This window comes from Pituophis catenifer, unplaced genomic scaffold (genome assembly GCF_029215685.1).
Source record: "Pituophis catenifer annectens isolate HBS135680 unplaced genomic scaffold, rPitCat1.0.hap2 SCAF_2, whole genome shotgun sequence".
Taxonomy (NCBI): domain Eukaryota; kingdom Metazoa; phylum Chordata; class Lepidosauria; order Squamata; family Colubridae; genus Pituophis; species Pituophis catenifer.
This window is the reverse complement of record NW_027256882.1, coordinates 236,953,290-237,097,468: the sequence shown is the minus strand read 5'-3', so window position 1 is coordinate 237,097,468 and position 144,179 is coordinate 236,953,290. Positions and strand designations below refer to the sequence as shown.

General features: G+C 39.2%; 2 protein-coding genes and 1 long non-coding RNA gene across 8 annotated transcripts; all 3 read right to left on the bottom strand.

The window, feature by feature from the left end:
• Nucleotides 1-16,590: 16,590 nt before the first annotated feature.
• NXNL2 (nucleoredoxin like 2) lies at nucleotides 16,591-24,730 on the bottom strand. The gene is made up of 2 exons (XM_070935661.1): nucleotides 24,429-24,730; nucleotides 16,591-16,759 (listed from the first exon to the last, which is right to left on the bottom strand). The coding sequence occupies exons 1-2, from the start codon at nucleotides 24,728-24,730 to the stop codon at nucleotides 16,591-16,593; spliced, it is 471 nt and encodes a 156-aa protein (XP_070791762.1).
• Nucleotides 24,731-37,331: 12,601 nt separating this feature from the next.
• On the bottom strand, nucleotides 37,332-97,353 carry SPIN1 (spindlin 1). 6 transcript variants are annotated; one of them, XM_070938699.1, is made up of 9 exons: nucleotides 97,048-97,353; nucleotides 89,870-89,929; nucleotides 77,547-77,648; nucleotides 57,375-57,574; nucleotides 57,156-57,287; nucleotides 48,374-48,422; nucleotides 46,936-47,189; nucleotides 44,458-44,691; nucleotides 37,332-40,824 (listed from the first exon to the last, which is right to left on the bottom strand). In XM_070938699.1, the coding sequence occupies exons 6-9, from the start codon at nucleotides 48,397-48,399 to the stop codon at nucleotides 40,625-40,627; spliced, it is 714 nt and encodes a 237-aa protein (XP_070794800.1). In that variant the 5' UTR covers nucleotides 48,400-48,422; nucleotides 57,156-57,287; nucleotides 57,375-57,574; nucleotides 77,547-77,648; nucleotides 89,870-89,929; nucleotides 97,048-97,353; the 3' UTR covers nucleotides 37,332-40,624. The 6 variants fall into 6 exon arrangements, with proteins under 6 accessions (XP_070794800.1, XP_070794795.1, XP_070794794.1 ...); XM_070938694.1 differs by lacking the exon at nucleotides 57,156-57,287 and having other exon boundaries at nucleotides 77,543-77,648; XM_070938693.1 differs by lacking the exon at nucleotides 57,156-57,287.
• A 5,785-nt stretch (nucleotides 97,354-103,138) lies between these two features.
• LOC139312764 (uncharacterized) lies at nucleotides 103,139-119,445 on the bottom strand. The gene is made up of 3 exons (XR_011600029.1): nucleotides 119,395-119,445; nucleotides 115,282-115,319; nucleotides 103,139-103,164 (listed from the first exon to the last, which is right to left on the bottom strand). It is a non-coding gene; the product is annotated as an uncharacterized lncRNA (long non-coding RNA).
• Between the last annotated feature and the right edge of the window lie 24,734 nt (nucleotides 119,446-144,179).

Genomic DNA, 144,179 nt, shown 5'->3' with positions numbered 1-144,179 from the left:
CAAAAAACTTAAGATATATGGACTCCAACTTCCAGAATGCTCAAAAATATTCATACGATCTACAGAATTCTCGATTTGAAGTCTACAATTTGGAGGATGTCCTAAATTGAAAGCCTGCTCAAGATAATAGTGAAAAGTCTCCTAATTAAATTTCTTATTCTGTCCTAATCAGAAATTACTGTAGAAACCACAGACTCTGATTACTTTCTTATAGACACTAATTGTTTATCTGCAGGTTTCAATGTGCAGGTGAATTGTGTTGATAAATTTACATGGGGCTTGAGCTACATCTGTATAGTATTCAGCAGGTTCTGACCAGTTCTGGACAACTGGTAGTGGAAATTTTGAGTAGTTCGGAGAACCGGTAAATACCACCTCTGACTGGCCCCGCCCCCATCTATTCTCTGCCTCCCGAGTCCCAGCTGATTGGGAGGAAATGGGGATTTTGCAGTAACCTTCCCCTGGAATGGGGAGGGAATGGAGATTTTGCAGTAACATTCCCCTGGAGTGGGGAGGAAATGGGGATTTTGCAGTAACCTTCCCCTGGAGTGGGGAGGAAATGGAGATTTTACAGTATCCTTCCCCTGGAGTGGGGTAGGAATGGAGATTTCACAGTATCCTTCCCCTGCCATGCCCACCAAGCCACGCCCACAGAACTGGTAGTAAAAATTTTTGAATCCCACCACTGATCTGATAGGTACAATTCTGGGATTTGGTGGAAATAAAATGACAGCCATGCCATTTCTGATCATTTGAGATTTTCGGTATAAATATAATGATCAACAAATTAAATATCAATAAGCAGCATTAAACATAGAAGGCTTTTTCCTTTGTTTTGCATGGAAAGCAAGACCTCAGTATGGGCCTGTGAGAATATTCCATTTCCTCTGTTGACTGCTTCTTTCTTGTTTTGTCTCATGTCATATGACTTTGGATTATTGTGAATAAAGTTTGTAAGAAGAAAGAATAAAAGAAACGGAAAGAAAAAAACATTATGCAATGCAGTTTTAAAACTGCCAAATTCAAGTTAAAGGTTATTGTGCTTACTGTGCATCATTGCAAAACAGACAGTTAGAATCAAAAACATTACTAGTAGTAGGATGAGTCTGCATTATCTGCGATAAAAAGAAACTTATGACAATGTCAATTTGGTGGACTTTAACAAGCATATCTTCTCCTTTTACCTTAAGATCCAGATGTCTTTGGGTGTTATATGATGGGCCTTGGATCTCAAAACATCTGGAAGAAATCAGACTGGCTAAGGAAGATTTATACTAATGACAATGCTAATGGGAGTTATACTTCAAATGGAAATTATTCCCAAGTTGTTTATTGGAGTTCTTACTAAATTTTAGTTATTCTTCTCATTCAAGCACATCATGGATGTTTATTTTGTAACTTTCATTCTTCAAGGTCTGGCTATGAAAGGCATATTATTTAATTATCATCATACATGTCTAGGCCTTTGTAAATATAAATATAATTTATCATCTGTCAATGACCTAGATGTTTATGGCAATAAGATATAAATCTCAGCCTAAAGCATTTTTTATACCAATTATTCTTTCAGCAAAGAGTATTATCATTAAACTCAAGCTAAACATCACTGGTCATTTCACTTTTGCATAAATCCAGGTGTGAAGAGATCCAGATATTATTAATCCATAATGGGCATTACAACATATGTATTTTGTATGCAAGTAATTTTATATGTGACTACAAGAATCCCATGCTGCAAAAGCCATTCCTTTGAAATGACATCAATTGCCAGATTCTTTGTAAACGGTCATACAATTAAATCCAAACACTTCTGCAGCTCAGTGGGTAAACTAATTCGGTGTTTCTCAACCATGGCAAATTTAAGTTGTGTGGGCTTCATTTCCTAGAATTCCCTAGCCAGCCTGCTGGGGAATTCTGGGAATTGAAGTTCACACATCTTAACTTTGCCATGGTTGAGAAACACTGAACTAGAGAGATGATGGAGGAGATAACAATGGAGAATCAAAGAAAGTACAATAAGCATAAATCCAATAAGCAAGAGAGAACAAATGAACAATGACAAAGTCAAAGTCAAAATGGCTAGCTTTTCTCAAATCATTATACCCTTACAGAATGGTCTTCAATACCACTCTCTACTGCTCATTTATCTATAGATACTATAGATATAGGTACTCCCAAAGGTGCTTTTTTCAAAAGGCAACTTGACTTTGTTTTTTTTGCTTGAAGACGTTTCGCTTGTCATCCTAGAAACTTCTTCTGTTCTTGAATGAGAAGTGAAACATCTTCAAGCAAAAAATAAAGTCCCTGGATGACTGAGAATCTCCATAAACACAAGTTGTACTCAAAAATAACTTCTTCCTTCAAAATTGGTTTTTGTTAGTTCAGTAAAATAAGTTGTATATAACCATAAAATATTGGTCTGTAGACACAAGCATTTAGTTGTTTGGATGATATATCTGGTTCTTCCTCTAAGACAGAGCTGTCCAAACTTGGCAATTTTAAAACTGTAGGAATCAACTATTAGATTTACCCAGCCAGCCATCCTTGCTGGGGAATTCTGGGAATTGAAGTCTCCAGATCTTAAAGTTGCCAAGATTGGACAGCCCTGCTCTAAGACTTTTAGTTATATTGCTTTATTTCTCCCAATGGTCCTGTTGAAGCAATTAATTACCCAAAAGCTTTGTTGATGGTTAGGCTTTCCTGATACCAGGGTAACTATTATGTTTGTATAACACTGAATGAATTTATCAAAGCAGAACTGTAGCCTGTGCCTGCAAAATTGCTTTTCTTAATAGTGGCTATGCTATTTTTGTATTTGAAAATGTTTTGTCAGCCACTTATGCATTTCTGATTTTTATTTGCAGAATGGTCCCTAGCAATGACTAGATATTACAATGAAGCAATCTCTAATTTTTATCCAGCGGTGAAATCCACTTACCTTTGCTACCGGTTCGGGAACGGGAGCGCACACACGCCTCTTCTCCCTCTTCTGCGCATACGCAGAACCTTGTACGCATACACAGAACCTTCTGTGCATGCGCAGATGGTAAAAAAATGGGATGTAATGACATGCAGGCGGGTGGGCGGAGCCTCCCGCCACAAGCGCTACCGGTTCTGCGAGCCAGATAGAACTGGAGGAATTTCACCCCTGTTTTTATCTCATTTTTGCTGTGAAAATATATTAGAAAATATATTACACAACTATCAAATGGCATCACAATACTTCTGGAAGCATTGAGCAACAAATCATTTTGAACTTTTGTTTACCTTTGATTTATACATCCAGTCATCTTCTGAATTTCTAAGCCCAGCATTATCTCACATGATTTCTTTTTAAAACTTAGGGTAATAGATAAGAATGACTTCACCCTTAGCAGCAGATAAGCAGAGCTGAAATACAAGCTTATGCCACTCCTGCATCCAATTTTTAATTATATCATCAGGAGTGCAGCCAAAGAGAGGGATTGTACACAATAAACAAGGCTGTGTCATTGGGTCAGATTATACCTTTATTATCTCCATACGCCTACACAATATTGATAAAATGAAGGGGATTTTGTTCAATCATCAGTTCAATTGTGGGTTAACAGTCAATTGAAAACTACTGAAAGAAGTGCTTCTTGATGAAACCACCTGCTGTCATTTCAGAGCATGCATTATCTACATGCACTTCGTTCTATAACATTCAGGCCATCCAGTAGTTGAGCTGTGATTTTGCAGTATCATTTCAAATTATAACAGCTATTTCTAAGGATGCTGTGTACTGTTTTTGCAGGAAAAATCTGGGAATGACGGACTATCTGTGAGCACACAAAGATAAGCTTATTGTTACTGAACAGGGCATGAGAAGATATGGATATTGGTACATTGAATATAATCAAGATTATGATATTACTTCAATTAATGATGACGTTCCCTATATCGATTGGTTGGTTGGTTGCGTAAATTACTATGATGAAATTGATTCACAAAGCAGAAAGATATAAAATGAACATTTTATATCTTTATTCTGACTGCATAAGAATGAGAATTTGGAATATTATTAATCAGACAGCATTGCATTCATATTATCAAGGGTTTTTTTAATGCCTCAAGTCAGCATTATCATTTTATAACAAGTACGGGTCAAAAGGAAGGGCTTTTATTCAGTAAATACAGTAGAAATGCAAGTTTTCTCAATCTCAGATAGCTTCAGGTTGCTTCATGTGAGATTATAAAATGGCAAGAAATGATAAGAAATAATGTGAGAGAGAGAGAGAGGGAGGGAGAGAGAGATTGTAGTTCATCTGCATCAGTCATTATTGCCCTCTGGTGATCATCTCTCAATAAAAGGAATGCCAGTATGTCTATGGCAGTGTTTCTCAAACTTAGCAACTTTAAGGGCATGCAGGACACATGGGAACTCTCTAGCTGCATGCTAGTTTGACTAATCACTAGAGGAATTTAGCAGTTATGTGAATGTGGTGACCCCTTGCATCAGGTAACTGTTACCTCATTTTTAATTCTGAGCATATCCTAGTTGAGAAAGAGATATTTGGTGGCCCAAAGAACTCATTGGATAATACTAACGGATCATCTGAAACACTTGCAAAGGATCTGCAATGGATGTGTGCATGAAAATGTCAAGGGGTTGGCAGCTACTGTGCAGGTGAACCACATATTAATCATAAGGCTTTGGCCACCATCCTAACTTTTGTTTTTTACCTTGGCTTTCCTGAACGCCCCAGAGATGGGAGCAATGATGAGCAGAAAGAAAATTCAGGAATGAAGAAACACAATGAATAGTGTTAAACTTCAAGGGTCTTTTCTACCTTGGAGGGGGCAGAATTGTACTTGCCAGCATTATACCAATGTGTGGAAATTATAATAATAAATACATTTTTGCTGAATACCCATTTATCATTTGTGTGACAGTTCATAGGAATTAACGATGTTTGTTCTGCAAAATTTGGAAGAATTTCCTCAGTCATCAGACACTCTGTTTAAAATGCCAGACCGCATTTATTTTGAACAAGTTGCTTGAAGTTGTCATTTGAAAACTGACAGTAGAAAAATAAGGTTAATTATTATAGCAAGTATATCTTGAAGCATGAGATATACAGTACATACTGTAGATCCAGGCCATATTGTTTAGGCAGCTTCCTTCTACCAAACTGCAGCTCTCATTATTTGTTGAGATGACAACTCCTAGAATTCCCAAAGAGCATCTGGAGGATGGGGAGGACAGTAGGTTGGGGACTGTAGTGATTTAAGATAGAAATATGAACTTTGGCAAATGCAAATTTCATTGGCCATTTTCAGATACATGGCTATTTCAAAACCACTTTTCAAAGCTACTTTTATTTTTCAGCCCCTTCAGTGAAGAACAGTCTTTCTTTTTTCTTTAATAAAGTTTCATATGTCTATTACATTATATATGACACTTACTGTTCACGTGTTTAAAGAATTATGCATATTCAGGGTACATCCATTTCTGAGGAAAAAGAATATTAGCTTCCTTGTTTGACATAGTCACGTGTCCAGGGCGACAAAAGATGTGGCTGTTGTAAATGCCAGAAAATAAATTTTATTATAAATATGGCCACTTTGTACAACTAACACAGCAAACCAGAATTTTTTAAAAGGAGAAAACAAAACTATAGATGGATGTCCAGGGTGGAGGTTTCTTCATCTACTGCACAAATGGAGCCTCACTTTGTTTATACGCATGGCATGTAAAAAAGCAATGCAACTACAAGCTTGAAGTTGTACATGAGTGAAATTTCTGAATTTGTGCTCAGCACAATATGTGACAGGTTTTTTTTTTTCAAAAAAATCTCATTTAAGAACTTTCAAGCATTTAAAAAAGAAAACATGTTTTTTTCCCCTTGCACTGATTGCCAAAAGAATAGACCAATCAAGTAATAATATCCATCTTTCAGAAAGATAAAACAAATCTTTCAGGAAATAATTTGGCATGGTATTAATATTAATCACAAATAAAAGGCATTACATTTTGAAACATTCTACTGCTTTGAGGCATTTTTCGTGTTTTTGCAGATGTCAAATTTAAGAATGACATTGCCCTCTTGTGGATGACTAGTACAATGAAACTCTGGAAGCTGTAAGAAAAATGGTTTATTCTCATCCAATCAACTTCTATCCAATCTGTTAAGGCATCTGAGGTTCTAAATCAAAGCTTTTTGGTGCCTGCAACTCCGGATATGTTCAGCCTTGGCCTTTTCAGAGATCAATGCTCTGAATGGCTTACCGTAAGGAGGAAGAATAAACAGCAGTAACTTTGTATGGCTTTGAGAACAAATGGCATCCTGATGGAAAAGATATTGCATAGATGGCAGAAAAGCAAAAAACCAAATCAAATGCAAAAGGATACTGGAATTAATTGGCAGCTTCCTTTTTACACTTTTAAAGTTCTATGGTTTCCCTTCCTTCACATGAGAATGATTTTCTTGAATTTAATGAGAAGTCTGGCATGAATTTCAGAAAAGAATTTTGCTTCCTTATTTTGCTATGGTTCATGACATGAACTCATAAACAGAAAAGCTGAATATTTAGATTGTGAATAATGTAACTGACTACAGGAACTGGAAAATTGTTGGGTCCCAAGGTTATATAAGATGGGGACAATTTCTCTTCAGGCATGTACATTAGACTGCCCTTACAAGGATGCCTTGTTTATTGTTAGTGTCTAAATCCAGGGGTCCCCAACCCCTGGTCTGTGGACTGGCACCGGTCCACGGCATGCCAGAAACTGATCCGTGCAAAAACAAGCAAAGCCCCATCTGTGAGATGCAGGCAGCACATAAAACCACGTCCCCTCTGGTCCATGGAAAAGCCTCTCTCCACAGAACCAGTTCCTGGTGCCCAAAAGATTGGAGCCATTCTGTCTTGACCAATTCACTGCAGAATGAAACTTTTAAATAAAGCTTTGGACCACAATCTGTCACCCTGGCCCAGTGTGGGTTAGTAAAAAGATATTTGTTGACTTCCCAATCTAAGGTTGAGAGAAAACAATTAGCTCAAAGTTACCCTTCAGAATCAGAGCCTGGCCTTTCCTAGTCCAGCACCTGAATTACTACTATCATCATCACCATGACAATCAATGAAGATATACAGAAGAGTGTTTCATTATGCATGAGTTTTTTAGGTTGTTGTAGAAGTAGCAGTAATATTATCTCTGTGCTTAGTAATTCTGTGATTGTTAGAATTTTTTCCCCTTCCTCCTCTTCCTCCTCCTCTCTTTGTGTTCCTTTTCTTCTACTCTGTTTCCCTTGGTTGGAAGACTGAGGTTTGGTACTTCAACCTGCTTCTAAAATGAAGGAGTACTTTATTCTTTCTGACCTTTCTCAATGACCTCCAAGTCTGGGGTGGGAAAAAAAGGCAGACAATTCCTAGGTGACAGTATTAGAGATTTTTGCAGCCCCTTTCTCTACCATAAGGACAGAAACTTCAGAAATGTAGGCTTTCTATTGCATGTAACTTCTTCAAGAGACATCCTTTTGACTTTCAGCATCTGTTTCTGATTATTTTTAATGGAGTTGGCTCTAGTCACACATGCTAAATATAGATCCTAGTGAATGAACAGGAGAATTCCTAACAGGATTATCTCAGTTTCCCCCCTTAGATTTTAATTGTATTGCTAGCTTCTTTACTTATGGCTAAAGTTTGCTATGAATTATTGGTGAAGTTATACTACTATATGAGTTTTCATATTGATGCTCCTATTGTCCAAAGGCTTAATTCATGTCTTTCAGAACATATTTCCTGGCTTTTAATTTCCAGCACTTGACATAAATGAAAGATGTTCACTGAAGCCCAGGTGTTCAGTACACCTGACATTTAAGGCCAACACGCAACTTTGATGAAGAGTATCCATAGTCTCTTCTGATCAGAGTTTTTAGAGATACCCAGCACAGTACTCATAGTTTTGAGTACTGTGCTGGGTATCTCTAAAAACTCTGATCAGAAATTACTAAACAGAGGAAGGGATTTTTTTTAAAAAAAAGAGCCAGACTATATTATAGCAGTTTGGTTTGTGCCATTTTGTCAAATGAAAACCAGAGAAGTGTATTTTTACGCTGTTGATTTTGGGGAAATGATACTGTAGATTTTGGGATTTAGTCAGATTGAATAAGTCCTAGTGTGATCTAGGATGAACCAAATTATTTCCAAAACAAGATATCTGGCCCTCAACATCAGTCTGATAGTTTCTGAAAAGCCTTACCAAGTATTTTTTGATTATCCTAATTCTCAGACAATGTATCTTTTTTCCAATTTAAACATTATAGCGGTTACATTTTTCTTTTCCAAATATAATCTAAAATAACATGTGATTCTGCCTTGACTGTCGGCATCTTATGTGTGGTGGAATATGTATCAAAAACAGTATAAGAACTGAAGTAGATGCTTTTCAAATTTGAAAATAAAGACTAGATTCTCCTTCCCTTTTATAGGTATACAAAGATCTTACCATAAGAATCCTTGGGAAAAATCAGTTAACTTAAGAGACAGAGAAGAGATTTCCTGGTAGTGTTTACCTTTTTCTGACAGCTTCTTTATTTTGCCTAATTGTTGCAGCAATGAATATATGATTCACAAGCTGTATATGTATATATGTATGTATGTATACATACATACATGCATACATACACACAGAGAGCTGTGATATATCATCTCATATCTCATCGAACTATATCACCTTCAATGAAGAGACTTTATCCTTCAGTGGATTGATTTGGTCTGGTATTGCTACTGCTACTACTACTATCAATATGACAGCCGGGGTGATTAATGGGCTAGACTAGGGGTGAGGAGACATAGATCTAGTATTCCCTTAGGAACAGAAACTGGCTGAGTGATTTTGGCCCAGTCATTTTCTTTCAGCCCTGGACTAGGAAGATGAAAAACAACTATTTATGTGCATTGCAGAGTATATATTCATAGACTAGCATCGTAAGATATATATTCAATTTATTGTTCTATATTCTTTCTTCTTCTTCTTCTTCCTGATTTTGATTTATTACAATGAGATAATTTATCTTGTAATGCAAAATAGTTGCTGTCAAATGCAGTGTGTTTTCTTCAGATTTCATTAGAGATAAGGTTGTTACAGACCCATTACTACACTTGATAAACTCTAAAGAGTTTGTTTAAACTCTCATATAATACCATTTTGTAGTAATTGCTGTTAATATCCTATCAAAAGCGTAAATACCACACAGAAAACAACACGTTTTTCTATGTTTTGTGAATGCAGTCAATGTGATTTGGGTAAACTATTGTTAAGCAAATCACATTCTTAATTTATTTCATTATTTGTATTCCATACACAATATAAAATATAATTACACATAGAGAGACAGACATATTATATTTTGTGTGCTTTCGTGTCAGTGTTCAATTCTGGTACGTGCCTGGATATGTTCCTCAATTTTCTTAGCAAAGGCTTGGATGTAGTTGGCCATTGCTTCCTTCCTGGGGCTGAGAGAGAGGGACTGGATCAGTCAGCTGACTTCATGCAAGATGGGACTAGATCTCATGGTCTTCTAGTTTCTAGCCTGGTGCCTTAATTAACATACTATACCAAACTGGCTCTTGCGTTGCTTCATAGGGCACTGACATGAAGCATTAGGCCATCAGGCTATCACTGGTTATCTACTTATAACATCTGGAATTGAAATATCCTATACTATTCCACTATGAGTATGCTTTATTGTGGTCAATTCTTCCCTTGAGTGCTTGTATAATGATATTTTATTTATTACTGACATTTGCTAACTAAATTGGTTCCCAATTTATTTATTCTTTAACCACTTGACCTTTCCACAATTCAGAACTCAATTCTCTTTTCAAGGTTTTAATCCTTATAATTTCCTTTGAGTCCCTTCCAATCAGTTTTACCATAGTCAGACAATGACTTCATAATACTTGAACATTTTCCTTGTTTTTATACAGTTTCCCAAATTGCCAGAAATTTTACTCTGCTGTATTTTTAAAGTGTTATAGTCTTCAAATTCTTACTATTTATTTACTAACTTGTTCAGATTATTCTCCATGCATATTTTGTACTATATTACAAAAGAATTCCTTTTAATCCAAAATAGATGAACCTGGCCATGCTAACTCTAAGATAAATCACTTGTTTGGAAATGAGTCTAATTGAACATAACTCTTGGTTGCATTTCAGTTTAAATCATAAATGACTTGCAGCATTATTTATGGTGAATGATTTGTATTTACAAATCATGCTACATCAAAATGTTTAGGCTTCACATCCAGCAGTATGAATCCAGCAGTTGTGGTTTGATAACCATGATTATAACTGTGTTTTCTAAATCTGCTTTATTTAATAAACTGTGGTTATCCACGGTTTAGTAGCACATGCAACCCAACCAAAAAAAACGGTATCCAGTTTTGGTCAAAGCAATTATTTCGGTAAGTCTATTGAACTAAATATGCAAAACTCTTGACAGTAAGGAATTAGAATTTTCTCTGCCTTCTTGCTATCTGGTAATAGGGTTTTTGTTTTTGCATTGAGATATTGTAGATCTAAAAGTGCCAGTTTGAGAAATTATATCATAGTCCAGCTCTCGAAACCCCAGATTTCAGTGACTATAACCTAAATATGCCTAAATCTAGCTCCAGCCCCAAATATACAACAGATGAAAACATAATCGCACTTACACACAGGGAGAGATTAAAAGCAATGGAATGGCAAGGACAGCAAAACATTCCGGTTTATTCATTCAAAATCAAATATCTGGGATATTTTGGTAACAGTTGATTTATCTTCCAGCCTGCTTGTAATTATAGTTTTCTTCTCTTGCAGATACAGATTTACATGCATTAATAACTGATGTTTCTAGGTAATCAATTTACATATGCAATTAGAGTTTCCAGTTGGAAAATTCTGCATGCTAAAATGAATCCTTGCCTCCACGCTTACCTAAGTTAATTAACAGGAAACCTGAAAGAATTATTGGTCACAATTAAAGTATCTAGCTTCAAAGGAGGAATGAAATAACACCAACTTGAACTTTGGAGACTACGTAGATTATTTGACTTGTATCTATTGACAAACTCTCTTGGAACTAATCGGTGATCTCATTGGTTTACATGATAATGTATGAATGCTGGGTTTGTGTAATTTGTGCTTTTTATAGATTCCTGTCTAATTTGCTGCCTGACCAATTCCAAATATTTCATGGTCTGAGATGCAAAAAATATCCAAGATATTTAGATGGATGGAAATGGCCTCAAGAGATCCCGTTGATCATTCTCAACAGCTATCACTTTCTGCCCCTGTTTTAGGGCTCCAGCAACAGAATTAAGCCTCCTTCTCCTTCCTATCTTTGTTATACATTCCACTGCCTGCTTCAACCATTCTCCTTCTCTCTGCTCTTGATACTTTTCCATCTTCCAACAAGGAATGGTATTTGTTTCCAAATTTGATTGATATGCCACTACCCAAGATGGCTGGGAATCTCCCCCCCAAAAAAGAGATCTGCAATCTCAAAGTGCTATGAAGAACATTGCATTTTGGCGTCCTTTTTGTGATACTCACACCTGGTCCTCACAACTCCACAGAGGGACAACATTCTGGTCTCAATCCAAAGCAGGTTCTATTAGATCAGCTACATAAAGTGAGCTTCAGTGCTGGTTAGGACAGCAGTAACACTCCTGAGAGAAATAGGGGAATAAAAATCCTTATGGGGAAAAAAAAACAACAACAGTGAAACAAGGATCCTTTGAGGCTGTTTATTGTTTTGACCTGGAGATATGCTTTACTTTGGAACAAAGAAGCAATTTCTTTTTAAAGATCCTGTCTAGTGGGATTAAAGTCATTTGTTTTGTGTTCCTCAAAGGAAATGTCTCTGGTGAAAACTCTGTAGATAAGTAACTAACAATTGTCCACAGGCTCTCAGCAGTCAGATTTCTTAACACAAGGCAAAATAGTCCACAAATCTGATTTACATTTTTATAGCAACCATGTTTCTAAGTGCATATATAATAGGAGGTGCAAAAGGTCCTAGTTGGTTCCCTAATAAAACTTCATATTGCCTATATTTACCTTAACACAGGATTGTTCTATGTAAGTCTGAGAGTATCCATCAGTAGTTTTCAAATGTATAATACTGCAGGAAGCGTAGATAGCAGATAATACTAATAACGTCTGCCTGCCTGCCTAATGCAAACTTTTTCTCAACTTAGCCAAAACCATCTATTTTTCATGTTTCCATCTTTTTTCTTACCATTAAAAAAAAAAATCTACTAAGAAGAGAAAGAAAGAACCCCACAACATGTTGTGTATTTTAAGGTTAACCCTAGGAACAATCTCTTGAAGGCAGTTTTCATCCTGTGGACCAGTCAAATTTGGGCTGAACTGATTCAGGGAGAGATCTCCTGGGCAGTTACGCACAACGTTGATGGTTGTGGATGCATATGTTTTTTAAATCCTAATCAAGCTTGTGCATATGAAGTGGAAACAATGTCAAACTTGCTCCGAGCCTTCTTCCACACTTTGTATGTGAACGCTAGCTGTGAACTTGGACAAGGTTACACAAATACATTTGTCATTTTTAAGAAGTTGCAAGTCTCCGTAAAATGACACAAGACACAAAGTATGAGAATTTCTCCCTGAAGGCTGAGTTCTCAGAGAAACTCAGCATTCAGGATAATTCCTTAAATGAGCAGAGTATCATTATAAGGCTCCATAACTTTGTTTCTCTGGTGAAGGGGCTGTGATCTGGGTTTGGTTCCATATGGCTGTATATATGCCATAAGTGTAATCTTGCTTTCTGCTACTTGATGCTTTCCAGATGTGTTGAATTACAATTGCATCAATCCCCAAAGCTCTAATCTTATGCAACATCTGCTGTACTACTATTCATATACATGTTTTTTAAAAAAAATCCTGAGTTTTATAAAAATTTAATTTGTGAAGCATTTTTGCAGTTTTATTGAATGCAGCTGTTCTCTTTTAGTATCTTGTTAGGTCTTACAGTCTGTTACCTTACAAGTTCTATGGCTACAGTTATGAATACAATGCATAGATTACCCTACAACGTATCTTTTCAGCCTTTTATGTCCTGAAGAGCTTCATGTTTAGATTCCCTTTCTATAGTTTGATCTCAAGAATTTATGTGAATTTCTGTATTTAAAATGGTGGGAAATAAACTCTGTTATGTTGCAATAAAAACAACTGATCTTCTATGGTCTCACCATGTCCTTTGGGTGCCCCAGAACTTAGCAAAAGATAAAAGCTACCTTTTCAGATTATTTAATATATACATGTTGTTAGAACAGCGTAATATGATTCAATTTATAGGCAGGGTATTTTCCATAGCAACCTCTGCAACCTCTCCATTTATGTCTGCTCAGAAAAGCATTTGTCATTTTTTAAAGCCAAAAAAAATAATCAAACGTGTTTTATATCCAAGTCATTTGTTTTATATATATCTTACATAGTAAAACAAGGAGAAAGATGACTGTAATAAATTTTTCCCTCAGTCAGTGATATATTTGTCTTTAGCTTGACAAGCCGAGGACCTGTGAGGGGAAACGAGGAAAAACGTGATTTAACTCTTTGTTCAAACATCTTTCTAAATTAACCATTTTTAACAACCAAAGCTGGTTAGTTATTGTCCTGCAAGTAAGATAATCCAGTGAGATTTACCTAAAAATGGGTGTTTGTCTGTGTGTATTTATGTATTTATGTGTATATTCACGCACATATATAAAGCCATAGAGTGCTTCAGGTTCCATGAAGAAACAAAAGGAGCACTTTTTCCAACTTTTTAAAATAATGCTCTGTTTTCTTCCAAAATTTCACAGCTTTTAACTTCAACTTTTCAAAACCTTTTTTTATATGTCAACTGAGTTCGTATATTTTCTGACTGCTGTAGCCATTGCCTTTGGATTTTACCCCTGGTTGGTAATATAAAGGTTGTCAAAAGAAAAAAAAAATGCAAATCTTTCACCCTAATAGGGCAAGTTTTTTTTTGTGTGAGCCAAAGCAACCCTTACCTAGGTGCTGATACCATTTCACAAGATCCTTCTTCAGTAGTTGCATACTTTTACTGCTTTTAGAGAAGGCTTAAACATTAGTTTTACTTCAGGTCTATAGCATTTCAAGAAACTTAACAACCCTTAGCCATGCCTTTCTAAATTTTATTTATTTAAGGAATTTATTCAGTCATTCTGAATGCCTTTAATCAGCAACATCATGAGATATGAATTTTACAAGAGAAGTATTAATATCAATGTAACCTCCCAAAATTGCTGTGAGAGTGAGGGAGCTGTTATATAACCATTTTTATGCAAGTTACACAACTTAGTTTGTGAAGGTTAATTGCTTGCTGTTTTTCCAAGCCAATTGAACCTGCATGTCTCTAGTCTGAATGGTGAGCTTTCTAGGTGTAGCATGCAAAGCAATCGTATAAATGGGATATGAACAGTATGTGAATTGGGGTTGCATGAATAACCAAGTACACGTTGCTCTGAATGTTTCAAAGATTTCCCATTCCTGCCCTACTTAAATATACTAGAAAAAAACTTCGATATGCTTCTGGCTATTTTTTTTTCACTAGAAGCCTTAATTTCTCAGAGCCTGGAGGCTGTGCAGATCTGGATGGGGAGGAACAGGCAGGATGGGGAGGAACAGGCTCAAGCTCAACCCTTCCAAGACTGAGTGGCTGTGGTTCCCGGCATCCCGATATAGTCAGCTGACTCCATCACTGACTATTGGGGGCGAGTCTTTGGCCCCCTCGGAGAGGGCGCGCAATCTGGGAGTCCTCCTGGATACGCAGCTGTCCTTGGAGGAACATCTGATGGCTGTAGCCAGGGGGACCTTTTGTCAGGTTCGCCTGATTCGCCAGTTGCGACCCTTTCTTGATCGGGATTCCATGTGCACAGTCACCCATGCCCTCGTCACCTCTCGCCTGGACTACTGCAACGCTCTCTACATGGGGCTCCCCTTGAAGAGCACCCAGAGGCTCCAACTGGTCCAGAATGCGGCCACGCAGGTAATTACAGGAGCTGCATGGCGCTCCCACATAACACCGCTCCTGCGCGCGCTGCACTGGCTCCCAGTGGTCTTCCAGGTGCGCTTCAAGGTGTTGGTTACCACCTTTAAAGCGCTCCATGACATAGGACCTAGTTATCTTCGAGACCGCCTGCTGCTACCGACAACCTCCCATCGACCCGTGCGCTCCCAGAGAGGGCCTCCTCGGGGTGCCATCAGCCAAACAATGTAGGCTGGTGACCCCCAGGGGGAGGGCCTTCTCTGTGGGGGCACCTACCCTATAGAACCAGCTGCCCCCTGAGATAAGGAGAATCCAAGACCTCGGTGCCTTACGCCGTGCCCTTAAAACTTTCTTTTTTCATCAAGCCGGGCTGGCTTAACATATTTTTAAATTTTTAATTTTAATTGGTTTGTCATTTTAAACTGGGGCCAAATTAATATATATTCTTTTAATTGTTCTTAATGTTTGTATTGTATGTTTTTATCTGGCTGTACACCGCCCTGAGTCCCTTGGAAGAAGGTGCGGTATATAAATTTGAAATAAAATTAATAAAATAAATAAAAACTTCTACAGATGAAAAAAAATGGTTAAATTTGCACTTTGCCGTGATACCCTTACCTTGTAACCTATTCTCATTGCCCCAGACCATCCCAACTACAAGTGAAAGCAAGTAAATCCAGTCCTATTAACTTTTCCACATTAATCAAGCTTACCTAGAAGCTATCACCTACCTGAATTTCATCAATAATACAAACATCAGTGCAGCCTTCCTCAATCTAGTCAATGATCACTCAGCCTTGACGAGATAAACTAATCCAATAAATATAGAACAGTGTTTCTCATGCAGGCTGGGGAATTCTGGAAGCTGATGTCCATACATCTTCAAGTGGCCAATGTTGATAAATGCTGATATAAACAGTTTGGTGAAGAGTCTTCAATCCCAGTTGGTAAAAGGAATGAAAATCTTGCAAATAGAACAATGCAGCTGATTTTATGATCCAGAGTAGTTGTACCCCAAACGTTAAGTTTTAGCAAGTAACAGCATTAGACAAAGAACTTTTCAATTGTTTGTTGCCCAAAAAGCAAAGACAGATAAATTATAAATTTATTAAAACTAATTTTATTATTATACTAGTATATACATTTTAAATCCACATGCAAAAAGACTGCATTTTCAAGAATTATATTTTCTTTATAAAGTTTTTATCTTTGCAAAGATAATGTGCTTGCATAGATTTAAGATAGCACTCTTTTAAAGAGCTAAATGTAGACATATTAAATAAATTAGCAATTTTATCAAATTATCAATTTGATAACCAATTATCAATCAAATGTATCAATTCAATAATATTAAGACTACTTTTGTCTCGTCTATGTAATAAAAATATAAATAGAAACAATATAGAAGGGAGAACTATGAAAGACTCATATGTCTAATTATTCCAGCTATGTAGGATTCAAAATTAAGCAAGTCAACATTAAAAAAGGAGAACGTAATTTCCCCTCTAAGTCTAGTTGCAGATAGCAAAGATATTGTTTTGTTTAAGTCTGAAAATACTATTTTGGTTCAGGTACAAAAATTCTGAAAGACATCAGCCCCCTCAAGCCAGTTTTGAAAGCAGTTAAGCCCTCTCTCACGAATCTGCTTTCTCCCTTTATCGGTAATTACTTCTCCAGTTTGTTTAACAATCACAAGTTTGGGAATGGCTGTTATGTTGTATTTCTTCTTCAATTCACTGTAAAAAAACAAAAGGAGAGGAAAAAATTGGCTATACTATGTGCATATAAGTAAATGAACAATCAGGCCTGTTACCATTTGTCCATAACGGTGACATTTGTCTATAACTGATTTTGAAAGCGACCTGAGTCCTTAATGATTAGGAAGATGCTATTTCACCTTTGTTTCTCCAAATATGTCTTGAAAGGTTGTACACAAATGACTTGTGTTTTAATTTGATCAATACAAAGCAGTGTGTTACAAAATGTTTCAGACTTGTCAGGATTTTCTTGTACATATGTGAGACAATGAATGTTGTAGTTAAATTGAAGAAAAAAAAATATATTGACAGCTGCCCAACGCAAATCCGTTACATGAAATACTGTGCGGTGAATCTGTGAATATTTACTCTATTGTTAAAGTTTACAGCAGTGTATTTGAAGTGAACTATTGGTTCAATTTAGCATATCTATCCGGTTTGGGGGCAGTTCTAGCATAACATTATCTTAGTTTTCAAGCTAATGTCCAACAGACAGTAAAGAAATTAAATCTGAGAAGAGATTAATTATTTCAGCAAGATAGTGATTGCAACTGTATTTTCAAGCTTATCATGAATACTTCCTGGAAAGAAAAAGAAAAAAATTGAAAATGTCCTCAGTCTCCATATTACTGAAATTCTGCAAGGAGTTTTTAATTAATTAATTTATAAAATGTATTGGCTACCATCTTATCACAAGGCACCTCCAGATGGCTTACATGTATTTATACAGTATATTAAAACATAAACAAACTCAAGCCAGGTATTGAAATCTAATGACACCTGGCGAGGGTATGGTGGAGGGAGGTGGGACTGGCTGTTAATCAACTACCTCCATTTGTGCTGTTTCCCCATTGGGGTCCCAAGCCACCTGGCAGAGCCAGGTCTTGAGGCCCTATCAAAAGGATAGGAGGGCTGGAGTCAAACTCACATGCGGGGTCGGGTGGGGGGACATTCCAGAGGGCAGGAGCAACAGCAGAGAAGGTCCTCCTCCTGGACCCCACCAGCCGAAATAATCAAGCTGACTCCACCCACAACATGCCTCCACTGCTGGCATCAGTGGGAAGGGCCAATCCCAGTGGGGTGAGCTGGTTCCTCAAATAGCCTTAATCATGTTTATATATGCAAGGAGACTTAAGAATATTTCTGAGCTCTAAGAGAAAACATCCAAAAGCACATGGTTGACATGAAGGCCTGCGGGATAAATTAGCTTGTAAATTACAAAAATAAAATAAAATGATATTGAAATGACAAGAAGGAAATGTATTAATGGATGACAGCGGCTACACAAAAAGTACTTTATCAACCTGTCGAGCCAGTAATTCCCACAGAATCAAGGTAGGTGAAATTCTGCTTTATCTGTGTGCAGAAGCAAAGAGGGCCCCTCCTCTGACTGTTTCAATAAACTTCAGCAAAAAGGAAGAGGAGCCCAAGAGTCATGTTTATGTTTTAGCTTTTATACTTTTCACAGAAAGAAGCACAAAGTTAGAGTCTCACTCATTGGTTATTTATCATTTCCTGGGCGTACTGATCTGAACCCCTGGCCAGATTCTGCCCATAGCTATAAGCTAAATGTCACACTACTTCTCAGTAATAGGCTGACTTGCAATATTTTCTAGAACTGTTTACCGACCACATCTCTTCATCAAACTAATGCCTCTTCTATGTGGTCTAGGCCTTCTGCAGTTTCTAGCAATTACCGTGGTTGATTTGTATCTGTGGTTGAGCATCTGCTGGCAAACTTCCGTTTCTCTGATCTAGGTTGCTGCTTTGCTGAATCTTTGCAAAAAGCTTCTGTTTAATTAGCACTTAATTTGCTATGGAGTAACTTAAACACATAGTTCTACCTGAGGTTGCTTTATAAGCTAAAATTGAAGTATATGTATATGTTCTTTACTGACCAGGACTTCATAGGACCAAGATTAAAGTACCAGGTTTTCATAGAAGACATGCTATTCCATCAGAGAAAATAGATGAATATCTTAGGGAAAAAGTCAATTGAGGATTACAGAGGAACAAAGACAAATTATGAATGGACCATAACATAACACAACAATAAGAAAAGTTTAAAAATAAATCAGGAAAGCTGCCTGGATCAGATGGATGATCAAGCTTGTATTACAAATGTTTTGAGAATAAACCTTTGCAGCCTCTACAAAACACAATGAACTCTATTTTACAAGAAGGAAGGATAGCAGAGACTTGGAAAGAGGCTAATGCATATTAATATCTAAAGGAGGACAAGATTTGACCTTAGCAAGAAACCACAGGCCAATATTGTTATTGAATAATGATTATAAATTGTTTATAAAGATTTTAGCTGAAAAACTGAAAATAATTTTATAAGATTTTTTTCATAAGGATCAAGTAGGCTTTTACCTAAATGACAATTTCCTTACTTGACTCTGGGGAACAACATGAAGATGCCTTGCCAACAGCATTTTTCTACCATGTCCTCATGACATTGCCTGTGCTTCAGTTTAAAGTTGACGCAGCATAAAGTTGTACTTGGCTATTTCAGTTTTAAAGTAGTTGGTTTCCTCTCATCCCAATATAATTTTTAGCATAAATCTAATCTGGCACACATCACTAAAAATCTGGTTCCAGATACAGTCAGGGATTAAAAATTTTTAAATTCCTGTTGGCTACTTTAGGCTGTTGTTACCTGGGCACTGAAAATTGCCTCCCGTTGCCATTTTGGCAGAAAAGATAATGTTAGAAGTGTATTGGATGTTTTGGAATATTTAGAACAACATAATGAAAAACAAGCTGCACTGATTTTTTTTAGACATAGTGAAGGCTTTTGACAAACTGAACTTTTTAGTTTAGAGAATTTTGGAGAGAATGTTACCATGTTTCTCCAAAAAGAAGGCTGGGTTTTATTTTCTTTTGACCCCCGAAAAAACGGCTAGGCCTTCTTTTTGGAGGGTTCTAATTATTGACTCACCTCGCGGCAGTGGCATCGACAGCCCTGCCCAGAAGGAGCCTGCTTCTGGCCCACTTCTTCTGCGGCTGGTTGCCGCCACTTGCATGCATCGCCCCGGTCTCCGTTTCGCCTTCAGATGCCTGATCGATTTGGAGCTCTGTTATTGGCTGCAGATGCCTTCCGGCAGGCATCTGAAACCAAAACAGAGGCCAGGATGATACGTTCAAATGGCGGCAAAAGGCCACAGAAGAAGCGGCCACAGAAGAAGGCGAGGTAGGTGTCGGGGTGTGCAAGGCCTGGTAAGTAGGGCAGCTCCACCCCCCCATCCCCACCCTAGCTTATTTTTTACCTGTGTGGCTCACCCCACCCCCTGCACCCCAGGGTAGGCGGGATCTTAATTAGGGCTAATTTTGGGGGTGGGACTTAATTTGATCGCATGCACTCAAAAATATGATAGGGCTTCTTTTCAAGGTGGGTCATCTTTTTGGAGAAACACGGTATAAATAGCTATATGTGGTTACTTAACCAAACCAAGATTTTAAAAAAGGGACAAGACAAAGTTGCACACTGTCTCTTCTGTTAATAAAACAGATTTTAAAATTAAGAAAAAGATAAAATATTTTGGTATTATTATGACAAATGAGAATTGTATCTTATTTTTAGACATAGAATGAAGTTAAAAAAAGACATGTTCACATGGGATAAAGTACAATTGTCATTGTTGGGGAGAATTTCTGTGATTAAGATAAAAGTTTCACCTAGAATGTTATTTTTGTTTCAGACAATCCCATTTTTGACAACTGATGTACCCTCTAAAAATGTCAGGATATAACTAAATTTGTATGGCATACCTAAACTTGTATACCCCAAGTTAGGTATAAGGTATTTCAAGATGCAAAAGAAAGAGGAGGATTGGGTCTACCAGGTTTGAAATTATATTTTGCTGTCTGCTCTTTAACTTGGATAAAAGAGTGGGTATAAGTAGTATAAGGCTATTGGAGTTAGAAGGACACAATCTGAGATTTGGGTAGCATGGATATCTATGGTATGACAAAGCTAAGGTTAATGTCTCAACATTATACAAACCTAAGATCATGGTATCCAGTCCCATCACTTCTGGTAAATAGGAGGGAAAGAAATTAAAGCAGTGACAGATTTTATTTTCTTGCGCTCCACTTGCTTCAGGAGAGGAGAGCTATGACAAATCTAGACAGCATATTAAAAAGCAGAGCCATCACCTTGCCGACAAAAGTGTATACACTCAAAGCTATGGTTTTCCCAGTAGTACTGTATGGCTATGGCCCGTAAGAGGGCTGAATGCTGAGGAACTGATGCTTTCAAATTGTGGTGTTGGAGAAGACATTTGAGAGAGCTCGGACTGCAAGGAGAATCAATCAGTCAATCCTAAAGGAAATCAACTCTGATTATTCTTTGGAAGGACAGATACTGAAACTTAAGCTCAAATACTTTGGCCACCAAATGACAAGACAGAATTCACACAACAGGGTTGTTGGGAAAGATCGAAGGCAAAAGGAGAAAGGAATGGCAGAGAATCAGATGAGGAGATAGTATCATTTATGCAGTGAACATGAATTTGGGCAAACTCCTGGAAACAGTATAAGTCAGGAGATCCTGACATCCCTCTGGTCCGTGGGATTGTGAAGAGTAGGACATGACTTAACAACTGAATAACAAACAATAAAGGTTAATGTACATTTCAAAAATCATTATGTCAGGTATACCATTTTTTAGAGTGTGTAATAAATACAAATCTAGGTCGTGCCCATAAACACTTTGTGAGTCCCAACACAAGAAGCATTTATACATGATAAATAAACATAAATGGTTAAATTACTGTGATGTACTAGACTTTTCTCAAGGAGATTATAAAATAAAATCAAGAGATGTTAACAGAAGGATCATTTTCCAATTATCAGAGATTTACAGTGGCTAAAATATGTTACGGTTTTGAACAAAGTTTGAAACAGAATTATATACAAACAATGTTGTTGCTAAAATGTATAATTTTTTGTTGAAATATGAAATAGAGGAAGACCAAGTATAAGTGTATGATAAACTAGGCTAAAAAATTAAGTTATAATATACAAGTGGATCAATGGGAAACTATGTGATTGAAATGACTGGAATTTACACTGTGTTTTCGTGTTAAAGAAAATTTTGATAAATTGATGTACCATTGTTATTTGTCACCAGAGAAATTATCTATGTAGCAGACTAACAGGTAGAGCAAAGGGGTGGAGTCAAGAGAGGTACATTACATTCCCACAAACCAACCCCTCTTGAATTTCTTTAACTCTTATCTACTGCCAATTTAGTGCTGACCATTAGTGGATCAGATTCTTGTGTGTAGGCATGAGCAATAAATCATCTTAACTGGAATTTAAGGTTTAGTCCTGATTCTTCACGCCTGACAATTTAGAATGTATAAAGGCACTTTGAATTTATGATGGAAATGTGAACAATATGAAGAAATATTTTGTTGTATGGTGGATATGTGAAAGAAAAAAACCTAAAATCTGTCTTTCTGCAAACACCTTGCTGTGCAATGATGAGGTGGGCAGAGAAAAAAAGGCAGAACAGAGAAAAACAAAGAGAAAAGGAAGATTGCATCTGAATGACTTTTGGCTTAGTTCTGCCTTACCATTGCCAACACATGGCCTTCAAATTGATGAGCTCCTATAGGAACATTGCTTTCCAAATCAGAATGATACCTGGTTCTGGATTTAAAGAAGCCCACAGCCAAATTCAGTTGTCCTCTGTTTTTAGGCTTATCATTTCTAAGGCAATCTTCATTTTATTATATCCAAACTGGTGGGAAAGGGGAAGTCTGGGTGCTACTTTTAAAAGCAGCCAAAATAGATATCAGTGTACTGTTATAAAGTGATGAGAACTATTAATCTGGTAAATGTGATCCCATGAAGATGATATCTATTGCAAGAAATGGGGAACTATACCCCCAGAGAATACAGTATTCTGTGCTGTTGTTTACATGCCCATTTATTTGCAAATGAACAGTGAACCAAATAAAGGCACTTCAGGGTTGATTTCCATGCTGTGAAGTTTCAAAATGTATCCCAGATTGTAGGAAAATCTGAAGGCTAAAAGGAATTCAGGAGCTATTACCTCTGATAAGATTTTGCACAAGGGTAAAATTAATCTTTCTGATTGCAAGCTCTCTGTCGTACCTAGCAGCAAAATAGCTCTCCACATAGCAGTGTAAAATCTTTGGGCTAATGTTAATGACTTGACTAAGTGAGAGGTATATGATTGCCTGAAAGTAATGGATGATTACTGGTTCAAGTGCCTTGGGCATCCTAGCTTCTTTCTTCAGTGCCAATTTTTTAATTTTTTTCTATTATTTTCTTCAAGCAGAAGAGTTAAATCTGAAGAGCATATAGCTAAATTCTGGCCAATAGCCACATATTTTATTCTCTTTCTTTTCAGCACTGACATATACTATGGGGAGCAGTTCATCACAAATGCATGTGTAGAAATGGTTAGGCATTTAAAAAATGATAAAATGAGTGCACCACAACAGACTTATTTGCTTCTGAATAATAATGCTACTCCAGTAGAGACAAAATCATACCCTGATATGGGCTCTTTTTTTGTTGGAAAACTTTACAGAGCACTGAGAGCTGTAGGCATAGGAAGAGTAAGAAAGATGACTAGGAAGGATACAAGAATTGGTATGATGAATAACTACTGGATCAGAACTTGTGAAACAGCTATTCAAAATCAAAGGAGATTCTCAATCATCCAGGTCATGGCTCTGCTTTTTCAAAAAGGCATCTGAACCTTCTTGGGGGGTTTTTTTTTCCATTTGAAAACTTTTCACTTCATATTCAAGAAGCTTCTTCAATTCTGAAGAATCAGTTCTGAAATGAAGAAGCTTCTTGGATGAGAAGTGAAACATTCTCAAAGAGAAAAATAAACAAGAAAGTCCTGTTACTTTTTTTTGGAAAAAGCAACTTTGGGACAGCCATTCAAAGAACTTTGGCCAGAGCTTCCCAAAGTCCCTTCATGATTGCATCTCATGTGTTTTTAATTGAACTACAAGTAGTCCTCAACTAATGACCACAATTGAGCCCAAAATTTCTGTTGTTAAGCGAGACATTTGTTAAGTGTGTTTTGCCCCATTTTACAACCTTTCTTGACAGTTCTTAAGTGAATCACTGCAGTTGTTAAGTTAGTCAACAAGATTTGCCACCATCACAGTAACAAAATTAAGTGAACCTGGCTTCCCTACTGACTTTGCTTGTCAGAGGGTCACAAAAGGTGATCACATGATCCAGGGATACTGCATCTGTCATAAATATTAGTTGCCAAGCATCCGAATTTTAATCACGTGATCAAATGGGGACGCCCCAACGGTCATAAGTATGAAAAATGGTCATAAATCACCTTTTTTCCAGTGCTGTTGTAACTTTGAACGGCCACTAAAAGAACTATTTGTAAGACAAGGGCTACCCGTACTATTCTTGTGCCTTTCGAATGGACTGGATTACAAGTCCCATAACTCCCTCTTGTGGCATACGTACCTCGCTTCAAACAAAGCACCTATCAAAACATTTAAATTATGGGACATGCAGACCGACCCATCTGAAGGGCGCCAACTCGGAGGAGCTGAACCGAAAAGTTGCCTGTTCAACTCTAGCAAACGACCGATGTGGGGCGAGGGTTGCACGCCCCCAACCTACTCACTGCTTAAGGGGGTCGTGGAAGGGCAAGGCCAGCCAGCCCGGATGCATCTTGTACATAAAGCTCGCCATTTCTTCCCGGCTGCGGTCGGACGAGATGAAGACGATCTGGAAAGGGGCCGGATGAGTGCCGACATCCACCAATTCGCTGTAGAAATCGCACAGCGTGGGGGTGAAGTCCCTGCAGAGGGAGCACCAGGCGGCCGAAAAGTACAAGCCCACGATTTTGTTCTCCAAAGCTTGCTCGGGGTCCACGAAGGCGCCCTCCAGGTTCACGAGGATCCGCCCGCCGAACAAATCCACCATGCTGAGAGCGAGCGGGCGGCCGCCCCGAGGAGCTACGTAGGAAGGGAAGGAGTCAACTGCAGGACGGCCGGCCCTTACGCCGCTCCTCGCATAACATCCACGGGGACAACTTTTCCCCGATGGCGGGAAAAATGGGCGCCGTCCTCTTTTTCCGATGCTCTTCCCCCGCCAAGGCGCCCTTGGAGGCGACTCGACGGCTCCTCGGATCCGATCTCTGCCCCAGAACCGCCCTGAGAAAAATAAAAGCCCCCGACGCCTGGAGGGCAGCAGACACGTAGGCGGCAGAAAGAAAATGAACGTCGGGCTCAGAGAATCCGATGAGCGGGATTAAAGGCTTGCGAATTTATTTGCCTGAGCTATAAATGGATGCGACGTTTTTTAAAAATAGACCCCGAAAGCCAGACTTAAGAGGAGCGTTGGGAAAGCTCGCGTCTTCTCAAGAATTATTCCCCAGACCCGATTGCACCACGACGGGGCGTGTCTCTGTTGAGAAGACGGAGCGACAAGTGCGACCAAGTTAATGGTCGGTCGCCCTTCAAATCCGAGACCACAACGATAGGCCAGCACAAGGGCGACTCAGGCGCTCAGTCCTGCAAAATGTGGAAAAGAGGGAAAGGAAGATTGTTAGGAACGGGACTAAAGTGCTTTTGTCTTTTCCCCTTGCATTATACCACCATCTCCAAGCCTCAAGTACAAATACCTCAGTAACCTTCCTAAGAGTCTTTTTCAGCCAGGTACTCTAGTATATTGTAAATGCAAAGCATTCTCAACCAGCATAACCACGTTGGATGAGAACTGGGAACAATGGGAAGGACTGGTTAAGAGCTGGCGCAGAGCAGTGAAAATAATTTCAAAAATCATGCGAACCTAGAGGTTTGACTGAGGGCTACAATGCCGTCCTCCCTTTCAGATTTGTATTAGTGGAGATTTAGGACTGGAATGAGGTGCCTCAGCTTGAACTGGCTCCTCCCTTAGGAATTGCAGTTGTGAGATAACTCTGTTTTGCACCTATTGCACACCTCACTGATTGGAAACTGCTGCCATCACTCCTTCCTTCCCAACCAGTTTGTCACTTCTACTTTTGGCTGTAAGGTGACTACTTCTGGGCTCATAAAGCTATTATTTAAAAGGCAAGCTGCTCCCCGCTATTTGTACGCAGAGGCATTCATAGCCAGAAAGTATATCTGTATGCCCAGGTACATGAGCATTGCCTTAACCAAGTTTTTTGAATAATTAATAATAATAAAAATATTCTTCCAATGTTTTTGAATGTAACTCTAGGAAGTCCCATCAATGATGGTCATTAAGGAAGTCTTAAAAAGAACAGACGCAGCCGTGTACTCCTAGCATAATTGTTCATATCTCTCAATTTCCTAAACAAGTTGCAGGCCTTATTAAAGATATGCCTGAAATTTCTCCTGATAACTTTTGTCTTACTCTTTCCATCTTACAAGCACTCACTGTAGTGGAAAATGTCAAGCTTTGCTTTGGTTGCACAGCAAGTGCTCCTTTGGGAATGGTACAGGTTAGAAGCAGACACATTCAGGTGGAAGGACCTACAGATATGAATTCTTGTTTCTATAGTATAGTCGTAGGGAATTCAGCTGGGAATTCTGAGATTGCAGTCCCTGTAGCCAGATGAGAATAAGCTGAACGTTAGTCTGGGAAGAGAAAGATCAAATTCAAGTCCTTACTTCACCCTGAAGGTCATGAGTAATTTTAGGCTAGTCATTATCTCTCATCCCATCCTACTATAGACAGTTATTGAGATTAAAACAAGAGTTGGGTCCCCTGGGAACATACAGTACATATGCATAAAAAAGAAATAATGCACGGCTATAGGAGCCTTTGGCATGTTGTATTTTTCTAACAGTCTGGTAATTATATGCAGTGCAGTTTAATTATGTAGAGTGCAAAGCTAATATCATCTAGGGATTTAGAAAAGACGACTCTAGAGAGTGAAAGTTATCTTATTTCTTCTAAAGGAAAACAAAACCAAATCATCGAACATGATTCTAAGAAAAAGTGTGGATTATTGTACTCTGTGGAGATACAGTTAACAAAAGGCCACTTACAGGTCTAAAATATTTACGACTATATGATGTTTAACTGTAAATAGAGCAGCTTTCCACAAAATAGATTTTGCTTGTTTATGTTACCCTTTAGCAATTAAATAATTATAACACAATTACAGATCTTCCCTTGAGAACTATTAAACAGCAAAAACATATATTTTACTTGACTATTTGATGAAAAAGCTAATTTTAAAATACTACAGATGTTTAATAAAATGTCATTTTCTTGGAGGAGCAACTGGTAAATAATACATCATTTTGTATGTTTATTAGACACCAACACCCATAATTACACCCATTATAATAACATAATGCAACAAATTAATAAAATGTTTTTTGTTTGAAAAGAAAGATTCAATTATTTATGCCCAAGCTTTGGACATGTATATTCCAATGACATATAGAGTTATTGTAAATTAAATGCTGTTTTATGTACGGAGTTACAAACTGCAGTCTTCAACTAAAGCTTCCAGTTTTCATTGGTTCAGGCCACTTTATGGCCAATTTGGGCTTGGCTTGCCAAAAGAGCAAATATAGGTAGTCCTTGATTTACTACCATAATTGAGCCTAAAAGTTAGTTGCTAAGTGGAACATTTGTTAAGTGAGCTTTGCACTATTTTACGACCTTTCTTGCTACAGTTGTTAAGTGAATAACTGAAGTTGTTAAGTTAGTATCACAGTTGTTAAGTGAATCTGGCTTCCCCATTGACTTTGCTTGTCAGAAGGTCGCAAAAGGGGATCACATGACCTTGAGACACTGCAACAGTCATAAATATGAATCAGTTACAAAACATCCAAATTTTGATCACATGACCAAGGGGATGCTGCAACTGTTCTAAGTATGAAAAAACTGTCATATGTCCCCCTTTTCAGTGCTGTTATAACTTCAAACAGTCACTAAATGAACTGTTGTAAGTCAAAAATTACCTGTAGCTGGTTTGTGAGGAGATAGCCTCATAGTATACTTCTGGTTGCTGTCAACACAAGCACTCACTCCCAACACTCACCTTCTCTTGTTGAATTTTGAGATATTTAGTATCTAAGGGAAAACTGAAGAATTCTGCCCATTTCTCCTCTTAGCTCAAGTATTAGAAGAATAGTAAAAACTGTCAACAGGTTTTCTGGAAGACTGATAAATTTTCATCCAAAGCAGATATACAATGGGCTGGAGATGCGCAGAAGGGGGGTGGCTTTACCTCAGAGCCCTTCTCTTTTCCACTGAACTGTCAGCTGTGGTTTTTTTGAGCAGAGATTTACTAATCTTTAGGCTGGGAGAAATGTTTTCAATTCTTCTCATCATTTGGGCTTCCAGCAGAGGTGGGCTTCAGCAGGTTCTGACGAGTTCTGGAGAACCAGTAGCAGAAATTTTGAGTATTTCGGAGAACTGGTAGTAAAAATTCTGACTGGCCCTGCCCCTTCTATTCTGTCTGGCCCCGCCCCCATCTATTCTCGCCTCCCGAGTCCCAGCTGATCAGGAGGAAATGGGGATTTTGCAGTAACCTTCCCCTGGAGTGGGGTAGGAATGGAGATTTTACAGTATCATTCCCCTGCCATGCTCACCACGCCACACCCACCATGCCACGCCCACCAAGCCACACCCACAGAACTGGTAATAAAAAAATTTGAAACCCACCACTGTTTTCCAGAAGCATGTTAGATCTGCCTTCAGAAATAGCCTGAGTAATAGGTTATCAGGGCACAACACATCCATACTCTTGAACTATCGCTCAAATAACTTGAAAAGTTGAGGGTGAATGTTCGTTTCTCAAGCTTGTGAGTTGGTTTCCGAACGTATCATTACCAGACTAGGTAACATCTTCAGTGGAGTTTAGGAAATCCCCTAAACTTCTCTAAAAATGATTGCTGCAAAATTGTCTGTAGAAAACTGAACCAACAGAACTAAGTATGACTTTATGCACTGAGGCAAATAGGAACTTACCTCTCAGGGCTTCAAAGTTATCCTGGCATACTTTTCTGCAGCTTCAAGAACTATGGGAATCGATGTTAAGGCAACTATGAGTTACCATATCTGAATTGCAAAACTTGAGACAACCACAAGATTGCAGCAAAAATATGCTATATATGGGAGCCCTATTTAAGGGTTGTAGGTCTTATGCCTGTGGATCATCTATGGCCCACCAGACATAGCAGCAGGCGATTTAACCATTTAATTGGGAAAGGAGTCCGGCAAGGCTGTATACTGTCGTTCTGCCTATTTAACTTAATATGCAGAGCACATCATGAGAAAGGCGGGGCTAGATGAATCAAAAGTTGTAATTAAGATTGCTGGGAGAAATATCAACAACCTCAGATATGCAGATGATACCACTCTAATGGCAGAAAGCGAACAGGAACTAAAGAGCCTCTTGATGTGGGTGAAGAAGGAAGTGCAAAAGTTGGCTTGAAACTCAACATTAAGAAAACTAAGATCATGGCATCTGGCCCTCTCAATTCCTGGCAAATAGATGGGGAAGAAATGGAGGTAGTGACAGATTTTATTTTCCCGGGCTCCAAAATCACCGCAGATGGGGACTGCAGCCAAGAATTAAAAGACGCTTGCTCCTGGGGAGGAAAGCTATGGCAAATCTAGATAGCTTACTATAAAGCAGAGACATCACCCTGCCAACAAAAGTGTGTATAGTCAAAGCTATTATTTTCCCAGTTACAATGTATGGCTGTGAAAGTTGGACCATAAAAAAGGCTGAGCGCCAAAGAATTGAGGCCTTTGAACTATGGTGCTGGAGAAGATTCCTGCGAGTCCCTTGGACTGCAAGGCGATCAAACCGGTCAGTCCTAGAGGAGATCAACCCTGACTGCTCTTTAGAAGGCCAGATCCTGATGAAGATGAAACTCAAATACTTTGGCCACCTAATAAGAAGGAAGGACTCACTGGAGAACAGCTTAATGCTGGGAAAGATTGAGGGCAAAAGAAAAATGGGACGACAGAGAACGAGGTGGCTGGATGGAGTCACTGAAGCAGTAGGTGTCAGCTTACTGTAAATGGACTCCAGAAGATGGTAGAGGGCAGGAAGGTCTGGAGGAACATTGTCCATGGGGTCACAATGGGTCGGACATGACTTTGCAACTAACAACAATATTTAACCATAAAAGTTTAGGATGAGGCTAAACAATATTTTTATTCCTATAATATTTTTTAGAATTTTGAGCACATGCAATAGATGTACTTGAACTGTCCAGCACAAAATGCCTCCTATAGAAAAACATGACTAGTCACAAAACAGCCATTCACCAGAAAATGAGCTAGAATGCTCTCTACCAACTAGGACTTCTGTAGGTTTAAAAGAGATTCCTTAAAAGAAATATGATTCTGGAGTGGTGCTTTGCACCAATCATTTTCCTATGTAATTTTTTATTAAAGTCAGAAGAGGTAGGAAGTCTGATGGACACCAAGGGAGGTGTTTGGGGGTTGCTCACACTTGGTGTAAAGCTGTAGCAGAAATACACCAACATCTTATTCTCGCTTAATATCTTAGACATTGTCTTTGATTACGTGCTATCAAGTCAGTGTTGACTCTTAGTGATCATATAGATATTCTCCATGAAATTGTCTTTAGCACACAGAAATTATTGGATCAGTATTTCAATTGTAATGCATATTTGCTTGTTTGCCCCCAAATGGATAATTTATAAAGATTGAGAGTCACTTTAATTAGATGCTGATGAAAACTATGAAGCAGTTGCCATGAATCAGGTGTAGAACTCTGTCTTTTAAGAATCTGTTTGGAACTTGATAATAACAAACCGGATATTGTCATTTGGATAGTTTATGTCACGGTGATGCTATGTTTAATTCATTTCATTCTAAAATAATTGCATATTTCAGGAGCTTCTCATATAAAGATCTTGAGCCAATATTGCACTGTATTTTTACATTTATCATCTCTGGAAGTATATATTCCATAGGGTCTGCACAAACATGCATAACTGGCAGGAAGAATTCAAAGGCAAAGAGAATCTCAAATAATATGGTTTTGAAAGTATTACTGTGCAAATTTCCCAGCAATTCTTTAGCTGTCTTGAAAACTTATTATCCATACAGGTTCAGTGGTGAGTTGCTCCCGGTTCTGTCTGGTTCTTGTGAACTGGTAGTAAAAGCGGCGGGAGGCTCCGCTCACCCGCCTGGACATCATAATGGTTGATCTGTGCATGCGCAGAAGCACATGTGCAAGCAAAGCGAGCATGCGTGTGTGCTCCCGTTGCGAACTGGTAGTAAAGGTAAGTGGAACCCACCTCTGTACAGATTGCTTTCAGTTAACAACTAACTATTTCAGCAACTTTTCAAAGTTACAGTGGTGCGCTGAGTGAGTGGTACTTATGATCAGTCCTCGACATTCCAGCCTTCCCAGCATCCCCACAATCACATGATCACAATCTGAATGTTTGGCAATTGGCTCACACTTCCAAAGTTTGCAGTGTCCCATAGTCATGTGATCACATTTATGACCTTCCCTGCTGGCTTCCCACAAACAAAGTCAATGGGGAAGCCAGCAGGGAAGATTGCAAGTTGCTCCTGTAAGTCACTCCCATTCTCACCATTTTCCTGTATACCTTTCTTGAATACCTTTGGAGCACATATCCCATACTTAGCTGCACTTGCACTAGGCTACAACAGCTATCTACAAGCCTTCCTACCTTCTGGGACACCTACCCTCCACCCATGCACATTTGTGAGGCACTGACTGCAGCATTTCCCAGTCATACTTCACAATATTCACATTCCCACCAGTTTGCTTGCGAGCCTCCTAGCTTCCTTGTTGCTTCCCCATTGACTTTGATTTGACCCCATTGAACTAGCAGGAAGTTTTATGTTGCAATCACACATGGTTCTTGTTTAATAACTCATGACTCTCACATAACAATGGTGAGTGCTATGTAGTCATGTGATATTGCATTTTATGGTTGCATTGTTTAGCAACACAAATTCCTGTTCCAATTACCATCATTAAGCAAGGATCAACTATAATGCTTTTTTTTTTAACTTAAGGAAAGCAGATGCATCTGATGTATCAATATGAATCTCTTTGAATGTTAAGATCTGAAAAAAGTAAAGTAAGTGTCTTGGAGATGCCCATTTTCCAAAGTATATTTATCGATTCCATGGGAGAGGATCTTCTTTTGTGTTGTTTGCAGGTACAGAATATGTTTACTAGTCATGTGTTTTATTAGAGGTCACTTTGAGTATTCTCTAAACAGATAAGTGAGATACACACTGAAACAACAATAATAGTTTGAGATATCTGCAAGCTCTTGTTGGAGATGCTATTTATTTGGATCTATTAAGGCATTTTTAATATTTATTTTATATGGTGCTGGTTTAGTGAACCTCTACAAGTTTTATCATCAGACCCAGAGTTCCTAATAGTTTCTCAAGGGAACAAATTAACTTTAGCATGAGACTGACTGAGATAATATTTTCTGTTTCTTAATGTAAAACTGGTAAACATAACTTTGACTCCTACAAAACAGAGGTTTTAGAAATTAAGACCCTGTATTCTCAGTGTAATGAATCATTGGTTTTGTCAAAATGAGGATAATTTACATCAAACCCAAAGGATTGCTGGAAACATGGTTAACAGTTTATTACATTTCCAAAATTCTGCTCTTTTTATGTAGTTTGGTGAACAGGTTTTGCAGTATAATGAACCAATATAACACTGAAGTCTTTCCAAATATTCACATTTGAAAATTGCTAGTAGAATGATTAACAACGTGTTATTTCTATGCTGTATTTTAAATGTATTTTGACATATATTTCTAAATACTTGAGTGGGCAGAGGATAAAATTGAATGGCATCTTCCGAGGACATACACTCCACATTTCTTTGGTAATAAGATCCTGTTAGAAAGTTGAAAATATTCCAACATTCCCTTTAAAAAATCTCAACCACTTTCCATGTTCATAGAGTTTTGCAATTTCCCTTGATTAAATAATGTATTTTTTTTAAATACAATACTATTATATTATTATTGGCTAAGAGCAAATAGGAAAAGGAACTTAATAGGAACAACTATAAAGAATCAGGTCCACTGAACTATTAACATGTTTTTACTTAAAATTCTCATTTGAATTAAAAAAAACCTTATGAGATAAATCTATAGCCTCAATCTAGATTTAACTGTTGTTAAGCAACCACTGGATTGTCATCAAAGGTATGTTTCCCCAAACCGAGAATTCTTTATTTTCTTTTTTCTTTTGCTTTAAAAGTTCCCCGTCTGCAAAAATTAACTTGCTGGAAGAAATTCCAACTGTAATATTTTGCCATTTATAATTGTTTCCTTAAGAAATTTTGAATCTTACTGTCTGTAACATTTAGGAAAGTTTTGCAGAAGAAAACTGGGAATATTGTCAAAGCTTTGTGGCATTTTTGCTAATAGAAACTGGTTTTAGTCTAGACTTCTAAGCAAGTCCCAGACGAGTTTGGGCGTTTTGCCTGTGCAAGCTTTACCTTTGGCACATGAAACACTTTTATGATACTAGTTTAAACTATTGAAATATTGATTAAAAATTGTGTTTCTTGCCCAATCTAATGACAATATAATTATTCGTAACTCCAGATTCATACAATTTTTTTTCATTTTAGGAAGTTTGGTTCCAGGAAAATTTGAAATCTAGAGTGTAACTCAGCTTCCCACACAGGAAATGAAATTTGTGAATTTGTCTCTTATTTCAGTCCAAAGTAATCCACATTTCCCAGTCAGATTTTGATTTAAAGCCACCTCATAATCTTCCCCTCATCTGAACCCAATCAGTTCCACCACCTGCCATTTAGTGCAGTTCCAGAGAACTGTAATGTCCCTATTCTTCTCCCTTTCGCTAAATATAACAATTGTTATTCATTTCAAACCTTTCAACAGTTTCTTTCTTCTTTAAAAGTCAAACTCTCTGAGAGGCAGTTTAGAACATTGTTTTTCAACCTTGGCAACTTTATCATGTGTGGACTTCAACTCCCAGAATTCCTCAGCCAACTGGAATATTTGGTTTAGAATATTGCTGGTCCAAGGTTTACACAGTGTTTCTCATTCTGTTAGTTTTAAAGGGAAATGGCCAATAAAGGGGTAATTTATTCATTGTAAATATGTATGGAGGGGTTTCTGTGCCATATGGAAATGTTGTTCCTCAAAACAACATTTAAAATTTAAAACACCTTTAAATCCACACCAAATCTGTACAAAGCATAAAGGTCTTTCCTCAGTTTTATGCCCATCAGATTTGGTTGGGGAAATTTGTTGATAATCATTTGTGTCTTTCCAAGGAGGCAAATCTTGGGGAAATATTGAGTGAGGGGGACTTAGTTACTTTGCAACAAGCCCATCTTTTCTGCCTTTTTTCTTTTGGGTACATAGTGGCCAGACAAGGAATTGCCAAATATGGAAGCAAGCATATTGAATTAAGCTTGATTCCTGATAATAATAGACTTTATGTCTTATTCTTCTGCTGAAGTGGGATGACCTTTTTACCAAGCCTCTGATGAAGGCCTCTACTCAAACCCTACTTTACAATACAATCATAAATAGGGTACATCTTCAACCTAGAACAGGCTATCAGATTTTTTCATTCTTCAAAGAATGAGGGCCATTTATTATTGCCTTCTTGCAGTAAATATGTAACAGTCTGTTTAAAAAACCGGATAGTACTTTACGTTTCCTTCCCACTGCTTGGAAAAGGGGATTTAATAATACTGCATACAGAAACATTGCGTAGTTCCATCAGAATCACATTTGATTTGGAAACAATAAAAAAGCTTTTGGTTGCCATAGTCATCCTTAGGACTCTTTCCTTAATTCCTCATTTTACTCCCTTTATTCTATATATAAGCCAAACATTTATTTAACAGACCTTACTTACTCATGTACTTAATCTGTTTTACTGACTGGCTACTATGTGTTGTTTTATGAAAAATTTTAACTTCATCATTTTACTGGTTCCTAAAGAGAGATTGCATTTTTGTTTCATAAGAAATTTTGAGTAGCGCTGATAGAAAAGCTAGATATTAATATTTTGAATAAAGTGGCAGGAAAATGTAATTACTGGAAAACAACCTATAGATATGATTAATTTTTGAATTCTCTGTAATACAAGTCAGCAGTGAAGCTCCAGTTTAAATGAAAATACATTCTATTTCAAAGAAAGAGAAGTTTTGGTCAGTGTCAAAAAGTTACATGAATGTGACCAGTGGCCCTCAAGTCTCTTTTTGATGGCCTAACTTTGGCCACAGGCTAAATACCAATGACATTGTTCAATGCTATTTTGAAGTCAGTAATACTTGAAAAATATAGTCCCAAAGTAGGGTGAACATAGTTTAAGACCCCTCAAATCCTGGTTGAATCTACTTTGTATCATCAATGTGTCTTCTGCTCTCCTCTCCCAAGTTATATGTGCCTGCTAATCATTGAAATGTTTCATTTCCACTCTATCCAGTCAACTGAATGTTCAAGCATTTATTTCGTAACTGTTCTATTCTCCCTTTCAATGTGTACTATTAGCAATATAAGTATTAGTCAGTCTTAATACCTTTGAATATGTGATGGAACGTGCACCTGCAGCAGCAGATGGGTGAATAATGCCAACTCAAGAGCTTTTCCCAGAAAGAGATCTGGATCAAGACTGCAGTCTCGAAATGGAAGGTGAGAGGAAACAAATGGTTTGGGATAACTGCACCCTAGAATCTCCCAGGATATATCTAGTAGCTTAGAAAATTAGAGCTTAAATTTGGCAAGATTCTGGCCATTAGGTGTAAGCAAATAAAAGGGTTGGACTCAAATGGATTTCACTGACTTGTCTCTCGGCTTGGGCCTAAAAGAAAAGCCACTCTTAAAAATGCATTCAATTGTCATTCGTCCAGCAGTTCTCACATTTGCACTCTGATTATGGATTCAATATAGGCATAAATTTTTAAAAAATGCTTCCTAGATCATTATCAAATAGTTGTATGCAAAAATGTTGGCACTAATAGCATGTTTCAGTGAATCCTCACATAAAGAAAAATGTATATGGTAAAAACTTTTATGTTCCAATTCACCTGGGAATATTTTTAAGATGCCCCCAATCTCACTAGATTCTGGCTGGTGAGTATATAACACAACAGATAATTTTTTTAAAGATAGCACAAAATAAATCAAAGCAGCTGTAGTGGATGCCTGCAATAAATTAGGTTTAAAGGCATGTATCGATTTTACTTGCTTAATTAATGCAAGATCGGTTGGAGCTGCATTACCTCCAGGGAAAATGTTCTATGAAATGGTGGGGACCGGCTGTGCATGCATTTAAATATTTTCAGTAGAGGGCTTATTTTCGGGTAGAACATGCTGGACGTTAGTTTGAAGCCCAAGAAAAATGTCTGCAAACTGGCCATATATGCAAAACAGAATTCCAGGTCACTGCAAATGACCACTGGAAGGTTTAGATAGTACTAGACTATTTGTCTACAGGCCCATAATACTCATATATAAATAATTTGCAATAGAAAGTTGTCAGAAACCCTTCTCTCCAACTTTATTGCCTAAGATTTATTTACAGAAAAAGAGTAGATAATATGAAAAGAACATCTTGCCAATCACTATGTATCAAAATATCCTAGAAGCTAATGTCTTGTATCAGTGAAGAATCTGAAGCTGAGAAGAGATTGAATGTTTCAACCAAACAATAATCTAGGAATATTTGTGATATTAATTTAAACCAGCATTTATTTGGAACTTGTTTTAATTCTTGTTCTTATTTCATATTGCATTTTTATTCTATATGTTCTGTAAGCTGCCTGGAGTACAATGTTTTTAGCAATAGCTAAAAATAAGTATCTCCAAATCAACCATGAAGTACTTACAGGTAAAAAGAGAAAGGGCTTGGAGTAGTCTTCACAGTCCCCAGGCTTGATTATTATTGATACATGTACATGCAAGCGGTCCTGAGAATAATTTGATATTAGAAGAATTTCTGCAAGGAAGAGTGAGGGGAAAAATCCAAAGAATAGCAAGATGGCCTCATTGCAGGAAATATTTGGGAGCCTTTATTTCTGCTAAAGATGTTACAAAGGAGTTGTGCTTCAAATAGTTTCCAACTGCCATGATCACTTTTTTTTTTTTTGGGAATCTGCAAATTTGTGTTTAAACTTTGTACATTCAGATGTATCAACTTCTGTCCACTTGAGGATTCACTTGAACATACAATTTTACTAAGGATGCCTAAATGTTTGCATACAACTTTATATTGTTTAACTATAACGCAGGGACAAGGTAATGAAACATTTATCTTTTCAGCTGTTTGGTTTCAACAATTTAAATGATTCAGTTCAACTGCTGACGTATTGCATTTAACTGTTTGGTGTTTTGTATGATTTTTTTAAAAAAAGTATTGCTTAATATTTATCAGCATAATTTTTCATTGTTAAAATAGTTTAATTACAAAATGGAGTATTTTTTTAAAATTTCATTTTAATTATAAAATGGAAGAAATTTCTCTTCAATTTGAACACATCACATTTGTCTTATGAGAACAAGATTTACAGTCGTAAGTTGCACATAAAGGGTTTATTTTAAATGTTTTAAGGATAGAGTTACATCATAATTATAAAAATTACTTACAGAATTAAGTAACAGATTTAAAGATTTAAAGTGTTTATACTTCTAAATGCAGAGAACAGGGAACTGTCTACATCATTAAAAAAAAAATGAAACCAAGCTCTAGAGATGAAGTCATTTACCTAATTTTAAAATGTGAACACGAAGACCTTTGAACTATACACATAGCAAGAACCATCCAAATTGCACTAATGATGAAAAATATAAAAAGCACAGCATTTCCAAGGAACCACACATTTTTATTTTTTATTTTTTGGTTCTTTGAAATGGTTGCAATTAATATATCCATGGAGAAGTCTTAATTTTTAAAATGCACCAATTTAAGGAAGTTAAAAATTATCCAGCAAAAATAGCTTTTTGCACTATTGCCTGGGTTTCTAATATGATTCTACTTCATCACAATTTAGGATTTGGCACAAAAAAAGCCTAGTACTAATTTGAACTAATTTTTATTTCTTTTTGAACAAAGTACATGGTCCCTTCAAACGCTGCATGACACATAAAACTGGAAAGTTACCTCCTGTTGGCACTATGTTTGCCTTACCAGTGCATTTAATCCTACTACCACCATTAAAACAGCACAATAAGCAAATTCACCAAAAAACAAAAAAAACAAAAAACAAAAAAACAAAAAAAAAACAAAAAAAATCTAAAAACCTAAACATTTTTTAAACATGCAACTTTAACTTTCTTACATTGAACATTCTACCTTCTAAGCATGCAAAAAAGGGATGGTCTGCATTTAAGTTTTGTCTTAAAATTTTACAGGGCAGCCTGACATCACATAAAACACACAATATACAATACTACAGCAGGTAAATGGAGAAAGGCCAGTAACTTTTATACACAGATCCATAGCTTGTGCCACCACAAGCTTGTAATAACTTGGAAACCAATGCTGAATCCCTGGAGCAAGGGACCAACATTAGTTACCAGGGTGACAAGCACTGCATGCAGATCTGAAATATGAGCCTAAAATGAAGCCCAAAACAGATGGGCAGGGTATAAAATTAAGTCTCTAGCTCAAAAACAGAAAAAAGGTGGTCTAAGCTATCAAAAAAGCAGACAATGTGGACACTTAAAAACCCATAAAATTTATACAGAATATAGATTACTCTAAACTGGCAGAATGTGGTGTATTATTAAGAGACTTGCAGAAATCACCTCATCACAAGCTCTTTGAACATGATCTTTTCGTTCTACTTAATCCTTAGCAAGTATCTTGAGATATACTCTGGATTTTTAGTTTATGTAGCCCACAATTCAAAGTACTACATTTACGTGTTTCTCTTGTGTATGTTTAATACACACTCATTCTTGTGCCACAAATATCAACTTGGGCTCATGGAGCCAGGCTCAGCTTTGAGATTTACATGCAGGACTCTAAAGAGTCAATAGAAAACATACAGATCTGCTGGATGAAAAACACTGGGTCGCAAATCTGCTCACTTTGTTCAAGAACACAGGAACATCATGACTCAGGTACTCAGGGCTTAAAAACTGTGTTGGAAAAGCTCTTCATGGAAAAGACAACAGCTTGCCTTTGGTTGCCTGTGATGAAATACTGGACATAATGCAATAGTAGCAATGGTCAAGAAATTTTAAGATACTGTTTATATACGGTGAGTATTACCATTAAAGAGCATAATGAGGCACAAGCCTTAAGGCTACAATATGAATTCAGGCAAAACTAAAAAAAAAAAAGTTTAAATTGCATGGAGTTTAATATGCATACTCACACCAGAGGTAAACTTAACCTCAAAAAGCTGATCAGCAACACTTTCTAAAACTCCTCAGCCTTGTAGTTAAGCAGAGGTTTGGTTCTCATTTACTTGTGCAAAGCAGTCCTTCAGTCACTGCAATGCTCCACCTCAAATTGGTTGCTGTTATGATTTTTCCATTGATTGGTTTAAAAAGCTGCCACGCCAATCTACCACTTTACAAAAAGAAAAAAAAAAAAGAAAAAATGACCCAAGAATGAATTCTGAAGCTGCGGACGGCTTATTTACATCCATCTTCGGCTGCAGATGGCTGAACCATGGAGACTGCCTAGCTTCCGTTAGATAGTGCACCATTAGCATGCAGAGCCCTAGTGTTCTTTTAATGTCGTTCACATTAAACAGCATACCTCAAGCAAATACAATGTACAGCACAAAAGGCGACAATAGGTTGGAATTGCACGTCTTGTCTGGACTCACCCAAAAAAGAAAGGCCAGGAGAAAAAAAGGTAGAAGCCTTCTTTAGCAGAAGATACGGAAACAAGAAGGAATGCAGTATATCAAAATAGAAGGCAACAGATGACTTTCTCTTCTCGGTAAGACAAGCCTTTAATGTATGAGGACTCTTGTGAGGTTTGTCATTACATGTAACAGATTTTAGTCCACATACAAGAATCTAAGTTGCTAGATTTGATAGACACCCAATAGTTGCTGTGTAGTATTCTTTAATGTTAACATGAATGACTAAGCTGCTACGGCACCAAGCACCTGGGTTCTGCTAAAAGTTAACAAAAAATCCTACAACAACAATATTGAGAACTGAAGGCATCCTTGCTTTAATTTTATCCAGGTCCTACATCTGATAAACACTTGCTCTGCATTTTTCTTATCAACTGCATCATATGTATACCATATTCTATTATTCTGTAATTAAAATGAACAGAGGCGTAATAGTATCTGGAACATAGGACACTGGTATTAATTGGTTTAGGCACTCCTTAACACTGCTTAAAATAGTTTTAATCATCTCTGCCCAAACCCCCAAAACAAGGACGTAATATGTTTAATACAAGAAAACTTAATATTACATACAGGAAAGCAATTTAATATCAAGCTACACTTGCATTGGCAGTTGAAAAGTTAAGTGAAAAGCCAAGGGAAAGTTATAATTGGGGGAGGGGGAGAAATCAGATTAATGATTACATTGCTAGATTTTTACACAGCTTGAATTTGCAGCTGCTGGTTTTTTTGTCCTAACTTTATCCAGATACCCACCCCCCCCCCAACACGACTTCCTCTAAGAAAAGGAATTCCCCTACATAAAATGTGTCATGTTCACATCAAAGTCTGTACAGTTCACAATGGAATAATTTTCCTGGCAGAGATTGTGGGCTCGCAGGGACATCTAAGCTTTCAAATAAACTGGAAAGCAGTTAAGTCTTCTGTGTCTACAAATTTTACACTCAAAAGTTCCACAAGTTTGGCAAAAGTTTGCATGGTGGTGTCTAGGATGTCTTCACCAAATCATAGACATAAATATGGAAATCATCATCAAACTTGATGAAATAGACAGAGGGTTTGGCTTCAACTTGATGAATGACCATGCCAGTCCTTTTTGAGCCATCTTCTTTGGCATATTCCACTTGTTTTCCAACTAGGCTGTCCACAACTTCTCCAGGTTCCCGCTCTGCTGGAGGTGAATCGTCTGAAAAGACAAAGTTTATATTAAGACACAACATAACGTTTAACATAATGTATCCTTCTTAAGTCCATTTCTTCATGACAATTATCTGTTACCACTGTCAATTTATTCATTTCTAATGATTAGCAGAAGGCAGAATGTTTTTTTTTCTTCAAAAGAGAAGTTGCTTCTTTACAAATGAAAATAAAACACCAGGAATATATTGTTGCAAGAAATACTCCTTTTACCAGGTTTATCCTAGTAATCCATTTCAAGCACCTTAAAACAAAAGCTATATTAATGGCATACATAGACAAAATCGATGTTCTCAAAATTTTATCAAAGACTAATTGGATTGATTGAATGGGTAATGTCTTATTCAATTGAATAACTATGTCTAACCTGGGTATAAAGTAGAATAAATATATTCTACTTTATGCAGCATAGCATAGCCAAAATTTCAAATGTCAAAATTATTTCTCCTTAAACTCAGGATGAACAGTCTAAAAAATTCTTATTTAATATAGGTTAAATATTGTCTAGGATAGAAAATAAATAGAAAGTGATACTTGTTAATTTTTCTTGTTAGTTGTTCATTTAAAAAAACAACTAACAATTTCACATTCAAAGTTTGTTCTTAATAATATCACATTAAAATGTTGTAAATTATATGAGTATTTTACAGAAAGATATCAATTATCAATACTTCATATACATTTAATACATTTAATAGTCCAAAGAATCTTCTTGTGGCCTAACCATTAGCGATCCCTCTACCAAACCATCTGTTTTGACCTGCCTCACTTTGTCTGGTTGAAACTGAACCTAATTAGGTGTGATACTGGAAGAAGTGCCTCTGCCCTGTATCAGTGGGAATGGAAAGATTCCCCTTGTTGAGATTGTGGTGCTAATATGCAAACTATTAGGCATATTGTGCAAGATAGTCCACGCTGCACATTTCTCTGGTTCCCTAGAAAATCTGCATGAAGTAATGCCAGATGCAATCATCTGGATAGCTGAATTAGAAATCCAATTATGAGGCCATGCCATACCCCCATAGAGGTTTTACTTATAATTAGATAGACTGTGTATATTGTTTACTTCTCTTCTGTCATGTTCTCATCATATGCTAAATAATAATAACACATTTAGCCTATGGCTTAGCTAAGTCTAAAATGATAATAAAAATGGAGCATTAATGAATAAAGCATCTATTAAGACTGGGATAATATTACAATATATTAGAAACATGCATGACATATAATAGAATACATAGGAAATTACTATTTTTAAATCATAATTCTTAAAATAAAATAACATCATGTTTTTGGAGTAATAATCTTATTTAGTAAAAAAGAAAACCAAAACAAATTAAACTACCAGTTCAAGATTATGTATATACTAAGTATGTGACAAAATATCCATTAAAAAATTAACTGTAGGTGTATCTCTTCTTAATGCTTTAAGTATAGACCGTGCTTAAAAAAAACTTGTTTCATTGTGCCAATAATCATTTGACCTTTGCAGATGCTTCTGCTTAAAAACAATGAATACATGATTCCCCAATATCCCAAGCAAGGATAGTGAGGAAATCTTTGCATATAGGTGAACATTCTCTCTCCCTCACAGACACATACATTCATGCATACTTTCACTGGATTCTCAATTTTTATTTTGCAATTCAATTCATAAATAAAAGCACAAAATGCACATGTATGTTTCCAGAAAAGATTGAAAACTGGTATAAAAATGGGATGCTGGGAAAAAAAAAGAAATTGAGCTAAACTGAACTGGAAAGATTCACCAACTCCCAAACAGTATTTTCTTAACCTAACAAATACTTTAATCAAACTTAATAGGCCTAAAAGTTATGGCAGTATGTCTAATATTTCCATAACACTCTCTATAAGCTTCAAACTGACACAATAAACAATGAAGTCTTTGAATATTAGTCTTTTTTTAGCTATAGGAAACTTTGCAATAAAAGAAGGCAATCTGTATGCAGTTGCAAGAGAAGGCAATAACAGGATGTCTTCCCACCATGCTCTTCAAACTGAAATATCTCACTGGAAATTAAACCACAGAAGTGGATGGCAAACTTAGAATGTTAAATGCTAGTGACTTATCTTTGAAAGTACACTGGGAGTCAAGCCCACCTCATGGAAAAATCCAAAAACATAACAAACATCGTTTTAAGAAATCACAAAAGGTGAAGTCACTGACTAAAGAAAACCATTCATTTTGCAATTATTATGCATATACTATAAAAACATCAGATTTGCTATAAACAAGTCTACAACAAAAACATGGCTAATTTTTTGAGAACTGTGGTAATTTGAGGAACTGTTCCTGGCACTGTTACAAACAACTGCATTATAAAATGTCATGAATACCTGCAGGCAAACTGGCGATACTTCAGGGGCTTGTTCCAGAACACAATGTAAAAGTGACTCCTGGTCCCCATTTCTTTTCAAGCCTATAGTCTTTCTCTTTCAGGAGTGCCCATCTCACATGCTCCCATTACACAAAGCACAGTCAGTTTTGCAAAGAAAGCTTGTATCTTTCCTGCTTTTTCTCTCCCATCCTGGGTAAGGTCACACCGTGTTATTCTCTGAACAAAATCTCTTATGAATTAAGCTTGACACTTGGTGACTTAATGGGCACATCTGTATTATTTCTTGGCAGTGATGTAGGAATGGTTTTGTCATTACCTTCTAGGAGTATTTTTCATCTTCTCAATCTTGTTCATAGGCCTAGAATTTCTGTTGGTCTCCCAGCAAAGTACTATGTCCAACTGCTTTGCTTTTTGAAGATCAGCCAAGGTTACATCGATGGTGCTAACTGCAGTAACAGTGCTGTCATACCTTCTCATTTTCAACAGTCTCCCTTTAAGCCCTGCCCCCTTTAGGATATTCACTAATATTCTTGTTTTTTTGTCAGTCCTTTAAGGTAGGGCAGGTCACAAAGCAAATATTACAAGGATTTCCGAAAAAACTCTATTATACTAAGTTCAAATAACAGAATCTTCAAAGCCTGACCAAGTTTGTCAATTCTGGTACCAAATAAAATCAAGACAAGATTATACTGAATTTCTTTCTTACTCTTCTTTCTATCTTGGACTAGGCAAACTTTTCTGCAAGCCCCTATTAATGACCCCCCTCTCCTTTCTTTCCCCCTTAATGGCTCTCTCATACCTTCCCCAACATCAGCAGTACATTCATTTATATGATTTTTTTGGTAAGCTTCATCTTCCCAAATAGTGGGATCTGAGTTTTCCTATAGGTGGATGTAAATATAGAACACAAGATAACATTATATTCCATAAAGGAAAAGGAAAATAGAAATTTAAGAACTTTAAACGTAAACTAGGTAACTATTCAGATGGCTGTGAATACTGCCAATTGCAGCAGTCAATTCTCTCTTGCCTTCCCTTCCAATTAAGTATTTGTCATGGAAACCTAAAGTTTCATTTTGACTGAACATTCAAAATGTGCAACAACTGTATTGAAGAACCTTTCTGTTCTCCACTTTGTATAGTTCTCAGGTCAGTTCGCAAGAATTATTCTTTATATTGGTGATAAAATTTATTCTCAAAAGTCCTGTATTCTAGCACACTCTGAGAATTTTAAATTGATTTTTATATATGGATCAACTTACTAGAATCAGGCATAATACGGAGATCGCCTTCTTTATAGTCATCTAAGAGCTGGTACATGTACAAGACAGGATCCTTTTCATAGGTGATATAAAACCATGTCTTCATTATAGGTGCTTGAGCCAAGACCATTCCCCTCCACTCATCTTTTGAGCCATCTTCTGTCTCAAACATATGCTCTACTGCTTTGCCAATCATTATGTCTGCCAGGTGGGCATCACTGATCCGAGACGAAGCTGAAAGACACAGTTCAATGCTTGGTTAACAGTATAAGCTATACCCGTTCTACTTTAAGATGCCAGAAAAACAGTATAAATGCAGCAATTGAGCATTGGCTGACCTCAAAACTAGATAAATACTTGATTTTACTCAAGATTTTATTCAAGATTAACATAATTAAAAAATCTCTTTATGGGATTTAGGCAAGAAAGATATTTAGCAATCACACTTAAAAGCTGAAGAAAACACTTCTAATTAGATTAAAGTAAAATTTTGCAATGAGCACTGAATAAGATTCAATTTTAAAGTTACTTCAATAACAACAAAAAAAGAGATATTGAATTTTAGTGTTAGCAAATATTCACAGTGGGGGGAAATTAGGAACTGGGGATGTTTACGGTTGATTTCCTTTGCTCTTAGGGATGGGAAGTCAACCTGTTTGTGAAATAGTTTTCATGGAGGGCCTTCTCTGAACATTTATCAAGGCAATATACACTTTCAAAGAATTGCATGACTGTAATGAAAAGTAGTTTTTTTTCCAATACCATAACAATAATAACATCCTGCCTTTATATATTTTACTCAAGGTGGTAAACATACCTAATACTCTTGCCTCCTACTTTCCCCACAACAACAGCCCTGTGAGATAGTTTGGGCTGAAAAAGAGTGATTTTAAAACTGAAAAGTTACCCGGCCAGTTTTCATGCATAAGGGATGGCTAGAATCCATAATCTCCTGGTTTTAGGCCAGTATCTTCACCATTATACAAAATTGGCTCTTTTTAAAATATTGCTTCCTGATTAAATTTCTGTACTTCTTCATTCTTAAGTTTTATTGATACATAGTACTTGCTTTTCTAATGCAGATAAAGGCAGGCAGGTTCACATTTTTAACAGCAAGAATAGAAGTATTAATAGGTCTCTTAAAATTTCTAGGATAAAAACATGTATGGATTCTATATATATCTACTTTCAAAGAACATTACTTGAAAATTAATTTAAAATGTAATGGTCTGCTTATTAATGTGAGAGTCTTGTTGACAGAATATTAAAGTGGTTCTAAGAAATATATATGTGCTCTCCACTTATACCTACATGTGAGTAAAGACTTGGAAGTGTGACATGCTTAACTGATATATTACAAACATTTCTTGCTTTAATTTATGTATTTCCAGTCCCCTTGAACCAGGGGTGAAATGCTCCCAGTTCGGACCGAATCACCCGATCCGGTAGCGATGGAGGCGGGTGGTTCGGAGAACGGATAGCAAAAATCCCTGCCTCCCCATTGCCCAGCTGAGCCGCACAATCATCAGAGGCTTTTTTTTAATTTTTAAAAGCATTTTTTCTACAACCACTTCGGCCAAAGAGGTTATAGAAAAAATGCTTTTAAAAGTAAAAACAAAGCCTAGGCAAGTCAGCTAGGATCGTCAGAGGCTTAAAAAAAAAGAAAAAGCCTCTGCCAATCAGGCAAGTCAGCTGCGATCGTCAGAGGCTAAAAAAAAAAAAAAAAAAAAAAAAAGCCTCTGCGGATCAGGCAAGCCAGCTGGGATCATCAGAGGCTTTAAAAGCATTTTTTTAACAACCTCTTCAGCCGAAGAGGTTGTAGAAAAATGGTTTTAAAAGTAAAAAAAAAAAAGTTGGCCACGCCCACTCCTATTACACCCCCCCACACACACACCCACACCCACAGAACCGGTAGTAACAAAATTTACATTTCACCACTGCCTTGAACACTGGATTAAGCAAGAACAGAGGCTATAAATTTAATAAATCAAACAAATGACTTATCTCAAGCTTGTTCAATTTTACCACAACCATTAACATTTATATCAATATTATTTGGAAGTGCTTTTCTTAGAAGCTAATTTATTGACAAAAAAGGATTCTTCTGTTGTACTGCCTTTACTATGTAAAGCTCATCCTTGAAAAGGTTCACTAAGAGAACTTGGTAAGAATTCAGCAGAAGGGATAGGTTATGATTCTTAGTAAACTGGACACATTTGCAGGTTCACTATCATTTGCCAAACAATTTTTTATATTTTAATTTGCTGCTTTGTGGGATAGGAAAATGTTTATATTTGTACTTTAAACAGGTACTATGTTCAGTTGGCAACTGTAAAGATGTGGGGATTATTTTTAAATCAGTAAATTTTCTATCTAACATTCCCTAGTGCAGAAAATTATTATCCATTCACTTCTATAGCCTGTGGTACTATTTGATGATTAACACCCAATGCTTCTAGTCTCCATCAAAATACTTACCAACTCGGTCTGGAAGGACTTCAAGTGCTGAAACCCTCTCATCTTTGTGCAGTTCTAGTCCATAGACACAATCAAATCCATCGTATTTAATAAGGAAGAGAGAGGGGTTTACAGGAACCTGGTCTAGAACTGTGCCTTTCCACTGTGTCACAGGCCCACTCCCTTCTTTCCATCCATGTTGTATCCGGCAGCCTACAATATTTCTTCTGGGTTGAGAAATGGGTTTACTTGGTCCCACGTTGTTTCGATGCTTTCTGTATTTGTATATAAAGCCATTAAGATGTAAATACATTGAAAAATTCTATTATGTTGCAGAAGCTGCTCAGAGTCACTTTGAACTGCAAGACTGGCAGCAAATCAATTTAATAAAAAATATGAAGCATCTCATACTTAACTACTCGTTCCTATTAGGAAATGCAGTTATTTAATACAACACATGGACACAATTTTCAGCAAGGAGCCAAGTCCACAGTATATTTGCAATACATTCAGTAAATGATACTATGGCTATATCTCCTTCCAAATATATCCTCATTTGAGAGATGAAGTTTTGGATCTTTCTAAAATTATTTCATGTGATTCTAGAATTATCTCAGAAGTGGACTCTGGCTAAACTCCAGAAAATATCCACTTTAATATAGCGCTCTGATCTTGGCCAAGGAAACACTAGTCTTTTCTTAGAAATATGTTTTGTAACTAACATAAATTTATTTTACCTATCTGATTTAAAAAATATGGATTCTACTAGAATTTTTGGCTCCAAAGCATAACATTCTGTATTTATTAAAAATAATGTTTTTCCCCCTATTCCCACCCTGCAACTTGATAGGTGGTTTGTATTCTCTCAAAAAAGCCTCCCAGGGCTGGGAAACACTTGAGACAATTTGGGTATATGAGAAATTACAGCCAAGGCTTTGGAAAACCTAAGAGCCTTATGTTTGTTTCCATGCTGAAAATTCCTTAATCTTGAATATATGAGATTTGATTTTAGAGGTGTAGAAAAACTTTACCACTCTTACCATGAATAACTAATGTTGCTTAACACAAATTCAGTGTGAGTCATATAATAGTTTTTATTTCTTGCTAAAATTATTATACAGCAGTAGATTGGGATGGGATAAAAATACCTTTCAACTCTATAACCTTATCGTTGTCCATCTTATACATCTCATATTCTACATTCCTTAACACTTTTTTGCATAAGGACCACATGATAAAATTGATATATTACAGAAGAGAACACAAGAGGAGATAAGTCTTCTCATAATGCCCAAGTTAGATAAAGGATAAAGTCTGAAAATGTCCAGATAACTTAGTTTTTTGAGAAGCAGAAGATTTGCAGATCACACAAGGAACAGCTTGCTCTTCACGAAACTCTACAATTGCAGCTCCCTCATAAAAAGGGAAAGCATGAGATTAAAATGACAACATTACTTACTTGTGGGAAGCTCTTTTCTTCATCATGCTGGCAGAGACACCTGCATGCCCTACAAGAAAGAAGAAAACAAGAACTAAGAGGCAAAGTTGCATGATGGGAAGGTTTAAATTTTATTCTTATTTCACAGAGCATTTACTGTGGTTATACACAGAGCATATCAATCAAATCTAATCTATCCTAATTTAAATCAGCCCAAGAGAATTAAACTTTTACCCCTGTCCCCAAAGATACCTTGGTATTCATAATTCAAAATTAGTTTTGCCTGAATATAGCAGAAGAGCATACATTTTCTATCCCAACATTATGAATAACCTCCCCTCTTTTATAAACTGTAGAATTATCGGATGAAATTACGTCAAATAAATTTTGGTGCTTAAACATTCATGTTGCCAGATAATGTTAGTCTTTGTTATTTGTCTCTCCCTAAATACAGTCAGTCTCCAATGACAGGAGACAGAATCTATAACTAGGCTTGCTTAGGTCCCCGCATAGAAAAAAAATCTTTCACGTTATTGGGATTTTATATTTCAAATTAAGGCAAATATTATGGTTAGATAGCTTTCTTACACAGCTGTTTTGGTTCTCATACTGTTAAAGAGCTAATTATCAAAGGTAAAACAGTATCAATTTCTGCAGATCAAGAATATTTTGGGCTACCTCCATGATCATAATGAAAATATCTGATAAAACCTGAAATTATAGGAAATTATTTTTAAAACATATCCCAAGTCTGTCTTGTATATGGTGATGATTAGTCATGTGCTAGGAGCCCTATGCATTGTTAATACCCCATAAATCTTTACAATATCTCTGCAAATATAATGTAAATCTGACTTATAAAAGAACAAGCCAACCATACAGAAGCATTTATCCTGCCAAAACTTTTTCTTAATTTGAAAAGAGCAAGACAATGTCCATTTTGGACAAATACTGTGTGTCTTTGTAACTTGGATGTGGTTGCTAGTGGCATACCAACCTAGTCATTATACCAAATGAGATTTTTTTTAATGCAACCCTATCATATCAGTTTTGTCTTTTATTCCAGAATTGTTAGAATTTCTTGCTGTTTTGATGTGTGTTTACAAATAATTTATATTCTTTAGCCAAGTGCTGCAAATATAGTTTGACAGGTGGTTCTCCACTTAGGATTGTTCTTTTAATGATGGTTCTGTGATGGAATGTGCACCTGCAGCAGCAGAGGGGGGGGGGGGGTTGCCAACTCAGAACTTTCCCAGATTGAGATCTGGATCAAGATCTGCATAGTCCTGAGATGGAGGGGCGAGAGAGAAAGAGGTTAAGAGTAGCCTCATCCTAGAACAGGGCTGTCAAACTGCAGCCCACGGGCCGGATGCGTCACACACAGGTCACGCCCACCCCAGTTCCGCGAAGGAAAATACATTGTGAAAATGTCATGTAACGCAGCGAGTTTGACACCTGTGTCCTAGAATCTCTCAGGATATATCTAGTAGCTTAGAAAATTATAGCTTTACTCTGGCAAGATTCTGTCTATTAAGTATAAGCAAATAAAGGATAGGACTCAATTGGGTCTCTGACTCTTGGGCTTGAGCCTAATGGGTTCAAAGTTATAACAGCCTTGGAAAAAGTAATTTATACTCTACCCTTGAAGTTATGACCATCCTTTGGGTGCTTGGCAACCAGCTTGCATTTATGAAAGTTGCAGAGTCTCATGATCATGATTTGCGACTTTCTCAGATGACAAGCAAAGTCAGTCGGAGAAGCCAGATTTGCTTAACAGCCATGTGATCTGCTTAATGACCACAGTAAAAATGGGCTTAAAACTGGTCTTGTGCTGACTTACTTAACAACTACATTGCTTAGTGATTCAATCCCAATGGTAGTCATAAATTGAGGACTACTGATACAGCTCATAGGCATTTGTTGAGTACACTACTAATAACCTAGTATTTAAGTTGTTTTGCACAAAATTTTCAAGCATAGTAATTCAAAACTGGCAAAAAAGCATATTAAATGAAATTAATGTGATATCAAGAAATGTATTAACATACTCTGACAAGCTATTAAACACGAACAATTAAGTCTGCTTGGGCTAGGCCAAGTATCTGCTTGAATAGTAATCCTTTCCCTTTCCTTAAACTGGGAGCTAACAGACTTGCATTCAGAAAATACACTCTTGAACCTTCTTAAAGAAACCCTTAATGTTATCAAGGGCATCAGCTGCAGTGCAATTTAAGATATGCATCACATTTTTTAATATTAGAATTTTCATTTTTATCCCCAAAGGCTGGCTAAACCCGCACATAGGATCAGTTAGGACAAAAAAGCTGAAATGCATATATTAGGTACTGGTCTATAATCAAATGAAATCATGAAGAGCAAGCAAACAATTCACTGCCTAACTTTTTCAAAGCAAAATATCAAAGCCACAGCTTTGATATTCTATATAGTTACTACTAATAGAACCATTTTTATTAAAATTGTGCCAGACATGTTGCTGAATACCTAACATTGCAGCTAAGATATAGTCTATGGCCCAAAGTAAAGCTTTGGAAAGTAACATATGGCTACTTGGACGTTTAAGATGGGCCATGTAACTGAAAATACATTATAAATATTCCTGTAGAATAGAAAAAAGACTTAGAAGAAGCCTAGAAGATTTAGTAGCAACAATACAACAAGGGAGATCCTATTATAAAAGGAGCTTGTCATATAATTCGACTGAAGACATTAGTAGATTCTCTTATTATTCAACTTAAAGAATAAACCTTGCCTTTACATTTTTTTGGGGGGTGGGCAAAAGCCAGATATTTTCATATTAGCAACAGCAGCAGAAAGAATTGCTATCAGTTATCTAATGTCATCATTGGTTTAACTGTTCACAGAAATTATCAGATAAAAGATTATCAACTGGCAGATTGTCACTACAATAAGGATGACAACTGATTTAATGCACAACACAACACAATAATACATTACTTTACATAAATACAAGGAAAGCAATTTATGGTGATACATCCAGCATTTATGAAATGGGTATGGAAGGGGGTTTGTCACTGTTTTGAAAAAGTCATAGCATTTGGATCTTCTAAACAGAGAAAACAAAAATGCAATGTGTGTTTTGATTATTATTTATCACAAATGTGCATTATATCTTCATTCACAAAACCATAAATAGATCTAAGCAATAACATCTAAGTATGTTGATACACAACATAAAACAGTATAGAAAGTTTCTATACAGATTAAGTCTCTAACACAATATTTTAATATTTATTTTATTACCTGTTAATTGCTAATCTAACAAAACATAATTATATTTACTTTTCCACTATTGGGTTTCAATGACTATCAGTTCCTATTACATGCTAGTTTGTATTCAAGCCAGATATATTTATATTGTGCTCTGATAATTAAAAACAACAACCAAGTAATAGCAGATTTTTCATTCATGAAAAAAATAGACAAACCTACTGCATTTTTTCTTTTATCCGAAATTCTCTTGTGGTTCTAGAGCAGGAAAATCAGTGGACTAAGTTCTCTTAAGCAATGGTCTTTTGTTAGAATACTGAATTTACTAGCCGGAACAATAAAGTGTACAATAGGCCTAAAATACAGTTGTAGACGATTAGTTAGAGTGCTGACTCATGCATGATGCGATCTATGCTATGATTGGTTGCTCTAAGTATAAAGGGGGAATTTCCCTTTTTTCCCTCCTTTTTCTTCTGCCTGTTCTATATACTGTTCAGATTTACCTCATGATATTCCTGTATTCCTGACTATCTTGTGTTCTTCCTTTACTGGATGATGACAAAAACTGCTGCAAATTTGAATGTTAAATATATTTATGCAAAAGGCTACAATTTTGTGTCAGCGTCTCCAACTTTATCTGGACAGTTGCTGCGCAATTCCGTCATCTTTATATAAAAATTTTTTTTTAGCTAGATTGATTGGGTAGTATAGAAACAGCTAAATTCTGTGCATTTATTTGCTGGATCTCGGCAACTAGGCACAAATCTAATACTAAGATTTAAACTCTATATTATCATTTTGAGAAAATTTTTAAAAATTATTTTAATTAAGTTATAATTTGGTATTTTATATTCTTGTTTTATATTGATATATACTGCAAATATGATCAAAGTAAATATTCATGATAAATCACAAACATGTCCCTCGTTTTAAAATGTCAATGCCTTTACCTCCTATGATATAATTGCTTACTAATGGTGATTTTTTTTTTCTTCTGGCTTACAACAGTTATAATCCATTTAGGTTACAAAAATAATTTGGCTATCCTGATAACTTAATGCTTGAGTAATCTTGACCAATAAGGAATATTTATATCCCATGCACGTATGCTTTGAATGGCTTATAACATTAAAAACATACAAATTAAAAATGGAAAAAAAATCTAAAAAGTATTATAAACATTTCTAATAAGAATTAGCTAGTAAACATAGGCAAGGCAAACATAATGACTTCAGACAAAATTTATACTGCCTACGGGGTGAAATGGCTTTAAGATGATCACAAACACTTTGAATTGAACCCAGAAATAAACTACCGTATTTTTTGGCGTATAAGACTGGGAGTATAAGACGACCCCCTACTTTTCCTGTTAAAATATAGGGTTTGGGCTATACTCGCCATATAAGACTACCCCTCTTCCAACGCACACCAAATAAAAATTAAAAAACATCAGATTTGATTTCAATATGGTAATTTTAATTCAAATGCTTATGACATGCAGGTAGTTAGCAGGAAACCCGTCATTTATAAACATAAGGCTGTTTGTCATCAAACATGTAAACATAAAACAGTGCAATTGGACCAAACTTTTCCTAATTCACTCTAAAGCTGAAAGGAAGGATAAGACAATAAACCCATGGGAGCTGCCATGCTGTTTGTTTTCTAAGCTGTCAACCAAACTGGAACTGATGATGATAGGAGGAAGATAACAAACAATAGAGAGAGAGCAAGTGCCAGGCAAGTCCCTGGCGAGTCAGCAATGCCCATCATAACTGCAAGCTATTTTTACAGGTTTTGCTGGCGTGAGAGTTTCCCTTTAAAAGCCTTCAAAATCCTCCTGTTCATCATCTGATATCATAAGTACATCAATGACATTTTGTGATACATTTATAAGGCAGTCATCGTATGGATCTAATTCCGTATCAGATGGTGTGGTCTCAGCTTTGGCTTCCTCTTCATCTTGCCACAAGTAGTCTTCCTCCATACCATCTAGTGAATTTGATATGCCACACTTCTTGAAAGACTTGATTACTGTTTTTGCATCAATATCATTCCAGGCTTTTATGACAAACTTGCACAAAACATCCAACTGTGGAGCATGCATATTTCCTCCTTTTGTGAATGATTTTTCCCCGCTAACCATCCACTCATTCCACTGTTCTCAAATGCGATCTTTAAATGGCTTGTTTAGGCACACATCCAGTGGCTGTACCAACGATGTCAATCCTGCAGGAATAACTGCCACATCTGTGTTTATTCTTGCAAGCCTTTGCTTGGTGCTGGGAGTTAAATGAGCCCTGAACATATCCCACACCAGTAGACTACGTTTTTGAATAAGTCCACCTGGTCGCTGCTCCATACATTATCAAGCCATAGCTTTACCCCTTCTTCATCCATCCAGCCTTTTTCACTTACATGTACAAAACAACCAACAGGGAACTTGAGTTTCGGCATTGTTTTTCTTTTAAAAATAATCATTGGTCTCAGTTTGGAGCCATCAGCTGTGCAAGCTAATACCACTGTAAAACTGGACTTCTCATGTCCTGTTGTTTTAATTAAAATTGTTTTTTCACCTTTTGGATGGACAGTTTTATTTCCAACCATATCAAAATTCATTGGAGTTTCATCCATATTTCCGATACTACTTAACGCGTAGCCATGTTTATTGCGCTGTTGTAGTACGTATTGATGGAAACTATTTACTTTGGCATCAAGATCTGCAGGCAATTTTTGTGCAATTTTCTTATTTTGCCTCAGTACCATATTATGCCTTTCCAAGAATCTAGTACACCAGGATACAGAGGCCTTAAATCTGTTGCTGTGATCTGGGTTAGATTTGGCCCACTGAAGTGCAAACAAACATATTTTATTTCGTATCACTACATAACCGTTTTGGCGATGCTCATTCACCATGTCTGCTACATGTTTTTCGAGTTCTGGCCAATGTGGGGTGCCTCTTCTTAATGCACACTTACCCCTTGGCATACTCTTTAATGCTTTTTCATTTGCTTTCCAGTCCCACACGGTGGCTCAGCTAGAGGGCGCCTGTCCCTGAAGCTGGAGAAGGACAGCTTCTCTAGTCCGGCTCGGAAGTAAGTTTCAGCACGCCGTATACCGGCTTATAAAACAACACCCGGCGTATAAGACGACCCCTGACTTTTGAGAAGATTTTCATGTGTTAAAAAGTTGTCTTATATGCCGGAAAATACGGTAATTAATACCGCTCTTCTGCAGTGTAGCTGAAGAATCAATTATGTAGTGATGACAAACATCTAGCACTGTCTCTGGTCCTACATTTTAAACCTGTAATAATCAAAACTTAATATTAAAATGTAGCCCATACATGCAATATTCACTACAACACACACGCACATACACACACCATCCATTAGTTAATTATTTCAGAGATATTTCATTACCAAATTCCTCAATGTCTTCAACAATGGCAGAGCTTCACACGTTCTGAAAAAGTTCTTAAAAGTTCAGGGAGATATACAATAATGTATCTGCCTTGAAAGTAGTCTATATGTATATATTTATTTATATATATATATATATATATATATATATATATATATATATATATATATATATATATATATATATATATATATATGAGATGATTACGGAAAAGGTTTATGACATTTTGTATTATGTCATAAAATGCTTTATGATAATTATGTCATAAAATGTTTTATAAAATTGCCAAATTTCAATTAAATGGAAGATATGAGGTTTGGGATTTTGGACTACATTTTAAAGGCAAGTAATTAACCTTCTTCTGTTTAAATCTACATGTGAGTTAGGATCCTGTGAAGTTATTTTTATTAGGGTCTTCATTAATTTTCCAGTTCATCTTTTTAACTCACCCTTCCTTTGATATTATTCTGGTTGGGGGTCTCAAGGACATATCTTAAATCAGAATGTGAAAGTGATAAACTAGTCTCCACCTTCAAAGTGAACATGTTTTCTTAGAGTGATTGAAACCATCATGTAGGATGGTGAAATTATTTTCACTACCAACTAAAATTTTTCCATACTTGCTACATTCACTCTCTATTGTCACTATTACACAACATTTATCCTGCAAATCAGTTTCTTTCCTTATAAACTTAAAAACACATGTTCATACATATATTCCAACTATTTTTTTCCTACAATAGAGTAGCAACTGCAACATTACATTATAGTCCAGGCTTTCTTTTGGTGATCACTTTCTTCAAAAAAATGAATCAATTTAATATTTGTTAGGGAGTCCCCTCCATTCAGTTTTTCAACACACAATCCAATGGGGCTTCGTTCCTTTTTTTACTCCAACAAAATCCATGCCACTGTCTATGGTCCTGACCTTTCCTTTGGTCCAAAATGGACCCAAAGGCTTTCCTTCACCCCCTTCCTTTTGAAAGTCAGTGGGTTGCTTCCCTTATCCAGAATTTGAGTCTTTCTGAATCTCAGGTAGACTTATATGGGGAAACTGAATACAGCACTTAACCTTTTCATGATCTGGACTGTCGATTTGTCCCAGAGAGTTAGTTTCCCTTCTTCTCCAGTTACTTATTCTTTGGGCCCTCACTGTTGACTTCGGAGCAATCTGAGCTCCTCGTGTGGCCCCTTGGGAAAATTAATTGCCCAACCCCGATCTATTTCAATTGTTATCTGTGGTTAACATTATCAGTTTTGGCTGGCAAGTTTTTATCTGATCTAAATTGTTAAAGTTTAGTACATAGCATGCTTCTTTTTTCTCATACTCAGGTTGCTAAATCTTAACAGACGTAGGTAATTCCATATGGAGTAACCTGTAATATGACTCTGACTAAAATTCGTTCATTAGCTGGAATTAAGGTACTAGCCTTCAGACACACTCTTTAAGTTCATCTATTTAAGGTACCTTGGTTCAAAAATAGTTACCATATGAGCACCTTGTTTTGCCCAAGTTTACAGACGTAAGAATTTTAGTAACATACACACAGAGACACACACACAGACAACCCTTACCTATATCTGTCAAAAATCCAGCACCATTCCTAGTCCTACATTTTAAACTTATTGTAGGACAACACTTTGCAATAACCAAGTATTTATGCAGTATATTATACTGTACAATGCAAAGTCTACCTGAAATGATTTAAGGAATGATATAAATAGCAAAAGACATTCTGTCAAATTATGTCAATATGAGGACAGCAGAAAAACTTCAACTAAATCTTCCATACCTATATGCAAACATTCTTAACTGTGCATGAGGAATGAGTTGCAATTTACAGCTGGCCTATGTCCTTCAGCATGGTTAATTCATGCTGCATATAGAGACTATAAGCAAAGCCTGCCTAAATATTTCTGCACATCGTTTTTGATTAAAAAGAACCAAAGCCTTATCAGGACAAAGCAAATTTAGGCGGACACCTGCACATGCAAGATAATATACAAAGAAGAACTGAGTAAGGACAATCAGTTTTAAACTGATTAGAATTTTTGAAGAGGCTTCTGAGAAACTGATCTAGATCTCCTGTTTAGTAGCCAACAGTTCTAAAGGAACAGCAGGAACATCACCTACCCTCTTACGTCCCTCTTGCCATGTTGAGCATTCCAGAATGAATGTGCCAGTCTACATTTGCAGTGGATGTCTAGTGTGACAAACGCAAGAAACTAGCAGAATTCTCAGGTACAGGCATCTGGCCTCCAACACCTAGAAGCACCACAATGCAAGATATGGATCTGCAGCCATCAATGTTTGCTATCCACTGTTGGGATGTAGGATAGTATTGCTACCTACCTGCATCAGCTCTGGATCGCTGACCTGGTGCCTTTCCAAATGGGGTCTTCATTCATCAGTATTTAAGTGAGCAGCAAAGCTGCTAAACTAGGGTGAAAATCCAGTTCTGTGCAGAGCTGCAAGGTTTCTCTGTCTTGGAATAATAATACCAAACTCCAAAATGGGATTATTTTCCCTTGATGATCTTCAATTACAATAGTCTGCAAATGAAAAAAATTATTAGTAAAAAGTCTATAGAATAATGATAAGAGATTCTGTGCATCTAATTGGGCCAAGATATCCACACCAAATCACAATGATAAAACAATCTGCATGTGTCTTCCCACTGCAAATTCTATCCTTATGCATATGCATTATGATGCCTGACAAAGATATAAGTTGCAATTTTTGTGTTGTGACATCATGACACGTTTCATTACTTGGTTTCCTTGTTCCTTCCCTCAGACTCCACTGATGAAGGACCTCTAGACACAACAACCTCTTTCCAATATGTTGTTAAATCACTAAGGATTGTAGTACAATAAGGCTGTCACCATTCTTATCTTTCTTTGGATTGAACAAAGTTATCAGTTCCCACTAATCTGACTTAAAAAAAAACAACTTCTTATTTTTCTTGAAGTTTAGACCAGCAAAAATGTTATTTCTTTATTCCCATTGTCTTGCTGAGTACCTCCTCCACATCTAATATTTTCAAAACCAGGTAATTCTTAAAATACAGTCAAATTTTCTTTAATTTGTATGGAAAGAGAACAAAAGGGCTTGTTACTCATCTATGAATGGGGGTTTCTTGGAGTGACAATCTATGAATTCAAACACACAAGTTGTGTGCCTGTGCACACAGTTCATTAAATATATTTTATAGCTTATAGCCATAGTTCTCAACCTTTTCTTCATTACAGACCCCCTTTTATGGCCAAAGATCATGGTCACAGGCCGCAAGCTTAATTAAAGATTTAAATCATAACAGTTCTTCAAGACTTTGTGAACCCCGAGACAATATGGTGGCCCCTCAGGTGTCCGCAGACCATAGGTCGAGAACCACTGACTTATAGTATTCCTGGAAGGAATCTTGCCCTCTGCTCCATTTGTACCATGAATTTGTAGCATGATTTGATTATGCTAACTCCCCTCAGTTTTTATGAACAACATAGTGAAACTGAACACCAAAACATGTAGAATGGTTGTGTGAATTCACAGAAAACCAATGAAAAATTCCAGTTACATCTGATGAACTAAAGTGAGGCTTACAAAAAACTTTTCATAAACTTTTATTAGTCAAAAAAGGTACCATACTCCTGATTTTTTTTTGTCACTGTAGACCAACCAAGCTTTCCTCCTACAATTAATACAAAAGGATCACTGTTATTTTGCCAATTCACACACTAAAGCTTCATGATTATCTTTCTTCTTTTAGACAAACATTGGGAAGAGAGACACAATTTTTAAAGGGGGTCTTTCATCTTAGTTTCAAAAGAAAGTCAATCATTATTTGAACATCAAGAAAATAGTTTCTCTTTCAGTTTTGAAGAATTGGGAAACCATGGTAGGCAATTTAATAGCCCAATCCAAATAGAATGCAAAAGCAGGAAGGAAAAGTTTGGACAAACGACAGTCTTACCCCATGAAAATAAAAGAAGGATCACATCTATGCAAGGCACATAATACTCTCTGTTGGTGAGTTGATGTCACAATGCCATCTTTTATGATGGCAATTGACTTGGGGGTCAATCTTAAGGGCTTCGACCACATACACATAAGGCTTGAAAGATATGATAACATAAAAAATAAGAAGGATCTTCCAGACAGAATGATGGAAAGAGGCAAGTTAGAACTTGTAAAGCACTTTATTACTTTTTTGGAAAAAAAATTAGTACTGTCTGCTGGAAGGTGTAAAGAAGAAATAGTATGAGGTATATTCTTATATGAGAGGAGCCATGTTATTTTATGAATGAAGTACAGACTCAAATTTGGTGAATCTGACTTCGTAAAGCGTCAGTGCTCCTTATGTATGAAGTCCTCAAAAGATTTACATTTAGCTACATATCGTCATTGAGAAAACCTATTAATGTGACTGTTAAAAGTAGTAACTGACTTGATAGCACAGAATCAATCAATATGTAACAATATCCTTGAGAACAGATGAAAACAAGGAATTTCTTTAGATTAACTTCTGAGGTGATAAGCAACTCAATCCACCTTGCAAAATGGGAAGTTAAGATCCAGATAATCCATTTGCTCTTAATGGTAGGAAATGATTTGGAAAATAAGTAAAATGCAACAGAGGAGCAAATCATGGCACCCAAAGCTACCACAATGTAACAATGGTGCAGTTGATAGAATTCCTCTGGATTTTTGCAAGGAAACTGCTCAAAAGGAGCATCTGTGGAAAAAAGCATAACTGAAATCTATTCTCACAGAACAAGAAAACGAAACCTTAAAGCAAGGTATCTATTCTATACCTCAAGTAACCAGGACCTACACCATGTATAGCTTTATGAATAGCAACCTTGCTATTGCTGCTGGAAACAAAATGGCAACCACTGCAGCTTGCAAAGCAGAGGTGTTAACTTGGGTATTCTAAGACATACCTATCACTGCCTGCACTGTTGCATTCTAATCTAGACCATTTGAAGTTTTCAGTGGTCTTCAAGGGCAGCCTCACATAGTGTGTATTACAGTAGTCAAGCTGTGAAATGACACAGAACTTGTAGAAAGGTAATGGTATGGGTCCTGTCTATGATGGGGTCATCTGGCAAGACCCAGAGAGCTTTTTCTGCTGCAGGCCCACTCTTTGCAATATCACCTCCCAAGTGAAACTGGCCCTGATCTTGTTGGCTTTTCAGAGGAGCCTGATGACATCATGGGGATCCAGTGATGTTGGTGGAGAGCCTGCTAAATAGCTGTATTTCTAGGAAAACGAATGTTGCTCTCTCACAGATTGTGTTTTTTACGGTTTTTAATAGTTTAAAAATGATTTTACTGATTTCTATGGTTATTTTTAGTTATGTTTGTAACTATTTGGGGGGAGATGTTTAACCTTGTAAGCTGCTCAAAGTCAAGGCAATGAGGTGGGCATCAAGGAAGGAAGGAAGGAAGGAAGGAAGGAAGGAAGGAAGGAAGGAAGGAAGGAAGGAAGGAGGTCAGAGGGGATTCCAACCAGCCAAACTTATACAGGCTCCAGGCACTAGGATAGAACCTCAATAGCCTCACTTGGCCAGCCTGGGGTCGAAAGACACAAGTACCATCATTATACTGATGATGCAGAATTCCATACAGGTGGATGATCTCCGACCTACAATGGTTTGATATAAATACTGAAACGGAGGGGAGAGAGAATCCCTGTGGTAACCCACAAGGGAGGGCGAGGGTCATGGAATGTGGAAGACAGCCATTAGATAGCATACGATTAAATATGATGTTTGAGGATATTTAACATTTTACAGTCATAGCCAGTACATAAAGACAGTATGCTCGACTCAAACTATACTTTTAAAACATAGCATTTGGGCACCCTCTTGTGGCAGCTTTCTACAGCTATATCAGCTAATCTTTCCCAAAGGGGGAATCTCCTAGATACTGATCCTCCTAGTTGGTCTCTGTGGCTTTAGGGTTTTATGGTTGTCAGGACATGTGGCTTCTGGCCTCTGGGTGTAATTTTTAGTTTTTCTGCAGTATTATTAAACATGACCACATTTTATACATTTTAGACTTATTTAATGTTTTGTGATATTTTAAATGCTATAACTTAATGTTATATGCCGCCTAAAGTTCATAGCCTAGCATGCTGTATGCAAATATGTAAAATAAATATAAATAATCCACTTTCTTACATGATTCAAGATTTACACATACGGTATTAAACAGCCTATCTTTGGAGTCAGTACAATAACTAGTTTTTTTTTTCTTTAGAGAATAGCAGTGTAGGTGTACAGTGTAAGATTTAAGCTCCAAATATAGCCTCCTGGATTTTCCATGTACCGAACTACAGGTAGTCCTTGAGTTACAAATGTAATGGAGCCTGCCCATTCTGTTTCTACCTCGAGGATTCGTGGGAATGAATCTCGTACCTTAAACGAGATCACCCGTTTCCCCCCACGCATTTGCTAATTTAATGCATGGGCAAATGCACGGTTTATTAAGTGCACATGAGGTATATCAGGGTGGGGAAGGCCATGGGGGGGGCCTAATGAAGGAACCCTAACCCTCCCCAACCCACTAAGATACCTCATGCTTCCCCCTCCCTGCCATGCCGGACTCACTTACCTTGGAAAGATGTCTCCTTTCTGCCGCGGTTTCTTTCCCTTTGAGGGAGAGTCTAGTTGATAGAAGCTCCTAGGCGTGAAGTGTTTGCAGTGCCTGTCCCCTACTCCTCTCCCCTCCCCCTTCCGCTACCACAGAGATACTTTTTGCCCAGACGGAGACTTGACAGAGACTGGAAGCTTCATCTGTGTGCAAATGGGGCCTTTGAAAACGGAGGGATTCCATCCTTTTTCAAAGACCTCATAGGCGCCTATAGGGTGTTCAAAATGAAGTGAATCCCTGTTTTCAAAGGCCCCATTTGCACACAGATAAAGCTTCCACTATCTGTCAGGTCTCCGTCTGGGCAAAAAGTAGTCGGGGGGAGGAGCAGGAGACAGGTACTTCAAATACTTTTGTGCTGAGAATGAAAGTTTCTGGGGTCCATGATCTCGTGAGAGTTCAGGCACCCAGTCTCTGCAAAAGAGGATGGGTGCCTGAACTCGCGCGATATTATGGCACTCAGGAACTTCCATCAATTGTCTTCTCCTTCAAAAGCAAAGAAACTTGTAAGGTGAATCCGGCATGGCAGGATGGGAGGGGGAAGCAGTTGTGGGGAGCAGGGTGGGTAGGGTGAATGTTGCAGACCTGTGCAGTCATTCGTAAGGACGAACAACTGCCATGGTGCTGTAATATTCGTAATTTTGGGACTTGCTTGTAAACACTAGGGGGCACTTATCTTGTAACTTCGAACCGGCGCTAAATGAACGCTTGTAACCTGGAGATTAGCTGTACTCAGTATATTTGCTCTTCTTGTGGTTTTTTCAAATAGCCTCTACAGAGTACAGTAACTGTTAGCAAAATATGTGTATTGTCCATTTCAAATGTCCCCTATACAATTTGAATTGAGTTTGAAAAATACTTTATTCCTCCATGGTTATATAACTGATTACAATACAAGTAATACAGCGTTTATTTTTACAATACAGCTTTTACTTTTTATGCATCTAAATTAGTTACCATATAGAGAAACATTTACTTTTCTTATTGAGGCACAATCAGAACCAGATAGAAAACAAGCTGTTTTCCAAATACAAATCTACTATCGGGTCTGTCTGTTAACTTCAGTTGGGCAAAATTACAAGTTACAGGGCAACAATTATTGAACCAAGGTAACATAAATGGCCTAACAAAGAGAATGCTGTAACTCATGACTCCTACTGATGAAATTTGGGAAAGTTGTGGCCACTTCAGTGTTCCCGCACTTTCTGACTATACTTCTCAGAAACCATAGGTTGTCTAGCACAAGGGAAGATGGGAGGGGCATATCCCTGTTCTCTTTCCTGCTTCCCTCTGGGACCTGCACCTTGCTGGTAGCAAGGCCTGACAGGCAAGCAGAAGTTGGTTGCTTTGGAACCGAGGCTGAAACTTGAAATCTCTTAATGGTGGTGAGCAGGGAAGAATGAGGGAGTGACTTGGATACCTGCTTGTGAGATAGGGCTGGCAGGGGAGTGTCAGTGATTGGCAAGTGAACCCTCTTCCCCCCTAGAGGGAGGGAACCCTTGCAAATATGTCAGGGAAGCAGGGGTGCAGTTTTCCTCATGACCCATCACTTCCTTTGTTTCCCCTTCCCTCAGTAATGTGGCACGCAATTCCACACATCAGCCAAGAAGAGGACGGGCAATTTCCAATGCTCCCTGCCAGCTACCCATAACACCAATGGGAAAGCCATCAGGAAGTTGGGATTTCCTCCTGTTCCCACTTTTTTTACTCACCCATGATCATTTTGTTTTTCTTTTTGTTTATGTATGGAAATATCTCTGAAACGCTAACGCAAAAGATTATGGGTTGTTTAGTATGTAAAGCTTTCTTTTTGTAATAATGGATATAAATTAGTGCATTTCCCAGGACTGGAAGATTTAGAAGCATAATATGGATTTAGAAGATTTGAATTGTGGAAATTGAAAGAATGTTTAATATTGTCAGCTCTCCCAGGTATACCCGACAGGAAATAAGACTATGACCTAAATCTACTATTTTGTAAGAGTATATTAACAGAATTTTACAAGTCTAAAAGTACAAACGTCTCTCTGCTATGGTTAACTATCTGATCCATTAGGCCAGGTGCTTCCTAAATTTCTCTGACCATTAAACCCTTAGGCGCTGCTCTCCTTTATCTGCATCTTTCCCTGATCCCCCAAGGTCATCCACATATTCCATTACCAATATCTAGTTTGGGGCTTTATGGACCAGTAATACTACAGAGATAACAACATGGAAACAATAATGTCATATGACTAGAATTTATATTGACTCTAAAATCTAGATAATTTTACTCTTCCTGACCACATAAATAGGTAACCAAGCATTTTCAAATCAAAATCTAGTATGAAGATTGAATTTGCTTCAAAATGAATTTACTTCAAATTGCAATACTAATTTCATATTCCTTTTCATATGAAGAGGATGGCATATAAAAGCAAATTATATGGTGATGACCATCTAATAGCAGCCTGTTCATTTACTTTTTGAAAGTCGACTTGCCCACATAAGCCAACGTCTTTGATCAATAACTCTCTCAAGCATCATCTCAAGTCTTTTAAGTTTGCACAGCAAAATGTATCTGAATTTTTTAAAGACAAGATACAGGTTGTAGATCTTTGTACATATAGTTCAAATCAAACTATAAGTTATTTTTGAAAATACACCATCTCTCTCAGATTAAATATAAATTGCATAAGATATAGATAAGTCAACTATCTTGGACAGAAACATCCAGTCTCTACGCTGCATTTGATTAATGTTTTCTCTTCATAGTCCTATGAAGAGAATTTTATTCTGCTAAATAGTATCCAAATTAGCTAGTAATAATAAACAATATACAGTATAATACAATTAAGAATAAAGCAAAATCAAATCAAATCAATCCAGGAAACCCAAATGAGCTAAAATTAATGACAACACATTTACAATTTAAATTATGGAAAGAGACTTTCAAAATATGGCGAAGAACAAACCAGAAACTGATGAAATTGCTCTAGTAGTTTGCTTCCCATGATCATGCAGCATTCTGAACCAGGAGAATAATCATATTAAGTCCACTAAAACAGTTTGAACAACTTAAAATATGCATCCAAGAATAGGTTTAAATTTACCATCATTCTTATGTACAGAAAAGCTTCTGACCATTATAATAAACATCTGGAAATTTACAAGGTGGCTAAAATGGCTCTTTACATGTTTTTAATTAAATCATATTTTTAAAATTTAGACTAGATTTAAACATTTCTTAAAATTATTGATGCAAATATAAAATGAAAATCAGTTTGATATAGTGGTTAAGGTACTGGGCTAGAAACCAAGGGATTGCGAGTTCCATGTCTCATCGTAAGTATGAAAGCTAGCTGGATGACTTTGGGCCAGTCACTCTCTTAGCCCACAAACATCAGGTGAGAAGCCTGTGGGTCAATTCCTGTCACAACCAATGGATCAACTATGTTGATTTTTAAAAATGCACACTTTCAGGAAAATGTTAGGAAGAAAAAAAGTATAAATATGATGTAGCTCAAACAAACAATAACACTTCTAATTCTTGCATGTTCAACTTGGTAATAGAAATTAACTGAAATACTGGATGAGTGACTTTTCAAAAAATACAAATCTCACAGATAAATAAATAAAAAATTTGAAGTCATGGAGTAGATATGGGCAAAATGGGAAAGTCTCAATTAATACATTCCTGCAATCCTAACAATTCTAAAACTACCTTTCTGGAATTAAAGCTTTAGTCTGTTGTTATTTGTTATTATTATTAGCATATGGCGTCATAATGCAGAGTAGTCGTTTGGCTACCAATTTACTAGTTCTAATATTAGAACTATACTAATTAGTACTGTTAATACTAATTCTATAGGAATTGTGTTTCTTATGGTGTGCCACAGAAGAGCGAGCTAACTTTGTCTGCGTCATCCAAGGAGCCCCGCCCTCCCCTTGCCTTGCAAAGGGGTGTTGCAACCAAGCATGTTCAGAGTTGCAACAAAGCACCAACTCGCCTCCTTACCAAAGTGGTACCTATTTATCTACTCGCATACAACATGCTTTCAAACTGCTAGGTGAGCAGAAGCTGATCAAATGACGGGAGCTCACTCCATCATGCAATGCTAGGGCTCGAACCACGGGAGCAGAGATCATTTCCAGTGTCATTAAGACACTGAGCCACATCAATCAGGGTTCATAAAAGGGAGACAAATGAAATATAATGTTAGACAAATTGTAAACTTACTGGAATATTTGGAAAAAAATAACCAAGTCCCTGCAGCGTTTATATTTTTGGATGCAGAGAAGGCATTCGATCGTTTGAACTGGCAATTTTTGTTCAAAATAATAGAGAAAATGCATTTTGGGGAGTATTTTACACAATCAATTAGAGCGATATACCAACAGCAAACAGCACAAAAAATAGTTAATGGAGGTTTAACTGAGGTTTTTAGAATCGAGAAAGGAACAAGGCAGGGGTGTCCGCTGTCCCCATTGTTATTTATCTTGACCTTGGAAGTGCTACTGAATAAGATACGTGACTCAGAAAAATTGAAGGGTATTGTAATCAGACATCAAGATTATAGATTAAGAGCATTTGCAGATGACTTGGTTGTTACCTTATCTCAACCCATAGAGTCGATTCCATATATATTGGATTTAGTTGATCAATATGGGAAAGTATCAGGATTTAAAGTCAATTCATACAAGACAAAGATGATAACTAAAAACATGTCTGTACTTGAAAGAGATGAACTAGGAAGAATAACGGGGTTTGAAATTGTTAAAAAGGTTAAATATTTAGGAGTGTATATAGCAGCTTCAAATACAAAATTATATAAAAATAACTATCAAGATCTCTGGCACAAGGTACAGAAGGATATGGAGAATTGGAAAAAATTACAGCTGTCCTTATTGGGAAGAATTGCAGCAATTAAAATGAATGTGTTACCCAGATTTTTATTTTTGTTTCAAATGATACCAGTGCTTAAGAAAGATGAAAATTTGAGAGAATGACAGAAAGGTGTTAATACTTTTATTTGGGCTGGGAAAAAACCCAGAATAAAGATGAAAATTATATAAGATACATGTGAAAGGGGGGGTCTTAAAATGCCTAACTTAAGACTATATTATGAAGCAGCGGTCTTATCACAAATTAGCAATTGGTTTAATTTAACTGAGGGGAGAATGTTGAATCTGGAAGGTTATGATTTACTATATGGATGGCATGCCTATTTGTTATATGATAAAAAAGTGGATAAAGTATTTAAGGCCCATATACTTAGAAATGCTTTGTTGAGGGTTTGGAAAAAATATCAATACAAGTTAAATTATAAGATACCTGTATGGGCAAATCCTAGACATGCAATAGAAAATATAAGTATAGAACAAAAACAGGAGGTGATTACTTATAAAGAGATTCTTGTTATGGAAAGGGGTGTTGGTCCTACCTGATACGCTCCTTCTCGTTGAGTGGAGACAGCAGCCAGGATGGGTAGCAGCAGCCAATCAGCATGAAGGACTGAGTCTATCAATAATATCAAGTCCCGCCCTTGTTGCCGGGCAGACCCGCTTTGACGAAGGACTTAAGGGATAGACTCGGCGTGTGGGAGACGGAGAAACCAAGTTCCAGAAGAAAACAAGGAGATAGAAGCACCAGACTGGCAAAACATAAAGGGAAGGGTCTGGCTGCTGTCTCCACTCAACGAGAAGGAGCGTATCAGGTAGGACCAACGCCCCTTCTCCATTGAGAGTGGAGACAGCAGCCAGGATGGGACATACCCCAGTTCACTGTCCCGAAGGTAGGGTGGGGCCAGATTGGTGTGAAACGTCCTCCCCAGCAACCACCTGTTGCAACACCTGTCTACCAAACGCAGCCTCAGCGGAGGCAAATGTATCAATCTTGTAGTGCCAAATGAATGGAACAGGTGAAGACCACGTAGCCGCCCGGCATATTTCCAATAGCGAAGCTTGAGTAGACAGGCCGCCGACGTGGACGCACTGCGAGTAGAATGTGCTGTCACACGAGCCGGTCGCGGGAGAGAACGGAAGTCGTAGGCCGATGCAATGGTTTGACGGATCCAACGACCAATTGTAGATGCTGTCACCCGGAGACCCAGGGAAACGGGCAAGAAGGATACAAACAATGACTCCAAACGGCGGACCCCCGCCGTTCTTTTCAGGTAAATTCGCAGTGCTCGACGAACGTCCAAGGTGTGCCAACGGCGTTCCCGAGGATGAGATGGCCTGGGATAGAAATTAGGTAGTATGAGTTCCTGGGATCGATGAAACACCGAATTGACCTTCGGGAGGAAGGTGGGATCCAGACGGAGAACCACACGGTCGGCATGAAAAACACACAGATCCGAGCGAGTCGACAAAGCGGCTATCTCTGAGATACGTCGGGCCAAAGTTATGGCCACTAAGAAGGCGACTTTGCAGGATAACAACCGGAGACTCGTTGTCCGCAACGGCTCATAAGGAGGGCCCATAAGCGAGTTCAACACCAACGGCAAGTCCCAGGTTGGATAGCGATGTAATACCGGGGGAGATATGTTAGCAGCACCCCTGAGGAAGCGTCGAATCAGAGGATGTTGGGCCAAGTATGAGAGAGAACCACAGCGAAGTACTGATGAGACAGCCGCTACCTGGCGCCTCAAGGTGTTAGGAGAAAGGCCCTCCGAGAAACCCTTCCGAAGGAACATCAACACGTCCACAATAGATGCCTGAAGGGGTGACACATCATGACTGGCACAATACGAGCAGAAGGCCCGCCAGGTAGCCGAGTAAATTCGGTCTGTTGAAGGATGACGAGAGGCTTGGATAATCTGGATCACATCGCCAGGAATATTTGCGACACTCAGACATTGCCGCTCAACCGCCAGGCGGTCAAACTGAGCCAAGGCAGGTCTGGATGAAATAGGGCACCTTGAGTGAGAACGTCCTGATCGAACGGGAGACGCCAAGGCGGGGCGACTGAAAGAGACACAAGGTCCGCAAACCAAGGCCTCCGAGACCAGTGAGGGGCCAACAATATCACCTCCGCCCGCTCTGTCAGGATTCTGCGAATGAGCTTGGGAATCAGAGAGGTCGGAGGAAAGGCATACAATAGGCCCCGAGGCCAAGGGGATCGCAGAGCATCTGCAGCAACGGCTTGAGGCTCTGGGTAACGGGCGATGAAGAGAGGTAGCTGAGCATTCAGGTGCGTGGCGAAGAGATCGATCACAGGAGAGCCGAACCGAAGAATCAGATCTCGAAAAATGCGAGGATGAAGCTGCCACTCCGCAGCGTCCACCTGTTGACGACTCAGCCAATCTGCCTGAGTATTGCTGGTCCCTGATATGTGTTCTGCGCGAAGGGAGCCGAGATGACGTTCCACCCAGAGACCTATCTTCAGAGCCACGGACAGCAGGGACTTCGACCTGGTGCCTCCCAATTTGTTGAGGTGTGCCTTGGCAGTGACATTGTCTGTGAGCACCAGAACGTGTGCCCCAGACACAAGTCGACGGAATGCCCGGAGGGCCAGGAAGACAGCCTGCAGTTCCAGCCAGTTGATCAGGCGGGAGGCGTCCCGGCCAGTCCAAGTTCCTTGAGCTATCTGCCCTTGACAATGAGCCCCCCAACCGTGGAGACTGGCATCCGAGGTGACCACTACCCGTTGAGGTTCGAGGAAGAGGGAACCGGTTGACAGAGCTGGTGATTTCCACCACCTGAGGGACCTGCGAACTGCTGGGGGAACAGGAATCGGCCTTGCTGAGGTGGCTCTTCCCACCTTCTGCAAAGGTAAAAGAAACCATTGAAGCTCCCGGGCGTGGAGCTGAGCCCAGGGAACAATGGCTATGGCAGAAATCATTTTCCCTAGGAGTTGGGAAAGAACATAAGGGGACACAGCACGACACCTTTCAATCCTAGCAATCAGGTCTCGGAGGCTATCCTGTCTGTCTGATGATAGAAAAACCCTCCCCTGGACGGAATCAATAAGGGTCCCTAAATGGACCAGGGAGGTACAGGGGACCAATTGGCTCTTTTCAAGATTAATCGAAAAGCCATGAGAAGCCAAAGTCTCCAGAGTTAGCTGGAGATCCTGGACAGCTTGTTGGGGAGAAGAGGACAAAACAAGAATATCGTCCAGATAACAAAGTAACCTCACTGAACGAACCCTGAGGGAGGCCGCCAAGGCCGCTAACACTTTAGTAAAGGTACGGGGGGCAGAGGAAAGACCAAAGGGCAAGGCCCTGTACTGATAATGGATCCCCCCGTAACAAAATCTCAAATAACGTCTATGAGAAGAACAAATCGGAACATGTAAATAGGCCTCAGTCAGATCAATTGAAGATAGGAGATCGCCCCTCCTAACCGTCGAGGATGGATTTTAAAGAATTGAATTTCCAGTATACAACATACCGATTTAACCGTTTTAGGTCCAGAATGGGTCTCCACCCCCCCCGAGGATTTAGGCACCAGAAAAACCCGGGAATAGAAACCCGTACCCCGTTGATCAGGGGGAACAAGTTGGATAGCCCTGATGGAAAGGAGATGCTGAACCGCAGAGTCCATAAGGACCCGTTTTTCCGGATTACGAGAAGTCGGACAGCAAACAAAGGTACTCGGAGGAGGGGAAAGAAATTCGATGGCCAAACCCGATTTTAAAGTGGCCAAGACCCATTTATCAGAGGTAGATCTCTCCCAGGAAGCAGCAAAGAGGGCCAACCTGCCACCTATGGGAGGATCTGAGATGCAACTAACGACGGCGCCGGTAGGGACGACCTCCTCCCCCCCGAAAGGGCCGTTTCGAGACAAAGGACCCACCCCGAACCGATCTATCCTGCGCACTCCGGAACCTATTAAGGTTAGGAGGAGGCCGAGAGGATCCAAAGGAGGAAGACCCACCCACATCGTTACCTCTAAATTGAGAACGAGGGGCATAAGGGGAAAAACGGGACTCCCCCCTGCGGAAGATGGGGGCCAAGATCTTCTTCTTGTCTCTCGTTTCCGTGAGAAACGGGTCCAAGGCATCCCCAAATAATTTGGCACCTCCAAAGGGAATGGATGCCAGACGCCATTTATGTCTCGCATCAGCCTGCCAGTGACGTAACCATACTAAACGGCGGGCAGCCACAGAGGAAGCCAGAGCCTTGGAAGCAAAGCGGGCGGCGATCAGGGAAGAGTCCGCTGAAAACTGCAGGGCAGCAACAATTTTGTTCAGGTCCTGCTTGATCCGCAAATCCTCTGGTGAAAATTTCTCCTGCAACTGCCGTAACCAGAGCAGAGTAGTCCGGTTAAAAAAGGAGGCAGTAGTTGCGGCTCGAATAGCCCAGGCGGATCCTTGATGTGCTCGTTGCAGGACTAAGTCCGATCGCCGTTCATCAGGACGTAAAGCTTCGTCTGGCTCCCCTGGAATGTTGACATTGGGCAGCAAGGCGGCAATAGGAGCGTCGACAGCGGGAATTTGGAGGATGGAGTCCAATTCCGTAGCCACATTAAAATTCCGTCGATCGTTGGCCAAAGGCAGGGCAGCCGAAGTTGGAGAGGACCACTGTCGTTTAACCGTATCTAAAAAGAGGGGCGGAGTAGGCACCGATGTAGTTGGTCTAGCCGGTTCAGCAAACATGGGGTCCAACGAGTCAGCTGAAGAGGAAGGCACTGGATCTACAATTGGAGAAGACATGCGAGCCGTGGAAACAGCTTTAAACAGTAATGATTTGAATAATGACTGCGGAAACAACCCCGTAAAGGAAGGCTGGTCCGGCGGAAGGTTGTCATCGTCGGAAAGGCCCGAATCGCTGAGCTCAGCAGCCGTCATAGTCGAAAAATGACTAGAGTGGGAGCAGGAAGGAGAGCCAGAAGCCCTGTGATGGACCCTCTCAGGGGTAGGACGTTCCGGCGAGCCCGGAGAAACCGACCTCACTGATCCTGCGCGGCTGGAAATACAGGAACGGGCGTCCAGGGACCTCTGCACCGCAGCCTCAATCATACGTTGAATTTGCTCCGGGGAAAGTTGGCCAGGAATCTGTCCGGGCACCGACTGAGGCTCAGAGGCTGCAGGAGGAGGAGGCAATGACGAAGGCTCAGGAGCAGAGGCAGCTGGAGGGTCAGGCACAGAAGAACTTTGTACAGGCCCTGGCTGAGAGGAAACAGGCTGGGAAGAGGCATCAGATCCCCAGAGATCCGTAGTAGATATGGTTACAGGACAGTCCTGGAGTGACAGCTGGTCCGGAGTGATGGAATGAGGGACAGTTGCTTGGCTTGAAGTCTCGCCCGTTGGAGAAGCCTGATTGCCAGCACAGGTAAGATCTACAATTGGAGAAGACATGCGAGCCGTGGAAACAGCTTTAAACAGTAATGATTTGAATAATGACTGCGGAAACAACCCCGTAAAGGAAGGCTGGTCCGGCGGAAGGTTGTCATCGTCGGAAAGGCCCGAATCGCTGAGCTCAGCAGCCGTCATAGTCGAAAAATGACTAGAGTGGGAGCAGGAAGGAGAGCCAGAAGCCCTGTGATGGACCCTCTCAGGGGTAGGACGTTCCGGCGAGCCCGGAGAAACCGACCTCACTGATCCTGCGCGGCTGGAAATACAGGAACGGGCGTCCAGGGACCTCTGCACCGCAGCCTCAATCATACGTTGAATTTGCTCCGGGGAAAGTTGGCCAGGAATCTGTCCGGGCACCGACTGAGGCTCAGAGGCTGCAGGAGGAGGAGGCAATGACGAAGGCTCAGGAGCAGAGGCAGCTGGAGGGTCAGGCACAGAAGAACTTTGTACAGGCCCCGGCTGAGAGGAAACAGGCTGGGAAGAGGCATCAGATCCCCAGAGATCCGTAGTAGATATGGTTACAGGACAGTCCTGGAGTGACAGCTGGTCCGGAGTGATGGAATGAGGGACAGTTGCTTGGCTTGAAGTCTCGCCCGTTGAAGAAGCCTGATTGCCAGCACAGGTAAGATTAGCGCAGGCCTTGTCGCATAATTTCTTTAACACTCTGTCCCTTCTTCGCTCAGCTTTGGATATATGGCCATGTTTGTCAGGCCTATTACGGGCGCAAGGCGCATGTGAGACTGGGGATGGCTCCTGAGAGGCCTCCTGAGCCAAAGGTTGAGCAGCAGGCAGAGAGTCTGAGCCATGATTGCCAGAGGAACAGGCCCTGCGGCCGTGTTTTGATTTTGCAAGCGCTTTGGGCATAATGCTGGCAAAGATCACCTTAAGGGAGCACAGATGATCTTAACAAGCCCACAAGTTCAAATGCGCAGGTTAACAACAATATGGGAGCGCTAGACTCCACTCAACAGCCCCTAGAAAGTCCACAGTTCAGATGGGGCAGGGGGCGCGAAAGCTCCACAAAGCCTGCTGTGCTGGGCGAAAGAGCTCCACAATGTCTGCTGTGCTGGACGAAAGGGCAGTAAGGCCAACTGAACAGTCAATAGGGCAACGTGGAAACTGCCAAGAGCCTCAAAGGTGACTGGCCACAAAGGATAATAAAGGTTCCAATATTCCTGGGGCTCAGATACAAATAGTAGAGGGCAATGCTGTCTGTCAGAAGCAGAAACAGATAGGACATACAACAGGGTCCAAAGTTCTTAAGGCAACGGAGGTAGAACTTAATCCACAATGAAAAAGGGGCAAACAAAATGTCCGCCGCCCAAAAGCTGAAGCCAAAGCCTGCTAAGGGCAGAGAGTTCTCCTATTGCAACAACGTTGAAGCACAAATGTTGAAATTAGTATTCAAAATGGCTGCTGCCCTCACAACGAAGCCAAACCTCTTGAGGGCAGGCAAAATAGCCGTTCGCTAGTCCCAAGGCTGCAAAGGGCAGCAAACAATCTAAATTGAGGAAAACGGCCGCCGCGACTTGAAACGGGCAATCCGAGCCGAACCCAGCCAACGGAGACAAACTAAGCAGATCGAAGCAGTCCTTTGGAAACCGCTCAGCGCCAAACAACCAGCAGAAAATTATCGCCCTCCCCCCCCCCCCAGGGGCGAATGGGAGCGAAGCAAACAGCCCATGAATGGGGGAAGTGTTAAATACCACAAGAAAACATTGTAAGCAGTCCGAGAGTCAGTCAACCGATCAGGGATGCAATCAATAATTTGTAGTCGAGGAATCCGAAGTCAAAGAACCAGAATAAACCATGCAGACAGAGCCAGAAAGCCAGAAAAGGTAGGAGCTGTAGACCCACACGCCAGATCAAGCTGAAAGACTGAGTCTAAAGCGGGTCTGCCCGGCAACAAAGGCGGGACTTGATATTATTGATAGACTCAGTCCTTCATGCTGATTGGCTGCTGCTACCCAACCTGGCTGCTGTCTCCACTCTCAATGGAGAAGGGGGGTATTATATTTGAAATCTTTAGATACATTGAGAGAAGAAGGTATAATTTACACATGGTTTCAGTATGGTCAGCTTCAAGCTAGATGGAAGGAAGATCAAAAAATTGGCTTTGTGCAAAATGAGGAAAATTTGGTAAAACAAATTAGAGATCAAAAACAAATGCATATCAAAAGGTTGTATAATGCCTTATTGGAAATAGACTCTGAGACGGAACTGGTTAAAGATTGCATGATTAAATGGGCACAAAATTTTCAAGAGCCAGTGATGATGGAGACTTGGGAAAAGATTTGGATTAGAAATGTGAAATTTACACAAGCACAAAATTTAAGAGAAAACTTTTATAAAATGTTTTATAGATGGCATTTAGATCCTAAAAAACTATCATGTATGTATCCTAATGTGCAAGCTAAATGTTGGAGATGTGATTGTGATGATGCAACTTATCATATATGGTGGACTTGTAAAAAAATCAAAGCATTCTGGATAAAGATTTGGTGGGTGATGCAGAATATTTAAAAAAAAAGACTGAAATTTACTCCACACTTGTTTCTACTGGGTATAACTATGGACTGTACAGTTGCAGAGACTAAACTGATCTTGAACTTAATAACAGCAGCAAGATTGCTGATAGCACAACATTGGAAGAAGGACTTTTTGCCTACTATTGATGCTTGGATACTGAAAGTAACTAACTTAGCTGAAATGGCTAAAATTTCAGCATATTTGAAGGATCACACACAAGAAAGCTATATACAGGACTGGAGAAGATGGATTGATTATATTCAAAATAAGTACCAGACTAAAAAATATCAAATAGCTTATGAATGAATCTTTAATTGTATAAGCGCTACATGAGTGATTTTAGAGGTATTATATCCAAGAAGCAGGATTTTATCTATGGGGGGGGGGGGGTTAAGAATTATTTTTTTAGAGGGTGTTAGTTTAATGGATAGTTAAGCAATTTAGTTTATTGTTAAAAGTCAACTGAAATACCTTGTGTTCTGCTCTGGGAAGTTGGGGAGGGGGAGGGGGGGTTGGGTGGGAGGGTTGTGGGAAAACTGTGTTTTTTTTCTAATGAAACTTTTTCAATAAAAAAAAAAAAAAAAGACACTGAGCCACTATGCCTTCATACTTTAGAGACCAGTGATGGCGAATCTTTTAGGGACCGAGTGCCCAAACTGCAATCCAAAACCCACTTATTTATCACAAAGCACCAACATGGCAATTTAACCTGATCGAGGTTTTGTGAGGAATTTCAATCGCTCTTTCACAACTTGACTTCTCCCTGGTGGCACTGGATTTCTTTAACAGCACAACTCAGGAATGATGGGGGTGTAGTGCAGTAGCCTCTGGAGGGCCATCACATCCTTATTCCTTCCTTCCTTCTTTCTTTTTCCTTCCTTCTCCCCTCCTCTGATTTCACCTTCCTTCCTTTAATCCTGTATATTATGGTTTGTTATTGTTAGTATTTATTAAAGAATGCTGTGTAGTTTAGAAGCTCTCAGCAAAAATAACAGCAACTGTTGTTCGTGGCTGAAGTTGTCCCGGGCTGTTATTTGCACATGCGCGCACACACACACACGTTTTTATTCCACTTTCCCTGGGTCCTTGGGAAAGGAATGGCATCTTTCCTCCCCATCCCCGTCTTTAATAAACCCTAACCCCCTTCGCAGCCTTTTAGCTACTATTGTCCCACCTTGCTTCCCCCTTAAAACGAGGCTAGGGAAGAAAACCGGGAGGGAGGAATCTAAGGGAGAGGGAAGAAGAGACCCAGGTAGATCCCTTTCTGAATAGCCTCCCGCTCAGATTTCAACTGATTTCCTCTCCGATCCTCCAAAAAACAGACCCCACCCCGCTTTTGGGACTCTGGACCGCTGGGCCTTTATTTTCCCCATTTATTGGGGGAAATTTGATTTTTATTGGGTCTTCCCCCCTGCCCCACGCCAAAAGGAAAGCCAGCCAGGCTTCTCCTCCTAGAAGCTCCCCTACCCTTCCCCCTGCTCCCTTCCCCCTATCCCCCACTTAATCCCACTTTGGGACAGAGGAGCGCATACTAGAAACGCATGTTGGGGTGACGTGGATCGCACCTTCTGATGCTCCAGCGCTCGGCCCACAACTCTCCGTGCTCTTCCAGACCTGGCTTGCTGAGGAGGGGGGAGCAGCCCTGACGCCTCCACTGCCCCCCCACAGCCCCAGTCATCGCTGCCCAGCTTCCTCAAAGGCACGGCGCATTTCAAAGGCGGCAGCTCACGTCTAGATGTGCCAAACAGTGGGACAGCTGTGAGAGCTGGGCCAGGCCTTTCCATGTCCAACTCACCAATGGGGGTGCTTCTGTTGGGCCAGCCACCACCCCCACTGTGCTTTTGTGCTCAGCGCTCAGCTGGGGGAGGAGAGCACTTCCCTACCCTGCCCCCTTCTTTCTCTTGCCGACGAGGGAGGAGGAAGGTCAGGCTTGGGGGATGGCCCCCACCCTGCAAGATCTACCCCCCATTCTCTCCCAGCCCTCTTTGCTGGCAGCAACAGCAAATGTACCGCAATGAAGGTGGAATGCTGTTGCCGTGCAAAGGGAAGTGCAGGGCGCTTTGCTTCCACACTGAGGCTCCATCCATTGCTATCGCCGCGACAGGACGACAGCTCTTTCATTCCTCTGCCATGACAGGACGACAGGGAGCCGCAGCAGAGGGGTGAAAGAGCTGCATGGGTCACACTGTGGTTCTGCATTGTAATGGGCTTTAGGAGGACGGGACCCCACCTCCCCCATTGTGAAGCGTACGAGTGAAAAAATTCACTCAATCAATTCCAAATTCGCGAGATCTTTTTCTTTTGTGAGAAGTTGGAATTGGTTGAGTGAAACACAATGGAGAAACGTGATTGGAGCTGGGCTGGGGCAATGATGTACGTGCCCACTGAGAAGGCTTTGTGTGCCACATCTGGCACGCATGCCATAGGTTCGCCATCACAGCTTTAGACTGTTGATTAGAATGTAATAGTGATAAAAGACCATAAAAACAGCACATTTGGGAATCTCTTAGTAAAGTTTATATTTCTTCCGTAAAAGACAAGACCACAAAACACAAATAACGAGGCAAAACAATTAAAGGTTAGCGCTAAATAAAGCATCATTGTAAAAGCTTCTGCTTGGAAGTTGCTGAAAAGAAGCATGCGTTATATACAGGACCTTCAGATTAATTAATGTTGTTATGTCATTGTCAGTTTTTATTAAGGATCCTCTCTGATCAGAATTTTGATTGTGTTTATTTGCTTGTTTCATTTACAGGATTTATATGGCCACTTATCTCATACGACTCTTAAGTGGCTCACAACAATCCATAAAATATACTTTAAAACAAAGATCCCCTTCCCCTAGTTGACAAACCACTTTCACAGTTCAATTCAGTTCCTCAAACGGCTGTAAGAATTCTTATCTTTAAGCAAAAACTGTAGCTGTTATTACAATGTAGCAATTTGTAGCTGTTAAATACTTAGGTATAAATAAAGCTATTAATGTTAATTACATTTATTGCATTATATGCATACAGAATACTACAACAGATATACAAACTGCACTAAATTAATGTACCTACTATACTACAAAGATTTGGTGACTCTGTATCTTGTATGAACTTCAATGTCATCATTAGTCACTACTACTTCAGAATTACTTCATAGCAGTGTTTCAATCACATCTGAAATATAGTTAAAATAGACATAGTTAGCCTTGTAGTTAAAATATAGATTCTAGCATGCAGGAATTTGTTTAAAAATAATTCTGTTTATGGAACAAATATTCCTTTCCATATGTTAAGAACATAAACTTTATTAATATTGCTTTGTTGTACTTCATTAATTTGGCTTAAGATAGAGTCCACTGAACAGAGAATATAATGCAGGAAAATTGTTGTAGAACATGCAAAAGAAATATTCTCAACAATTATATGTACCAACAGAACAGGTCATCTCCCTTACTAATATAATACACCAGAAATGCAAAAATTTCTAAATACATGTAGTCATTGACTTACAAACATTCATTTAGTGACAATTTGAGGTTACAACAGCACTAAAAAAAAGTGGTTTATGACAATTTTTCACATTTACAACTATTGTAGCATCCCTTTGCTCACCTGATCAAAATTTGAATGCTTGGTAACTGGCATGTATTTATAATGATTGCGATATCTCAGATTCATGTGATCACCTTTTGCGATCTTCTGACAAGCAAAGTCAATGGGGAAGTCAGATTCACTTAACAACTGTGTTACTAATTTAACAACTGCAGTGATTCACTTAACAACTGTGGCAAGAAAGGTCATAAAATGGAGAAAACTCAACACTGTCTAGCATAGCAATGGAAATTTTGGGCTCAATTGTCATAATTCAAGGACTACCTATATTTATAAGTAATAGTAAAAACTTGCAACAAAGTATTAAAAGTAATTTCAAATGTGAGGGATGCAAGATGAGAAATAAATACTTCAGAATAATATAAAGTTGCAATGCTCATTTAATGTAACTCCTCCTAGCAAGACTTCAGGACTCCAGAAAACAAAGGCAAATATAGTAAATGCTATATAACAGAGAAGCTAGTTTGCAACTGCTTTTAAGGAAGGAGATGAAATCTGTTAACTTCTCCATAAAATGAGTATTGAGACACTTGGAACTAAGTATCAAGAGCTAGTCTATCTTTATGTGAGTATGTACCCAAAAGTATCAGGGCCAACATTATCAATATGAAACTAATATGAAATATTGAAGTCCATAATGGTTACTGTTTGATATTATTCAACATGTTATGGCATTGAAGTTTAGAGGCTAAGATTCTATTTAAAGTTTTCAGGTAATATAAAGTGATTAATAAACTGAGATTCAATTCTAACAATCATTGGAAAAACAAAAACTTTTAACAGCTGTTCTATTATTTGGCAAAATGGGATTAAAATAACAGCAATGGTAGATTCTAGAACATTAATCTTGAAAAAATGTCAGCAGGGTAGTTTCAATGCAATATCTTTTTTAAAATATTCCCTGACAACTATATTATTAGAGATCATTGGAATGAAGACAACACAAAGCCTCCAAATTGTCCAACAAATATCTACAGTGTAATTGATTGAACTATTGCATAAAATATCCTTTCACTTGGAAATTAAGGACTTGTAAGTTTATTTAAAAAGCAAACACTTACAGAAAAACTGCAGAGTTCTCTAGCCTATTAAACTAGGAAGTTTAATAGGCTTGCTAACATACTTCATTAGGACAATTAAACTTTCTGGGAATCACTTGCTTTGTGCTATTTCTACAACTTATTTTTAAAGTCTGAAAGTCTGCGCTTTATCATTGCAGTAAATACAACAGTCTCTCTCATGCATATACACACTACAGTAGCACTAATTCAGACCCATTCATGCACTGAAAAAAGATTTTAAAAAATTAAATAAGATCAGAAAAGGAACAGGATTGGAAGAATAAAAAGAAAATAGAAAAAGTTATACAAAGTTGACATAAAGACTAAGAGACAGAGTACATTACAAGTCTACTGAGGTGTTCCAATATCTCAGCTTCTCCCTCTTCACAAAGAAGAGGGAGTCAAGCTATTGAAATATTTGAACACTGCTATCATGTCACCCCTTATCCTTTTCATACACTGGACATACCCAATTCCTGCAACTGTTCTTCATATTTTTTAGCTTTCAGTCCTCTAATCATCTTTGTTGCTCTTCTCTGCACTCTTTCTAGAGCCTCAACATCTTTTTTACATTGTGGAGACCAAAACTGGATGCAGTATTCCAAGTGTGGCATTACCAAGGCATTATAAAGTGGTATTAAAACTTCACATGATCTTGATTCTATCTCTGTAATGCAGCCTAGAACTGTGTTGGCTTTTTTGGCAGCTGAAGCACACAGCTGGCATATATTTAAGTGATTGTCCACTAGGACTCCAAGATCCCTCTCAAGTTACTATTGAGCCAGGTACCACCTATACTATATCTGTGCATTTGATTTTTCTTGCCTAAATTTCACTTTTTTCACCACTGAATTTCATTTTGTTAGATAGCACCAAGTGTTCAGGTCTGTCAAGGTCCTTCTATATCTTAAGCCTATCCTCTGAAGTGTTGGCTATTACTGCCACCTTGATGTCGTCTGCAAATTTGATGAGTTCCCCATCTATCCCTCACCAAATCGTTGAAGAAGATGTTGAAGAGTATTGGGCCTAAAACAGAGTCTTTAAGTACCCCACTGCATACTTCTCTCCATGTAAATGCAGTTCCATTGAGAACGACACATTCAGTGTGGTTGTTCAGCCAGTTATGAATCCATCTGATGGTGATGCTGTCTAAACCACTTTTTCTATTTTATCACGTAGTAGGTTGTGGTCTATTTTATCAAATGCCTTACTGAAGTCCAAATAAACTATATCCACAGCATTTCTCTGGTCTACTAAAAAGCAGAGACATCACTCTGCCAATAAAAGTGCGTATAGTCAAGGCTATGATTTTCCCAGTTGCAATGTATGGCTGTGAAAGTTGGACCATAAGAAAGGCTGAGCACCAAAGAATTGAGGCCTTTGAACTATGGTGCTGGAGAAGACTCCTTCGAGTCCCCTGGACTGCAAGGTGATCAAACCGGTCAGTCCTAGAGGAGATCAACCCTGACTGCTCTTTAGAAGGCCAATCCTGAAGATGAAACTCAAATACTTTGGCCACTTAATGAGAAGGAAGGACTCACTGGAGAACAGCTTAATGCTGGGAAAGATTGAGGGCAAAAGAAGAATACGGTGCCTGGATGGAGTCACTGAAGCAGTAGGTGTGATCTTAAACAGACTCCAGAGGATGGTAAAGGACAGGAAGACCTGGAGGAATGTTGTCCATGAGGTTGCGATGGTGGGACATGGCTTCGCAACTAAGAACAACAACACAGATCATATAATACCATTGGTTGAAAATAATGGAAAAAACGTTCTGGAAAATCAAGGATGAAAGTGAAAAAGTAGGACTGAGTCTTAACTTCGGGAAAACAAAGATAATGACAATAGCTGCAGACATGAGATATTTAAAATGGACAAGGAAGAAATTGATTTGAGGAAGTTATCTTCCTTAAATCAAAAACTGTTCATGATGGCAATTCTACTCCTGAAATCAAATGCAGGATAACCTTAGGCCACACTGCAATGATTAATATGAATAAGATCTGAAAAAGCAGAAATAGTGATATAAATACAAAAAGCAGTGTAGTTAGGGCAATAATCTTCCCTATAATGATGTATGGTTGTGAGAGTTGGACACCAAGAATGGCTGATCGAAGAATTGAAGCCTTTGAACTATGGTGATGGCGTAAATTATTGCATATACCATGGACAGCCACAGCAACCAACAGAGAGGTGCTGAATTGTATAAAACCAGTCACTTCACTAGAAGCCAAAATCACAAGACTACATCTGATTTACTTTGGCCATGTTATGCATGCCAATTCATTGGAGAAACCGATGATGCTAGGAATGGCTAGTGGAACAAGAAAAGAAAAAGGGGCAAGCTAAGATTTTTATTATTTTATTTTATTTAACAAGTATTTATATGCCGCCCTTCTCCCGAGGGACTCAGAGCAGCGAACGCAGATTAAAGATTACAGCTTGGTAACATCAAAACTGATACAAAGATGAACATCCAACAAGTGAAAGCTGTGTTTGACAGAGTAGCATGTATTAACTCACCAAGAGCTGGACAGGACTGAACAATCACAAAAATAAACAATAAATCTTATTATTACCACAAGGGGTTTCTAAATTGAGTTGATAGAACCACAATGGTTCATTTTTACATGACCTTTCCTAAAGAAAAAGATAAGAGTGATTTTGAAGCAAGAAAAACCACATGAGCATATATGGAAACAAAAAACCTAATTCAACTCACTGATTCATTATTCTATTTTATATGCTGAAGGAAAGAAGCAGATGTACCTTTTGGAAAATATTTATTGTAATTTTAGATAACATTAAGTTAGATTGCTATTCAGATAACAAAACTGAAGCATTCTTCTATCAGGAAAAATCCCTTCATTTCACACATTAAATTTAATTTCATATGTGGGATGCCTATACTTAACCTATTGTTAACTACATTTCAAAGTTTGACAACTTTGCCAAAGACTTATACTGTATTTTTTGGACTATAAGACACACCGGAATATAAGACGCACCAAGATTTCGAAGAGGTAAACAAGAAAAAATAAGTTTTTGCCCTCCCCGACCCCCAGGAGCACTCTGCAGGCCTCCCAAACCCTCTGTGCAGGCCCGAAAAACAGGCACGCTTTTTGCAAAAATGGGGCCTGCAGAGGGTTTGGAAGGCCTGCAGAGTGCTCCTAGGGGCTGGGGAGGGCAAAAATGCCTGTTTTTGTGAAAAACAGGCCCATTTTTGGCCTCCCAAACTCCCAACGCATCGTGTTTTTGCCCTCCCAGGCCGCCAGGAGCACTCTGCAGGCCTCCCAAACCCCCTGCAGGCCCTATTTTTATGAAAAATGGGCCCGTTTTTGGCAAAAACAGGACTCGCGGGGTGGGGTTTCGGGAGGCCAAAAATGGCTGTATTCGGTATATAAGACGTACCAACATTTCTACCCTCTTTTGAGGGGGGGGGGGAAGTGTGTCTTATACTCCCAAATGTATGGTATATTAGTTCAGGACTGAAATATTCTAGAAATAAATCTTAATGAAGCTTTAGGCAAATTAGAGACCAGTTATTTCAAAGACAAAACATCTGAGAATACTGTGGATGTACCACATAACCAGACTTTAAAAGGATACCAGATAGGAAATTACAATAAAATAAGATAGTATCATTTACTATGATAGTTGTCCGTTATTTGATTTTACTTCTAGGCAATGCTACACTTTTGTCAAAAGAAAAACTTGAGTCAGTATCTTGTGCAGTATAGTCCTTGATTTATGACCGGTCGTTTAGCAACCATTTGAAGTTATGATGGACTCCATAAAAGCTACTTATGATCCAGATTCAAAGTTCTGACAGTTGTCCCCCCACCCCCCCATGACTGCATTTTGGGCACTTGGCAACCAGCCTGCAATTACAGCCATTTCCGTTTCCTACGGTCATGTAAGTGCAATTTACAACATTTTTGCCAGAAACCGGCATTTACTCCAGTTTCTGGCAGAAATACCTGCTAGCAAACAATGGGTTTGCTTAACGACTGTGGTGTCTTCTTAACAACCACTGCAAAAATCAGTGGTTGTAAAATCGGGGATGGTCACATGGTGACCTGCTTTATCACTGTCACGACTGAAATTGCGGGCTCAATTATGGTCATAAGTCGAGGACTACTTGTATGGCAATTTCCATTTTGTTTATTCTTTGGCAATTTTATAGAAAACAAACTACCTGCTAATAATTCAAGTTATTGATCATAGAATAAAATCCAGATTTACAGAAATTTGATTTCTTTTTGAAATATTTAATAATATATCAGGATTCAATTTGGGCCTCATTTGATATTATACAACTTTCTTTCCTGTTCTTAGTCCTTTGCTCTTGGCTTTCTTTGCTTTTGGATTTCATCCTTTACTTTTTAGTACTTTTATCTACATCCATTTTCTGTTTCTCTTGGGACTTTTTGATTTGGTTCTATAAAAATTCTATTTCTGTTCGCCCTTCTATTTGGCTGCCCAAAGACTTGTTGGTTAAGATACATATAACATATAATCCTTCCATACTTGTCTGTGGTGAAGATATTCTCTTGTCCTTGTGCCATCTTTAACATAGCATCCTTTCCAACTTCTTTCTGATCTCTAGATGTCTGTTAGATTTTTAGTTTTATAAAAATCATAGAGATATCCATGCTAGATTTACCTTTTATCCAACTAACATAATTTTAATGTCTTACCCAGTCTTTTTTGCACATCATTATTTCTAATTTCAAAACAGAATATATGTGTACCTTGGTGTTAACTGTGATGGCAGTTAACTGAATGGAAAACAGAACCTTCCAGTATTCTTTTTCAGAAACAGGTTCTGCTCACCAGAAAGAGAAATCATTTTTCTTGTGCATTTATAACGCTAATCATAACTATTATTATTTTTAAATTGACTACAACATGGCCACTGCAGGTATGTGTGTTATCAAAGGGGAGTGGGGTACACTCAGAAACACCTTTATCAGTACATATTCTATGGCTATGCACTTTAGGACAAATATATTTTAAATTAGTTATTGCCTAAGCATCCTTTCAGACTGATACCTTGATTAGAGAGATTAAATTCAATCAGTTTCGTGAACTGGTTTTGTGAGCTTCTTTGCCACAGGAATGCATAATTTGGCAATGTCAAGTTTAATTTTATAAACTGAGTTTTATAATGTTTAGAAAAAAGAATATTATCTTAGGCTGTTGGTTTGAGTTCCGAGCTTGGCAATTTGGTTGCAAATGTTTCGTCATCATTTGTGGAGGCATTGTCAGTGCCTTTTGAATTGTGCTCGGCTGTCGAATAAACAATATTCAGACTAATTTGCAACTCATAAAAAGGTTAAAGACCTGTGTTCTGACAGAGAAGTACAATTCAAAACACTGATGTCTCCCTCAAATGGTGATGAAACGTTTGCAACCAAATTGTAAAGCTCGGAGCTCAAACCAACAGCCTAACTACCAACCTGAGCTACTAATACTCAAACACATTTCAAAAATATTACCATTTATTTATTAAATTTATATGCTGCTCATCTCACAGTTTGAGGCAATTCTGAGCAGCTATATTTATAGCTGTAATCAATAAAGTCAATTTGCTATCACATCTTGAGAATATCAACATTGAACAAATGCATGTAACATTTACACTTAGTTCCTAATTTGGGAGTTTGGGGTAAAGGTAAAAAATGAGAAATGAGAAATGAATAACAAAGGAAGGTCAGTCGTAGAGGAGATCAACCCTGACTGCTCTTTAGAAAGCCAGATCCTGATGAAGATGAAACTCAAATACTTTGACCTAATGAGAAGGAAGGACTCATTGGAGAAGAGCCTAATGCTGGGAAAGATTGAGGGCAAAAGTAGAAGAGGACGACAGAGAACATGGTGCCTGGATGGAGTCACTGAAGGAGTAGGTATGAGCTTAAGTGAACTCCAGAGGATGGTAGAGGACAGGAAGGCCTGGAGGAATGTTGTCCATGGGGTCACGATGGGTCGGACACGACCTTGCAACTAACAACAACAAATGTGACCAGCAGGCCTCTCAAAGCCAGAAAAGACTACAGTGTCAAGTCTCTTTGCTCATACAGAAAGCTGAAGAGTAATTTCAAACTTTCAGGCTCAAGAGAATTATTGGACAAGAGTTCTGTTCCCTATTGTGGAGAACGTTTTTATTTCAGTGACCCAGTCAAGTCCCCTGGAACAATACATTTGATTTTACTCTCCCATATGGTAGTTTTCTTTTACACCCATCTATAGCAATCAAGGATCCTCAATGCTCACTGTATTAATTCTGAGATTCCCAATCTCTCAAACTTCCTCCCTCCCTCAAGCAAAATGTATAACGTAGTAATGCTTCTGTCTCACAATGTTGAATTAGAAATTTTCTCAAGCTTCTAAAATTTCATGCAGAAAAATTTGAAGATCCAACACAGTATTTGTTAAATTTGTATAGCCGTTTTTATTTGAGTTCAAGGCCATGTGTATATTTTTTTCCCTATTTTTCCTCACAACTTCTTGTGAGACAGATTGGGTTGAATCAAAGTACCTGGTGCCAGGTTGATGGTCTCCCCAGTGTGAGTCTAGCAACTTCACCATTATATCACACTGGCAAAGAGGGGGTTTTTTGTTATTAATTTTATTGAGATTTTTAATAAATGTAGTAAAATGAATACAAACTAAACTAGAAGAAAAAAGAATAATTAGAATTCAGAAGATGCAGGAAAGAAGAGAGAAAAAAACTAGAAGAAAAAATTATAGACAGCCCTTGGGTTAAGAACAAATTCCACTCCTAAGTCTGTTTTTACATTGAATTTATATGTTAAATTGGAAATCATGAACAGACTACCCATTACTAAAAATGGCGATAGAATTCTCTTTCATGAATTGCTGAAAACGGACTGTATATTAAAATCACACTACTTCAGCAGTTCATGAAAACACTGCACACTTTCAGGAGTACATCAGCTCGAGGAAGAACAGGTGTTTTTTTTAGTAATAGGCAGCCCGTTCATAAGAACGAGTTGTCAGTATGTTGGACATTCTTAACCCGGGGACCACCTGTAAAAGAAAAATGCAACAAAGACATTAATAAATGTCAGAGTGCGCACAGTGTGACTATGTCCTGGTCCTATTAGATCTCTCTGTGGCTTTTGATACTATCGACCATGGTATCATGCTGCGCCGATTGGAGGCGTTGGGGGGCACCGTGTTGCGGTGGTTCTCCTCCTTCCTCTCTGACTGGTCGCAGTTCGTGTTGATGGGGGGACAGAGATCGACCTTGAGGCGCCTTGTGTGTGGGGTGCCGCAAGGGTCGATTCTCTTGCCCCTTTTGTTCAACATTTATGTGAAGCCGTTGGGTGAGATCATCCGTGGTTTCGGGTGAAGTGCCATCTGTACGCTGATGACACTCAGCTGTACATCTCCACCCCGGACTACCCCAACAATGTCCATGTTGTGATGTCCCGGTGCCTGGAGGTCGTGCGGATCTGGATGGGGAGAAACAGGCTCAGGCTCAACCCATCCAAGACCGAGTGGCTGTGGCTTCCGGCATCCCGATATAGTCAGTTGGCGCCATTGCTGACTATTGGGGGCGAGTCGTTGGCCCGCACAGAGAGGGCTCGCAACTTGGGCGTCCTCCTGGATACATGGCTGTCTTTAGAAGAGCATATGACGGCTGTGGCCAGGGAGGCTTTTTATCAGGTTCGCTTGATCCGCCAGTTGCGTCCCTTTCTGGATCGGGATGCCTTACGCACGGTCACTCATGCTCTCGTCACATCCCGCCTGGACTACTGTAATGCTCTCTACATGGGGCTCCCCTTGAGGGGCACCCGGAGGTTCCAGCTGGTCCAGAATGCGGCCATGCGGGTGGCTATGGAGGCGACTCGGCGCTCCCATGTAACACCTCTCCTGCGCGAACTGCACTGGCTCCCGGTGGTCTTCCGGGCGTGCTTCAAAGTATTGGTTACCACCTTTAGAGCGCTCCATGGCTTAGGAGCCGGGTATTTACGAGACCGCCTTCTGCCACCGATAGCCTCCCATTGACCAGTACGCTCCCACAGAGAGGGGTTCCTCAGGGTGCCGTTGGTCAAACAATGCCGACTGGTGGCCTCTTAAGGAGAGCCTTCTCTGTGGGGGCACCTACCCTCTGGAATGAGCTGCCCCTGGAGATACGGCGGATCCCGGATCTTCGTACCTTTCGCCGTTCCCTAAAGACGTTTTTATTCCAACAAGCCGGGCTGGCCTAACTTTTTTAAATTGTTTAAATTTTTAAATTGTTTAATTATCGGTCTTAATACAGGGGTGCTTTTAATTGTGGGCCAAATTAATTTAATTGGATTTTAATAGTGTTTTTAAATTTTGTATTTCTTGTGTTTTATCTGTTGGCTGTTCACCACCCCGAGTCCTTTGGGAGAAGGGCGGTATATAAATATAAACAATAAAATAAATAAATATAAATAAATAAATAAATTTTGAGGCAACCCAGGAGAGGTTTGTCTTTCAAATAGTGGTTTATTTACAAGGAATATATACATACACGTACTAGGCAAAGTCAGGCAATCAATCATCAACTACAGCACGGAAGCACGGGCCTGTGCAGAGACAGAGAGAGATGCCCTCACAGGGCCTCTCTTATATTACAGCCTCTTAAAGCGGTAGCAGTCAAATAACCCTGCTGACTCATTGCTACCATTGCATCTTTGTTACAGGGTTACAGTATTACAACATTACAGCAGGTGGTCAGCTATTAAATCATTATTACTCTGACAATAAAGAACTGGCTTTCAACCTTCATCACACTAAGCGTAAGCTAACATACAGTACTTTTAACACACTTTTAAAATTACAACAAAAAAATAATTTTTCTTTCCACAGCCTTTTATCTATATGCAATCTAAAAATCATAATCTTTTCAACCCTAGTTCATCAAAAAGTCCATTAGCTGTTACAAGAAATATCAAATATTTTGTCCTTGGTCAAATAGTCTACCTTATATTCCTTCTTTCTGTTCTGTACAACTTGGACCTTTAAATCATTCTTACAACATCACAGGATTTGATCTTTCACTACTCTTTAGCATTTAAAAGATTTTGAAACTTTCACCAGCCTACTTTGTAAATCCCATCAGGAGCCATCATCCAGGATTTCTTATTGGAGCTATTCGATCTCCAAATCCTTTGTGTTTATATATTCCTGTTTTGGTAATTTTGTCGTCTTTCATGCCATCAGACTAACGTCTATGTCAGGTAAATTGTTTTTTCAAAATTTTCTCACCATCTTCAAAATTTATCCATTAAAATCTACATCCATTCTGAGACATTAATTATTAATAGTTCAGTCCATGTATCAAAAAACTTGTCAGGGAAATACTGCTATAATGATATAAGGCAGGGAATGAGTCAGCAAAGTTTTTGGGCTGATACGACTTTAAGAGGCTGTATATATAAAAGAGGCCGTGTGAGGGCGTATCTGTGCTATAGTTGATGATTGATTACCTGACTTTGCCTAGTATGTGTATGTATATATTCCTTGTAGATATACCAGTATTTGAAAGACAAACCTCTGTTTACTGTATTTTGCTCCTTGGTTGTCTCAAAATAGTCACACTGTGCGCATTCTGACAAAACTTTTTTTTTTTTAAGATAAGAAAAAAGTTATAGCTGGCTTAGCTATTTTAACCTTTTTCTGCCTAGTTCTTTAGTTTCTTCTACTGCCATTTGCAACTTTAATCAAGACTCAGTTCCTAATATGGGTTCATTTCCATTTTAATCATTTCCCACAAGTATATTATTTAATTCTATACTTGTTTTTCAAATCTTAAAGCAAAAACACCAATAATCCAAATACCAATATATGTAATTCTTAAATCAAAATCCTTTTTTGTCACAACTATACATTATTTTAAATTCTTTCTATTTAAAAATTATAAATCCAAAGAAAGTAAAATTCAACAGGTATCAAATTAAACTTCCATTTTGAAGGTCTTTAATAAAATGTTTAAACTGAACATTTCTAAATGTGATATGAAAGTATCTAGTTTAATGTCCTTATGAAAGCCTTTGCCACTGCTGCTGAAAGCAAAGATGAGGTCTCCCTTGGAACCTTGTGTTCAAACCCACCACTCTTTTAGGGTCTCCTCACTAGGAGCTGCCATGCAAAGTACTCATAGCGATCTCCGAATCTCATGAGAGATTTGAAAGATAAATCTATTTGCCAGTCTTTTGTTCTTCACAGTGGTCTGTCGTTTCTCTCATCTGCAGAGATGCCTACAGTCAACCATGACTCACAATGGAGGTACAAAAAGGCAACATTGTTACAGAAAAAGAATTTGGCAAAACAAGACTTTTAATCTATCTACTTACTTTCTGCTAGGAGGAATATTTCCTAAGCAGAATTCACTTTAAGGAGATAACTATTAGCATTGTTCATGTACTTTGAGTAAGTGTGTCAAACTTTGATTTATGAATCTGAATTTATAGGATGATACCAGGTATTATTAGGAGTATCACTTAAATCTGATACTATGGCTGTTCAACCAAAGTACCAGAATTTCATATTATCTTAGTCTCTCCATAGACATCTTGGTCTCTTCCCTTTAGACTGGTTTTCCTTATGAATACAGTCAAAGCAGAACCACCACAGAGCATCACACTTAAGTTAGAATGTAACAATTTCCCATATTTTAAAGCTTAGTTAAGAAAATTATGAATAATATAGCATTTTACTTACTTAAAAAACACATTGACCTCCATTAGATGGACAGCCTGGGATTTGCTTCCCTTTTTTGACCTACAAGTGAAAATATTTATAGTTTAATCCCAATACTATTATATGTGAATGCCATTGGATCAATCAACCCATCTCATCAAATATGTCAACCTGATGCTCCCTTTTTATCTAATGTTTAGAATATATTAGGTGAGAAATTATCTTGGTGTAAATGTTATTGAAACGTTTACATGACAACTTACATGAAGGAAATGGTTAGATTCCTTGTTAATGTTACTCATCCCTCTACCTTCACAGGGCCCTTTCAAAACTTTCCAATAATATTGCTTCATATGACAAAAACAATTGAATGAGTGCGCAACAACTACTTCTGAGGTTTATTCTATAAAATGAAATTACATGTAGTTTTTGCCAGGATTATTAACAAAATATGATACATTCCCAAGGTCAATTGAAATCCTCACTTTGAAAAATATTGTACAAATCTAGAAAAAAAAATTATAGAGTTGCATCAGTTTCTCATGTTATCGAAGTGCTATTTGGTTAAAAACATAGTATTTAGCATGCTCTTTCAGAAAAGTAGCCTTGAGAGCCCTTCCCCTGTCTTATAAGAAAATGCAAATGTTACTCCAGCCCTGAAAGTATATTAGTCTGCTCCAGGAAAACCATTTTTGAAAAACCACTTTTGGATTTTCAAGTTATGTGTTTAATCTGATCTCATTCCACATTCTGCAAGCCAATCAAGCTTGCAAGAACAGGTAACCAAATCATGTCCCTCTCTTTCTTCTTTCAAAGTCTGATATCTCTCTCTCTCTCTCTCTCTCTCTGTGTGTGTGTGTGTGTGTGTATAAAAACTTTTATGTATCCAATTGCCCCCTATATATAATTCATTGTTTAGACAGTGGAAGAAAATAGCTTTGGGGATCTGACTTCCAGCAGTGTGCCAAGCACAGGTAATGTTTGCGTTACTAGATCAACAGTTGGTATACAGTATACCAGTGACGGCTAACCTTTTTGCCGTCACATGCCAAAAGCAGGGGAAGTGCAAGGGGGTCTTGTGCTTGCGTGCCCACATTCATAATTCAATGCCCCCGTACCGTGGCCCCCACACATGCCCACGCGACCTCCCCCATGCTCCCTCCACTTTTGGCACATGATGGCCCGGTGGGCCCAGTCGGCCCGTTTTTCGCCCTCCCCAGGCTCCAGAGGCTTTCTTGGAGCGTTTGGAGGGCGAAAATGGCCTTTCCCACCCCATCAGAGGCCCTCCGGAGGCTGGAAACGGCCCGTTTCCTGACTTCCAGTGGGTCCAGAAGACCCAAAAATCAGCTGGCCGGCACACGGGTGTGCATTGGAGCTGAGCTAGCGCAACACTTGCGTGCCCACAGATATGGCTCCACGTGCCACCTGGGGCATGCGTGCCATAGGTTCGCCATGACGGCAGTATACTATAAGGCATGCACATAAACATTAAAACACATCCTCACCCTCTAATAGGGATGGATGATCCAAAATAAAAATCAAAACCACTCTAATTTCCTTTCTTCTCCCATCATTATTTTTAAACTAAACAATTTTGACATTGTAGGAGGACAACTTTTTCATCTACTTTTCAACAGGTCAAGTACTTGACGTAGCTAGGTAAAGCACTTTTTAGATTTTACCATATTTCTTTCAAACAGCAACTTAGCATAAAGGGATCTAAATATGCATGGAACAGGAAGGGGGGATTCTGGGGTTGTTAGGAAAAAACAAAAAAAATCAACATCATTTTATGGTTTTCTAGAAAAAAGAAGTCTGATAATCCTATATTAATAAAGAGGCAATTCCCCTTAGAGTCTAGAGATCCACTCTTAGTGATTTTAGTGATTTTGAATGTGTCTGTAAATTGTTCTCATTTTTTTTCCATTACCCAGTGACACAATTCAGGTAATCGTTGACTTACGACCATAACTGAGCCCAAAATAACTATTTTTAAATCAGAATTTAAGTGAGTTTTGCCCAGTTTTATGACAATTCTTGCCTCAGTTGTAATCACTGCAGTTGATAAGTTAGTAACCTGGTTGTTAAGTGACTCTGGCTTTGCTTGTCAGAAGGTTGCAAAAGGTAATCACATGACCCCAGGACACTGCAACGGTCATAAATATAAACCAGTTATCAAGAATCTGAATTTTGATCACACGATCATGGGGATGCTGTAAAAGTTGTAACTGTGAAAAATTGTCATCACTTTTTTCAGTGCCACTGTAACTTTGAATAGTCACTAAATGAACTGTTGTAAACTGAGAACTACCTGTATATCTTTTCAAGAATTAAGAGTTTATTAAAAAGGAGAAAATGTGTGCTGCTGAAATTAAAAAATGTCTCTTACCCTGTTTTCCCCAGAATAAGACATCCCTTGATAATAAGCCCAATCGGGCTATTGAGCACATGGTAATAAAGCCAAGCACTTATTTCAGGATTCAAAAAAATATGACAGGGTCTTATTTTTGGGAAAACACGGTAAAAGTGTTTGTTGATTGGTACCAACCCTTTTGAGGTAGTTCAGACAGCAAACCAAAGCTCTGAGTATCAATACTACATTTACTGTAAGGTTACATTAACAAAATATTGCAAATCTGAAAGCATTTCTCCCCTCCCCTTTACTTTCCAGAAAACTAAGGAAAGTCATTAGTTTCTCCACTTTCTCCACCATCATCCCTCCTTTGGACTTAGATTTCTCTTATCAGACTGTTGCCTAGCTTGTAGCTATTCCTTCTATCCCCCAAGGTTATTCTCACAGTTCATTACACCTGATTTCAAGGGTGTAGTGAACCTCTGCTCTATACATAAGATTTAGAAATTGTCTTGTATTCTCTTTGTCAAAAGCCTTAATGTCCTCATCTTCCCGTATCTCTGATTATACCCTATCCCCATCACCTCATTGAGGGGGAAAAAACACCCAAGAGGTGAGCTTATTGTGGGTGACTGAGATACCTTTTACTGGGAACCATGAAATCTGACAATTGCAATGTTGTTAGCAACTTATCAGGACTGAGAACAAAAGAAACACACTGTAGTATGTTTCAACTCACTCAAGGCTTTGTTTAACATTCTTTAGAGCTAGTTTTGTCTAGCATGCGAATAAGGGTAAGTGTGAAAATAAGGTAGCAGTAAATTATGACAGCAATATAGACCGAAGTAATAATAGAGTTAAAAACACTGCCGGAAGCACCATGAATAAAGCATTAAACTAATCTCAAAAAGAGTCTTAAAAGGTGCAGTCTTCTGTTCAAAGACAAGAGATTAAATCTTTTACTGTTAACAATACGTTATATATAAATTATATAAATATGAAATATCCCAGAGCTGGTTTCATATCATTCATAGGAAACAAAAATCTTTGCCATGCCAACTACTTTTTCCAAGGAAACCATTGGTTCTTATTCATTTGGATAATTTTGAGGCCTAGTGAAAACAATAAATTGGCCCATGATTGCATGAAACAATCTCAATTAATAAACAATATTACTATCAGAGCATAGCAATGTGAAAGGTAGGGTGTTGTGACTTTGTGGTGATTGATACCTGTTCCTTTAAAAAATGTGAATCAATTTTTTTTTTGTAAGCAAATGTGTCTGTTTCCTCAATATGCCTTTCCACAAAAGGGCTCCTCCTAGTATTATGCCATTCCTGGCTCTGCCTTGTAAATCCCATTGGGCAACAGGCTTCAAGTGAGCAAGTAATAGATTGGTAGATATATAGCAGGTATAGACAGCAGAACAGGAAAGAGTATTCCATTGTAGAGATTTAAACTTGCCTTAGGATTGTATTAAATACTGTGAGTCTTGGAAATTATTTCATTAATTAAATAATATAGTTAATAGAAACAGGACAATGAAATTATTGTGCTCACTTATGATGGTAAAATGGTGACTTAAGATGCTAATGTAAAATGGTGACTTAAAATGGTAGGGGGAATTTATGCACAGTGATACCTAAACGGTAGTTATAACAGAATCTGTAGGAGCAAAATAGTTTAAAACTGCACTCCTGTCCAGCCCAACATGTACTCTTAATAGATAAATGCAAATTGCTTCATGTTTATATTCACCTTTGTTTGTATTATTGGGGCAAATACAACTTCTACATAGCACCTCAGAATTGCTAGACAAGAATATAGTCAAATAACAAAATTTACAAAAAGCAACAATGCAAGCTCCTAGTCTCATTTCTTACAATGATCTAAATGTCACAAAAAATATCAGAATAGTTACTGAGCAAATACTTTAGCTTGGTTCTCAATTGAGCCCAATTGCTGAAGAAACAGCACACACCCACCTAAGCTTTATAATTTTAAATCTATTTTTCTACTGTCTCCTTTAACTCATAAATAGTAAATATTTATATAATCAAGCCATAAGTTACAGCTTCTTAAAAGATACAATCTTTACAGAAACAGAAAGCAATCCATTACAGAGTAATCCTTAAATCAAATTGCAAATTGCAAATCATGTTGTATCACTACAACCATGTTAGATGAAATTCTGTTTTTCTTCATCTGCAGAGATTCACAACATGTTTACAATGAGGTTTTATTTTACAGACTTTGTTCTAATGTTATTCACTCTACAATTTTAGAAGATATAAGAGGATTTTTATTATAAGGAAATATGATAAACAATCTTCCAAAAAAGGGCACAATACAGTTGTGATCTTCACAATTAATTGACAGCTCTATCAATAATACTTAAGATGAGGAGAAAAGGGAAAAAAGTGAAGGCCCTACTTCATTTTAGATCATTATACAGTCTGTCTGCCCACTTTGGAATATTTTGTAACATTACTTTGAAAATATTTTATAAAATGATATGAATACACTCTACTTAAGCTCCTGGTTAAAAAAAAATTGCTGAAGTAACATAATTAATCAAAAAGCTTAAATTCCTAAAACAGTTAAAAAGTCCCACAAATTTGTTTTCCAATTTTGAATGGTTATAGTCTTTTTATTTAAAAACATTCATCTTATAAAACATTTATGTAAAATGGAATAAAATAAAGGGATAAAACTTATCCTATTACAGTAGAGATTGAGAAAGATCCATAAAAACAAGAGCAAAATAGTTTTTATCAGTCACAATTTCCCACGGGAAGAACAAAATGAATCCCTGCAGTCATCCTTTAAAACTAAACAGTGATTATACTCAAGGTCATTTCATTATCCCCCCCCCCAAAAAAAGTTGACTAAGTACAGGGGGGGGGGGAAGGACAGAGAGAAGATTTTTTTAAACATTTGGCTCAAAACTGTTCTGTGAAGTTTTGTGTAAGCCAGAAGGGGGTGCTGTTATCTGCCCAAGGTTTTGACTTGAGGTAAGGGGCAAAACAGTTTTGATAAAAAGTTTCCGTACTCTACGTAACACAGAATGGTGAAGATGCATAGATATGTGGACCTGGCACAATTCTTTGTTACAGGCCCCTATTTCAGGCCAGAACTACAAGGGTCCTAAATTATTTTAGAAGTAACTACTGTAGTGGCAGTTCAAAGTTTTGTTTTTCACAAGGGCTTACCTAAGACATTAACACCTACAACACTATTAGGAGGGGAATCAACAAAAATCATAGCTTGTTTTAACAAAATGTGTTATGCGTGTTGCCTTTTATAAGATAATGAGGCCTATCCCTCCCACCTGCAAGAAATGGAATAGCCCTGAGCATTTTTGCTAACATAACACCCATTTAACCATCACTAACATTTTGGTGCATTGGCCTCCCTTCCCCCATACCTAGGAAAACAGATACACACATTCCAGCCCAGCTTCTCGGCAGAGGTCGCCCCACTCACCCTCCCCCAGGCCTCTCTTAAGCTCCCAGAATCTGATGGGGCTTCCAGTTCATCATACTTTAACCAACCCAAAGGGGGGGAAAGCTTCAGTGGAAAAATCCTTATGCCTGAGAAGCAACCACACAAAAATACAAGGGGGAGGGGGGACGAATTAGCTTTCCTTTCCCTTTGATGGGGGTGGGGGGGGAGAAGAAGATAAAAGCAAAGAATACAAAGACAAAGATGCAGATAGGGGAGGAAAAAAAAGGAATTTGGGGGGGAATGGGGGAGAGGAGGAGGGGAGCCGTGTCAGCCATGTTTTTGCTTGTGTGTGCATAAGCATGTATGTGCCTGTCCATCCCCAGTATTTACAAACCTGCAGCTGCGGCAGCTCATGGAGTCTGTGAAGGAAAAAGAAGGGAGGGGAAGAAAGGAGGGAGGGGGGAGGAGAGGAAGAGCCACCAGAAAGGAAGGGAGAAAGGCAGAAAGAAAAGAGCGAAGGGAGGAGAGACGGGCAAGCCAGCAAGCAGACAAAGGAACTCGGCAAAAGCCTGACAAGACACACACACACACACACACACACACAGACAAGACAGCCGCAGCGTGAGGAACTGTGGAAATGTCTGCTTGCTTCCTGACACGGCGATTCAGCTCCCTTACTCGGGGAGTGGGGAAGGAAAAGGGGGAGGAGGGAAGGAAGCCCACTCTCTCCCGGGCATTACCACCATCAGTTCTCCTCCCCACTCCAACCCGCCCGCATGAGGCTCCCTTCCCCGTCTGCCCCCTCCCCTCCCCCCCCCCAGCGGTCAAGAGAGAGACGATTCCCACGGCTCTTCGGGAGGGGGGTGAGTGGAGGCACAAGAAGAGGGGAATCTGGGCGCCCCTCGAGGGGCCCCCGCCTGGCACACAATAGCAGGGAGGAACCAGAACGCTGAGGCGACGGGCGGGCGGGCGGGCTGAGGGGGGGAGAATGGGGGAGACCGAAGGCAGCGCTGGCGCCTCCCCCAGAGGAGGAGCAATTAGAGCCGCCGCGCGAGGGGAGGGGGGGGCGGAGGGTCTGCTCCGCTCCCCCGCCAGGTCGCCGGGGGCTCCCCTCTGGCTCCGCTCCCGCTTTCTTGCGGGGGGGGGAGAAAACAGCTTCCGGGAGGGAGGGGGCCGAGGGAGAAGAGGAGGGAAGGAGGAGCGGCAGCCCAGGGCCGCCGCGAATGAATAATACATTAATTCCAGCCCCAGGAGAGGGGAGGGGAGGGGAGGGGAGCGGCGCCTCCCCCACAGCGACTCCCTCCGGTTGTGGCCGGTACTGACTGGCCGAGCCAAGGGCGGCGCGGCAACTCCCGCTTTCCCCCCTCCCTTCTCCTCCGCGCTCGCCTTCTCTCCTCACCTGCTGCCGGAGCCTCGTCCTTGGCGGTTTCCTCCGCCGCCTCCGCCTTCGCCCGGGCAGGCGTGAGGTGCCCGGCGGGGGGGTGGCGTAGGCGGTGGGGCCAGAGCTGCAGAAGCTTCGCCACCCCCGTTCGCCCGTCCAGGCCGCTCAGCTCCTCGGCGGCGGCGGCTGCTGCGGCGGCTCCCCTTGTCTCGCTTGGCCCCCTCCTTCTCCGCCGCTGTTTAGCCCTCCTCTCTCTTGCCACATTGGGAGCCTCCCCTCTGTCTGCGCTCGAGCCGCTGCCAGGAGAGAGGCCTCCGCACCTTCCTGCCAAATAATGAGCCGCTCCAAACACGCGGCCCCGCCCTCCTCCGTTTTTTGCGGCGCGCAGGCGCACTGCCTCCCTTGAACTGCGACAGGAGAGAAGCGCCTCCAGCTCGCTCACCTCCCTCCTACTCCCCAATCCGGGAAGCCCAACGCTCGGCCGGTTGTGGCGCGGGAAGCTTGCCGGGCTTGGACGGCATCCGCGGCGCTGAGCTTCGGTTGGGGTGCCCCTTGTGGGAGGCGGTTCCTCGGGCAGCCCCCGAAGCGACCCACGCGGCTAACTTCGTGTTGGCGTCCCTTCTTCCAGGTCTTATTTCAGGCAATGAAGGGGGGGGGGGGAATCCCAATCCGAGGTACCTGCGTTTCAATGGTAGCCTGGATTTCCCGTAGAAACCTGAAGTACATCGTGATTTCTGCAGGCTCACGCATTTTCAGCGCAGATGGGAAAGCCTCTTGGGCAGAGTATGAAATGAATGAGGTGTGCAAAAGTTGGCGTTTGAGGGGCTGATGGAAGCACTCTGTGTACCATCGGTATTAAACTCATACGTGTAAGAATTTATTCCAACTCCCTACTTTGGGGATTGAAAAGTGTTGCACGTAAAGCCCAACTAGTATCAATACACAACTGCTCTGGCTCACAGATGTGCAAAAAATGGGCTTCCTCTGAGTCCCAGGCTTGACTATTATTTCTGGCAGCAAAGCAAACCCTTTGCAGCTGCTACATTTTGTTTGATGGACAGAACCAGAGTGTTCTCTTAGTCAAGATGTTCTTCTCTGTTGCTAAACTCTTGAAAGATCTGGGACACAAAGCCTGTGAGATGCACACAAACATTGCTTAGGTAAATTCCTATGAAAACATAGAAATAATGATTATGGGTTATTTAAAATTCATTGAAGGTAAAACCAGATGATTTCTCATCCCAATCCCACTATGTAAATCTCATTCACACCCAAGCAGATTATCCTTTCATACTCTTCAACTGAAATTACTGGCAATAATTGTGAAAGGGTGTTGGGAAGAAGCTTCCTCTTGGGGGGAAAAAGTGGCTCTTATTATTTCATTTTTTAAAACTCCTTTCACAGACTAACAAAATGGTAACTTTTGTAACAAGCTACAGCTTCAAAAATACAGATAAAGGGTTTATTCTCAGCAGGTGGCAGCAGCTGGCCAACTTTGCTGTATTTAGGTTTGGAAACTAAGTAGGATTGACCAGTTTAGTCCTTGGATGAGAGACTTCCACAGAATATCAAAATAATTGGTTAGTTTCAGAAGTTTAAAAAACAGCATTGAAGAAGGCAATAGCAAACTATTTTGTCTACTCCTGCTATGGAAACAATGTAGATAAGACTGAAGATGATTTTACTGTATCTTTTTTTAAAAACCATCTTGGTGGTGAATTGGGCAATTCTGGTTAACTTCAAAATCTCATTCATCTCCTGCTCCGTAATTTATTCAGTTTCTGTAAAATTAATTGCACTTTATTCACAGAGCTATTCCAAAGAAGTTGGCAATTGCCCTAGGCCTCACATATCATCCGCTCCTTATCCATCAGTATCTGCAGAGGAAGTCAAGGCATGCAGTACAGTAGCTGGTGCGACACAACTAAATCTCATTCCTTTTGCATGTGGGTCAGTGTGGAACACACATACAAAAGGATGGTAGTTCAGTCCATTTGCTGCAACTATCCTCTTGCTTTTTTAACACGCACACACCTTTGTAGCAGCTGCTGCCATATCTAAAGTATGTCAGTAATTTATCGCAGGAAATGATGCTTTCATAATGGTCTTATTTTAGTATTTAGGTTTCCTCATGCTTCTATTTTTGGGGCCATCTGTCAGAAAATCACTGTGAAAAACAATTGTTTAAACCATTATTATTATTGCTAGCTTTCTAGGAAAAGGGATGTTACTATGTAATGTACTTCTTAAACTTTTTTTTATCCCAGGACTCTCTTTCATTTTGCAAAATTGTAGAGGACCTCTAAAAAGCTTTTGTTTGTCCTATGCTTACCAATATTTACTGTATTAACAATTAAAATTGACACATTGGTTGCCAATACCACATCTCATGATTTTTATGGAGTTTTAATATTGTATTATTTTTTAACATAGGCTGCAAATAATTTTGATTTTGCAAAAGAGAGAATCTTTGGGGACCTTCAGTGGTCCTTTTATCATACTTTAAGGAACAATGATCTAAAACAAATGTATACATGTTTATAGCTAACTGCATTTGTGGAACTGATAAACAGCTAATGGCAAACACCTAAACCAGACACTCAGTGGGGTGGGCATGGGTGGGTGGGTTTCATTGATAACTGCTTAGGATAGAAACCACATCAGCAATTTCCCTGTCAATAACTCAACCCAAAAGTTCAGTTGCACAGCCCTCTGTACTCTCTTTGTGGTTAAACACCTTAAAGGTATCTTCATGATTATGTGTGAAATCTGCAGGATCTTAGCTGTTCCTAATATTGCACTCTTTAGGATAGAGAGCCTTAGTGTTTTTCTTAGGATCTGTTGGAGCCACTCTCCCAGTTTAGGAGTCCCAGAGCTGACTGCTTCTACCACCACTGGGATCTCTCTTCCCCTCCCCCTCCCTCTACCTACCTACCTACTTACCTACCTACCTACCTACCTACCTGAAACTGGTATGTAGTATCAATACTTACTAATTGCTGTTATTTCTGCTCTCAAATAATTTATAATAGTTGTAAATAAATAAGAATCACTCTGAATATTGTCTCATGTTTTCTAAATGTGGCATTAAATATTTCATAGACTAAAGCAAGTGTAATAAACCTAGCAGCCCATAGTAAAACCTCTAATATGAAGTAATTATTGTAACACTTATTCACAAGATGCCCTCATCTTCAAGAAATCATTTCAAGTGGATTCTGTGAAGAGTTTATTGTTTAGCCTGTAGCCTGATCTCAAGAGCGGTAGCCATTTTATTGCTTAGCTTGCACATTTTCATATACATGTGGCCTTTTAAATCATTGCCTTCTATTAGTTGCGCTGTGGGTAAACTGGAGCTTTTATCCTGTATGAACTTTATTGGATAGCAAATAAATAGGTGATAATTGTCAATTTCCAGCAAGTGGATCCTCCAATTATCTACCAATATTGAGTAGTTTGTGTCTTTTCTCTCACTCCACATTCATAGGTTTGATACAGAAAAGATGAAAATTACTACATTTTTCATTACTTATTAACATCATTATCTGTTACCCACAGGCTGAGCTGAAGTTTTTGATAAAGATAAATTATTTTCTTTTAAAAATCTGACAGGTGATGTTCAAAAATTATTAAACAATAATTATTAAACAATTGTTAAACAATAATAAAGATCACCAACTTCCTCTGTAGTATGGAATAGTAATATCATTATGCATTTACTGGTAACTAAATATTTTAATCCCACCTTTAAAAAGGCCACTTTTTTTGATGAAAGATCCTATTAAAAATCATATTTTGGAGTACAGTCAACTACGCTGTTGATATTGGGCCTTCATTTAATTTGGATGCCCCAAATATACTTCATCCTGAACTTTTTACCTTCTTGATGCTTGCCTTTGCCTGGTATGTAACTTTGATTGACAGAAATGGTAAAAGAGTTATTGCTACCATACCTTCTATAACAGAAAACAGCTGTATTCACAGGATCTATTAAATACAGAATGTGGTACTGTTGTACTTACATTAGCAATTTGTTATCTTCAAATTTGATTGTTAATCTTGATTGCATGAAATAGCTCCTCTTTTTGAGAAACAAACTAGGTTTATAGTTGCTGTTCTTTTGTTGATATTCTTTGACCTTCTTTTATTGCCCATTAACCAAACATGCTGGAATGCCGCATCTCAGGAAGTAAGAAGAGAGACTGGAAAATGTCAACAAGATGCTAATGGGACAATAATTTAATGCTGAGTGGCATAGACTGTCACAAATCATTGCCTTATGCCTTGTGTTTAGTGTCAAGGAGATGGAGCACTTGCTCTGCCATTCATTATGAACCTCAGATTGAAAGTTGCCCCAGAAAATCCAATTTCAACAACTGAATGTTCCAATCTGCCATGCCAAAGAACCAAGAGCAGAAAGGGACCAGAGCTGGTGAGAATCAGGGAACTGATAATCTTTTAAACAAAGAGCTTGGATAAAATAAAATACCAATATTTTACTTGCTTGGGAGAAGGATTGTATTATTGGAAGAAAATTTCCTGTGTCCGTTTCCCAGTCACCAATTGGGAAGCAGTCACCAATGCTGAGAAGAAATAGACATGAAAGCCAGTTGCCAGAAAGGGGATCCTTTAATTCAGGAATGCAAGAACTAGTGACACAGCTGTGTTTCTGGCTTGCCAGCAGCTTGGGGGTGTGAATCTGAATCTTTTATGATTAATTCCCCTTTGAAGCTCCTGCAGCTTGATGGATTTATTTGTGTGCCTCTAGTTAAAGTGATTGCCCTGGATCCTGTCTTCCTGCCTTAACAGGTTAATCCTGTTCCTGGAGCTTTGTCTTTCCTATCCTGGGGGTTAAATATACCAGGAAAGAGGAAAAAGGAAGTTCCAGGTGAGTTATTTTTAGCTTGATTCCCCTTAACCTAGTGGCTCTACTTAAGTGTTCCTTTCAGCTGGCGCTTTTGCCTGGGGTTTTCTTAAAGTGGGAAGGGCTGGCTTGAGTCTCTTGGCACTGTTTTCTGAGGTTTCTGGTGCTATGAGGTTTCCGACACTGTCCTTTTCGGGTATACTTCCCACAGTATTCATGATTTTGCTGATTCTAGTCTGTCCTTTCATTGAATTATAGCATTTTCCCTTGACTTTCCAAGCAAGCCTCCCTTTGGTTTCTTCACAAGACCATGAGTCATCAGTTGAAGAATGGATTGGCTATCCAGCTCTTACACCAGTGGTGAAATCTAAAATTAGTTACTGCTGGTTCTGTGGGCGTGGCTTGGTGGGGTGCCTCTGACGATCCAAGCTGAGTTGCCTGATTAGTAGAGGCTTTTTTTCTTTTAAAAGCCTTTGACGATCCCAGCTGAGCCGCACAATCATCAGAGGCTTTTTTTTTTTTTTTTTACTTTTAAAAGCATTTTTTCGGCTGAAGAGGTTGTAGAAAAAATGCTTTTAAAAGTAAAAAAAAAAAGCCTCTGATGATTGTGAGGCTCAGCTGGGCATTTGGGGGGGGACAGGGATTTTTGCTACGGGTTCTCCGAACCACCCGCCTCCATCGCTACTGGATCGGGCAATCTGGTCCGAACCGGGAGCATTTCACCCCTGCTCTAAGCCAATTATCAATCATTTAATAAATGATCATTGTTCTTGTTTGCAAATTAAGTTTCTGCTTAGTCTCTCAGGTTTGGTCAAAGTCCACATTTTGTATGATTGTTCAAATAAGGCCCAACATTCCTCTGTAAGATTTTTTCTTTAAAAAAAATAGTGCTTTGACCAAAGAATTTATCAAGAACTCCCAGACTACTTTTATTCTCCATTTGCTTTGACAAAACTGGACTAGTTTAAACCCAAAAGCAATACTGGAAAGAATGGTCTTTTTAAAAAAAATGCTTAATGTAAAAGAACATATATAAATAATAACCTGTAAAACATAGAAAAGAGAATTGTTGCCACATTAGTATACTTTGCAAGTGAAATCAACCAGACAAACTTTAATAATAAATTCTTAAGATACTTTGTAATTTGGTCCAGTGGTTAAAACATCAGAATAGAATGTAGGTGACAGTGAATTCAAGTCCCACCTTAGCTGTGAAAGCCAGCTGGATGATCTTGGAGCAGTCATTCTCTCTCAGCCCAATTCACAGGGTTCTTGTGAGGAAAATAAGAGGAAGAAGAAGGTGTATTGAGTATGTTTACCTTCTTGAGTTGTTTGTAAAAATAATAAAGGTGAGATACAAATAAGGCAAGGTCAGTACAGACTAGCTTTCAGAAAGCGTTATATACTGACCTTAGGCATTGTTTTCAGACTAAGGAAAGAAAATGGTTCAGTTCTTCTGCAGGAATAAGAGATGTGAGGGGCCTGAGAGGAAGAATTTGCTCCTGGTTCCCCCAAGCCCTGCCCATTAACCAATATTCACCTCCACCCTGGATACATTTAAAATGAAATGACATACAGCTCCACAGGGTAGGTTTCCAAATACCTACTGGGTGAGGAAAACTGAACAGAGGAACAAAGAAAAGGAGACAAAGAGAATTGGAATAGGAAATAGTGATGAAAGTTTGAAGGAAGGAAGAAGCAAGTTTCAGGTGGAAATGATAATACAATAAACATGTTTAAGGTTCCATGTATGATGAGCAAGAAACATAAGATGGCCTTGCCTCCATATTTGTTCACTGAAGTTTGAATATGATGAGAACACGGTAAAGACTTGGAGAAGATGTGAGGACAGCCTGATGTCAAGTTCTTTTCATCATAGCACAATAGCCAATTTGCACATTCAAAGGAAACTTCTACATGACTGTTTAAACTGACCCTTAACAGATTCATCAAAACCATGCTTAGCTTTGTTTTTAAAGAAATTGCCTGAAGTCATCCAATATTCACATATAAAAGCATTTTATGGCCTAATTATTTTAGCAATTTTCATTATGAATAAAATAAGTTAACCTATGAAACTCAAAATAGCTGTCCTGTTGACAGAATAAGGACAGCTAAAGAAAATTCAGGAGTTATGTTAATTTGTCTTTAATTCAAAAACATGATTGCCCTATTATAAAATAGGATAACACAATTGTTCAATGATTTTAAAAATTATTGGCTGGTTCATAAATTACATAATGTGGCTAGTTTTAGGCTTAGCATCCTGTTTGAACTGGCTATTACAGCTTGTAAATCATTGGGTAGTATATTGTGAGAACTAGTGATTATTTTTTCTTCAATAAACCCATAGTTAGGCAAATTCACAACTAAAAATTTAGCCTTTGACTAATAAAAGAACATAATAATAAGCAAGAGAGAGTATCACTACCTAAGATTCTAGACAGTCACTTCTAGTCAGGGGTGAAATGCTCCCGGTTCGGACCGGCTCAGGTGAGTAGGTAGCGATGGCGGCGGGCAGTTCGGAGAACTGGTAGCAAAAATCCCTGCCCTGCCCCCCATGCCCAGCTGAGCCGCGCGATCATCAGAGCCTTTTTTCCCTTTTAAATGGCTCTGACCAGCCAAGCTGAGTTGCCTGCTAACCAGTAGCAAAAATCCCTCCTCCCCCCCAGCCTCCAGCTTGCTTACCTTAGCTGCTGGTTGCAATGCCTTTCTGTAATCCCTGCAATCCATTGCATCAGCAAGCAACTGAATCTCCCTGCCTGTAATCAAGCTCATCGGTGAGCAGCTCTATCTGTCTGCCTGCCTTCCTGCCTACCTTGTACCTTCTATTGCAGGGGTCTCCAACCTTGGCAACTTTAAGACTTGTGGACTTCAACTCCCAGAATTCTGGGAGTTGAAGCCCACAAGTCTTAAAGTTGCCAAGGTTGAAGATCCCTGTTCTATTGGGTAAGTTTTTTCCCCCTTTGGGAGCTTTAAAAAACATAGTTAATTGGGGTTTTTTTTAGTTGTTCTTTTTTTAGACCTAGCCATTTAAAGTTTAGGAAGTTTTAAATTTAGCTGCTTTTATATAAAAATAAAAAGAAAATAAAATAATATTTGTACAGCTTTCTGAGATTTAGTGTGTTTCTGTAGTGTTTCACTCTAACTACACAAACACACAAAATCTCACAAAGCTGTGGAATTTTGTGTGTATAAAATGTGAAAGTTGTTTTTTTGGACTTTTTGTGGCTGTGTGAGGTTCCTGCTTGTTCCAGGGGCCATTTTGGGTCTAGCACAGCTGCTTTTACATTGTGGGTGAGCCAGTTGTGTTGTGTTGTGTTTTGTAGGTTAAAAAAGGGCAAAGAAGTGACATTGACTTGGCCATACCCACATGACCAACAAGCCACGCCCACCCAGTCACCTTACCACCAAGCCCTGCCCAGTAATTAAGCCACGCCCACAGCAAAATTTTTTAGATTTCACCCCTGCTTCTAGTTCAATTAGATAAAAAGACTATGTAATACTGAAGAGCAAAATGTGCTTCACAGCATATGTGAACTTGGCCACAGCAAATCTGGATTCTTCTCTCTGCTGTAAGTGCAGCATCAGGATTCTACCTTGGTATATTTGCGGTGCAAAGCAGCCCTCATTTCCTGTTGCTTGGGACTCGGAGCGGTAAATGGTGACTGGTCTGGGGAGCAGCCGGATTTTGCTCTCCATTGCAGATGCCAGATCGGCCCCCTGCAAGCTCTCGTCTCTCAAGGAGCCCGACCAAAGTTTCCAGCGCCACTTCAGGGAGCGCTCCTTGAGAGATGAGAGCTTGCAGGGGGTCCGAGTCCCAAGCGGCAGGAGACGAGGGCTGCCTTGCGCCACTGGCTGGCAGAATGCTGTTGCTGTCCAAATGAAAGTAGTGCTTCATTCCAGCCATCGCAAACGCCGCTTCTTCCCATTTGTACCACCCCCTCCCCCACCACCACAACAGCACCATTCATTCCGGACGGCGAGCACTGCGCTCCTTTTTCCTTATTGCACCACCTGCAAAAATGCAAAAATTACGAAAATTTCTCCACGGACCACCAAAATTTTCTCGTGGACGACCAGTTGGTGACCACTGGTATAGTTTGTTTGATGGGCTATAGGTTAAGCAAAGCAGGTATTGACCCTACTCAATAAAAGAAAAAGGGAATCCAGTTTGTAATAAGTGAGCTTCATGTTGGAATGTTCAGTACTTGACTACTAATAAGCAAAACCATTATCTGGCCTCTGGTATGGATGAAAAAATTGGGTGCATATGTGTATGTATGTATGCATGTATGTATGAAAACAAGAAAAATCTCAGAAAATTGTCAAATCTCTCAAGATGTTAGTCTTTTTAAACAAAATGTTAAGCAAAAAACAGATTTGACAATAAGATTTCAGCTGTTTTGAAAATTATATTTTCTTGAATTTTGGGGATCAGCGAAGAATAGCTAGGAGGCAACATGTGACTGGGTGAACCACAGTTACCAAACTCCCAGCAACTGATTTATGGGGTAGTTGTTGAAAGATTTTAATGATGTAATGTTCCACATGAAGGGGGACCCCTGATCTAGTCTAAGAAAGATAAGGTGTAGGGGCCAATGGTTGGGAAATACTGTATTTTAGTGGATAACCATTAAGAAATGTGTGTTTCAGAAATGTGATGTTCTTTCACTTGAGGTTCCAGGTCTTTCAAATTGATTACATGACATCCATGAGATGTCTTCAAATGAAATACATGCCTTGGCTCACTTATTCTTAGAATTCTCAGCTGTCAGTGACTACCAATGAACCTGTGGGCATTTTGCTTGGCTGCATAAGAACACTGCCCCATCTGCTCTCCCTCCCTCCCTCCCTCCCTCCCTCCCTCCCTCCCTCCCTCTCTCTCTGTGTGTGTGTGTGTGTTTGTGTTTACGTATGTGTGAATAAGAGAGACAGTGGTGGAGAAAGAGAGATGATATATATACACATATACCTCCTCCTTACCTTTGAGTCAGTTTTGAATCCTGGTGACTACCTAGATTAGTCCCTGCAATTCATTTCATTAAGATTTTTTGGAAGTGGTTTACTATTGCTTTCTTGGTCATCTCTAGACCTGATGTCCTTTCCATGAGCATACTATAAAAATTCAGATGGATTGAACTCCATGTTTGGTTTGGGATTGAGCCCACAGAGACTGCAATCATTTAAAATCTCATAGGTAGGTCCTTTTTTTTTTTTTTTTTTACAAAGATTCCACAATAAAAGTTACTTACATAGTTATAAAGTAGCCAGGCTGAACTTCCAGCCCCAATCTAATCTATTTAGTTGTAGAGTGCTCAGCTTTTCAACCAAGGATTTCTCCTTTCATCCCAATTTTAAGAAAATAGAAACGATGATGCTTCAGACCTTCCTGCCCAAAGCAGAAGTAATGAACTTAATAAAACATGTTTCAGCTCTGAAGCATAAGGATATCTTACATATGGAGAACAAATGTTCTAATTAAACTAATAAAACCAAATTTCTAGATGCTAAAGAATGCTTTAAAAAAAAAAAAAGAAGACAATATCTCCACACACAGAATTTCAAAGAAAACCAGTACAACCAATCTAGCTGAATTATCTGTTTGACTAGGATGCTGGATTTTAGGAGGCATTCACATTTTGTTGCTGGTTAAAGAACGTTTGTCTGGTCCATCAGATTAGATGCATTTAGGCAGGCATTCCTTGCTGCTTCCCCTTTATAAATCTTGAGCACTATCCTTAATTTTATTTCACATTAATGGAGAAATCCCATCTCTTTCCCGTGTTTTTTTTTTCTTGGGAATGGATAGATCTGCATCATTATGACAGTGGTGAAATCTGAACCGGTTTGCTACCAGTTTGCTGGTTGCACATGCGCGCTGCACGCCAAGCTCACGAACTGCATGTGCAGTGTGCACCAAACACACACTGTGTGCGTGCATTCACAGTACGCACCAAAAGGAGCTTGGGAAGCTAAGTAGAACAGCAAGGGGGGGAATCAGCTGTGGCGCGCGAGCTTAGGAACCTTTTTAAAAACTTTTTTAAAGTATTTTTTACTAAATACTTTAAAAAGTAAAAAAAATGGGCACAAAATGTAGGAGAACCAATAATGATGGAAACATGGGAAAAGATATGGGTTAAAAATGTAAGATTTACACAAGCCCAAAACTTAAGAGAGAACTTTTATAAAATGTTTTATAGATGGCATTTAGATCCAAAAAAACTAGCCTGTATGTATCCAAATTTACAACCTAAGTGTTGGTGAGGCGAACGTGAAGATGCTACATATTTTCATATATGGTGGACATGTAAAAAAATTAAGGCTTTTTGGATAAAAATATGGTGGATTATTTAAAATATTTTAAAGAAAAAGATTAAATTTACACCACAGTTTTTTTTGTTGGGAATAGTTACGGACTGTACTGTAATAGAAACTAAGTTGGTTTTGAATTTAATAACAGCTGCCAGGTTACTGGTAGCACAGTATTGGAAGAAGGAAGTTCCACCTACTATTGAGGAATGGACACTAAAAGTCGTGCATTTGGCAGAGATGGCAAAAATTTCATCATATCTTAAAGACCATTCAAATGAAAGATACATATCGGAATGGAGAAGATGGATTGACTATATTCAAAACAAGTATCTGACTAAGAAGATTCATATAGCTTATGAGTGAAATATTTTTAATTTTTAGCTTATGTTTATAGTGTTTTGAGTCATAAGGAGTTAAAGACCTAGAAAGAATTTGAAGTCAACAATTTGTTAGCATATTTTAGTTTTATGTTTGTGAGTGCTATACCCTGTGCTTGTTCTGGGAAGTCAGGGAGGGGGGTAGGGGAATGGGTGGGAGGGCAAGGGGGGAGGGATGGGGTGAGGGGGGAAGGGTGGGGGCGAGAAAATGTTTGTATTTCCTATAAAACTTTTCAATAAAAAAAAAAGTTAAAAAAAAATTCTGACGATCGCGCGTCGCTCAGCTGATCTTCGGAGGTTTTTTTTTTGTTTTGTTTTTTACTTTTTTTACTACCGGTTCAGCGAACCAGTAGCATTTTTTACTACCAGTTCAGGCAAACCAGCCCAAACTAGTAGTATTACCAATATAGTTTTTCATCCTTAAAGAAGAAGTTTTATAGAAATTTTATGGATCTGTGATCAGCAGATTTAAAGGAGAGGGGATAATATATAGAAAGATGGTGTAAGGCTGAAACTGATGAAGTATGAACTGATGTATCTCAGCCAAGATTATATCAGCATTGAACTTCTGTCTCTCATGGCCAAGAGAAAGTTAAAAGTCTCTTGACTTGAAGCCAGAGGAGGAAAGGACTAGAATTTAAACCTTGTAGCAGACATATTATAGGGACATTGTAGTGGGCAGATTTTCTGCACATATCAGTCTTCTTTCTTATCTGCAATAAAGGAATTTATTTAGCCATGTTATGTCTGTGAAACTTCTGCTTTATCTGAACACAAAGTTGAGCATCTGGAGTATCATTTCATTGCAGTGCCTAGTACAAGGTTTGATAACAGCAGGTGTTTTGTAAATGGGTTAGGACCTATGTTAACAGAAGTTTAGAAAGCCCTGTATTCTCAAAGTTTGAAATCTTTCTGTGGACCAAAAAAAATGGGGGCCTACTTGCAAAGGTTTCTAACAACCTTATAAAATAGTTCTCCAACTACCTAGGAAGGAGCTCTAAAAGGAAAATATATATATAAGGCTATATTTTGTATAGAATAACTTAACTACTCTTTATTTCATCTTGTCCCAGAATTGTGTAACCCATAGAACAAACTTAGAAAGAATCGGTGTGTCAAAATTTGGACTATGATAATTCCCATCTCTTTTCAGAAACTGAATTTGTATAGTATTTCACATATGAAATCCAACCCAGAAGACTGTTACTTAAAATTAAAGAATCACTCATTTTTATAATATATTTATGAACTCTGGTCTCTCAGCTGACCATGCCTTTGTTGATACAATGACCAGTGATTAAATTATTTAAACGATCTTTTCTCTGCGCTCTCCACTGTGATAATTTTATTACCTGACTTCATGCATAAAATAATACCAGAATGACTCAGAAAAGAAAACTTTGTATTATTGGAGTGCCGGTATAGTGCATTAAATGGAATTCTGTTTTTCTGGTCAGGTGAGCAAACAACTTGGTTTATTATGTTTGTTTTTCATTTCTCTGTATTAAAAACATTGATTTTAAAAAAATTGACCTCCAAAGAACCTCCCAACCCAATCACTTCCCTAGTTGTGGCTTAAAGCACCACTCACTGCTTGTTCTGTCAGCAAAACAACATACATTTGGCTATTCAATTTTTTTATAAAACCATTTTGGTTTTAAAGCCATTAAACTCTGCTGTCCTCATGGTGAATGAATGACTATCGGTATGTCTGCCTTTTCCATTGCCTCTTTTCTGACATTGTCATATTTCCCCTTTCTCTGTGTCACCTGCTGGAAACACAAATTAAAATGCTGTATAGAATTCTCAGAGTTGGAAAAGTTAAGATGGCAGTCATAACTATGCAACTGAAACCCTGCCCTTTTTTTACATGTACTGGTGGCTGTGGATGTCCTGGTGCTGTAAAAATAATAATAATAAAAAAAGGAAATAAGACTGTGTGGGACCTCCTTTTACCATGCACAGGTATGTTCATGGACTATGGTGAAAAAAAAAATCAAGATGCTTAGGACTACCCTGTTTTCCCGAAAATAAGACATCCCCTGATAATAAGCCCAATCGGGCTTTTGAGAGCATGCGTTAAAATAAGCCTCCCCCCCAAAAAATAAGCCCTCCCTAAAAATATTTAAACGCAGAGCTGGAAATCAGATAAGACGGCAAGAGGAGCATCATCTTGCTCCACGCACCTCAAAATAATAAGACCTCCCCGAAAATAAGGCCAAGCACTTATTTTGGAGTTCAAAAAAATATAAAACAGGGTCTTATTTTCGGGGAAACATGGTATTTTATATGCAGTGCACATCAGGGTGAAATCTACATACCTTCCTTACTGGTTCGGAAGCACATGCACACCTTCTGCGCATGTGCAGAGGGTAAAAAAAAACATTACTTCCTGGTTAAAACCAGGAAGTAATGACACCTGGGTGGCGATCGCTACCAGATTGCCGAACCGCAGGAAAAAATTGCTACCGGATCGGGCGAGCTGGTTCGATCTGCGAGTATTTCACCTCTGGTGCACACATACCATGAACATAATAAACAAGAAGAGCTTTAACCCTGCCAGAGATTTATTGTAGCCACTTCTTACCTTCCTTTTTAAAACCATGACTCTGTCTTTGCAGCAGTTGTCCGGAATAAAGGCCACAATGCAGGATAGATTTAAGATATTTTGTTGTGATGGTGGAAGCCTGATACTTTGTTGTATTTGAAGCAAGATCAACATGGTCTAATTTCTATTGGGGCCCGAGTGTGTGGTTGCCTTTTACGATGGAGGAAGGTGAAATGGGATGACCTTATGTTGACTTCTTTCTTGACTGATTACCATTGCGTTCAGTGCCAAAAGCTACCCACAGCACATCCACAGGGAGATTCCATTGGGAACTGCACAGATCTATAATTACAGACATAACCTACTGTTTGTCTGGAGCACACCTGGGCTTCTGGTGGCAAACAGGGCTCTACTTGAGAAAGGCTCTGCAGCAGAGCCTTTCTCAATCTGGTTCTTTTTAGAAGTGTTGGAATACAGTTCTCATCAGCTTCTCATCTGACATGGCTGTTGGCAGGCAAGCAACACTAAATATAGAGAACCTCATTAAACAATCAAAGCAGAAAAAGAAAAAAGAGAGTGGAAATTGTGAAAATCAATCCTATAAAAATGCTGCCACAATTTGCTTCAGCCAAAGGAAATTGTAGCTCTGTCTAGCTACAGTATTACTTCTCTACCCTGGTGCTATCCAATAATACCCATCATCCCCAGTCAGTGATAGCTTTGTAAGGATGATGGTACGTAACTCCTGCAGGCAGATTATTTGCAGCAGAAGCCATACAGCCATTTTAGGAATAAGTAGTCACCCCTTCCTTTCACTGCTGGGAGTGAGATGGATCTGAGTAAGGCAGCCTTCCTCAGGCTAACACCAAATATGTCACACCAATGCTTCCTACACTTTCAGTTTTGGATAATATTCCCTGGATTATGGAAGTTGTAGTCTTGTAGATTTAGACAACCTCAGTTGAGGAAAGTTAGCTTCAAAAACCTTCATAACATCAATGGATTGGACAAATCACCTATCTGGTCCTTCTAAGTCTATTATTCTGTGAAATGTAACTTTTATAATATGAGTGGAACATTGCAACAGAGGCTATTATGATACAGTTGGAAAATACCACTGCGGTATTGGTTTTTTTAGATTCATATCTTGGCTTCTTTAGATCCAGGCCTTAGTTACATGACCTGTTTAATAAAAACGTCGTCTCAAATTTGCAGATTTCCTCTTTCCCCATGCAATAAACAGACACAAGGTCTACAATTGAAAAGACCGGTGACTGTGCTGTATCTTTCCAAAATTAGTTTAAATTAGGGAAGGTTATGTAACCATGACATTTTCTTCCCATGAAAGAGTTTTCTTATTGAGAGAAGTTCTTCCATGATTCATAATATTGGCATTTTTTTTCTAAAACATTTCAAGTCAATACCTCAGATGTTTGCAACTTGTATCACCACAGGAATATACTAGGTTATTCTTTTTCCTTCTTTTAGGATTATGACTATTGGAATGAAAAAAATAACAGGAAAGAATGAAGGAGACTGTGCCTGATGAGAAACAACTGAGAGTTTATGAACATCTTGCATAAACAGTTGTTACCCTGAAACTTGGAATTTAGAGTGATGTCAGTCCTCATTACATGAAACAAAATAATACTAGTGATCATAGCTGTAAAAGTTAAAAATAATCCCTATGAGATTTGTTCTCAACTCATCCATATAATTTATGCCATCAACAGATGCCGGCATGCATGGGAAGGGAAGGGAAGGGAAGGGAAGGGAAGGGAAGGGAAGGGAAGGGAAGGGAAGGAAGGAAGGAAGGAAGTTAGTTTTCTCCACTTTCTTGTCACTTTAATTTGGGTAGCAAATTGTTACATTTTATCATTGTGGATGAATTTATTACTCACTTGTGGCCTTGAAAAGCTAACACTTCCTTTTCTTTTTTCTTCCAAACTTTTTTCTTGTACATTTTGCCAGCTTAGTTTAGGGCAAGGCCTTCCCCTGTTCCACCTCTCCCAATTATCAGAAAAGCAGGATTATGAATTCAGTAAAGTTAATGAATAAATAAAAGATCACTTTTGGACATTTTTTAATTAACTGATGCACTGACTCTTAGCTTTGGTGATAAACTAATCAGAGTAGGTGAGATGGAAATGGGGAAATCTCAGGCAGGAAAAGAAAGAGAGAGATGATGTTCACACATGGCACTAAGACCTATTTTGGTTTTGGTTTTTATGTATTTTTCAATTTACAAGAAACGATATATAAACATCTTATTGGTATGTTTTACGAACTTATTCACTGATTTTGCTGAACAAATACAGCACTCTTATCTTTCTGTCTCTTAATAGTCATCCATTTCTATGCCGCCCAACTCCCAAGGGACTCTGGGTGGCTTACAGCAAAAATAATGTGAACATAGAAAAATTATTAAAAAAACATTATAAAAACATTTTAAAGACATTAAAAGCCCATGCACACCATTCATGGCCAGATCTCCCAAGATCCGACCATGAATGGTTGGATCTAAAAGTAAACAGTGGTAGGACTGGTGAAAGGTATTACTATCTGTTTTAGTTGGAAGTTGAGAATATAGGATTTGTCCTATAGCAGAGATGGCTAAATTGACTGCTCTGATTAAAGAAAAAAACACAAATACCTTTACTTCAACTTGGAAATCACTTCTGGACTTTGTGCTTGAGGTGGAAAAAGATGAAACTTTGATCTTGGGTTTTACCGATTAGATAGATTTGTTATTACAGAAATGGCTAGTTTCTATTATTATGAAAAAGTAAAAAGTGGAACGTAAATCTTAATGCCTTATTCAACTGCACCAAAGGAGTCAGAAGTCAATGCCTTTTTTTCTTTTTCCCTCTCTTTCTCCCACTATTCACTTCCCCTTTTCCTTCCCTAATTTCCCTAATATTTGCTTTTGTATTCTCTCTGTATGTTATATTATAAACTAATAAAACTATATATAGAGAGAATATAGGATTTGTGACAGATGAGAGCTAAGGATTGTGGTAGCTAAAGTCAGTTTTTTACATTACGCTCATCGAGAAGCACCTGGACAGTGTTGGATTGTTTAATTTTAGCATAAGTTGTCTTTTCATCCCAAACGCAGAAAGAAACCTCCCATAGGTAAAAACTGTTAGAAGAAATATCCTTCTGGGTTCAGTTCCAAGTGGGGAAAAAGACACTGGAAACATGGGGACTGCTTGGAAAAATGGTTTAATGGTGGACAGGATCACATGGTTTGAGTTCCTGAACAGGGCCAAGATGTTGAGCGTTCTTTGGCTTTATGCCCTCTCTGAGCTTTGAACTTCCGGGACACAGGAAGAGTATCCTGATTGGTTGTCAGATTCCCAAGGGGGGTGGGGGTCTTAGATAGCCTTGCTGGCTGATGTAATCTTCCCAGGTGCCATGTGACGAGTTTCTGTTGCTAGATGGGTCCTATTGTGTTGCAGATGATGGTCCATTGACAAAGGTGGGGGGAATGAGTGAGCTTGGCTGAGACCTTAATGGCCCATTGACAAAGGTGGGGGGGGGACAGGAAGGTGGGAGCTGCTTTGTCTTTAAAACATGTTTCTCCATTTCTCATCCAGGGAAATATATTCTGCCATTTTAATATTTCCTAAAATATTTCATTTTTCTAGGAAAGGGGTGGTGCTAACTTCCTACAAAACCATTTGCCTGGAAAAGGATATGGCTCATATATTTAGCTGTTGAATTTAAGCCTGATTCCAGCCCATTCCAATTCTTTCCCATCCAAACTCACAGCCATCAGATCACATTCCCCTTACCAGCAAATGCACTGGAAATAAGAGTTCATCACATTTTGCAGAAAGTTTGGGATTCCTCAAGCTCTTGGGAACAAAACATTCAGTGGAAACCGAGAGCTGTCATTATGCCATTGGAAAGGGCAGTTAAATGTAATTTAATACTACCTGCTTCAGAACATGCTGAAACATTTTAAAGTCAACATTTTTAACATCCGTATTTCCTTCCTGGAATGCTAAGGGGGAGGCAAAATGTGCAAACTGGTTCCCGTTGAATTCTATTAAAATGAACCTCTAGGTGTCTTTAATAAATGCATCCTGCTTTCTCATAATGTGCACCTACCATGATGTTAAAGTGCATTAGAAATAAAGTACCTTAGTTTGTCGCCACAGTCTTCCGGGAGTCTCACAGTCTAATGGGAAGCAGAATTCGATTGTTTAGCATTTTAGCACTTGAAAAAGGGCAATGCAGAGAAAGACAACTTGATTTTTAAATAAGGGCTGCTGCCTATCATATCAGATATGCCACAGACCTTAGTATTCTACTACTAGGTCATCAGAATTATTTTATCATTATAAATTTATATTTGGTGGATGAGCTCTTGATCAGGATATCATAGGAATTTGTCTACCTTGAAAAAAGCTCTTCTTATTCTATATCAAAATAAGGCAGATGAATTTAACAAAAGCTTTGTTCTCTGCCTGCTGCTAGATTGATTTTAATATCTAGAAAATCATGGTTTTGGTGAGACAAACTCAAATGTTTACTTGATGTCTTTTTTTTTAAAGTGATTATGGCTGAGGTCTTATGGTAAACTAAGCCATCATGTGGTAATAGTGATTCTGGCTTAACATGCAATATGAACATACTGTAACTCTAGTTTATAGTTCAGTGTGATGTGTCCTAGATCCAATGTAGGTGAAAGCTATGAGGTTTCAGTCTACATTTACTTGGAAAGCATTTCTTTGATTTCTATAAAATTTACTTTATGTAGCCCATCTAAGATGGAGTACCTAGCTGACCATCCCTAATTTGAAAAAACTGATTAGTACTTGGATTGGAGACTACTGAAAATCACAAGGCCGTAAGATAATTTGGAAGGTTGAAAAAACATCCTGGAAAGAATTAATTGCAAGTCACTTCCATCTTCTTACCCAAAAACTGCCTAGACGTGTCCATGAAATCCCCAAGATAGAAGCTTGATTCAAAGGAGAATTGATTTTTTTTCTTCCATGCAAGTATAGTCAGCAGGGCTATAATGCACACTTCAGAGGATGTTTTGGAGCATTTAACATATATATGCAGCACCTATGGAAATTCTTGAGCAAAATGGGTCATGAATGTGGCATATGGTTTTTAGTGGCCTGGTATAGTTGTAGTTATACTTGCAAGGGTCAGCAAATGAAGAGAGAAAATGGCAGAAGCAGCTCAGTTCTAGCCTTGAAGTGCAGCTATGCTATCATGAGGGCTGATGAACTGACCTGGTTGTTAGCCAGGGCTGTTGTGATGAGATGTAGAGACAGTTGTCCATTGCTCCTGCCTGGAATATAGATGTTAGGGACTAGAGCTCTGATGGTGCACTCATTTCCTCAGTTGCTGGGGGACCTATGGCCAGTCTAGTCCAAAATTAGAAAGGGTGAGGAGAAAAAAAGATTGCAAAACAGAATATTTGACGAGAAAAATTGGGGAATAGATTTAGCTCAATGTGTGGAACAGTTGTTGGTTTCAGGCAGTGGTGGGCTGCTAGGGGTTCGCAGGGGTTTGGGAGAACCTCTAGCTAAGATTTTGTGCAGTTCAGAGAACCCCCAAATCTCACTCCTGGCTGGCCCTGCCCATCCTGCCCCTCCCCTCCCAGGAGTCCCCATATGGCCCGTTTTGGATGCAGGTAAATGCAGTGTTCATGCAGAGGCTTGGGGAAGGCGAAAAATGGGCCTACCAGAAGTTGAGGAAGGCAAGAAACAGGCCTATTCCGGGCCTCCAGAGGGTCTCTGGAGCCTGGGGAAGCCTACCTCTGATTTCAGGTCAGAGAGGAAGAAGAAAAATCTACAGGTGACTTTCCCTGAAGAAGGAACAAAGTCTCAGAGAGGTGACGACAGGAAGATGAAAATTAGCTGTTGGGGAAGGCCTGGACCAAGCAGAAGACTTTGAAAGAATTTTTTTTCACCAATGGTGAAGCAGAAATTGTTCAGCTGGTTGAGCTGTGCTGACCATGATAGTAAATCCAATACATTCATTTATTTTCATTCTTTCTATTAATAGGCCCAGAAATGGGAAGGAGTGTAAGTGTAAGGGGGAGGAAGCAAAGCAATTAGCAGGAGAGTTATAGAAGAATAGTTTCTGTGGGAGAAGTTTAGGAAGAAGCCTGTTAACAGAATTGTGTTGCATATACTTGCTGTAAATTCCTGTTTGTTTGTTTGTTTGTTTGTTTGTTTGTTTGTTTATTTATTTATTTATTTATTTATTTATTTATTTATTTATTTATTTATTTATTAGTTGCATTTCTATGCTGCCCAACTCCATAAGGACTCTGGGCGGCTTACAGCAAAAAACAATGTGAACAATATCCCGTAAAATTTTTTAAAAAGAAAACATTAAAAACTCATACACTCCATTCCATGGCCGGGTCTCGCAAGATCGCCGTAGCGAGATCAACGGCCCCAGGCCTGCCGGAAAAGCCAGGTCTTCACCGCTTTCCGGAAGGCCAATAGGGTGGGGGCGGTCCGGACCTCAGGAGGTATTTGGTTCCAGAGCTAGAGCAGCCACAGAGAAGGCCCTCCCCTGCGGGCCTATGTTGTAAATAGCTTCACTGTATATAGTAAAAAACAACAACGCAAAGGCCTCCATTTTCTTATTTCTTTGTGCCAATTGTCATCCTTTCAAAACGAAATACATAATGTACCTTCATTCAAAAGGAACCTGGTCATGGTGTGACAATGAAATAGTTTCAGAGTACAACTGCATGATATGTGGAAAAGATGCTTTGAAACATTCTAGGTAGATGCTATCCTTGTGTTCCCTTGTGCTCCAAGTAACTTTACCTCTGTGTCCCAAAGGTGCTTTTTCCGAGAGGCAACTGGACTTTTTGCTTTTTCTTTGAAGGCGTTTCGCTTCTCATCCAAGAAGCTTCTTTAGCTCTGAGGAAAAAGAAGCTTCCAGAGCTGAAGAAGTTTCTTGGATGAGAAGCAAAACATCTTCAAAGAAAAAACAGAAAGTCTAGTTGCCTCTTGAAAAAGCACCTTTGGGACAACCATGACCTGGCTGACTGAGAATCTCCATAGACATTTACCTCTGAGGTTGGGAACTTTATTTGGAACATATCTTTTGAGTTCTTGGTTTGGATGGCTGAAGCTCCAAAGAGTCTGTTTTTGTTTTCATTTTGTTTTCATCCCTGAATACTCAAGAGACTGGGAAGAATACACTTCAGAAGGTTTTCTACATCTTCGGGGAATCTTGGGTTTCTTTCTGTAGCTCACTAGTCATCCCCAATCTCTCTAGTTACAAGTACCTTTGCCAAGTACTTTTCCAAAGATTTGGGAGGGGGGGGCAGGGACTTTAATATAACAATACTCCACTTCTGTACCTGATCAGGCCCAATTTGCTAATTTCCAGAATATTTCAACATTAGGGCTTGGTTCACATACTAGAGTAAGGATATTTGAATTGATTTTAGTGAGATAAAAAATGCTTGCTACTGTAATTCATAAAGCACGATTTATAGTTTTAATGCACTATCAAAACCCATTTGTTTTTTTGCTTTTGGACATCTTATTTTATTTTTATCATTTTATTTATTAACATTATTTGTCCCTTCTCTCTCACTATGCTCTACAGCCTGTTAGGAAGAATCTCTTGCAAGAGGTCTAAATAATTACAAAGAGCTTCTTCAATAATGCTGAGGTGCTCTAAAATGAGACCAGGGGCTACAAATGGCTTTAAACTGCAGGTTGTCAGCTCCTTTAGTCTAACCTCAATTCCTGTGTAGTACCTTTGAAGTCAAGAGTTCATGACCACTCACTGCAACATGGTTTATTTGGCCCAATACAATGTTTTAGGTTAATTCAATATTTGATCCCTGCAACTACTTTCTTTAACCAGTGGTTTATGGTTCAGTGGTACATGGTCAGTTGTAGTCCATTCAGTAAAACACAATTAAATTATGACTCAATCTGGATCTATGTCATGAAGTTCTGACACTGAAATGCAAGAGTGTAAAAATTAGAGAGAATTTCCTCCAATTATTATGGAGATGGTATGTGCAGATAGTAGCCTGGGAAAGCACAGGGTTTTAACTTATTCAATTGCAGTCTATTTCTATAGTATGATATCCTGCTATTCACGATTTAAATCACTCCTTTCCCCCACCTCAATTGCCATAGCAGCCTCTATCTTCCACATAATTTCTCCCTTTTTAATCTATATTTATCACTAATGCATTTTCTTTTCCAGAACATTAAAATGCTACATTCGAAGATTAATCAGCTACTTACCCTGCGTTTTTCTGCTACATTCAAGAATGTGGAAACAAAAACCAATTTATATTCCCCAATCCCTCCAGACTTATTTTTAAAATCAGTCAGGAAGGAAACAAAATGCAACTTTCAGTGTCGCTGGAGAGGCTGTTTGCTTCCCAGCATGCTTAATAGCCAGACAGTAAATGTCAGGTTTGTTTAATCAGCCTGTGGTTTTCTCTCATGGGTCACGAAACTGCTTTCTACTATACTTTTGGATACTAGCACCATGAGTAGCATGGCATGGAAAGTTTGCAGCAGCTAAAGAACAGAAACTAGGAAAAGGCATAGTTGATAAAAGTAAAAGGTTCTAAGGGCATGGAGATCTTGATTGAGTTTTTATGTCATGCTAATCCATGGTTTATCTAGTTGTAATTTGTTGAGAGAACAATCAGTAGGTTCATACATACAATAGAATACAGTTAGACAAAACACTTTATGGCTTAGTGTGATATATACAGTATGTATCAGTTTGCTATTCATTGTTTAAATTAGCTTATCATTCAGTATGAGATAGCTTTTTTACTTTTAACTATCCTTAGGTAATCTAGGTAGCACCTTCCTCTATCTGTCATTTCCCATGTTTTAGATTTTTTTTAAAAAAATTGGAGTGGTGTTTTCTTTTTTGCCAATGCGTCTTTTTTAGCACATAGAAGAGACTCCAGTTAGAAAGAACAACCAGATCTAGGGTGCAAAAATCCAGATGTCTAATAGATGATACGGTAGCACAGAGTTGGTCTTTTCTGTATCTCTGTTCCCAACTAATAGAGATTGGCACTTGTGGATTCTAGAAACCAGATTTCTACTAGGTCATGTTAAAACTCAGGAGGAGTCTGGCAGCACCTTTTCAGACTAACCCATTTTATTAGAATCATAGCAAAGTCTTTAAATAAAATCTTTTAGTCTGAAAAAGTGCACCCAGACTCCACTTGATGGTTAGCTACCATAAACTAATATGGATCATTCTTACTATGTAAAATTAGTGAGTTAAAGTCTAACACAGTGAGTAAGAGTCTTTATATTTCTATTGATAAGCTAACGGTAATAATACATTACTTTAGTCCTTCTGCAAGCTTCTTTGTTTGGGATGCTGTTTCTTATAAAGTCTAAAGCCAAGTGGTCATTTCTGGAGTATAAAAGATAGAAAAGAAAAATATATGTTTTCCAGAGGGGGGAGGGAGAATCTCACTCTACAGTATATTTTCTGCTGTGAAGGAAATATTTTGAGTCCCTACACTTCAAAATATATTCTTCCATCCTTGTGTATATAATACAAAGGTTTTCTGGTCTGAGATCTGGGAAAATCAAGCTGAACACCCCCCGCAGCCTTTATCAGGTTGGTGCCTTTCAAAGATGTTGGACCACAGTGTCCAATACTGCAGCAGCTGAGTAAGTTAGCTGACAGTGATAGAAATTGTAGACCTTGACTACATAATTAATCTTGGAATTTTTTACAAGAAAATTGCGATTGTCTTCTGCGCAAACCACATCAGTGCTTCTCTAGATTGAATTATTTTAGTTGATTGCACAGTCAGCCATATGTTTAGACTGGATTTGATATATTCATTCACTACCCCAGGATCTGGGATAGGCAGATGTTGTTGGAGAGTGTGAAAGGAATTGGCACAAGATACAAGCTGCCTTTTGCAATTGACTGATGGTGATTTTGTCAATACTGGATTCTCAAGTTGTGCTCCAGATGTTTTGGGATTGCATTCGAGGCTTCTATTACTATTGGTACTACTTTTGCTTTCCTTAGCCACAGTCATTCCTCTTCTATTCGCAGGTCTTTGACTTTATGATTTTCTCCAGTTCTTTTTCCTCTATTCTATCTCTAGGTATTTGCAATATCCACTAGCCAGACTGTTTTGTCTTTCTTATCAACAATTGTTAACTCTGGGGGTTTCTGTTATTATATGCGGAATCATTGTTGTTATTATTACATTATTTTAACTCTGTTATTCTATCATCATCATCATCATCATCATCATCATCATCATCATTATTAATCACACAGTCAGTCAGATGTTCAGACTGGGTTTGGCATTTTTGTCTACTTATCAAGTCCTTACCAAGGAGATGGGATAGGCAGATCTGGATGTTTGACAGTGTTACAGATATCGTTGCAGGATGGAAGCTGTACCAAGTAAAGACTCCTTCTGCAATTGACTGATGGTGAATTTGATAATGCCAATGGTGTTCAAGTGGTGCTCCAATTGTTTTAGGATTGCACCATAGGCACCTATTACTATTGGTACTACCCTTGCTTGCCTTTGCCACAGTCATTCATTTCTATTTGTAGGTCTTTGTATTTTGTTATCTTCTCCAGTTCATCATCATCATCATCATCATCATCATCATCATCATCATCATCATCACCACCATCATAGTTGCTAAATTAGTCCACCGGTCATTATGTAAAAAATATAACATACCTGTATCCAAAAAGTCATGGGAGCACAAAGTGGAAAAAGTTATCGAAAATGAGACAGTGAAGATTTTGTGGTACTTTCGAATACAGACGGATTGTCATTTGGAACATAACATGCCAGATATCATGGTTGTTGAGGGCCAAAGTGTACAGTTTATTGATATTGATATGTACCAGGAGATGCCAGAGTCGAAGAAAAAGAACTGGAAAAAATCACGAAATATCACGACCTGGCCATCGAAACTAAACGGCTATGGATGAAACATGTAACAGTGATACCCATTGTCATCGGGGCACTTGGTACCATGTCCAAGAATTTTACAAAGCACATCAAGAAATTGCAGCTTTCTGCAATAACACCAACGGAACTGCAAAAAACTGCGCTACTCGGAACATAATATATTTTAAGAAGATACTTGGTTGATACCTAGGACTCTGGCATCAACCCGTATCAGCCATTAGTACCAGTTAATCGTATTTTTAAATGTTCAGTTGACTGAGTTTCATGTTTAATGAATAAAAGAGATAACAACAACAACAACAACAACAACAACAACATATAATATAGACATGACCGAGTTGCTAAATTAATCCACTGGTCATTATGTAAAAAATATGCCTTACCTCTATCCAAAAAGTCATGGGAACATAAAATGGAAAAAGTTGTTGAAAATGAGATGGTGAAGATCTTGTGGAACTTTCGAATATAGATGACTCATCATTTGGAACACAACACGCCAGATATCGCAGTTGTCGAAAACCGAAGCGTACAATTTATTGATATCGCTGTACTTGGTTGATACCTAGGATGCTGGCAGCAACCCGTATCAACCATTAGCGCCAGTCAATTTATGTTTGTGATATATTTTTAAATGTTCAGTTGACTGAGTTTCATGTTTAATGAATAAAAGAGATAATAATAATTATTTAATGTATATAATTTTTATTAAATATTTTGATTACATTGGGAAAAACTAATGCAAACTAAACTTGCTGATGTCACCCAGCTGTCACCCAGTCCTGCGCTTGCCCTCTCTGAAATGTATAGGGTCTCCTGCTTGAATAGGAATATGAGACTAGAAGACCTCCAAGGTCCCTTCCAAATCTGTTACAGGTACTGCTCGACTTACAACCATAACTGAGCCCAAAATTTCTGTTGCTAAGCGAGACGGTTGTTAAGTGAACTTTGCCCCATTTTATTATCTTTCTTGCCACAGTTCAGTGAACCACTGCATTTGTTAATATCATTAGTAACATGATTGTTAAATGAATCTGGCTTGCCCATTGACTTTGCTTCTCAGAAAATTGCAAAAAAGTGATCACATGACCCCCAGGACATTGCAATCATCATAAATGATTGCCAACCACCCAAATTTTAACCTCATGATCGTGAGGATGCTGCAACGGTCATCGGTGTGAAAAATGGCCAAGTCACTTTTTTCAGTGCCGTAGTAACTTCGAATGATCACTAAACGAATGGTTGTAAGTTCAGGACTACCTCTATTCTATTTACCTAAGTAAGAAAAGAGAATAGAAAAATAAAAAGTGTCAGGAAAAAGAAAATGCAAAAAAAAAAAAAAAGAAAAAGAAAGAAAGAAAAAGAAAGAAAGAAAGAAAGAAAGAAAGAAAGAAAGAAAGAGAAAGGAAATATATAAAGAATTGACTTCCCATCTTCATTACAAGAAGTGTAAACAAATTTAGTGACTCTTCATACCTACTGTATAAGGTTACAAATAGATACCTCTTTAGCCCATATCTCATCCTTTATCTATAAGTACATCCATAAACATCAATTTATCAATCCTGGTGTCAGCAAAAAGTCTGTAGAGGGTTCCTAGAAATTTGCAGAAAAAAGAGTCTTACTTTAATCTTGATCACATAAATCAAATGTATATTCTTTTTACTTCTAATCAACTTAACCTCTAGTTCATTCAAATATTGTCATGTTGTATTTCTTTTCAATTCTTCTTTATCCCATTGCATACATTTCAAGTGTTTAGCAAGCCTCATTTATAGGTCCAATAAGAAAACATTTTGCAGAGCATTCTCTTGGTATGTTATTTGTATTTCCTCTTTAATTTTTAAAACTTCAGCCAGTTTCTTTTGTATACCCAGTAAAAGATACTTTCCCAAGTCATTGTCTTGGTCTGTGATTTGTAGTTCCACTTTCTCCATCTTATTGGGCAAAATTTGTACCATATTTATCATTCCCTCATTCCTTTTTGGACATACTTTATTTATAGAGTCAGACGCCATTACTGACAATGTTGATATTGTAGCTACTAATTTCTGGCTCCTTTCTTTCAAGGTCTCCTTTAATAAATCTATTGTCATGACATTTTGTAAGTCCTAGTATTCACCCAAAAAGCAGACTTGTATGTTTTTTTCCCTTCCACTGAGAATCTTTAGTCTTCTCTAGTGCCCAGTTTCTAAATAATAAAGTATCTAATCTTTGTTATGACTTAAAGTAGCCAAGATAGCCAAAATAAATCTGGTTCCCATGAGAATCTATTTATTTTTTATAGTTAATTCCAAAATCTTGTAGCAAAAGTCAATATTCCAAATTTACCTAGTCCCTTAAATCTTTTATAACTTTCTTAAATCAAAATCTTATTTAGTTTTTACCTGTTCATTTCAAATTCTTTCAACTCTTAAGCTTATAATAAAATTTTCTTTTGTTAGGGTTGAAGCTAAACTCGTCCAATGAAGGCTTTTCAAATCTATTGTTCCAAAGGTCTTTAATAGCTTTAAGATGAAGTGCTTAGAAACTGAGCCTTGTGATTTTGACATTCTTTAAAAATTTCCATTGTGGTTGTGAGCAAGATGGGTGATCCTTTTGTCTCTCGATGCTCAAACTCATGGAAAACTTCTCTTTTGTGGTCTCCTCATGAGAAGCAGCCATCTGGAGGACATATGGGTGAACTCCTGTCTTCTCCTTGTCCAGAGAGGTTCTGAAGAACCAATCTACTCATAGTTTCTGTAATCTTTGCCATGGTTGTCAGCTCTGCTTTTGTGGAGATATCTTCAGTTTGCCATGTCTTCTGTGGAAGTCATTATTTATTAATTTTTTTAGATATATATATATATTTATAAATACTTTATTGAGTTTTCCAAAACAAAAAGAAAATATACAATCTATCTCTTCTTTCGGAGGTACAGTGTTTATACAATATAGTGAAACAAAAGTTAAAAAAAAGCTTCATCCTTAACTATACATTATTCTATACAATATAACTATAATTCATGTGCCAGGTCAAATTCTAAAGTCATGTTTTCATCTTATTGTTCAACCAGTGATACCAAATACCCCATACATCATAATATTTTGAGTTGTCCTCGTTTTTTAACTCACTTATCAGTTTCGCCATTTCTGCGCACTCTAGGATCTTATTTATTAGAGTTTCTTCTGAGGGTATAAATTTATTTTTCCAGCATTTTGCGAAGGCTAATCTAGCCGCAGTTGTGATCTGGATTATCAGTTGGGTTTTATTATTGTTAAAGCCTTCTTCGGTTATGCCTAGGAGGAAAAGTTCTGGGGCTAGGATTACCTCCTGTCCCGTTATTTCACTATTTTTTTTAGATTTTTTTTTTTAACCTTAGAAGACCTATCAGCATATTTCCATGCAGTAGATGAATAGCATTTAAAATGTTTTTTCTATTGTTATACTGTATGTGTAAGTCATGGAAAATCATTAAAGTGTTTATTATTCAAGGAAAGCATTCTGGCAGTTTATACATTCTTTTATTCTTTTTTTTTAAAAAACAGTATTTATGTGTTGTTGTTGTTTTGCCAATGTATGTGTTTTTATTTTTGTGCTTTATTTTGTTTTTCTGACTGTTTTTTGTCACTATTTTAAAAGAATACATTTTTAAAAAATCACTTCAAGACAGATATGTAGCTAATAACTTAAAAATTTATTTATTGTTGGGAGGAATTATATGCTTACTTGTCTTCAGTTTTGTTTGGTTTTTGGTTTTGAAAATATTATAGGAATTAAAATATTACTCTCAGAGGAAAACTCATTAAAGTGATAGTGGCATGTTTTTGCTATTCCTGCCCAGCTAAAGTGGGGATTTAAGGACAAAGGCAAACATGGTCTAAATTTCAGCTGTCTGGAATGCCTCATTTCTTTTGTCATCCTTTATCACCCACTCATATTCAACAATTTTTTTCACTGGCAGTTAAGAAATGGAAAGTTTAGATTGGATGGAAATCAGTGCACATACCTAGCTTTATTTCCTGGGGTTAATGGAAGGTTAGCCTTCCCATGAATTACTTAATGTTTCACTATAGTCTAAAGCAGTGTTTCTCAACCTTGGTAGCTTGAAGATGGGTGGACTTCAACTCCCAGAATCCCCCAGCCAGCGCTGCTGGCTGGGGGATTCTGGGAGTTGAAGTCCACCCATCTTCAAGCTACCAAGGTTGAGAAACACTGGTCTAAAGCAAGTGCTATGCTAGAGCCACCACCTCCAATGATGGGAAGTTGCAACTTGCCTCCCGGTCTGGTCACATTGTTTCTGAAATTTACTCTCTCATGTAGGATTAAAATAGCAAAAACAAACCAACAAAACCAATGAAACCAATGAAACCAGCAAGCAACCTTGTTGGCATCAGAGTTTTGTTTTGTTTTGTTTTAAATTTATTTCATAGATTGAGAGACCCTGAGCAATGTGTATCCAGAGTTAAATTTTACAAATCTCAATAGTGTTCTGAACTGGAGTGGGTGGGATTCCAGATAATTTCTTTTGAGTAAATAAAAGCAAGATCATCATGTATACAATAAAATCTCCTCCTCCTCCATCATCACCATCACCATCATCATCATCATCATCATCATCATCATCATCATCAACAACAACAACATCATCATCATCTTCCTAGCACTTTCCCCCCAGGAGCAGGGTCCACTTTTTGGATCAAGGAATAATTTGCATGATCAAACACAGCATACGGGTCATGTCTGTATTTTGACGGAGATGGTGATAGATTCATGCGTTGGGACAAAAAAACCTGACCGACTGGCTTGTCACCTGGGCCTGACATTGGTAGGGTCTGTATTCAGCTCAGCACCACCTGGCGGTTGGGCAGTATCCAGCAGTACCACTAGGAGGAGCACATCTCACCACCATACACAATAAACTCATATCTACTGCAAACTCAAATACAATATACAGTCATATATGCAATAAATTCTCATAAGACACACACACTATAGCTTTTATTAGAGTTTGTTGTAATATAAAATACAAGTGGAAATAAAATTCAGACAGGAAAGGGGGAAGTAGTGCAAGGTACAAAGAATTCATTCTGGTTGCAATTAGATATGACCACTATTATGCGATGCTACAATTGCTAAATTTTAAATAAAAGATGCTAGCCAAATTCTGAGAATTTTATTGATAATTAAACTGCACTGCACTTTCTCTTTTGCGTACCAGCACCTACCTAGTAAAATGTGTTGAATATAAAACCATCATGGTAATCCATAATGCAGTTTGTTTGACTTTATCCAGTGGTGGGATTCAGCCAGTTCGCACCACTTCGGGAGAACCGGTTGTTAACTTTCTGAACAGTTTGGAGAACTGGTTGTTGGAAGAAATCATTAGGGCAGAGAACCAGTTGTTAAATTATTTGAATCCCACCACTGGCTTTATCATAATACTGTATATGATCTTTGGGGTTTGTAAACCTTGGTTTATAATTACGTGTGCTTTTATATGATAGCTTATTCAGTAAATCATTGGCATAGTACCCATGGTCAAGGAAACTTTGTGAGTTATTTATCTATATTAAAGATAAAGAGAATTTGAACCCAACACTGTTGATCCTCTGGAAGGCCATCAAAACTTGATTTTGCCATCAGGCCTTGGGGAAGTCCCATGGAAGCGCAGAGCGCTCGAAATGATTGTGCTGTGTATACATTCATACTGCACTCCTCTGTCTTTTTGTTATTATAGTTTTTAACTGTTTTTAATTGACTTTAATGGTTGAATTTTATGATCGTTAGTTGTGTTTTAATTGTATATGCTGCCCAGAGTCACATACAAGTGAGATGAGTGGCCATATAAATTCAATTAATTAATCAATAAAATGATTTTTATTTTTACCACTGTAAATCATTTTATACAGTGGTTCTGTTTCAGCTAAGCCATGAATTTATAAGTGATGGGATACATTTTGTTTTTAAAATATTTCATTACAAATCTTTGAAACATGGGCCTTGTGGAGTATTTAAATGACAATATAAATTTAAATGTTTCTCTGAAGTAAAATAAAGTTTCTGTTCCCATTTTACTGAGCACAAAAGTATTCCAAGATCAGTCATATTGTATTAGTATCAAAGGATTAGATTCATAGGCTAGCATAATATTATGTAGGTTTATTGTAATTGACTTTCACCAATGTAACAAGATTTCTCTTCTCATTTGCCTTTTTTTTGAAACAAACCAGCACTAAGATCTGGTTGGAATGTATTAGATTTCTGTTTACTTTTTCAAAGAGATTATTTCATTGCTAAACTCAGCCCGTAAGACCTTTTAAAATGGGTCAACAATTTTAAACGTGTAATTAATATATCATTTTCCCTTGGTGATTTATCCTAAATCTTTATCCTTAGAAAGTGCTTTATTCATTCTGATATCCAAATATCACCTTTAACAGAGGTGAACAATTAAGAGAATATTATGCTTTTAGCTGCAAATTGCTTATTGAATCTCATTATCTTTTTATCTATTCTGTATCATTATTTCACTCTTGACTGTTGGACAGCCAGATTTTATTACATGATCTGTAATATTTCTTCTCCCCAGCATCGATTTTCTTATTTATTTATATTTCTTCAAGGATGTTATCTTGATGCTCCACTTTTATTATTGTTGCATTTCAGATTCTTTCGGTCTCCTGAGCTTTTTTCCCCTAAAAGTTCACATCTTGGCTGTTATGACAGACAGAATTTCTCTGCTCTCGGATTCTGCCATAACTCCCCATGATTATTCACAAAGCAGCTTGGGTCTCTTTGTGTAGCCCTTGGAGATAGTCCAAGCAAGAAACACAACTCTGGTGTGTACTCTTTTTTGTAAGGTTATATTAACATAATCTTGTAAGACTGAAAGTATTTCTTCCTCCTTTTGTTTTGTTCTGTGGAAAACTAGGGAGGGTCCCTTCTTAAATTTCCCCCCACCCTCCTGCCCCCTGTAGACTGACATATCTTTTGTCCATGGCTCTCCTTCTTTGTCTGCCAAGGTCATTCCCACATACCACTACACTTTTTGACTTCCATCCACAGAAACAATATTTTTATTACTTCCAACAGTTCATGTGCATCAGTTTATCAATGGCAATTCCCAGCATTTTGGCCCACTTAGTCTCTAACCCTCTGTGACAGTATGAACTCAGTCACTGAGTGATTAACAAAAAGAAAGGGTGCTTCTACACCACTGCATTTCTACCTTGTAAATTCTTCCACAAAACATTTGAATATGACCTGAGATGCTCTCTGTTTTTGAACTTCTCTTCTTATTTTCATCCGATACATGTTGGATGTCAAAGCTGTTAGTGGCTAGAAGATTCCAGCTTAACCTACTGGACTTATTTAAATGGGAGAGCAGGAATGCAGAAGATGTAAATAAACATGTGTCAGCAGTGGACACTATGAGGTCTAGAGATAAGAAGGAATCAAAATCTCCTCTTCCAAGAAGGCAACACTGCAAGAGAGCAGGAAAGCTTCAAGATCAGATTAGCTATACATTCTGAACAACCATTCAGAAGGGATTAGGGATTAACACCAGGATCAACACAAGACAAACCATTGCGTAATAAAACAACAACAGCCAAACTTGGAACTGCTCAGAAGAAAGCAGCATCCTCATCAACACTGACAGGGCAAGGAACTGTACATAAACAGAGAGCATTGAGGTTGTTACCTAATCAGGTAATGAAATCTCTGCAACCAAACAATTAAATTCAGAGCACACCAAGAACTCCACAGAACTATGATTCTTGCTCACCGAGAAGCTACCAATTGGCTCTTATGGCTATTGTTTTTTAAATACAATAAAGATACAATTTCAGTACAATTTCAGTTCAGTGGTTGTCTGAGTCCCTTCGAGGCCTTGTCAGTTGTTTGTTTGTTTGTTTATGTATTTGCAAATTTAGTTCCTTCAGAGAACCCTGGATAAAGAATCCATGAAGTACCAAAAGTGAAATGCAGCAGAATCCTAGACTAAACCATATTTTTGCCTACCTATAATCCTGTACTTATTATACATGTCTGATGTTTTGAAAATAGTTGACAGCTTACTGGGAGGAAAATTATGTGGGGGAAGGTAGAGGTTATTTTTTTTTTTAAAAAAGTAAAACCAATCCATTAACAATTCCCCAAAGCTTCCCACTCACATGGTGACATTCGCTGCTACATTAAAATAACCCTGTAACTTGTGAAGGTGGCATGCTGGCATGTCAGGGAATTTGCAAGCAGGCACTTTTCTAATAGTTGTGACTTAGTGCAAGAGAGAAGGAGGATGAGCTCTAAAGCATGTGTCTATGAAAGCATAAACTTCAGGAACAGAACACTGAAATTGATTGAGATGATGGAAGCTTCCTTGGGAGCTGGTGTGTAATGGCCTGGGAACAGGAGAGGGGGCAGAGAGAGGCCCGAGTTTTCTATGCTAGGAAAACAAGCAACGAGAAGGGAAACAGAAACTCAGCAGGAGATTCTTGGAAACTTTGCGATTCAAAAGGAAAGTGAACTGGAAACAACTTTTGCAGCATTTTCTAATAAACTAGAACAGAGTCAGAGATATATTGACTCAGCTTCTAAAAACAAATGACATCATGAGAACAGGGAGACAGGCTCAAAGTTGTGCAAAACATTCCACTTGAACTATGCCAAATTGAGACAAGTTGGTAAAGCAAGGAGCTAATGGGTATCAGCTGGAAGGCAGCTTTGAAATGGGAATAATATCAGCTTTAATATGAGCCATGGTGGCGCAATGGTTAGAATGAAGTATTGCAGGCTAATTCTGCTGACTGCCAACTGCCAGCAGTTTGGCAGGTCAACTCTCAGCAGCTCAAGGTTGACTCAGCCTTCCATCCTTCCGAGGTCAGTAAAATGAGGACCCAGATTGTTGGGGGCAATATGCTGACTCTGTAAACTGCTTAGAGAGGGCTGTAAAGCAGTGAAGTGATGTACAAGTCTAAGTGCTATTGCTCTTTATGATATTGTAGATATTATTGGAAAACAATTTTACAATTGGGCATTCCCAATTTTTTAAAAGATCTCTATACAGGTACTTGTCAGTTTATAAATATTCATTAAGTTAGAACAGCACTGAAAAAAGTGACATGTTGGTTCAGTGGTTAGAATGCAGTACTGCAGGCTACTTCTGCTGACTGCTGGCTGCCTGAAATTTGGGAATTTGAATCTCACCAGGCTCAAGGTTGACTCGGCCTTCCATCCTTCTGAGGCCGGTAAAATGAGAACCCAGATTGTTGGGGGCAATATGCTGACTCTCTAAACCGCTTTACAGAGAAGGCTGTGAAGCATTGTGAAGTGGTATATAAGTCTAAATGCTATTGCTAAATGCTATAGTTATGATCAGTTTTCACACAACTGTTTCAGCATCCCAGTGGTCAGGTGATCAAAATTTGGATGCTTGGCAATTGGCATATATTTATGAGAGTTACAGTATCCCACGGTCATGTGATCATCTTTTGTGAACTTCTTACAAGCAAAGTCAATGGGGAAGCTACTGTCCACTGTCCAAGGTATTCTGGTTTGAAGGTAGATTTTCCCACCTTCTTGGAAAAATGAAGGAAGATCTCTTGTCTTAACCCATTGCACAGAGAATGGGATGTTTGAGATCACATGATCAGGGCAATAATTTGCTTGGGTTGTAAAATCTGTCAATTGTCCTCGCAGGTTTGCTATGAAACTGCCTCCTTCCTGCTGATCCCTGGACTTGGTTCCTATTCTACATTGCTGTTTTGGTTGTAACAGAATGGCAACTCCTGTTCCTGCTGTTTTGGGGGTATGGAGGCCCTTTTTAAAAAAACAGTGGACCAGTCAACTGGTTGACCTAATGTATTTGCAGATAACAATAGCAATAGCACTTAGACTTATATACTGCTTTACAATGCTTTTCTGCCCTTCCCTAAGTTTACAGAGTCAGCATATTGTCCCCAACAATTTGGGTCCTCATTTTACCCTCCTTGGAAGGATGGAAGGCTGAGTCAACCTTGAGCCTGGTGACATTTGAACTGCCAAATTGTAGTCAGATGGCAGTCAGCAGAAGTAGCCTGCAGTACTAGACTCTAACCACTGCACCACTAAGGCTCATTGGGCGAAGAAGTACAATGCCAAATTTTGTTTACTCCCAAGAACTGGTTGAAAGTAGTTTACTTCTTTTCCCACTTGCCTGTTTGTACTTGGATGGTTCCCAATGTTGAAAACTGACACAAATCTATGTGTATGAATCTTCTGCCTAGCACCTGGATACTCCCTAATAGCAAATCTGCAAAGACCCAAACTTACCCAGATAAGGATGTCCTTGGCACTTGGCCCAAGGACCAAAGGGAGGGAAGACATAATTTTTAAAAGAGCTGTCCAACTTTGGCAACTTTAAAACTTATGAACTTCAACTCCCAATGTGGCTGGCTGAGGAATTCTGGGAGTTGAAGTCCACAGATTTCAAACTTGCTAAGGTTGGATACTCCTGGTGTAGATCACTGAGATGTTCCTTTGGACAGGCTGAGGATGTTGTCTGCTGTTTTGAAGGAGCTTATGGAGGCAAAATAGGCATGTGTTTGAAACATTTCTCTTATGTTTCTCTCTGTACTTAAAATACTCTGTACTTTAAATCGTATAGCAGATAATTTTTTATCGCATTGCCTGTGTTCCTTTAATATGGCATTGCCTTTGAATCCTAACAGCAGATCTTGGCTTGCTCTGCTGCCAAGACCCCTAGAGAGTGTTCAGCTTGAAATTGGCTAGTCTGTCCCTGACTTAACACACACAATTGCAAAAGTAATTGGTATTGACTCTTGAACTTTTATAGTTTGGCTGAATTCCTTTTACTGTAGCTGCTGGTTTGAGAAGATAGCATTGGATACCCTTTAAAAAAGGCACAAATATAGTTTCAAGTTACCAATACATTTTTCTCTACTACCTTTTTGGATAAACATAGTGACCTGCAGGCTGAAATTAGATATAAGGCTAAATAAAATAATTTCTCAATACCAGCTTTCAACAACTTGTACCCATCAGCTGCGCCTCAGCTGGGTAAATCCAAATCACCACAAAGTGGTAATTATAAGTAATACTTGAACTCACAATCATTTGAACTTACAATGGTGCTGGAAACAGTAACTTATGGTTGGTCCTCACCCTTATACCCATTGCAGCATCCCTACAGTCACATGATTAAAATTTGGCTACTTGCAGCATCCTGTGGTCACATGGTCATCATTTATAAACTTCTCATGAGGCTTCTAGCAAGGAAAGTCAATGGGGGATGCAAATCTGCTTAACAACTGCTTGAGTCATTTAACCACTGTGGTGATTCACTTAATGACTGTGGTAAAAAAGGTCATAAAATGCAGTGTCACTCATTTAAAGACTGCATCATTTAGTGACAGAAGTTCTGATCTCATGATCGTAAATCAAGGGCTATCTGCCACTGAGTGGTAAATAAATTGATAAGTCAACTGGTTCAGGGGTCTCCAACCTTGGCAACTTTAAGACTTGTGGATGTCAACTCCCAGAGTTCCTCAGCCAGCTTTGCTTCAATTCTGGGAGTTGAAGTCCACAAGTCTTAAAGTTGCCAAGGTTGGAGACCCCTGAACTGGTTGATAGATCTATAACCATTTTGGATAGATTGTGCTGCTGTGCCTGAGAGACGAACATTTCCCTCATAAAACCCTTTCTTAATTTAACTCCCAGAATTCCACAGCCAGCCACCACACTGGGAGTGGAAGTCCACAAATCTTAAAGTTGCAAGAACACCTGCAGCATACATCCAGATGACCATTACGCTGAAATTAAGACACACAAATCCATTGCTGCCTTCTAGCCTAAAGTTGATCAAGTGAGAGTCCTTTGGGGGAAAATGGAAAAATGTATTGGACCAGTATAGATTACCTGTTAGTCCTATGAAAAGACCAGAGCAGGAAATAAACTCCACAGGGGACTAAACACTGCTTTTATTTAGATTGACTATAGTAACATGAGCTTGTCAGTCTGATTGTGCTCTCACCCAGGGGTGAAATCCAGCAGATTCTGACAGGTTCCGGAGAACTGGTAGTGGAAATTTTGAGTAGTATGGAGAACCGGCAAATGCCATCTTTGATTGGCCCCAGAGTGGGATGGGAATGGGGATTTTGCAGTATCCTTCCCCTGGTGTGGGATGGGAATGGAGATTTTGCAGTATCCTTTCCCTGCCACGCCCACAGAACCGGTAGTAAAAAGAAAATTTGGATTTCACCACTGCTCTCACCCCTCTGCTTTTATAACCATATGAATTAGGAAGATGTGTGTCTGAGATGTTTGTGTATGCTTTCTGTATGTGCCAGACCTAATCTATACTTTTCTTCTTTCTCTCAAGGCCATCCTCTTTATTCTCTACAGTACTATCCAACAGACATTGTATATGCAGATTACTGACTGCTATTCCCATGGTTACTGATATTTGAATTTCACCCATGAAAAAATGCCAATTGCTAATCTTACAGTGTTTCTTAGAGGAGTTGAACTGATAACACCACAGTATGGACCTGTTCCAGAGGCATGTCAAGGACATGCTATGGACTGGAGATAGCATAGTTAGGCTGATATTATCTCCTCCCTACTCTTGGATGGTAGCAAAACATTGTGAAGCCTCTATGTGAATGAACTCCCATACAGAGCGAAGCTGATAAACACATTACTGTATTCAGAGAAAGACCCAGAAAAATACAAGAACTGTTACTTTTGTTGTAAAAAAATAATGAGTAGACTGGCTTGGATATTATTTAAAGAAAGACTGCTGGAACAGGATGAAAAAAACTATGCAAGAATCAAAAGTGGGTAAAGCTGTATTATAATGACTTACATGAGGGGATAGAAGGGGAACTCATCAAATTTTCAGATGATACCAAGCTGGCAGGAATAGCCAATTCCCCAGAAGATAGGCCCCAGATTCAGAAGGATCTCGAAAGACAAAAGTAAGGTTTTACATTTAGACAAGGAAAACCAAATGCAGATTGTATAGAATAGGTAGTACCTGGCTCAACAGTAGTAACTATGAGAGGGATCTTGGAGTCCTAGTGGACACTCACTTAAATATAAACTAGCAGCATGCTGTAGGTGCCAAAAAAAAAAAAAGCCAACAAGTTCTAAGCTGCATTAATAGAGAGATAGAATCAAGATCACATGAAGTGTTAATACCACCTTATAGTGCCTTGGTAAGACCACACTTGGAATATTACATCCGGTTTTGGTCACCACAATATAAAAAATATGTTGAAACTCTAGAATGAGTGCAGATGAGCAACAATGATGATTAGGGGACTGAAAGCTAAAACATGTGAAGAACAGATGCAGGAATTGGGTATGTCTAGTTTAATGAAAAGAAGGACTAGGGCAGTGATGGCTAACCTTTTTGCCGTCGTGTGTCAAAAGCACGGGGAGTGTGGGGGGGGGGTGACGCATGCGCGTGCCCACACCCATAATTCAATTCCTCCCCATGCCCCGCCCCCCTGTGCATGCGCGCGTGACCCGTTCCCCCTCCTTTTGGCACACGATAGCAAAAAGGTTACCAGTGGGCCCGCTAGGCCCATTTTTCACCCTCCCCAAGCCCCAGAGGCTTTCTTGGAGCCTGGGGAGGGTGAAAATGGCCTTCCCCACCCCCCCGGAGGTCGGAAACAGCCCGTTTCCTGACTTCCGGTGGGCCCAGAAGGCCCGAAAACCAGCTGGCTGGTGCATGCATGCGTGCTGGAGCTAAGCTAGGGCAACGCTCGTGTGCCCACAGATATGGCACTGTGTGCCACCTGTGGCACCCGTGCTGTAGGTTCACCATCACGGGACTAGGGGATGACATGATAGCAGTGTTCCAATATCTAAGGGGCTGCCACAAAGAAGAGGGAGTCAAGCTATTATCCAAAGCATCTGGGAAAACAAGAAGCAATGGATGGAAACTAATCAAGGAGAGAAGCAACCTAGGAGAAATTTCCTGATAATTAGAACAATTAATCAGTGGAATGACTTGCCTCCAGAAGTTGTGGGTGCTCCAGCACTGGAGGTTGTTAAGAAGAGATTGAACAACCATTTGTCTGAAATGGTATGAAATTTCCTGCTTGAGCAGGGGGTTGGACTAGAAGACCTCCAAGGTGACCCTGTGACATGATTTTATGTCCTGTTCTTGTTCTCTCTCTCTTTCTCCCTCTTGAATGAAACTGCAATAAAGGAAGAAAATTAACTGCTATTTCTTATGCTTCCTCTTCAGTAGGAATCCTATTCTACAGATATTGTTCCTATCCCACCCTGATTCCAAGCTTCTATTTTCTGCTAGCAGCTGCTTCACATAGTAATTTTCAGCAAGTTGGATGAGGTGGACTTAAACTTCGTTAAACAATATTGTCTTACCCACACTGATGCTCCAGTAGGGTTGTGGCCAGACAACTGAATCATCTGAAAAGCAACACTCAGCCAGATTGGTAGTGGCATCTGAGAAATTTACAAGGTTACAAAGTCTGCAGGCATTTGATGACATGAGGTGTAGCTCAAGAACGGTTATGTCTTTTAATAAAATGTGTCAGTCTGAAAAGGTGCTACCAGACCCTTCCTGATTTAAGTCTGCAAGGGTGATTATACCTGCAGCATGCATCCAGGGTTACGGATTCAATTCTGGTGGAAGATTAAAACAATATATTTGTGCTTGTATTTTCGAAGCAATGCATAGATAAGAAATTAATATTGTAAATGAGATGCTGCTTGGACATCATAAATGGTAGGATGCAGTAATGAGGGCCTGGGACAGAAATAATGTAATCTATTAAATGGAATTCTGTAGAAGAATCATGCCCCTGAAGAATGGAATATAATGGCTTTAGCTTGTAAAAGGAACCAGCCAAAGATCCCAGTTTTCACTGAAGACTTAACAAGCAGCAATTGCGTTGGTTGCAAGAAACCAAGTATGAATAATAAAAATATTTGTTTTTTATTAAATTTATTTGCTGCCATCTCGTATCCAATTATTCTGGGTCGCTTACAGCTTAAAAACATTAAAGTACTAAAAAGCTTTAAATTAACAATCATAGAGACACAACGGATAAAATCCTAAAGAAATAAATGAAATCATTAACACCAGATGGGAAAAGAGGGAGTCAGACACATGGGGGTGGGTGGGTGGGTAGGTGGAATTAAGTTTTAATTTATCAACCACCCCTGGTAAGAAGCTGCCCCATTGGGTCCCCAAGCCATCTGGCAGAACTAGGTCTTAAGGCTCTTTTGAAATGCCAGGAGGGTGGGAGCCAATCTCACCTCAGGGGGTAAAATGTTCCAGAGGGCAGAAGCCACGGCAGAAAAGACTCTTCTTCTGGATCCTGCCAGCCAAAATTCCTTGGCTGACGGGGTCTGCAGTATACCCCCTCTGCCAGGGTGAATGGGGTGGGCCAGTTCCTCAAGTAGCTGGGACCTATGCCATGCAGGGTTTTAAAGTGATAATCAACACCTTAAATTGCTCCTGGAAGCAAACCGACAATAAGTACTGTACAGCTCATGAAGCAGTGATGTAACATAGGCCACTCTTGGGGCCGTAAGAACTGCCTATGCTACCACACTATCTGCCAGCTGTAACTTCTGAATGCTTTTCAAGGGTAGAGGGCATTAGAAGTTCAGAATTACTAAATCATGGTTTGTTTAACCATTGTTTATTGAATAGCCACAACTAGCTAAAATTAAGTATATCCTAATGCAAAGCACAATAAATCTATTCATTTATTTATAACAGTTGTTAAACCAATGACCATATTGGCACTTTATATCAAGCCATGCTTGGATTGGACCTAGTATGAGTTAAATTATGGTTAAAAGCAACTCTGTGTGTTTGTGTGTGTGTATCTTTTCTATATTCAATATATTTTTCTATATTTTGAGTATGTAGGAGAGACATTGGAAAATTGGGAAACTTTCTCCCGCAGTTCTGCTTTGCCGACATGGATCCAATTTCAACTGGGCCACTGTGTATTGCACTTGTTTGCTTGTTTTTAAAACATAGTGGTTGCTTTATATTGGCCAGGTGGGCCAATGCAAAAGCTAATTAGCACATGCATTATAGGAGCTGAATCAACATACTATAGCTTCTTGCAAGCTGCCACTTCATTTGTGTTGTACCAGTGCTTGACACTAGAACTCAAAATGTCTTATGAACATAATGTATGCTGAGTTCCTTTGATGTTAAATCAACAGTCTCTTTAATTTAATTATGTTGCCAGTGGCCAACTATTATTTGAGACAGAACCTGTGTATGGTTGTATTCAATGCTGCAATATAATTCATGTTACTATGGACAATTAAACTATAGGCATATAGCTCCTGTTGCATGATTGAAAGCATGGAGGAAATATCTCAAATATGACTATACAACATACTTTACAATACCCTATGCCAGTTTCTCAACCTTGGCAACTTGAAAAACTCTGGACTTGAATTCCCAGAAGTCCCTAGCCAGCCCTACTGGAAGTTGAAGTCCAGATGTCGTGAAGTAGTCAAGGTTGAGAAACACTGCTCTACGCTCAGGTCAAACAGCTCTGTTAGGTTCTGAATGAACTAAAAAGTTATCTCCTAATTTATCCCTTGTAGCATAAAAATAGAAATACAGAGCTGGCTAACCACTCAAGAATGCAATAACTTAATGTCATAAGCCAGGGGTGTCAAACTGGTGGCCTGCTGGCCAGATGCATCATGCCCACGTCACATCCACCCCGACTCCGCAAAGGCAAAAAATGTGATTTGTCACGATTCATCACGTAACACAATTAGAGTTTGACACCTGTGTCATAAGCTAACAGCCCTTGGAAATATGTGGGAAGTTCAGGAACAAATGAAGATGAGCCCCAAATTTCAACACAGCTTTTGCCAACACTGAACGTGAGGACTCCTACCCATTACCGTGAGAGGGTAATGGTGACTCTTCCGATTATCTTAGTCTTGCTTCCTGGACATTTGAAACCATCATTATCGACCCCTAGGCCATGTCTAGGCCAAACTTGTATTATCACTCTAGTGTTAAAATGTATTCTAGGGCAAAGCTTCTTGTGCTGCGAGATTCCCCCCTCTCGCAGGCCTGGCCCTCTATGTTATCGAGGGCCCACCTTAATGACGGATCTTGGGACCCCGAGAGGTGGCATGTCGCAAAAAGGGGATTGAGGGGTTTTTTAAAGACCTTTTAATTAGACTTTTAAGGGGTTCTGAGGGTGGGGGAGGTTATGTGGGTTTGGGGGAAAACCCACGGGGGTTGGAGACCAGTCCGGCTGCTATTAATGGTGCCGTAGGGGGTACGGACTCTGGGGGAAAGGGGACTGTTAGAATGCCCTCTAGTGAGGGCTTCTCTATTAACACGCTGAGTGGGAGGGGCAGGTATGGCGGGAGCAGGGGGCCATATCATGTGGTGGGGGCACGTGCTCGCTATCTCCGAGCGATTGCGTGCCCCGGTCCCCTTAGCTCTTCCCGTTCCCCAGGCTGCTTAGAGTCTCAGCGCCCGAGTCTCCGGCTGATGTTATGTAATGCCAGGTCCGTAGTAAATAAAGCCCCCCTCATTTGTGATCTTATTCAGGAGGGGGGAGCGGACCTGGCAGGTATCACGGAGACCTGGTTGGGCCATGAGGGGGGAGTTCCCCTCGTGGAGATGTGCCCATCAGGCTTCCGTGCATTTCATCAGCCGAGAGCTCAGGGCAGGGGCGGGGGGGTGGTGGTCATTTTAAAAGGTCTCGATCCGAGGGAGACCACTGTACCTCAGATAGCCGGATGTGAGTCCCTTTTTGTGAAGTGGGGTCGTGGGGCGCAGATGGGTCTGTTGATCACGTACCTGGCTCCCTGCCGCGTGGCAACGACCCTGCCCGAACTCCTCAATGTTATAGCCGAGGTGGCGGCTGATACCCCCAGACTTGTGGTCATGGGGGATTTCAACCTGCCATCCATCGGTGAGACATCTGAGGTAGCTCGGGAGTTCATGGCTTCCATGACGGCCATGGACCTGACCCAAGTAATTCACGGCCCTACTCATATGGGGGGACACACTCTGGACTTAGTTTTTATCTCTGGTCAGTGGTTGAGTGGCCTTGATATAGGGGATGTAGATATTGAACCCTTGTCATGGTCTGACCACTCGCTCCTTCGACTTGACTTTCTGACCGCCGTACCCCGTCGCAGGGAGGCGGAACCGACCAGGTGGTTCCGCCCCAGGCGCCTGATGGACCCTGATAGGTTCCAGATGGAGCTTGGGCCATTTCCTGAGACTCTAGCTCATGACTCGGCTGATGACCTGGTGGCCGCCTGGGATAGGGCGGCTGCCGGGGCTTTGGACCAGGTCATGCCTTTGCGGCCTCTGACCCGGCACCGAACTCACTTAGCTCCTTGGTTTTCCGAGGAGCTGAGGGTGATGAAGCGCCGGAAAAGACGCCTAGAGAGCGGTTGGAGGGCCAGTCGTTCCGAGTCTGACTTGACACTGGTAAGGTCTCATATTAAGACCTACCTAGTGGCGATAAAAGCGGCGAAATCTAGCTATTTTGCCGCTCTTATCGCGTCATCAGATAATCGCCCAGCCGCCCTGTTTAGGGTGACCCGCTCCCTCCTCCATCTGGGAGCGCGGGAGGACCCCTTGCAGGGCCGAGCTGAGGATTTTGTACAGTATGTGGATGATAAAATAACTCAGATTCGGGAAGACTTGGCTGCCGACTGGGTTAGTTCAGACGAGATGACTGAGGCAGGCCTTGAGAGTGTTATCTGGGAGGAGTTCGATCCTGTGGCTCCCGAGGACGTGGACAGGATCTTGGGGCGGCTGAATGCAACCACATGTTTATTGGACCCGTGTCCCTCCTGGTTGGTGCTGGCTTCCCGGGAGGTTACACGAGGCTGGCTCCAGGGGATTATTAACGCTTCTTTGAGCGAGGGTGTCCTGCCGGCCGCCTTGAAAGAGGCGGTGGTGAGGCCTCTCCTCAAGAAGCCATCCCTGGATCCGGCTGTTTTGGCTAACTATCGTCCAGTCTCCAACCTTCGCTTTATTGCGAAGGTTGTTGAGAGTGTGGTGGCGCGACAGCTTCCCCAGTACCTGGATGAAGCTGTCTATCTGGATCCGCTCCAGTCCGGCTTCAGACCTGGGTACAGCACGGAAACGGCATTGGTCGCGTTGGTGGATGATCTCTGGAGGGCCCGGGATAGGGGTTCTTCCTCTATCCTGGTCCTATTAGACCTCTCAGTGGCTTTTGATACCATCGACCATGGTATCATGTTGCGCCGGCTGGAGGGACTGGGAGTGGGGGGCACCGTTTTGCGGTGATTCTCCTCCTATCTCTCCGACCGGTCGCAATCCGTGTTGACAGGGGGGCAGCGGTCGACCCCAAGGCGCCTTGTTTGTGGGGTGCCGCAAGGGTCGGTCCTCTCGCCCCTCCTGTTCAACATTTATGTGAAGCCGCTGGGTGAGATCATCCGTGGTTTTGGGGTGGAGTTCCATCAGTATGCTGATGATACTCAGCTGTACATTTCCACCCCAGACCATCCCAATGATGCCTTGGAAGTGATGTCCCAGTGCCTGGAGGCCGTGCGGGTCTGGATGGGGAGAAACAGGCTTCGACTCAACCCTTCCAAGACCGAGTGGCTGTGGCTGCCGGCGTCCCGGTATAGCCAGCTGACACCATCGCTGGTTATTGGGGGCGAATCATTGGCCCCCACGGAGAGGGCCCGCAACTTGGGTGTCCTCCTGGATGCGCGGCTGTCTTTAGAAGGGCATATGACAGCCGTGGCCAGGGGGGCTTTTTGTCAGGTTCGCCTGATACGCCAGTTGCGCCCCTTTCTGGACCGGGACTCCCTACGCACGGTCACTCAAGCACTCGTCACTTCTCGTCTGGACTATTGTAACGCTCTCTACATGGGGCTCCCCTTGGGGTACACCCGGAGGCTCCAACTGGTGCAGAATGCAGCTGCGCGGGGGATTATGGGAGCGACGGGGCGCTCCCATGTGACTCCTCTCCTGCGCGAGCTGCATTGGCTTCCGGTGGACTTCCGGGTGCGCTTCAAGGTGTTGGTGATCACCTTTAAAGCGCTCCATGGCTTAGGGCCAGGGTACTTACGGGACCGCCTTCTGCCACCAATAGCCTCCCACCGGCCGGTTCGCTCCCACAGAGAGGGCCTCCTCAGGGTGCCGTCGGTCAGACAATGCCGGCTGACGACCCCCAGGAGGAGAGCCTTCTCTGTGGTGGCACCTACCCTATGGAACAATCTACCCACAGAGATACGAGTGATCTCCGACCTTCGGATTTTTCGTCGGGCCCTAAAAACTCATTTTTTCCAGTTAGCCGGTCTGTCTTGATTTTAGGGTTAGTTTTAAAATTTTAATGTTGATTTTAATTGACAAGTTTTAAATTATGGGCCAAATTTATAAATTATTTTAACTTTATCTTTTAACTGTGATGTTTTGTATAGATGTTTTTATCTTGGCTGTTCACCGCCCTGAGTCCGAAAGGAGAAGGGCGGTATAGAAATTTGAATAAATAAATAAATAAATAAAAACACATATTTTGGGGGCACTTCAGACCCTAAGTGCACTTTAAAAAAAAGAAAGGTATCAATACAGGTAGTCCTTGATTTACAACCACAATTGAGCCCAAATTTTCTGTTGCTAAGCAGGACAGTTGATAAATGAATTTTACCCAATTTTATGACCTTTCTTGCTAGTGTTGTTAAATGAATCACTGCAGTTGTTACGTGACTTGGTTGTGAAGTGAATTGAGTTTGCCCAATGACTTTGTCAGATCACAAAAAATGACCATATGACCCTGGGAAACTGCAACTGTCATAAATATCAGTCACTTGCCACGCCTCTGAATTTTGTTCATATGACGATGGGGATGCTACAATGGTCATAAATATGAAAAATGGTTATTAGTCACTTTTTTCATTGCCGTTGTAACTTTGAACAGTCACTAAATGAACTCTTATCAGTCAAACTATCTGTACATATTAGCCCTTTTTTGCCAATTTTATATTGTGATTTCCCAGGATTTGAGCAGCATGATGCTAAAACCAAGACTGAATAGAGATCTGCTAGATAAAGAAAGAAGGAGGGGGCTAAATGCTATGGCAACCATTTTTCATGCTAGCTGGAATTTGGTGTATTCATACATATCCAAGGAAAGTCTTTCTAGCTATAACTTTTTAGGGCTCAATCTAGAATACTGATGAGATGGCATTCTATGTTTTTGAAAGTATATTTATGTTGAGATTTGAGGTAAATCAAACAATCCATCAAATCCAGCCAGAGGAAGAGGAAGAGGAAGAGGAAGAGGAGGAGGAGGAGGAGGAGGAGGAAGAGGAGGAGGAGGAGGAGGAAGAAGAAGAAGAAGAAGAAGAAGAAGAAGAAGAAGAAGAAGAAGAAGAAGAAGAAGAAGAAGAAGAAGAAGAAGAAGAAGAGGAGGAGGCAGAAATAATAATAATAGTAGTGGTACTTTGGGGGGATGTTTATGTTTTAGTTGTTGAAAGGGGAAGGAATACATTTATTCCAAAAGAGATAGGTATCTATTCCATCCCTATTAGCAATTTGAACACCAACATATTGAGGCTGTGCAGTGCCAAAGCTGCATTTTTAAGGTGCTATAGACAGGCGATTCATTCATGTTTTTAAGCAGAGATCAAATTTGAAGTATTCTCCACCTTATCTTCCCTCCATCTATAGGTTCATCTTTTATACTGTAATGATTTTCTAAACATTTTTCCTACAGACTTTTGAGGCTGGAGTCCAAGCCACTATGAGTCCAGTGAAGGAACTACAAGAGGTAACTGACTGAAGTACACAGTCACTTGTTTATTGGGTAAATTTTATCAAAACATTATGTCTTTAATTTCAACTTTCAGCTGCAAAACAGGAAAAGCAATATGTTTTCGTCAGTTGGATGATAAAATAATAAGGATATATCTACTAATTCTGCAGCATTAGCATTATCTCAGTGGGATTGACTTCTGAATAGCCATATATGGAGGAGGGGAAACGGGTTGCTATATACTATTAAGAATTGAACCCTAATACCCATTGTTTTTTACCCTAAGTGAAAACATTGGTTACCATTACTCTGGTAATCAGAAATATG

Excerpts from the sequence above, each read along its gene's own strand:
- SPIN1 (XM_070938694.1), bottom strand. The coding sequence starts at position 57,426 with ATGAAGACCCCATTTGGAAAGGCACCAGGTCAGCGATCCAGAGCTGAT. Across the intron at positions 48,423-57,374 it reads GCGATCCAGAGCTGATGCAG|GGCATGCAGGTGTCTCTGCC; the intron begins GTAGGTAGCAAT and ends TCTTTCTTGTAG. Across the intron at positions 47,190-48,373 it reads AAGAAAAGAGCTTCCCACAA|AAAGCATCGAAACAACGTGG; the intron begins GTAAGTAATGTT and ends ATACAAATACAG.
- NXNL2 (XM_070935661.1), bottom strand. The coding sequence starts at position 24,730 with ATGGTGGATTTGTTCGGCGGGCGGATCCTCGTGAACCTGGAGGGCGCC. Across the intron at positions 16,760-24,428 it reads TTCCACGACCCCCTTAAGCA|TGAATTGAAGAAGAAATACA; the intron begins GTGAGTAGGTTG and ends GTTTTTTTACAG.